This window comes from Panthera leo, chromosome F2 (genome assembly GCF_018350215.1).
Source record: "Panthera leo isolate Ple1 chromosome F2, P.leo_Ple1_pat1.1, whole genome shotgun sequence".
Taxonomy (NCBI): domain Eukaryota; kingdom Metazoa; phylum Chordata; class Mammalia; order Carnivora; family Felidae; genus Panthera; species Panthera leo.
In genome coordinates this window covers 79,127,882-79,260,426 of record NC_056695.1, presented here as the reverse complement: position 1 = coordinate 79,260,426, position 132,545 = coordinate 79,127,882, and the positions used below count along the sequence as shown (strand labels likewise).

The window sequence follows — 132,545 nt, the reverse complement described above, 5'->3', positions numbered from 1 at the left end:
CGCCACGACCAAGAAGCAGTTGCTGGGATGCAGTTGAACACACAAGAACTTAACTGGGCAGGACGCCTAGGAGAGGAAATGGAGAGAAAGCCGGGAGAGCCATCGCCAGTGATACAGAGCTGACCCCGAGGGAAAGAGGAGAGAGAGAGGGAAGGAAGGACAGGAGGTCAGAGGCCAAACGCTCAGTTGGATTCAGCCTCTTGCTCAGAAAAGGCAAATCAGCTGGAGGTAAAGAGAGGCCTGACCTCCAGAGCCTGGACCTGATCCTTTTCCCACATCTCCCCATGACAGCTGAGAGGTGCACACTCTGGACGCACTTGTAGGGTCAGTATGGCCAGGCGTGGGCTACATGAGAACGGAAATGGGTCGGTGCATTTGGGGCTAAACTAGGGGCAGGACTGCTGACAGTGGACCAGAGATGCCAACAGGAACACAACGCCTTGGTCTGTGACACGTGAGCACCCTGACCTCATCTTGGCAGCCTCCAGGGCCCGGGCCAGGAACTGGCTCAGTAGGTGCCTAGCAGACCTTTGTGTCAAGAAAGAATGAACAAATGTAGCTTCTGTTCCTGGTCATCTCGCATTCGAAGATCGAGTCTGAGAGAGATGAGACTCTGGGGTGGAAACACCAAGGAGAGGTCCCCCTGGACCCACCTGGTCACCCCCTCTGCCACCTTCCCTCTGATCTTCCCCAACACTCCCTTCCTCACCGCACCGTCCATCTCTTCTGCCTTCTCTCTGGTGTCCAGTTCTGGTGCTGCCTCTCCTCTGCTGGGTCCAGAATCCCCCGGGACAGTTGCGTGGGGGTCACCAGTGTCCCTACATCTGGAGAAACAATGGTATCTTACAAGAGAACAAGGTTCAAGGCGAGAGACAGAGACAAACACAACAGGTGCAGCTGCATTCGGTGCTCACCTGTGCAGGGCGCTCTGCGAAGGGCACAACGTGCACCACATCCCCATTTCACAGATGGGGAGACTGAGACACAGGTGAAGTGACCAGCCCAGGGTCAGCCAGCCAGTCTTCGGTGGAGCCAGGACCATCAGGCTCCAAGCCTACCTGTTTGCATAACCCCCATCTCCAGTTCAGAAACCAGTACATGGCTCACCTTAGGGATTGTCGCCCTCCTGCCACCTGATCATCCAGGAGCCTTCACGGCACCCATTCTGCGACGGAAGGGCCGGGGGCTCAGATTCCAGGGCCCTCACCCACGAAATGTCGGTGCTCGGCTCTGAGCCAGGCCGGCCCCGAGCACAGACTGAGCCCTCGACTGTGACAGGACACCTCTGAGCACAAGGTGCCCTGTCCAGCCACGACTGCCCCCAAGCTTCACACCCTGATGTGCCCATGCTTGAGTCAGTCTTCGTACAGTGATAATTACTTATGTGGTGTTAGGACTGCCTGGCTGTCATCTACCCTGGATGGATGGAACCTCTGTCTGGCTTCCCCAGGCTGCACTGGGGATCTGAGTGGGACAGAGATGGGCACAGGCCTGTGATGCGAGTCTGGGCCCAGCCCGGTGGCATCGGGGCCTCCTGTCTCCCTCCAACCTCCCCTGCAAACCCTCTCGAACATCCCCTGCCTTTGCCCCCCTCTCCTGCTCCTTTAAACTTACCCCAGCAGCCATCCATCCGCTTCAGGGTGTAAGAGTCAGGGCTGGTGCCTGTTGCTGAAATGCTGCGAACTTCCCTGGGTGGGGGGCAAAATCCTTAGGACCTGGAGGGTACTTTTCTTGTGTCTCATTCTGTTTTCCGCTCCTTTTTAGATTTTATGCAAAAAGTATTATTTGTGATCAAGAATAAATACGTAAAAAGGATAAAATGATTAAAAAAAAAAAAAGAGGCAGCGATTCAAACTGCCACCATTTAAAAGATTAGAGCCACAGAGACGGTGCACCGGGGCAGTGATTCGGGGACTGGGATGCTTCCTGTTGCTGCGTCCGTGGGGCCTGCCCTAGGGTGTTGGGGATCAGACAGCATCAGACCCTGCAGTGACTTCGCCCAGTTCACCCCCAGAAGCCCCCGGCGCCCTGTGAGCAAAGAGATGCTCAGCAGTGGTCTCCGACAGGCTGGTGGCTGGTCACACAAGCTGTGCACACCACCCGCTCTCAGAGTCATCAGAGTTGGAGCCGTTATTATTTTAATTAGCCATCCACTTCCTGGGGGCCCTTCTTCCTCCGGGTCACAGAGATCCCCAGGCCCCAGACCCTGCACTGATGATGCAGGCAGGACGTGGATGCCCCACACCCACCCAGTGGGGAGTGACATGCCTCAAGTCTGTCCCCACAGTGCACGTGAGACTTCTGAGTCCCTCCCGTGGCCTGTGAGAATCGTCATAATCCGGCCCTGCCTCCCATCCTGCTGGGGGCCTTGGAGCCATACCCTCTGATCTCCTCTGTGCCACCTTCTAGCCACCTTCACCTTCTTGCTCTTGCCTGAACAAGTCAAACTCCTTCCACTGACCCCAGGGCCTTTGCATTGGCCGTTCCCTCTGCCTGGATGCCTCCCCTGAATTGGAACATGGCATTTCCTGTCCCAGCTCAAATGCCGTCTCCTCGCGGAGGCCATCCCTGACCAGCATGTCCAAATCTCCCTCTACGCACCCCATCCTTTCACTGCCCCACATTTTCTCATCTTCCTACCATCATCTGGCTCCAGCTTTACCCCGCCACTTCCCTGGTTTACTGTCCACTCTCCCAGCAGGATGTATGTTCCACAATGGCAGGGACCTTGCTGTTGGCTCTCCAATCCCCCCAGTGGGCCCTGGAGGCAAGGGTTGTACTGCTGAGCTGCACAGACTTCCCTGGGCGCAGGGAACCCAGGAGGTACATCGTGTCCCAGCTCTGCTGACGATAACTCCCTGGACTTCTCTAGGTCATGGACTCCTCATCGGTCAAAGGAGGAAGGAGATCTAATTGCCAGCATTCCTTCCAGCCCTAGGTGGGGGGAAGGACTTAAACCCTGGATTCTGCCCTACTGTGTGCACATCAGGGTGCGGCCAAGTCTACCCAGTGTTCACAACAACCGCGAGAGCTGGGGATCAGCCTGTTCCGTGGCCTGGGGACCAGAAGGCAAAGTCCCCTGTGCGGGGAAGCCCTCTGGGGTCCCACAGGCCTCATGTGAGCCCTGGGTCTCCAACTCCAGACCCCGCGGTCTCCCGTCCACGCTGCAGAGCCCAGACCATCCGGCATGGAGCGCCTAGCCTGGCAGGTGATGTTGGGGGGATGGGGGCAGAGAGCAGGTCAGAGGTAGAGAAAGCTTCTCAGAAGAGCCCAGGCACTTGCACGCAGAGCACTGGCCGTTAATTCAGCCCAGTAAAAGTTTACCCAGCCCTACTCTGTGCTGGGGACATGGTGGGTTGCACAGACCCCGTCCTCAGGATGCTCTAGGCCTGGGGGGCGGGGGCAGGGAATGGAGAAACGATGCTGGGTGTTTGCAACGGGAGCACAGGGCCTTGTCCAGACCCAGCCTTGGCGCAAGAACCCTCCTGGGGCAGAGGGGTTGGCGGAAGGGGGGGCTCTCTTCCTTCTCCCCGTGAGTCGACAGGCCTGTAATGATCCATACGTACACCTGCGAGTCCCCAAAATAGCAGCCGTGTGCGCGGGGACCCGCTGTGGCTGCCACCCTGGCTGTGTTTGCAAAAATACCTTCTGCCGCACAAAGGTGAAAATGGCAGAGGCGAGAACCAGGCTTCTGAAAAGGGAAAATATTGCAACACCTTCCACAGGTATCCGTAAACTCCCCGCGCAGGCGCTGCGCCCAGAACCCCCACGGGAGCCCCCAGGTGAGTCGGCTCCCACCGGGAGCACTGACAGCCAGCCCGGGTGGGCGGGGAGGCGCGGGGGGAGTGGCCACGATGATGGAGCCACCACGCCCGGTCACTTCTCCGAGGGCTCTTGTCTGGCTTGACCAACCCAGGAGAGGCACCGAGAGGGCGCCTCCCTCACCCCCGGTCACACCCCAGGTCACGGCCGGAGAAAGTAACCACCTTGGGATCTGGACGTTGGTGGCCTGCCTTTGCAGCACGGACTTCCTCCACAGCCCGAGTGCGGACGATGGACAGCCTGGCCCCACGGGGCGTGCGCTACAGAGGCAGGCTGCTCCCGTGACTGGAGTCCCAGACCTGCCTTCGGTCCTAGCCCTGCCCCTTCGTCTGAGCTGGCGCTTTCCAAGCACTCCTATCTCGCCTGGTCCACAACTGCAGGAGATCATCCCATCGTGCTCAGGTTCAAGATGAGGAAGTTCTGATGGGCTGCTTCCCCACGTCTGCAGGTAGTGCCTTATTCCAAAGGATTCTTTTTATTTTTTATTTAAATTTTTTAAATATGATTTATTTTTGAGAGACAGACAGAGCGTGAACGGGGGAGGAGCAGAGAGAGAGAGGAAGACACAGAGTCTGAAGCAGGCTCCAGGCTCTGAGCTGTGGGCACACAGCCCGACGCAGGGCTCGAAGTCAAGTGCTTGACTGAGTCACCCAGGAGACCCTCTTTTTGTTTAAGAGTGGAAGGTTTTTATTCTTGTTTTATTATTATTTTTATTTATTTTAAGACGGCAGAGAGTTGGGTTCAACAAATGTCCCCTCTATGAATATCTAATTATTCCAGGCACTGGGGGTGGGGAAGGGACTGAGAGAAGGGTCACCAGTGCCATTTCGGGGCCATCGGTTTGTTGTTCCCAAATCCATTTCATTAACCCAGTCGGCCAATGCCGGGAGCCTCTGTCCTGCCAAGTCCCACATACCCAGAAGTGGAGGGCGGGCAGGGCGCCCTTACTGCTGCGCAGGAACCTGGCTGAGCCTGGTTTAGAACTGACTCCTGAGGGGGTCGGCCTGCTGCTGGGGCTTCAATTAATGAGACGCTCCCGGTGGGCGCAGGTTCACGCCCCTCCGGCGGCCCCTCCCGGGAGCTGTCAGGGCAGGAAGCCTCTGCGATCCTTGGATTGATCCTGGCAGCACTTGGGCTCCGTGGGGAATTCGATGGAGCGATTTATGGATCAGGTGTGGAGATGGGCAGTGGTTCAGGCCCCATTAGGAAGCCTGAAGTCCACTGATCACCTGTCCTCTAATAAAGTACGTGTGCATGGGGTTTGGGAGGATGTCCTTGGCTTGAAGGTGGGGGCGCTTAGCCTGGCTTCATTGGCCACGTGACCGTGAGTCCGGGAGGGCTGGCACATTCACCACCCATTACATGAAGTTCCCGCTTTTAAAAGTGCCCTAACTCCGGGAGCGGATCAGAGCTGCCCCGAGCCATGGCTCCCCATACCATCCGTCCCTACAGCAGTTTAGAGTATGAACCCCAGGGTGACTGTACCCACATGGCTGCAGTTGGAGACCTCACTGAAGTCTTGAGACCCAAGAACTTTGGAGCTCGGAAATGTCCAGTAGGACCCACTCGGGCCCGACAACTCGGGGCGGAGCCCCAGCCAGTTTGCAGCTCATGTCCCCAGGTCGCCTGGCAATGGGCATTCGGGGGAGGTGGGGATCTGACAACCCAAAGGCCACAGGCTCTGGCTGTCCAAGCTTGGACCCATGCCCCCTGCTCCCTGCCATAACGTTCTGGAACCCTGTGGGCAGACGGAGGCAGACCCAGCCTTAGTTTCCCTTAGTCTCCCATCAGTGGCTTTGCCTCTTGTATCTCAGAAGCGCTGGGCCGTTTTCCCACCCCCCTCCCCTCTGACCCTCATCACATGTCACCAAACCCTGGGACTTATCTTGGCATCGTCTGGATTCAATCATGGGATTAATGAAGCACCTTTTAGCACCTGCTGTGTACCAGGGGCAGGGCTGACCCTCCCTCTTTCTTCTTGTCCTTCCTGTCACCTTGCTGGTCCAGCCCCTTGTTACCTGTGCCTGGAAAGAAAGGGCACAGCGTCCTAGCTCCCACCCCACCTCCACCCCCACAAGGGCAGGGGAGTCATGGCTACCACCCTAAGCTAAGAGTTACGAGGATGCAATGCCCACCTGAGGCCCAGCATCCAGCAGGTGTTCAAGAAACACTCAGGACCAGCACACCAGGCAGGGTGCCGTTCCCCACTATCTCTGTACCACTCTCCTGCTCAAGAACTTACAGTGGGTCCCTATGTCCTCTCACATTGTCCACGTTCTTCTTGGCCATCTCAGCTGAAGCCAGATTGGTGACGGCCTTGAAAGGAAACATGTCCGTGCTGAGCCCAGGATGAGCCCTGTGTGTACCCCGGTTTCAAGAGTCTCCCGGCCGAAGACAGGGTTGGGATCGATGAACAGTGTCTGCTACGGGCACAGGCCAAGGACAGGTACCCTAAGTGCCAGTCCTGGTGAACTCGCCCTTGGCCCCACTGGCGTCAGGCCCAGTCCCCTTTCCTGTCTGAGCTTCTTTCCTGATGTCCCCTCTCTCTCCCACCTCTTTCTTGTTCTCTCTCCTCCTCCTTTACTGCATTGGACCCCAGGCGACATCAGAGTCAAGGCCTAAAGTGTGGGGACCTACAGGACCCCAGTAGGCAGCCTCCTCTGCCATCTGCACAGCAGTTTTTCCTTTCTGTTCTGTGCATCGACTTTTTCCTGATTCCCTAAGAGACATCTCTTCCTAAGAGTGACCTCAGGCCTGCTAGTGAGTGAACCCCACTCTGCTTTTTAGTTGTCATCAAGCATTTACTGTGCACCTGCTGAGCGACAGGCTCTGCACGACCGAGTTGAGGCAGGCACAGCCCTGCCCTCGAGGAGCTCAGTCTGGTAGGGGAGATGTGACAGGCACCAAAAGGGTCACTGCAAGAAAAGTGTGTGCAGGGACACAGGAGCCTAGTCCAGCCTGAGGACAGGGAAGCTTCTGGAGGAGACACTGCCAGAGCTGAATCTTGAAAGCAGAGAGCCCAAAGAAGACAGGGAAAGGCATACAGAGGGAACAGCATGAGCAAGGGCACGGAGGCTCGATGTGCACTGAATGGCTGGCACTGGAGGAGGGCAGCAGGGAGGCAGGAGCTGAGGGAGGCAATGCCAGGGGTGGGCAGAGGCTTGACTAGGAGCTCCAAGAGGGTTCCATCAGGGAAGTTCAAGAGTCAGCGTGTTCACAAGACCTCTGCAGGCAGAGGAGGGGGCGGTGCTCAGCTGGAGACAGAAAGGACTGGAGCTGGAGGAGGGCTCGTCCATGTGGGACCAGAAGTGGAATCCAGGCTTCCTGCCCCTCTGTGCCCAGCTCCATGGGCTGGCACAGCGGTTCCCAAAAAGCAGCCCGGAACCTGGTGCGGGGGCCAACTCTGTGCCCAAAAGCAGATTCCGTGGTCAAATGAATTTGAGAAATGCCGCTCATCCTACTCCTGTCTGGGGGTCATGACGCCCGTTAGGAGACTGAGGGCTCTGAGAAATCCTTCATTTCCGCATTTAACCAGTGTTCCCAGAGTAACTCTCTCATGTTCCCGAGAACAGTCTGGGAAGCTCCTGATGGGCCTAGCTGCCTGGATACAGAGTATTTACCTCCGGAATCGGCCACTGCTGGGTTCATCAGCTGCGAACGTCATGGGCCAGAGGAACCGATGGGGCTGGCAGAGCTGGGGGCACAGGGAGGAACCGATAGGGCTGGCATTACAGCTTCTCTTTGTGATTCAGGGGCTGCTAGGCTTAGTGCCTCACTTTTCCCATCTGTCAAATGGGGACGATGATTCTGCATGTCCTGCCCACTTTCAATGATGTGGGCATTACCACGACAAAACATTAAACTTGCCCAGGGAGTTGTGATGTTCTGGAAGCAGCGGGCTGTCGTAGCTCCTTGCCAGCAAATGGTCGTGGGCCAGCAAGACGGTTCTGCCTGCGGAGGCACCCGGGCAGCCAGCTGGGGCCCTGGCCTAGAGCACTGGCCCTCCCAGCTAGCAGCAGAATCGGTTTCCGAGACACGGAGCGCTGAGGTGGAAGAAGCCCCGGGCTGGGAGTCGGGGCCACTCGTAGTCACCGTGGGGCCAGAATCAACTGCTCGGCTTCTCTGGGTAAGACGGGGTCATATTCCTTAGCCCCTAGGGTCTAATAACATGCCAGGCGTGTGTAAAGAACCTAGGAAACAAGTAGGCAGTAGCTAGTTATGAAACCATGATGTTCTTTATTATCTAATCAAATACATCTGTTTTTACTGAAAAAGACACCGAGGTCCAGGGAGGCCCAGTGACGGTCCACTGGAGGAGCACAGACAGGCCACCAGCAGCAGTGCTCAGGCTCGGGATTAACTCACCGGTGGCCTAAGCGGCACAGAGAATGCACTTGGTCCCCTAAAGCAAAGCGGGTGGCTCTTGGGTGGGGGGCCTTCCTGCCTCCCTCTCTGTGCCATCAGCTCCTTTTAGGAATGCTTTCCCGGGCTCTCATTGGTTGAGAGATGAGCCACGCCCAGCCACTCTCTGGCTGGGAGGTGGGGGGTGGAAAGCCTGGGCTCTGATTCGCCACACCTGAGCTCCCAAGCGCCTGGGGCTGGGCTGCAACCTTGGAGGTGGACAGGGAGTTGGGCTCCCCAGAGGCACGGTCGCCAGTCTAACCTCTTTCTGGACAGTGGTACCAACCCACGGTGCTGAGCAACTGAAGCAAAGAGGGCTGGAGACAGAGGGAAGATGCCAAGAGCCAAGCTCTGCTCCAAGGACTTCTCTTCTACCTGCAGGCCAAGGCCATGGAAGGAGTGTGGGGTACAGAGAGGGCTGTGTGCGTGTGTGTCCCCTCTTCCAGCCCCCCAAGGTCGCTCCGGGAGGCTTGGCTCCCTGAGCTTGTTTCTTTTGAGCCCAAAGGCTGTATTTTGGAGGAATACAGAAAAGGAAGAACCAGCGTTTGAGGGGCGGTCTGGGGCCATTCAAGGCGCTGGGACTTTGGGGTCAGAAGGCAGCTGGGGTCCTGGAAGGAATGCTGGACAGAACCCCGGCAGAGGTTCAAGAGCTGGTTGTAGATGGTAATTGTCCTGTGTCCCCGGGCACGCGAATCTCTCTCGTTGGAAGTGTTCCCATCTGTCAAACAAGCAGTTTGGACTAGTTTTATCTCTGAGGCCCCTTCCGGTAGGCACGCAAAGTGGTTCCGTTTTCCCGAAAGGCTGTATGTAAACCGAATAAAAGCGGCTCTCTACAAAGCTTGGGATCTGTCGATGGAGCGCATCTCAGCCCCCGCTCCTGCACCTGCCTGCGGGGACAGCCTGGACTCCCCTACAGGGCTGGCTCAGAGCGGGGCCACCTGTGGGTCGGAGTCCAGTGCCCCCTGGTGGCGCCCCGGCGGGCAGGCGGCTTCCGGACTGCCGAGGCCCGACGGCTGTGACTCAGGGGTGGCGCCTCTGCAGGGCGGCGGGAGGCCCGACTGGGGTTCCGTCGTGGGCCGAGCGGCGCGATTAATTACCAGCTGCGGGAATCCTTGTCGCCCGCTCGCGGTGACTCACCGGGAGGCCAGGCTCATTCGCCAAGCGCAGGGGCCTCGGTTCCAAAATGAATCTGGGGAAGCGACTGCTCCGGGTGGGGCTCCCCTTCCCTGTGCCCAGCGGTGCCCGCCGACCCAGACGTCTCCCACAGCTCGGGTCCCCTCACCCACAGCGCCGTGGGCGCGAACACCTGCGAATCCCAGAAGTGGGGTGGAGAGCGCCCTAGCAGGGTTCCCAGACTCGCGGGGCCCCGAGTCTCCGCGGATGGAGAGTCTGAGTACTGCCCGAGGGGGGCGACGCTGAGGGCTCAAGGCGCCCGCGCCCGCGAGCTGCTGCGCAAGGATGGGTGGGCTTCCCTGGCCTACTCCGCGACGCCCTTGGCCGCCTCTGCCCAGTCTCCTAGCCCGCCGCCTGGGGGCGTCCCTTTCCCCAAGTCTCCATCTCTTCCCCGGCTGGGGTCCAAGGGAGGTCGCCAGACCCAGGCAAGGGGGAGCCCAGGGTCTCGGCGCCTTCGGCCTCCCCACTTCGAGCTCCACTGCTGAAGTGGAGAGTAAGGGGGTCGGTGGTCGAGGGAAAACCCTCGACGACCTGAAGGGTATGGGAAAGGGACAAAGCAGGGCGAAGCCTCCTCTCCGACTCAAGGAATAGCTCTCCCCAGCCTGGACTTCCTGTTCGCCTGCCCAGGCTGGCCGGCAGTGGGGCCGTCGCGAGGCGTTGGGGTGCAGGAGGAGGGGCAGGCTTCTGTTCTGGGTGCACCCCGCGCCCAGCTTCGGGGAACCAAGGAGTGTTTCTGGGAAAAGCAACAGGGAGGAGGGGACAGGGAAGGAGGAATGCGGCATCCTCCCCCCGAGGCCCCGACCGCGAGAGTAGCAGCCGCCCGTGACATCCTCCGCGTTCTCGGGGTAAGAGCTCAGGATCAGCAGGTGCGGGGCCACCTGGCCGGAGACGCTCGCAGGGACCGAGGCGGCCCTCGGGACCGCAGCGCGCGAGGAGGAGGTGCGCCCGGCCGGTGGCCGCCCCCGGGGAACGCCCTCCCCTGGAGCTCCCACCCTCCTCCGGGGCTCTCCTCTCCCTTAAGCCGCCGGTCGGCCTTCTCGGGCTGAATCCCATTTCCTCCCCCAGGCCCGGTTCTCTCAAACTCTCAGCCCCGCGAAGCGGCAGGCGCTCCCGGGGAGCTGGGCTACAAGGACCCGAGCAGTCTCATTTATCCTCCCTTCCCCCTTGCGAAACCTGCTGGTGGCTCCGCCTCCCACCCCCACTCTGGCGACACCCAGTCCTCGGCCCGCCTCCGCCCCCTCCCCAGCGGCACCGGCCGCCCCTCCCTGGCTCCCTCCGCGTGCGCCGTGCGCCGCGCTCGGTCTGCAGCGGGAGCCGCCGAGGCCGCCTCGCCAGCTGGCTGGGGACCAGGCGGGAGGTGGCGCGCCCGGGAGGCTGCGGGAGGGAGGGAGAGAGGAAGGGAGGGAGGCCTGGCCTCGGCGTAGCCCGGCCCCCGCCCCCCACGGCCCTCCCGCCGGAGCGAGGTGCCACGCGCGCGCGCGCACACACACACACACACACACACATACACACGGGCACACACACGGGCACACATACGCACAGACACACGCACACACACTCGGCTCCCTCCGGCGCGCACGCACGCAGCGCCCCTGGCAGACCAGCGCCGCGGCCGCCTCCCCGGACGCCCGGACGCCGGAGGGCCCCGACCCCGGCGCGGCTCATGCGCCCGCGCCCATCCCGCAGCTCCGCGAGGCCCGCGGGACCCCTCCCGCCGCCGCCGCCGCCGCCGCCGCGTCCGCCGCCCCCGGAGGAGCGGGCTGGCCGACCGCCGCCGCGCCGTCCCCGGGCCGCCCCCGAGGCCGCTCCGCCGCGGGCCCTGCCGCCCTGGGGCCGCGCCCCGCTCCCGCGCCTCGGGGGCTGAGCCGAGCAAACTTCGCCGACCGGCCGACGCCCGGCGGGGACCCCGCCGCGTCCCTGCGCGCCCGGGTGGGCGCGGGGCGCTCGGACCTTCGGGCATCCGGCCGCCCCGCCCGCTGCACCTGCTCGGCCCCCTCCCCGCCTGCTGGGGACTCCGGAGACGCCGCCACTTCGCAAACTTTTCCACCACCACCCCCCCCCCGGGGGGGGGGGCGAAGAGGGCTGAAGGGGAAGGAGGTCCCGCGAGGCGCGCGCGCAGACCTGCGGGCTCCTAGCCGGGCGCCGCCGCCCGGGAGCCGGACCCGGAGGGGCGCGGGCTCCGGCGGCCGCCCTCCAGCCGCGCTCCGGCTCCCGCCCCTGCTTTTCCGGCGGGAGCGGGGGGCGGGGCGCGGAGGGCAGCGCGGCCCGCGCGGTGCCCAGCGGGGCCGCCGTGCATGGCCCTGCGCAGTGGGGCGGGCTGCTTCGGCCGGGTCTGGCGCAGGGTGTCGGGGCTCCCGGACGCCTGGCCCCGGCGCTCGAGCAGCCTCCTGTGCCTGTCCGCCTTCTCGCCCGAGCCCGGGCCCGCGCCGCCCCTGCCCCGCCAGCCGCCTCGCGGTGGCGGCGGCTGTGGCGGCCCCGGCGGAGGGGGGCCCCCCCAGCCTCCCCGCCCCCCGCCTCCCCGCCGCTGCTGCTGCTGCTGCTGCTGCTGCCGCCGCCGCTTACAACTTGGAGGCGGCGGCGGCGGCGGAGGAGGCGGCGGCGGCCGCCGGGCGCTGCAGTGGGACGCGCGCGGCTGCGAGCCTGCGGGACATGCCCCCCGCGCCGGCTCCTTGCTGGCGGCCATGAAGAGGCAGAACGTGCGGACTCTGTCCCTCATCGTCTGCACCTTCACCTACCTGCTGGTGGGCGCCGCCGTCTTCGACGCCCTCGAGTCGGACCACGAGATGCGCGAGGAGGAGAAACTCAAAGCCGAGGAGATCCGGATCAAGGGGAAGTACAACATCAGCGCCGAGGACTACCGGCAGCTGGAGCTGGTGATCCTGCAGTCGGAGCCGCACCGCGCCGGCGTCCAGTGGAAATTCGCCGGCTCCTTCTACTTTGCCATCACGGTCATCACCACCATAGGTAAGGGCCGGGCGCGCCGCCGCCGGGCTCCCCGCGCCCCGGGAGGAGTCCGGGGAGGCGGCTGAGCGCGCGGCGCAGGGCTGGGTGCGGGGCGCCGAGGGTTAAACGCAGCCTCGTCGCCGGGGCCCCTCCCGCCGCGCCCCCTCCTCTCTCGGGAGCCCCCGCCTCTCCTGCGCCTCCGCGCCTCGCCCCTCGTGGACCCCACCCGGGGCTCCGCTCCGCGCCGCCGTCTGGGCCGGGCGTGCGAGCCCCGAGCGAGCGTGCCGGAGCCGGGAGGGCGGAGGCGCCACTTTTGCGAAGAGAGTGGAGCGCTAAGAATAATCCCGTAGCAGACACCCACCCACCCACCGCCCCGGCGCGGGCTGGGCTGCGCGGGGTTCCAAGCCTTACACTTACTACCTCTCCGGGACTCGGAGACGGCTGGCCTGGCTCCGCCGCGCGGAGAGGGACTCGGGCGGCGGGGGACCCTCGCCAGCCTCCAGCCTTCTCTGAGCCCGGAGTCCAGCTTTCCTCCCTCGGGGCTCCTCCTCGAATTCTGGAGCCCGGTCGTGCCAGGTACCCGGAGGAGAGAGAGAGTTTGCTCTCTGGTGATTGGGGTGGGGGTGGCAACCGGGTGAAGTGCTCTAAGAGGGCAGTGGAGGGTGGGGGGCAGGGCCAGGACCTGTCCTCCGGCCCCCCGCCCCCACCGGCTGTGATAGTGGGTGAGGCAGGTCTGCGGAGTCCCCAGAAACTGGGGAGGTTCAGCCCTGGTCTGGGGAAGAGAGTCCAATGGGTACATCCTGGGGACTCCTGTGGGTCCCTCTCCCAATGGTGCTAGCCAGAGAGCAAAGTCCCTAGTGGGTGCCCAGGGCAGGGCCCTGGCTGAGATCACGTGGCACTTGGAGACCCTTGGGAACCGGAGCGGGTCGCTTCAACCCAGCAGACACGGCAGTAGGTAGGGTGGTGTCTCTGTGGTTTGCAACTTGTCCCCGCGCGGCACCCTGCCTCTGCCCAGCCATCTCCTTGGACCTGTCAGGGCCGCTGTGTTGGCTCGGGTGGCCTCTTTTCTGTGTCTGCCCAGCCCCCTGTGCCCCCTCGCCGTGAGAAGAGGTCCCCTCCTGCCCACCCTTGTCTCCTCCGTCCACCCTGACTCCTCCGGACCTCCTCCTCTAATTTCCCCCTTGGTATTTTTCTTTGTCTGGAAAGCTCTGTATGCTGAAAAAGCAGGATTTCTCAGTGCCATATGCAACAGGATGTACCAGCACAGGACGGCCTGTCTCTGCTTCTTGGTTGAGAAGACTTTGTAGAGAGTCATCTTGTTTGAAATGTTTAATTCATTGGTGCAGGTTTTCATGTCTTTGGGAGGAAAATGCTCTTCTGTTGTCTACGTAACTAGCTTTGCTCCCGCTTGGCCCGGCGGCCAAAACACAGGAAAGTCCTTCCTTCCCCACACCCCACTGTGCCTCCAGTGCCTGGAAGGGCCAGGCGGTCATTACCGTCATCTTTGTCGTTAAACTTCCAGCATGAGCTGTGGCGGTCACAGACACACATGGTGCCGGTCCTGGGGTACGGGGGCCTGTTTGCTGGAGAGCCCGAGAACAAGAAATGGGCCTCTGAGAACTGACTGCTCTGGGCGGGGAGGGGAACCCGTCATCCCCTCAGCATGCCTCCGATGATCTAGCCCCTGGCAGGTGAAATCTGCTAGCACACCGCGCCCAGGAGCGAAACGCGCACCTGAAACCCATCTGGTCGCGAGAGCTGAGCTCCAGCCTCGCGGAGCGGGTTGGAGTTAAAATCAAACCCTGAGATGCTCCCATTTACCTGAAAATAGAAAGAGGCTGGTAAAGTTCTCATCAAGGCGTGTTTGTTGACCCTGGCGGGTAGCTCCGAGCACATTCTAAGGAGAAACACGCCAAGGAACGTGTGGCCAGACCGAGGGTGTTCTTTGGCCCGGCACACGGGTGGGCCTCCAGTCTGTCCAGGACCAGGGGGGCACCTGCTGGCTGTTGGTTTTCCTCACTTCTTTCGTCGAGTTTTCAACCCCAGTTTCTGGAAAGGAAGGTTGGGGCACAGACGCAAGGACAAGGAAGAAAACGTTGCCCTAACTCAGCCGCCCTGACGCTGAACTTGGAGCCCAGCGATCTGCCTTGCATCTCGAGTCTGGCCATCCTGGCAGACCACAGCGGGGTCGTGTCTCTTCTCCCGACCTCAGTTTCCCCACCTGCAGGAGGAGCCTGACACAGGACTGATCTGCCCGGTTGGACCTGAGGGCGGGCAGGCGCCCAGCTGCCTGCGGCTACCTCAGCATAGCGCAAAGCACTCACTCTGTAGGTGTGAATTCACGGTGTTTGACACGGGCTGAGCCCGTGCTGTCTGCCCTGGGAAGCTGTTTAGCCCAAGAGCTCAAATTTACAGGAAACAAAGCACCTTTCTAGTTAATTCTGTTTGTTTTCTTCTTCTTCTTCTTTTTTTAATATAAATGCAAATTAAGGTCCTCCTAGGCCTAGAACAAAAAGCAGCCCCGAGCCGGGCCCTCTGAAAAACCGTCTCCTATTGGACGGTGATATTAATGGGTCAGGTGAATCTTCACGGGTGTTCTTATTTTTAATCTAACCTTGAGCGATTTCTCGAGCGGACTTCAACTTTGAGCTCCAGCCCACGAGGCGGGCGGGAACCTCGTGGCGCTCGTGGTCCGTAGGCGAACGGCGCTTCTCGGGTTCAGTTACTAGCTCCTTCCGTGAGGTGGATTTTAAAAGCAATGCGGTTACCATTTTGCATTGGGTCCGTGGCCCCATGACAGGTTGTGAGGGGCTGGGCCGTGAACCTCGCCCAGCCCTCGGGGCGGGGGACTCGGGCCCGGGCACCGCGGACAGAGGAGGGCAGCACAGGTCCAGCGGGCCCGGAAGGGCACGCCCAATGCCGCCCTCCACCGCTTCCGGGTGCGGTTCCTTCCTCTCTCTTTTTTGATGTTTGCGCCACCTGCCATCTGAAGCTGCCTGCGGGATGGGGCGGTGTTGACTTCCGAGAGGCCCGTGTGGAAGGTGGGAGCCCTGTATCCATGTCCCGTTGTGCTCGGCTGCTTAGCAGGATGGTGGGAAGCCTCTGCCTGGCAGGGCCAGGGCCTCACTTGAATTTCCTGCTTGGGGCAGAGGCCTAAGGAACCCCCACTCTCCCAGCAGGTCTGTAGGCTTCCTGTAGGAGGCACTGCGCCCCACAGTCAGTGCCGGTCTGACAGCAGAGGGGGCATCTCCTGGACCCTTCTGTTTTGAATCTGACGTCTGTGATCTAAGTTGTCACCACCTCTAGGATCATCAGAGAGGAAGAAACAGTGCTTAGAATTCAGATCTCCTCTGCGGGGTCCAGGAGGCCCATTTAAAAACTGGTCTGTGTAGGGGAAGGAGGGAGGGAAGGAGACACAGGTTTTCTGTTTTGGCTGCAGTTTGGAGGGGCGGTGTCTCTCTGGGCCCTTTGGGCTCCTCTGAAGCCGGGGTGGCTGCCCCGGGAGCTGAGGTGACAGGCCTGGGAGCCACGGTCTGCTGGCTGGGGGTGGGGCACACCCTGAGAGTTTTGGGGCCCCTGTGCGTTCCTTGCTCCAGGCCCCCTGCCGGCTTGGAGGCGGAGCGCCGAGGGGCATCTCCCCTTCCTCATTCACGCACAGAGCCTGAGTGGAGTTTTCACAAAGTGGAAAGCGTTTTCTGTGTTTTTCTGGCACTCTTGGGTGTAGTTTTCAATACACAGTTTACACTCTTGCTGTGCGCCTGCCCCTGCCTGGTCTGCGTTGCCTCTGAGACTCTGGGGACAGTCTAGATGACAAGATAAGGCCTGGCCTTGAGGGGGGGCGAGGCGGAGCTGGAAACCCAAACGGTTGGTTGAGCTTCAGTGTGAGGCACAGGGACAGCGAAACTCCCTTAACCCGTTCAGTGCCGCGGGTGCAGACGGCCCCGGGGGTGCGTTCCTCGGTTGGCCCTTTGCATCCTTCTGGCAGGTTCTCACCCTCCAGGGAGGCTTGGCCTTCCCCTCGGCCACTCACGGCCTCCCTGAGCTGTGCCCCTGCCCCCTGTGCCTCCCTTGGTGCCAGCGAGGTTGATATCATCTGTCCCGCCCCAGGCAGACTGTCTGTCCATCCCGCCCCCGCGGGCATCTTGTGAAGGATCACAGGGTGGAAACAGGCCCGGGGGGACCCAGCAGGCTGGTGCCGGAGGGAGCGTGGTGCTTTCACACAACTGCGCTCGCTTCTCCCACAAGACCGGTGGGAGCATCACCCCACCTGATGGATGGGGAAACCGAGGCATGATGAGGCAGCCCACGCGGAGGCCGAGGGCTGCGAGCTCCAACTGTGGCTTTGTCCCAGGAGCCGAGGATGGGCCTGTGGAACATTCCATCCACGTCTTCTGCTTCTCCCTTTCACTCCGCTGTTCAGGAGACCTGCTTAGCGAGGGTCAGGTGAAGGGCCGGCTCACCCAGCGTGCGGGGCCTGGACAGGAGGCGTCTCCCTGCTACTTTCCGGTGTGGCCGCTGGCGGTGTGCAGGAGGCGGGCGGGAGTGCGTGGCTGGCTCCTCCTCCCCGGGCCCCGCCTGGACCCCGCGGCGCTCGAGGTAGCATCGGCCCTCCAGTAAACACTGCCTGTGGGTGTCGTGGAGGAAGCCGAGAAGTGAGGTTCCTTCTGACCCTGGGTGACGTGAGAGAGATAGCTTTCCTGAAGGGCATGGGGACACCTAGCCTGGTGCTCTGAGGCGGGGGCAGGTATCAGACGGCATCCACCGTCCCGACACCCGTCGCCGCTGCCTCCTCTTTCCCGGGTCACCTCACTAGCCAAGTCCAGGAGGGTCAGAGCAGCAGCAGGAGGCGAAGCGGCCCTCTGTGCATCTGGCCTCCACGCGCACCTGTGTCCACGCCTCCAGTCGCCGGTCCATCCCCGGGTCCCCCAGGCGTCTTGCGTTCGCACCGCCCCCCATCCCTTTGCGCTCCCTCCCAGGGTGCTCCAGGCACCTGTTTGTTTGTGTTGTGTATCCGTGCGTGATTGCAACCAGCCTTCTCTACAGCCACTCACTCCCCCTCTCACTCGTTCGCTCGTTGACTCCTCTGAACGGTCACTCAGCCCTCCATGTACCGTGTTCACTCCTCCAGCGCTGGGGTTGTACCCGTCTCCGTCCCTGTGCTGGGCGGGAGTGCCCAGGGCCCCGGGTAGCCTCTCAGTAAGTGCTGATGCCCCGATGTGGGGGGACCCGAGGTGTCCCAGCCACATCACCTTCCTGAAAAGCGGTCGGCCAATCCCAGGCACTTTTGCTTTTTAGAAATGTTGACCGAAGTACGACGTTCACACGGAAAAGCGCGTGTAAGCAGAAGTATATCGTTCAGTGGTTCCTGTGACCAAACCACACCCTTGTAGGCCCCACTCAAATCAAGAAACGTTGTTACCGGCACCCCAGAACCTCCCTCCGCTGGTCAGCTTCTTGAATGCCCCTACTGACAGGGAGCTCATTCCCTCGCATGCAAGGTGGTAGGGTGTGTTTATATGCACGATGTAGGTATTGTGTGAGGTTCTGATCTGGTGGGGCCACCATGTGGAAAAGCGGTGTGTGTGTTGGGGGGGTCATTCTTTCAAAGGGGTGGCCAGTCTCTGTGGTGGTCACCTAAAGAGGGGACAGAAGGTCTGCATTTAGAAGTTGGAGACGGGGGGGGGGGGGTGGGGGGCTCAGGTGCAGAAGAGAAGAGGGAGGGACTCAGCACCTGGATGTGTGGTGCCACCGCCGTAGGGGGGTGTGCTTGGGGAGTCCAGGGTGCGGCTGGCCCTGGAGCCAGGACGGGCAGGCCGCCAGCCCAGGGGGCCTGCCCCTGTGAGTTAGGGCACGGAGCAATGCTACTCTTGGTTTACACCAGCCTTGCCGGAGCACCAGGAAAACACCGTGGGAAACAAGTGTCCTGGACTCAGCAGAGCCCCAGGAATTTGGCGGCAAGGACCCAGGCGGGCTGGCAAAGGAGGGGCAGGCAGTCTGCGCCGTTAAGGGAGTCCCGCGGGCAGAGGAATTCTGGGATATGAGCATTCCAGTGAGGGTCTCCTCCCCCAGTGGAGCGTCCGCCTCCCTGCCAGCCTTGGGGAAGGGGGTTCTGGGGTTCATTTCACCAAGGGATTTCGTTTGAGGGCTCCTTTTCCCGCCCATCCCGACTCTGGGATCTCTGCCTGTACAATAGCTAAGGGAGCCCAAGCTGTAGCTTGCGGTTCTCCAAAGGAAGGAGTGAGCGGAGCTCGGCTTGCCCCTGTCCTGTAACCGACTTTAGGAAATTGGAGATAGTCCTAGGCCCCCGAGTTTCTTCCAGTCGTACCTCCCTAAGCCTGGTTCTTCTCCGAGCAATTTCGGTCTGCGTGTGTGCTCTCTGAGTGCAGAATACCCCCTCCCCTCGTCTAGGTGCTGTGCTTCTGTTCATGCCCCCCCGGCTTGGTAAGCCAGCTTTTCTGGGCAGCCCCTCCCTGCGCTGACGTGTCTCGAGCTTCTAGTTCACGCAGACTTCTTTCGTCTGCTCCTGAGCAGCGGTTTCTCTGTCTTGCGTTGGTGTGAACCCAAGTACAGTCCCTGACGTGGATCTCTGAGGAAAAGAGTGGGATCGTGTGCTGTGGACCCAGAGAAGAGGGGATGGTTGACAGAAGAATTCGCAGTGGCAGGGGAAGGGGAGGAAATTCAGGAGTGGCCAGGAGTGTGTTGGGCCCGCGGGTCAGGGCACTGTGAGCAGCTGTCGGTGCTGGGGGTTCCCTGGCGGGTGCATCCTGGCCGTGGCCGCATCCCCACCCCACCTGCTCCCGCCTGGGCTTTTGGGGTCAGCCAGGCCTTGAGCAATGACAAAACCTGCCTGGGGAACAGCCACTCGCAGGGGTGCTAGCTGAGTGGGGTGGGCGAGCCCTGCCCGGTCCTCACCCTCATCACGTGCCCAGCCTTAGAAGGAGCCAGTGGGTGGCCCCGGGTGAAGCGTGGGGTCAGACTAGAGGAGGCGGCCCTGTGGCCATGGTGCGGTGGTCGCGACGGGGACAGCTTTGGTGCGGCGGGGGATGCTGGGCCAGGTGTCCAGGGAGTGGGGGAGGTAGATCTGAGCCCTGCCCGTGGCCTCGGCCTTCCCGTCCAGGGGAAGCCACGTGCCTCCTCGGACTCGGCACAGAGGGGCTCGGGGAACAGGCGGAGCCCGGGGGCCTGTAGCCCCAGGCAGGACTGCCCCGTGTCTGTCTGTCCCGGACGCCCAATCCCAGCTGTGACCCACCAGCCTCGCTTCCTTGTCTGTGAGATGGGGACCTAGAGCTTTGCGTGTGTGGCCGTGAACATTGAGCGCACGTCTGTGAAAGGCGTCTTCGGAGGCACCTGGGGCTTTTGGTTGTGATGATGATGGTCAGGCGGACGCCGGACTCCTGTGTGCGACGTGGGGGACTGGTCACGTGCCGCTACACCGCCCGCCCTCTTGAGGGTCGTCTGGTCTGCACTGCGACTTGTGGGGCCTGTGGCCCGGACCCTCGTGAGGGGCTCCCGCCAGCTGCAGAAGGAGGCTCTCAGGGCGGGATGCCGGGCCCGGGTCTTTTGGGGCCACCGCGTACAAGCCCAGGTGCTCGATTTCCCCAGACGGTTCCCGCCGAGAAGATGCGGCTTCGGGGATGCCTGCCACCATGACCCCCTTTGTGAAGGTGACACCCTGCCAGGCCCCCCAGCATCCCGTTCCCCGTAGGGCCAGAGGCAGAGCCTCGGGCCAAAGCCCCAGCCGGTCCAGTGCCTGCCCGGGTCACAGTTCGTGCCGGCTTCCCTGGTCCAGCTGTGCCCTGCCCCTCCCCCGCTGTCCTTTCCCCGCCTGGGCCGGGGATGCGTGGCTGTGCCCCCGGCCTGCTGTACCTCGCTGTCCTGGGGCGCCTCTCACCCGGTGCCCTAGTTTTGTGTCTGTGCCACAGCATCCCCTGCACCGGAGGCCCCAGGGCAGGGCTGGGCTCGGGCTCCCCGGACAGTGCTCAGGGCAGGCCCCCTAGACACCAAGTGCCACCTCTGGCCCCCGGAGGCAGGAGGACTTCGGGCTGGCTGCTTCAGGGGGCCATCTTCCCGCGTGGTTGTGCCTTGGGGCCCCGGGCGCGTGCCCGATGGAGGAGGCCCCTTTGGAACTCGAGCTGTTGGTTATAATGGGAGATGGCAGGTTAGGGGCCCGTCGTGCCAAATGGGGACCTTCCCGCTCCTGCGGCTTCAATGTGTGACGTTGGTCCCCAACCCACTACTGGTGACAGACCCATGTGAGTTAGTTGGGTGCCTGGCAGGAAGGGACACCCATCTGCGACACGGCCTTTGGCTTCACCGGCTGTGCCGGGTGTGTGGGGGGCACCCCGTTGGGGAAGGTGACAGGCCTCCCAGCAAGCATCATGAGGCCTTTGCCCGGGCCGAGGGCCACGGGGGTTCATATACGTGGCCACTGCACCCCTGGCGCTGCCCGACCCTCCCCCCCCGGCCTCCTATCCTGGGGCCCCTCCTCTCTCTGCTTCCCTTCCTCCCTCTACCTCCCTCACACACGGCCCGGACTACCGCTTACCTGGCAGTTCCCACCGGAGACCTCGCACGCGCTGTTCCCTCCACCCAGCCTGGGCGCAAGATGCAGAGAAGGCGTTTGTTGACTGACTGTCAGCCAGAGGGTCAGGGGCCGGGAGCGTGAGCGTGTGATGTGTGTCTCCGGGTCCTGTCGACCGTTCCCTGGGGGTGCGGAGCGGGCACGTAGCTGGGACGCTGTGGGTTTCAGGGGTGGCTGCGGTCTTCCGGGGATGAGGGGCAGAGCCTGGGGGGCCGTCCACCCCCGGAGGCGGTCTGGGCTGTGCACTCACGCCCCGGGCCCCCGCCACCGTTCGTGCCCACGCACCTCCACCGCGGCTGCCCCCGCCCGCCGCTTGGAGCCCAGGAGGAGCTCGGTGAGGTGACTCTGCCCGGCGACTCGGGGCCTTGGTTGGGGGCTTGTGTGGTGCCTGCCGGCAGGGTTCCCACCTCTGCGGGCAAGAGACCGTGATTTCTTCCGAGCCACAGCGAGGATGCTGGTGTGAGCGCAGCAGAGAGCACGGGACCGCGTGGAGGGACCGCGCGGAGGGCCCCGGCCCGGGGCCTGGGGTGCGCTGGGTTCTAATCCTCCCCGGTGACCTCGGGCTAGGGCAGCGGTCTCCCCAGGGCCCACCCCTGACTTCGGGGTGGGATGCGTCTGCGCAGTGGGGGTCATCCTGTGCACGGCAGGACGTTGGGCAGCATCCCTGCCCTCCACTGACTTGTTGCCAGCGGCACCCCCTGAGTTGTGACACACAAAAACGTCCCCAGACATCGCCACGTGTCCCCTGAAGTGCAGAATGGCCCCTGGCCTGGTGACTTCTCTTCCCTGAAGCGCTTCCGCGGAACTGGAGAATAAGCCACCTTCTGGGCCACGGCAGGTGGGGGCCACGCCAGGTGGGGGCCACGCCGGGAGAGGCAGCCCAGTGGTGGGGTTTCTCAGGGGAGGTGACATCCGCGTCAGGATGTGGATGGGCAGGGGAGCTCAGGTGGGGCTGAGGTGAGCCTGCTTACAGAGGGTTCAGGTGAGCCACTTGGGGAGGTCTCCGGGGGGCCACTTTAGGGAGTCTCGGGGGGACCATTTTAGGGGGTCTCGGGGGGCCAATTTAGGGGGCCTCGGGGGCCAATTTAGGGGGCCTCGGGAGGGCCACTTTGGGGGGTATCGGGGGGGGCACTTTAGGGGGCCTCGGGGGTAGCCACTTTAGAGGGTCTCGAGGGGAGCCACTTCAGGGGGTCTTGGGGGGGCCACTTTAGGGGGTCTTGGGGGGGCCACTTTAGAGGGTCTCGGGGGGAGCCACTTTGGGGGGCCTCGGGGGGACCACTTTAGGGGGTCTCGGGGGGAGCCACTTTGGGGGGCCTCGGGGGGGCCACTTTAGGGGGTCTCGGGGGGGGGCCACGCAGGTGGGCAGGGTAAGCTCACTGGTGCTGGGAGGACCCCAGGTGGACCCTCGGCTTCCACCCCTTAAGCAGACACCCCGAGCATGCTGTGTTGGGGGAGCGTGGCCTCGGCTCCAGCCCTGCCCTGAGGCCCTGGGAATGGAGACAGCTCTGGGCTCCATGGTCTGCCAGGTGGTGTTGGGGCCTTTGTGTCTCTTGGAGTAAGTGTGAAAACGGGTGCTGGTGGTACAGGGCTGGCCTGGGCTTCGAGCCACGTATCTTGTCTGGGCCCCAGGAAAGGGCCAGGCCCCGGGATGCTGGGAGCGACTGGGGAGATGTCCCTGCCGGGTCTGGTTGTCATGAGGGGCCTCCCAGCGTGAGCGCCATTTCTGGGAGATAAACCCAGAGCGCTGGGGAACACTGGCGGTTGGCAGAATGGGTCTGTCACCTGTTAGGGACAGTGCTCAGGCCAGAGGGACCCAGGCACTGGCAGAGTGAATGCTGGTGTGTGCTCACATCACTGAGCAGAGAATGCAATGGCAGAGAACATTTTATAAAGAGGGGAGAAAAGCCCCCACAACTCCCCTGTGGTTCTGTGGTCGTATCTGAAAATGACTTTAGCTTTTCCTGTTCACATGCTCATCATTTTGCCCACATTTGTGTACTGTTTTTATCACTTCATCAGAATGAGTGTGTTAGAAATTATGTTCAGCTGCCTGTAGCTGAAAACCCTTTCGGTGGTGCCTTGACCAAAAGCAGTTTCCTGTCTCTCTGTTTTGGAGTCTGGGATGAGCAGGTGGGCTTGCAGGCACTCCAGGATGCCTTCAGAGACTCTGGCTCCTGCTGTCATTCTCTTCTGCCATCTTAGTGTGGCTTTTGGCCTAAAGCCGGTGCCTCATGGCTCCAAGATGGCTGCATCAGCACCGGCATCACCTCCGGCATCCTCCTGGCAGCGAGAAGCAGAGGAACAAAAGAGAAAGGCGTGTGCCAGCTGGGCTTGCTCCTATCTGAAGAGCTTTTCCGGATGGCCCACCCACGGCCAGGACTGTGTCTCATGACCAACCCTAGCTGCGAGGGAGCTTGGAAAATGAGGCGTGCTGTTTCGCAGACCTAACTGGGGTTCTGATGGTGAGGAAGGAGCGGAGCTAGGTGTTGGTAGGCACCCATAGTGTCTGTAGGGGACGCCTAGCAGTTCAGAGCCCTTTTGTTTCTAAGTTTGCGTCCAGCACTGCCTTGTGTTTCTGCCGTCTTAAGGGAGATTTGTTTTCACGGCTCTAACTCCAGTAACAGAATGTCTTGTCATCTCTTGACTCCTCTATTCATGGCAATTTAACGTACCTTTTTTTATTTTCATTTTTCGCCAACTCTAGGCAGCGCTTTCGTGAACATCTGTGTGCGTGTGTAGCTTGGGTTGGGTTCTTCCCTAAGGGTTTTGGGTGACGGTGGGATTCCCAGGCCAGAGGGCGCGAGGGCACCGGTGATGGCGGGTAGTGTTCCCACCAACCACACAGGAGGGTGTGGGTCTCCTGGTGCCACCGCGGCTTCGGCAGCTCTCGGCAGTGGGGAAGACGTTTTTGAGGTCCTCGCCATCTCAGAACATTTTCTTAGCAATCTTTGTGTGGCCGGGACCCGGTCGTGCCGCGTCGGAAGGCTGGTGTCCCCAGGTGCAAAAAATCCACCGTCATCTCGGACACAGCTGGTCCAAGGGACTCCGTGGGTGCAGTTGTGGACCTGGGGCCCTTGACCTTTTGAACACCGTGGAGCCAGGCCTGGGAAGGGGAGCCCCTGGGCCCTGGTCTAGCTCCGGGGATGGGAAGTTTCGCCGGGTCCCTCTGGTCCTGCCGGTTGGCTTGGTCACTGGAACACCGAGCTGAGAAGCAGCCCCAGTGGGAAGAGTGCCCTCTGCGATGGATTAGTCGTGTCTGCCTTGGGGATAGAGTGGACAACGGTGGCGTGCGTCCTTGTCCACCCTGCACCAGTGAAAGGGAGAACTGCGGAGATGGAAGGCTTTTCCATCGCTGTGCCTAGAGTACCGGCACTCCATAGGTATTGCTTGTCCCTGGGCGGGGGGTGGGGGGGTTCCTGTTCTCTACCACCTTTGTAACCCTGTGAACTAGGTGGGGTCAAAGATTAGCCCTGTTATGTTGAGGCTCAGAGAGATCCAGTGACTTGCCCGAGGTCACACAGTGACAAAGGCAGATGTGGCATCAGTGTTGAAACAAACAAAAGAGACAGAAGATCTCTCGGCGGCTTGTTTTAGTCATGCCGACCAGAGCTTCCCGGGGCAAGGTTAACCTCCCTTCTCTCGCCCAACAACGGAGTGATCATTCGTGATTTCTCCATGGGGTTCTGGTTCCTGACACTCCATCTCAGCGAGTTGCATCCTGTCAGCAACCCTATCGGATGGATACTTTCGTGTATTCCCATTTTAAGCTGACGTGGTAGACCAGAGAGGTTACGCAGTTTGCCCAAGGTCACGCAGCTAAAGAGCGGCCACGCCAGGAGTTATGCCCGGGCAGTCTGACCTCAGAGTCTGTGCTTGTAGCTATCGCGTTACATACTGCTTCTTTCGACCTTCTGTATCAGCTAGCTAGCGACGTGTAACAAATCACCCCCAAATGTGCAGGCTTAAAACAACAACCATTTATTACTGCTTGCAGCCTGTGGCTCAGCTGGGCTTGGCTGCCCCAGATGGCTCAGCCGGGCGCCTTTTCTCACTGCTGGTCTTCAGGCTGACAGACGGCTCTGTGCTAAGCCATTGTGTGTTTTCCTGTGGTGGTGGCAAGGGGTCAGCAGGCAGGGAAGGCGAGTGAGGTCCCTTATGCCATGACCCTACACTTTTGCTGTCATTCCGTCCACATACCATTGGCTGAAGCCAGTCACATGATCAAAGCCAGCGTCCATGGGCAGGACATCCGCCTCCCCTCGATGAGGCCAGGTTGCCGGTGCTGTCTGCTCCTTCTGCTGGCTGACCCAGAGCCCGTCCACGCCCCTTGCTGCTCCCTGTACTCAGCCGCTGGGCACAGTGGAGCGAGCACGGCTTTGGACTATGATCTGGGTTCAAATGCTCCCCACCCCTCTGTAAGGCAGACAGGGAGCCATCTCTCTGCATTCGGCAGCCCCACTCCACGATGAAGTGCCACAGACCCAGGGCTGGAGCACCAGAAGCTTGATTTCTCCCAGCTCTACAGAACAGAAGTCTGAGGTCAAGGTGTCTGGTCGTCCCCCAGTGTGTCCGTGTCCTAATCTCTTCTTATAAGAATACCTGTCACCTTGGAGCAGGGCCCCGTGCCTGACCTCGGTTTACGTTGATCACGTCTGTGAAGACCCGTCTCCAAATACAGTCCCATTCTGAGGTCTTGTGGGTCAGGACTTCAGCATATGGATTTTGGGGAACGCAGCTCGGCCCGTGACATCCTCCTGGGGCTGAGCATTAAGTGTGAAAGGGGACCCGAAAGCGCCTGGCGCAGGATGCGCGTGGAGAGGCTGTTCCACGCATGCTGGTTCTCCTCTGTGTCACCCGTAGGAAGACGAGCCTGTCTCATTATGGTCAAGGGGAGTTTATATTTTATTGCCCCGATGTGTCCCATGTTTTTTTGTTATTCTCAAAATCTAGTTCTGTGTTGGGTGGAAAGGCCACGGTGGTGGAGTGGACCCAGCGTCCGATGTGTCCTCGGGAGACCGAGCTCCCATCCCTGCCCCCTCCCCATGCTGGCAGGGGGTGGCGGGGGAGCCCCCTCACTGGTCTCAGCCTCAGTGTCCCCACTTGCAGACTGGGAGTGATCCTGCCTCCTTCGGCATGTCTGCGGGTTCGGATACACGAAGTCTAACGTGCTGCTTCTAAACGTGTCTGTAACTGGATTTTTAAACAGGTGACATGTAGTATTTCTGTAAGTTACACACACACACACACACACACACACACTGTCTAATGTTAGGTTTTTGGTGTGGTTATCTTATTATGGTTCTATAGAATACACGAGTCCTTCTCTTTTGGAGATAGATACCAAAACACTTAGAGATAAAATGCAGCCTCTGGCACTTGTTTCAAAATAATCTAAATTGCCGGGAATTACTAGCCTCAAAATAATCTGAATTGGGTGGAGCGACCACGAGCTGTTCATTATTTGTATGCGGGAGACTGTTACACGGTTTTCGTACCTTAGTATATATTTGAAAATTTGCATCGTGAAACTGAAACCATTTGAACAGAACGCGGAGCGGAAGCGGCCGCCTCTGTGCGGTCGGGTCCCTGGGACGGGGCAGCGGCCGGCAGCTGGCCGTGCGCAGGGGGACGGAGCACTTCCTCAGTTGCCCCCCCAGTCTCTGGCCTGCTCGCAAGCTTCCTTTGGCCCTTATGTTGCTTGAAAATATTTGGAATTAGTTGAGGACACGTATTGATCTTTCAAAAGAACCAGTTCTTGGTTTTGTTTATTAGTCATGCCGTCTGTCTTGCTGACTTTTGCAGTGGTATTTATCAAATGCCTCTTTTACGTGCCTTAGGTTTGTTCTTCCTTCTTCACCTTCAAGCACCGAGAGATACCAGGCTTTTGTTTTTTAAATGCAGGCATTAAGGGCTACGCTTGTTCCTCTGTGTACCACCATGGCTGCATCCCGCAGGTCTGTTATCATCACTTATTTGTAAATAATTCACTGCTGAGCACATTTTTTCTATAATCCAAGAATTATTTGAAGTGTTCTGTTTTAAATTTACACGCACACGTGCACGCACACACTGTTGTCAGCATCGTGATTACGAACGTGAGCTTTGCGGCCAGGCTGCCTGGCTGTTGTCCTGTCTTGGCCATTTACTAGCTGTGTGACCTTCAGTGTGTAACGCAACCTCACTGTGCTTTGGCTTTTGCCATCTACAAAATGGGGGTAATAATAGCAATGAAAATAACAAGAGCCCTCAAGGTTGTCAAGAAGACTGAGTTAGCTGTTGCATTCCAAACTTTTGAAGGCGCTAACGGCTGTTGAATGCTCTCTGTCTGGAAGTTCATGTCTGAATTATATATGGCTTCTATATTTCAAGATTTATTGGGCTTTTTCCTTGTAGTTCAAGGATCACTTTTTTTTTCAACTTTTTAAATTTATTTTTGAGAGACAGAGACAGAGCATGAGTGGGGGAGAGACAGAAAGGGAGGGAGACACGGAATCCGAAGGAGGCTCCAGGCTCCAAGCTGTCAGCACAGAGCCCGACATGGGGCTCGAACTCACGGACCGTGAGATCGTGACCTGAGTCGAAGTCGGATGCTTAACCGACTGAGCCACCCAGGCGCCCCCCCAAAAATTTATTTTTAATGTTTATTTTTGAGAGAGCGAGACAGAGAGTGAAAGAGAGAGAGAAGGAGAGCACTAGTGGGTTAGGGGCAGAGAGAGAGGGAGACACAGAATCCAAAGCAGGCTCCAGGCTCCGAGCTGTCAGCACAGAGCCCGATGCGGGGCTCAAACTCACAAACTGTGAGATCGTGACCTGAGCCGAAGTCGGATGCTTAACCGACTGAGCCACCCAGACGCCCCAAGGATCACTTTTTATAAAGTTCCAAGGATGCTGGAAAAGAACATCTATCTCTCCGCTGTGCCTACATTTCTACACACACCTGTAAAATCAGACTGGTTTATTACGTTATTCGACTCCTTTTCAAGGGTGGAAAACCAGCGAATGCTGGCTAACTCAGCCCGCGCGCACGTGGGGTTCGGCACACAGAGTGTCTTAAATGATCACTGTTTGGTTGCCTTTCATGCCCGTAGCGGAACCTGCGCTCATTCCCGCTGCCCACGGCCCCCATGGCGGTCACGTCAGGTGCCCACGCCGCTCGCTTCCGCTGCCGGGCCCCGGAGACATCCCGTCCCACGCCCGGTCTGTGGTCGTGTGAGGATCGTCATTCTTACTGAGGCCCGATGAATTTCCGAGGGACGTCTGTTAGTGCCTCCTTCAGCACTTTGCCACTGGGATTTGCCAGTGTATTTCTGGCAAATTGTATTTCTGTATCTCTGGCGATTTTTAGTTTCATGTATTTTGAAGCCACGCGGTTGGATGTATAAAGTTGTGTTCTCTCTCCCTGGTGGAGAAGCTTTACAAAGCAAGCTTCTTTATGGTTTTTGATACCTTTATTTATTTATTTAAAGTTTATTTGTTTTTGAGAGAGACACAGTGTGAGCGGGGGAGGGGCAGAGAGAGAGGGAGAATTTCAAGCAGGTTCTGTGCTGTCAGCGTAGAGGCGGATGTGGGGCTCGAACTCATGAACGCTGGGATCATGACCTGTGCCAAAATCAAGGGTCAGATGCTTAAACCGCTGAGCCCCCCCAGGTGCCCCTGTTTTTGATACTTTTAGCTGTAAATTCTTTCTTGTCCTGAGATTATGTCTGTGTCTGATTTCTTCTATGAGCACCTGTTATATAGATGTTCGTGTTTTTAGCTTCTATTTTACCCTTTTTCATCAGGAAGGTTGTGACATGGCTTATAACAAAAGGTGTAAAAGTAAGGTATAGAACCAGGTCAAAAATCATGTGTGTGTATGTGTGTGTGTGTGTGTGTGTGTGTGTGTGTGTGTGTGTGAGAGAGAGAGAGAGAGAGAGAGAGAGAGAGAGGGAGAGAGATTCATACATATTAACCTTCACAACAGCTTTGAGACAAGTTGATGTGTATTTGGAGCTTCCTAGGAGGCAGGACAAAAAGAGAACATCACACATTGGGCTCAGAGTTGCAGAGTGTGTTCTCCTGTGGTCGGAGAGGGCTGGCCGAGTAAGGTGCCTGTGTCAGGAACAGCGATGGGGACCAGGCTGAGGTGTGGCTGGCCTGGAGGCACCCAGAGGACGCGGATTCCCCAGGGAAGTGTGAGTGGACCGTCCAGGGGGTGAAGGTGCAGGTCTCCGGGGTGTGCTCCCCAGGGCCATCGGTGCCCAGGCTCCTTGGTTCTCCCACTCTGTCTTCCTGAGTGCTGCCATTTGGACCTGTGCTGGCTGCATTTCTGTTCCAAGAGGGAGAGGACGGGGCAGAGGTCAGCAGGGTTATGCCAGCCAACACCACCCTCTGGACACACTGCCCTGGGAGCCCGGGGCAGCTTCTGCTCCTACCTCGTTGGCCGGGGGCGGGTCTCACGGCCCCACTTAGCGCGGGGGGCGTGGCTGCGTGCCCTGTCTCACACCTGCCTCCAGGCCCCGGGGACACAGAGCCCCGACCCCTGGACACCCTGACCACCCGTTCATTCACCCTGCAGACTCTGCTCACACTCTCCCCGTGGCAGGGACAGCCCTCTGAGCCCTCAGCCGCGGTCAGCCACTACGCGTGCCGACGGGCGACCAGGCGCCTTGCAGGCAGTCCCGTGGACAGATCTGTCTTCCCTGTCTGGGCTTTCTCCCCCCGTCTAGGGAGTGATCCTGATCCTGCAGACGGGGTTGGCTCTGAGGCCTCCTGCTGCTGAAGGCAAGGGCCAGGGTGTCTCTAGAATCCCTCGTGGAGGAATCAGCCCAGAAGATGGCACTGAAATGGGAAACACTTGCACGGAGGGGCACCCCAGAGGGCGGCGAGCATGGCCATAGGGGTGTATAGGAGGGGGCTGCCTGGTTTCCAGACATCTGCTCTGCTCCTCTAGGCAGGGGACTCTGGCCCTGGCAGGACGTCGTTCTCTGCTTCTTAAGCGTTTCCTCCTGGGCCCAGCAGCGGCCTCCCAAGAGGGGGTGCTAAGTGTGTCGGTACCCGGGCGGGGGGGGGGCCTTGGCCATCAGCCAGCACCTTGCTCTCGTGTGCTTTACCAGAGTCCTGTGGGGGCCCCTGTCCCCAGCCCCTGATGCCCCTGGCTGAAGCCCATCCTACCCCCCGCTCCCCACCGCAGACCCGGGAGACCCGGCTAGCAGAGGTGTTCTGGGTTTTTTCCTTCGGGTTTTGTTTTCCAGCCCAGCCTAGGTCCTTTCTGGGCACAGAGAGGAGCCCTCTAATTTTTGGCTTCCTCTGGGAATGACCTAAGCATTTGTTTTCAGAGGGCTGGCGGGGGCCGCCAGGCATTATGCAACACAGCACTAAGACCGCGGTTCCCGCCGGCCCTCTCCAGGCGCGTGCATTTCTGGGGTGGCTCAAGGCCTGTGCTGATGTGCATTACGCTGGCCGCGGGCCATGGGATCGCGTCGAGTCACTCCCTTGCTGAAAAGCCATCGATGGCTCCCGGCGGCCTAGAGCGTGCGGGTGCTGCTTGTCGCGGTCCTTGAAGTCGGAGCTCTCGCCTGTCGCTCAGCCCCGTCCCGGCAGCACCCAGGGCCTGCAGACCGAGTTTCCCAACCACTCAAGACCCACCCTCTTTGGAGTCCTCTCTGGCTGTTTAGGTGCCCCTCCCACGTGTCCCTGCAGCGCCAGGGCCCCTGCGGGCTTACCACCTGTCGCCCTGCGTGCAGCTCAGCGCGTCCCAGGCCTGGCTTCCTCCCCTGCCTCAGCAGGACTGCCTTCACCTCCCTGTGGCTGAGGCGTTTGTCCTCTGGCGTCTGGCACTGAGCAGGCCCTTCCGAGAACGTTTGTTGAATGAACATAGGCGTGTAAATGGAACAGCTTCCACAAAAGCTGTATTTAATTGTTCTAGAATATTCTCCAGGCCTTTCAGAAGAGCAAATTCTTGAAAAACAACAGCTGAAGGGCAGGTGTCGGCACAATGTGGTGGGTCGTTGTTGGGAGGGCCGTCCCGCCTTCCATGGGATTGGGTCCTCCCTGCACCCCTCGGCCTCTCCGCTCACTCTGAGATACCCACTGACTTTTCTGGTCTCCCTCCGGATTCCCTGGGCACCTGCACGGCCTGGCCTGGTTTCCGTGGGGCCACCAGGAGCTTGGGAAGGGAGCCCTCTCCCCACCTGGGGCTGGGCCACTCTTCTAGGTGGCTCGCTCCCCCTAACTCCGGGCCGGCCAGCGGGCCAGCCTAGTAGCTGTGCTCCACAGTGGTGCTCCGGGCACTGGCCCTCACGTTGGCCTCTCCACTCAGATCGTCCCTGTGAGGTGGGCCTGACCCACGGCCAGCCTTGCTGCGGAATGTTCCGGACTCTCACTCTTTCTGGCAGAGGCATCACTCAACCCAGCCTTCCCACCGCTGTGCCGTCTACGGCTCCGCAGCAGGGGTGAGCCTCCTGAGGCCGGAGGCCCTCGTCCCAGCTCCCGAGGGGGCTCCGGGGAATCTGCAGGATCACGTCCAGACTTCTGGGGTGTGCGGGCGCCCACACGAAGCCACCCTCCTCTGCCAGCTGCCTCTCTTCAGGTGGCCTGTGCCCCCGCCTCCCGCCTTTGCTCGGGCTGGTCCCTCTGCCTGGCACCTCTGTAGGCCACTGTGCTGTTCCTTCTGCTCGGTGGGAGCGTGTGGAGCAGCCCGTTCGAGGGGGAGCGTGCCCAGCGGTCAGAGCCGCCGGGGGCGCCACTCTGCTGGGGGCACGGCCTGGCCTGGCCTCTCTCCAGCCGGGCGACCGTGAACAGGCCATGTAGCTCGGTTCCCATCGGTAACGTGGGTAGAAGAGAGACCGTGAGGGTGTGGTGAGATGACGTGGGCACGCGGTGCACGGTGGCCGAAAGGTGCACCGTCGGGCGGGGGAGGCTGTGAGGAGGCAGACTCTGTGCCAGGCGCCCCTGCGCAGGGGGTGGGAGGCGCACGTCTGGGGACCCAGTTGTGGAAAGAGCAAACATGCGTCTGGAGCTGCGGTTACGAGATAGGCCGAGAAGGCGGGAGCCAGGGCGGGGCTGAGTTCTGACTGATGGTCAGGGACGGCGTCCGTGCCCCCGAGGAGAGCTCTTCAGGCTGGCCCCCCACTGAAGGCAGGGGCGAGGCTGGATGGGCGGCGCCTTGGAGGACATGGAGGGGGAGGGCACTCCACTCTGGAGCCGGAGAACGAGACCCACTGGGCTCAAGTCCTGGCTCAGCCATTTACTAGAGGGTGGCCCCAGGTGTCACTCCGCCCTCGTTTTCTCCACGACGGTCTGGGGACCACAAGAATGCCAATGCTAGAGGGCTGGGTGTGGCTCCAGAGAGGGACTACAGGTGACAGGCCTGGTGCACGCTGGGCATGCATCTCACGTAGGACACACCGTCCCCCAATCGACGATAGCAGCTATGACACAGGGCAAGGTGCACCTGAGAAAGAGCCCCCGGCTGCAGGGGAAGTGGGGTGGCGGGGCTGTGGGGAGGCTGGAGAGTGGCAGCGGCTGCAGCCTCCCGCCCCCAGCCCCCAGCCGTTGAGCACAGGTCCCGGCCGCACTGAAGGAGAGAGGCAGACCTGGGGCACTGAAGTCTCAGGGGGACAGACCAGCTTCCTCGGGCTCACCCCCTGCCTCCCCCACGACCCTCCCCTGCCCAGGGCTGTCCGATCACAGCCCCTCTGGACACGCAGGACCTGGCCGGCCTCACGAGCTGCCATCTGCAGGTTCCGGATGGTGGCCCTGGCTCGGACGCGTCATGGGGCGTGAAATGGGAGACCGGGCTAAGAGACCGCACGCTGCCGTGGCCCTGGCGAAGGCTCCGTCCTGAAGCTGGGCCTTCCCTGCCCCTGTGGCATCCCCGGAGGACCCAGCCCTGGAACTTCCGGTCCCTGCACTTCTGCTGCTGGCCAAAAATCAAGCCAGGAGCCCACACTTGGCTTGCTCCGGGCCAAGGCTGTGCCAGCAGGAAGAGAAGCGGCCAGCGCCCGCTGGCTGTGGGTGCAGCTTCCCAAGTCCCTACCGGCGTGGGGTGGGACCAGGTGGCTCAGGGGAAGGGACCCGGGAACTGTGGGCTCCCTGGCCACGCACCCCGGGACGGCACTGAGCCTGGCACACGCAGCAGGGACGCTCCTCGACTCAACACATCATGGCAGCTGTGATGGGGGCTCCAGGGCAGTTGGGAAGGAGCCCCAGCACACAGGTGGGAGGGCCGTGGTGATGCATCCTTCGTCCTGGCTCCTTCCTTGTCCCCGTGTCCTCGGTGACTCAGTGCTTGTGACACGTAAGGCACTTGATAAATGCTTGTTTGTTAATGAGTGAATCCGCGTGGAGTCCTGCTCTGCCCCCAGCTGTGCGGCCGCTTCCCCTCCCCGGCTTTAGTCTCCCGAGCTGTGAATGGGCACCTGGGAGAGACTTGGCCCAAATCCCGGGCTTTGCCCTCGCAGGCTGTGTGGCCTTGAGTGAGCTCATCAACCTCTCTGAGCAGTACGTGACCTGTGATGTGGGACTCCCAGCGCGAGGACTGACTGAGAAGATGCTGGGGAGTGAGCTCTAGGTGCCTGGTGCCGGTCCCTGCGGTGTCCCCAGTGTTACCGGGGATGCTCGCACCCAGACGTCCTGGGCCGAATGGTCCCTCCCTGTGTCTGTCAGTCAGCATGGTGCTGACCTCTTGGAAGGAGAATCTGACCACAGCGGCTCGGTTGGGGATTCTCCCCGGAAGAGGAAGCTTGGGTGTCAACAGGCCAGGTTAGCTCCTCAGGAGGTCGTCAAGGACTCAGCCCCTCTGGCCTCCTGTGTCCCCGTCTTTAGCGAGTGGCTTTTATTTGTCCTTCCTCATCTTCTGGGGTGGGGTGAGGAAGGGGAGGAGCTAAGGGGGGTGTCCCCCGGGGCTGCACCCGAGCATGAGGGACATAGACTCTCCCACAGCCCCGCCTGGAGTGAGCGTCCGCCCTCCCTGGCCTCATCAGGGTCGCGTGGCCACCCCTGGTATTTCTAGGTGGGCCCGTGGCCGTTCAGATAAGACTGAGGTTCTCTTCGTGAGGACGAGGGGCGAGGTGTCTAGGGGACAACCTGTGTGCAGTCCCGGAATCAGGTGCTCGTTACTCTGAAACGCGCTTTAAAACAAAAACAAACTTGTAAATCATCGGGGTGTTTCTCCAGGCCCCTGCAGCGGCGGCTGGGGCTCCACCACCGTGTGGATGGACAAGCTGGGCGTGGCTGGCCTGGGGAGCGAGGGGGCAGCTGTTTGGCCCTCTTGAAGTCTGGAGAGAGAGACCATTCATTGCCGTGTCTCAGAGCGAGGACATTGGTCCCAGGATGGGAGCCTGTATGTCAGCAAGGACCCATTGGTGGCCCCAGCCTGGCCACGTGGGGCCACGGGCCAGCCCAGTGTCCTCAGGCCGTCAAAGGGAATGGTGTCTGTGGAGGTCAGAACCGGCCACGCCGCCGAACCTGGGACCTTCCCGACAGACATCTGGCTTCTTGGAGGCTCATCCTAGCAGAGCCGGGAGTGAGGGCAGAGATGCTGGCCGTGAGCTAAGACCCAGATGCACTTTGAAGTGACCTGGAGACAGTTACCCTGCGAGCCGGGGTGAACACGGGACAGTGGTCCCAGAGGGGCAGTGGCTCCGGCTCTCTCAGCCCGCAGGGGAGGTGGGTTCAACTCCTGAATCTGAGAGGAGGGCTCGGGGAGGCCCCCTCCTGGGGAAAGCCCTCTCTGAGAGCCCTTTTACCCGTGGGTGAAATCTGGATTCCAGAACCTGCAAAGGGTTGCTGTGGCCCTGAGACCTCTGGGGAAGAAGGTGGAGGCCTGGGGGCCGGTGGTCACCAGGCCAAGCAGGTGTGGGCAGCGGGGAGAGCAGGTGACGGACTGCGTGCCTCAGCGGGGCGGCTGCGGGCTGGTCCCGTCGGGACGAGGTGCCACGTTCCCCTCTGCGGTCACAGACACTTGGGAGCATCGGGTTTTTCTCTTCTCCTTTGTAAAGGGGTCCAGCCCACTTGTCACCTCTCACAGAGTACTTGGAGTTCAAAGAAATTACTCTCACTGGGTCCTGAGCTGCCTCTTGGGGTTTGAACAAAGCGGCAGCCAGGGCCGGCTGGATGATGAACGCTTCTCGGCGTTTGGGGTCAGACCAGCCTGCGGTATAAGCAGTGTGGATAGAGCCACAGGCCGTGGGTGAGGCGGGACTGCTGGGAAGCCGGATGCCATCCCTTCCCCTTGGTGTGAGTCAGTGCCTTCGCCTCAGTTTCCCCATGGGCTGCATGAGGGTTTGCACACCCAGAGGTGACCACGGAAACATCTGACATCGGTGCTGCGGGACCCACTTTGCCTGTGATCAGCCGAGCTGGGAGACGTAAGGGATGGGGTGGCAGGGTGGTGACAGGCAAGGGGGTGGCCGCTGACCAGCGGACGCTGGGAGTTATGGCATTTTAGCATCACGGTGGTCATACGTTGGTGAGAACCACTCACGACACATGTGCCCATCTTGCAAGGGGCAGCGGTGTCTGTGGGGCATCTTATGTGCAGAGGGCAGGCCCTGGAGGTCCCATGAAGTCTCTGACCCCCCAGCATGGGGTCCTTATTCCCAGACCATGTGGAGCTCCTGGACGGGGGTGCGGGGGCAGCTGCCAGGGCGCTCTGTTCCCCTGTGACACTCGCATCTGGCCGGCCGGGGAGAAGTGCCTGCTGCCACCCCAGTCTTGCCCAGAGTCTCCAGCTTTTGCGCTCAGCTGCGGTGGGGGTGAGCAGCCCGTGAAGGCGGCTTGGGGGGCAGCGGACCCTGGGGCTGGGCTGTGATGGCCCGAAGGTGCATTCTCAGTGGGGCGTGGGACAGGAGGGGGCCCAAACGTGCGCTGGATGGTTCCCGGGGAAGCCCGTGTGTCTCAGAGCCCCACAGCCTGGGCTTCTGTCCTGCCTTTGCGGCCTGCCCACCATGGGCCGTGGACAAGTGCGCCTCTGTGTTGTGAAGGGCAAAGTGAGTGCGTCCTTGGGAAGCGCTTAGAACGGTGCCTGGCGTGTGGCTAGTAAGACTTACTCTCAGAGGATCAGGGGCACGCTACGGCCGGAGGGCCCTCTGGGGACAGACTTCCCGTTCTCGGGAATCCTAGCCTATCTGCTGGGCACAGTTTAGGAGCGCCCTCTCTGCACCCGCCCCAGCTAGGAACGGAAATGAGTAGTCCTAGGTGTTGGTTCTCCAACAGCTCACCGAACAGGGCGGGAGAGAGACGCCTGGCTGATGATGGTGCAGAGGACCAAGGGCCAGGAGGGACACGAGGAGGGAGTCGGGGCTGTGTATTTGTCAGCGTGGGCTAACTGCCGTAACAAACAACCCCGGGTGCCAGCGGCTCAGCACGGTGCAAGCTCATCTCGCTCTCACGTGGATACGGGTGACAGGCTCTGCCCTGCCGGGTCATTCAGGGCCCCAGGCCCCTTCCAGCCTGTGGCCCCGCTCTCCTCAGGTCCTCGGTGTCCTCTCCATTCAACTAGCTGGTGGGGCAAGAGCTTGGAGGCGTGCGTGGAGCGTTTTCACGGGCCGGACCTGGAATCGCCGTGTCTCGCCCCCCCCCCACCCCACCCCACCCCACCCCATCCACGGGTCGGCACGCAGTCACGTGGTCCTGCCTCACCGCAAAGGAGTCTGGCACACGTGGGCTAGCTGTGAGCCCAGGAGGGAGCCGAGGTTTGCGAGGTTTGGCGAGCCCAGCAGGGTCTGCCGCGGAGGCTTCTGGGAGAAGCCGAGCGTGGCTCAGCCTGTGGAAGGTGGCAGGAGGTGGGGAGGGGTCAACCCGGGCGAGGGACGAGAGTGTCCAGCTCATTTTGGGGGCACAAGAAGCCCAGGGGGTCGGGGTGGGTGGAAGGGAGTGCGGGAAGTCATAGCCTGTCTCCCCGCCGTCCTCTTTGCCCCCATCCCTGCGTCCTTTCCAGTTCAGGCACCGCCTGTGTCCCCAAGCAGGGCCTGGCCAGGGACGTTATTACCTCATTCAGTCCGTCCACCTCTGCTCTTGTGGGGCTGGGGGGCAGCGGGGCTCTGGGAGACGAAGTCGCTTTCCCGTAGCTCCCACAGCCAAGTAGCGCGGAGCCCGGATTTGAATCCCGGTGTGCGTGACTCTACGGCCAGAGCTATTTCTGGAACCCCACACCGCTTTGCTTCAGCGAGACTGAGAGGACGCGGGGTGGGGACCCCGCGTGGGGGAGGCTCTGGGGGGAGGCACTGCCACGTCCCTGCGCTGCCCTGCGGGGAGCACGGCCCGTGGGATGCGGGCACGTGCGGGCCCTTCCTGGTGCTGATCCCCTGCTCTGCCCCTGGCCTCGGGGCCAGTGGGAGTTGGAGATTGGGTGACCCCGACGTCATGGGTGCTGTTAGTCCCCACAAACACGTCAGCAGAGGAGGAGGGCCTCGGAGCTCTAGAACCAGGGGAGGGAGGCTGTCTGGCCAGCCGCTCCGGGCAGCGTGGGGCGCTGCGGTCGCGGGGTCTGGGGTTCTAAACCCCGGCTCCTCCCTCTGGAGCTGTGTGCCCGAGTGTGAGATAGAGCCTCCTCTGTGAAACGGGAGCGTTGGGGTCCCCTGCCTCGCACGCAGATGGCACCAGGGACACTGCAGTCTGTCTGCCTGGCCTGCCGGCCGCCGTAACAGGCTGGTGGCCTAGGCGCCCCGAATTCATTCCTCACGGCTCCGGAGGCTGGGAAGTGTGCCCTCGCTGCCCCGTGGCCCGGTGAGGGCCTCTTCCTGGCTCGGGGGCGGCCTCCGTGTCGCTCTCAGAGAGCTCTCTGCTTTCTCACCTCTCAGAAGGACGCTTACGGTCACGGGGGCTCCACTGTTACGATGGACTCGATACCCAGTTACCTTGGGGGTTGGGATTTCAACGTGTAGTTTGGGGGAGACACAGACATTCAGATCACACCCTGGATGGGCTGTGGGAACAGAGCTGGGGCTGCCGTGTCCTGGGCGTGCCTAGGGCCCGAGGAACTCAGAGGGGCGAGCATGGGGTCTCAGCAGCTGGGGCTGGCTCCGGGGGGGGGGGGAGGGGGGCCCCGAATCTGGCCTTGGAGGGGTTGCTGTGCCCGTGGGTGATAGGTGCTGCTGGGATGAATTCTGTCCTGTTGGACCGTGAGGCCCCTCCCCTCTGCCGGCCGCCGCAGAAGCTCAGGGAGGCCTGGCCATCTCCTGGACGGCATTTCTGCAACCTGCCAAAAGGCGCTTCGCCCATCCTCCCAAATATACGTAGCTGACGTCTTGCTTATAGACACGCATTCTCTTTCCGGCCTGCTGTTTGCCAGCTGTGCAGCCTTGGTAAACTCTGAAGCTTTCCTAACCCGATTGTCTCCATCTGTAAAATGGGCTCACGGTGCTTACCAGGTCAGACCATCAGGGCCTTTAACCGAGATACTGACCTACAGAGGTGAATGCACGGGGTCCCCACTGCTCACCCGGCACCTGCCAGGTACTTCTAGGGTTTCCTGTCCCAACTGCTGGCCCAGGTACAGCCAGGTCGTCTTTGTTATAGCTTCATTGAGATATAGTTCATATACCGTCCGGTTCTCGCTCTCAGAGTGTGCCATCCCGTGGTTTTTAGTACATTCTCAGATTGTGCAAGCACCCCGCTCAGCCTCAGGACCCGTCCGTTGCCTCAGAGAGAAGCCCCAAGCCCTTAGCCCTCTCCTGCCCCCTGTTCCCCCATTTCCCCCAGCTTGAAGCAACCACTGGTCTCCTCTCTGTGTGTCAGGCTTTGCTGGGTGTTCATCCGGCCGCTCAGCAGCAGGGGGGCATCAGGTCCCTGACTCCAAGAACCCAGGGCTTCCTTACTGTCATTCTGTGCGCTCACATCCCATCCTGGAATGGGGCAGGGGCTCTGTCAGTGGTGGGCGGGTTGAACCGTGGCTGTTTACTTCTCTTGTCTCGTCAGTTGTCCCCGCTCCCTGGACTTGGACTCCCCAGATCTCTGAGTCTGTCCGTCTTGGCACGTAGCCTCGAGCCCGGCGACACTGGGAAGACCGGCCCGGTGAAGAGCCTGGGGCGGTGGGGGGGTCCGCAGGTTTGGGTGCTTCTCCCCACGGCCCTCCAGCCCCACAGATTCTAGGATGCTTCTGGACCCCCACGTCCTTCCCCACACGGGCCCTTCAGAAGGCATGGGACTGGAAGGGAGGGGCTGGGCCCTCTGTGTCCCTCTGGCGGGCCATGTCCTGGAGAGCCTGGACCCACCTTGCCCCGTGTCCCCTCCGCTCCCCACTCCCCGGAGGCGGTCCTCAGGCGTGGGGCCGTTGCCATGGGAATTATGTATTGGGATCTATTTTGAGACCGTTTTGTAGTGTGATTCTTAATACTGCCTGGTGTTGGCTGTTGGTTTTCTACGTTTGCCCAAGGGAGTGGGTTTCGGCTAGCCAGTGAGGTTTGGCCGTTTTTGTTCCTGGGTATGGCATTGCCCAGAACGTTGGGCGTTTAGTAAGAGGTGACAGGGGCCTTGCCGTGACCCCCTTCAAAGCCTGGGCTCCCCAGCCTGCTGCTGTGGAGCGGGTGCAGGGGGCTGACACAGTGTCCTGTCCCCAGATTCTGCCTCTGATCAGCTTGGTGACATCCGTGGGCGGGGCACATGCCCTCTGCGACAGAGGGACCCAGGGAGCACTTCCTGGGCTCCGGGAATTGTGTCAGCGCTTGGGAGTAGGCCTGGCCACCGAGCCTTTGCGGGACCACGGTCAGCGGCTGCTGTTGGCTCCTATGGCCCCCAGCCTCCCCTTCCCGGCATTCACCAGAGCGTGAGCTGAGTGTGTTCATACACTTGACCAAGCCTGTGTCCCACTGGACTGCAGATGTGCAGGGAGCCGCGAGTGGACACTTGGGGATAAAGAAAGACCTTACGCAAGTGGCCTTGGGGTTGCCACCGTGCGGGGACGGAGCTACGAAGCCTTCTGCCTGTGGCAGCTTCTGGAGGCACCTCCCCCACAGGCTTGGGGGCCCTGCTGCTGGGGCCACAGAGCAAGGACGTGAGCGTGTAGGCCCAAGGGGGTCCAGAACAGCGTCACCCAGGAGGGATGAGCCAGGAAAGGGAGGCAGGGAGGGGAGCGCCGACCACGGAGTGCCCGTCTTTGGGGCCAGGCCACCCGGAGCCTGGGCACCTCTGCAAATGGGCCAGCCTTGTCGCCTCGGGCTGCAGGAGCAGAGTGGCAGGTGACATGCCTGTGCCCACGTGGGCTGGCTCTTGCTGTGTTCCGTGTGCTTCCTTCTTGTGACCTGTGTTGTTAGAACAGACGTGGATGCAGGAAGGGGGCCCCTGGGATGAGCAAGGTCTAAAGCTGAGCTGAGCAGGAGACACTGTTCCCGCTCCGCGTGGCTCAGTGGCCGCAGGGGTGGGGATGAGGCAGACGCAGGTGGTTGTCGCGGGCTCAGGACCCTGCCCCTGCCCTGTGGTGGGACGTCCCCGAGGAGGCCAGAGGTGGGAAGCTCGGCCTGCCTGTCTCACCGCGATGGTTTTCACCTTGAAAAACAAAACCTCTTAATTGCACCAATACCACACAGTCCTTGTGGGAGCAGACAGAAAACGCGCGTAAGGAACAAAGACCTCCTGCGCTCCTGCCCCCAGATCTACGGCTCAGAGGCCCTAGATGTCACTTGCCCATACTTTCCAAACACACGTACAGCTGGCACCTGGTTCCTGTTCCCGTTTACTTGATAAAAACGGGTTTCTGCTCCCCTTAACTTCCCTGTAACTTTGGTGTTTTTCCATTTGACGTATCCAGAACCTGCTTTCATGGACGTAAAGACAGCACCGCAGCCCTGGAGCGCGGTTTTAACCGTCGGTCCGTGCGGTGGAGTCTTCCTAAGCCGGGACTCACCATTCTCCTGTGTTGGAGGCTTAGAGTAACTCGACTTTTCATCGTTGCTTGGGCTGCTGGGATGAGGCCCGTGCACTCCCCTCCGTGCGCCCGTCCCCTTTCCCCTCCGCATGCGTCCCCGGATGTGCGGCCACAGGGTCACACACGCCCGACCCCGTTCCGTTCCGTCTTCCTCAGCGAGGCCCCCAGGGGTGGTGCTGCCTGGGCTGTGAGGTGGGGCCCGTGTCCACTGGACCCTTGTGTGGTGGGCGTGGGGGGCAGCTGATGTGAACTTCCCTCCCCCTGGCGGTTGCTAAGGCTTCTTTGCTTCCAGGCAATTGTGTGTGACACCAAGAGCCGCCGATCGACGTCCCCGAGCCTCAGTGTCCTCGCCTCCGTAAGGGGGATGACTGTCCGCCTGGCAGGGGAAATGTCATGGCGCCTGGCCCCTCCTGGTGTCGGGCGCTGGCCTTTCTAAGGAAGTGCACGGCTGGTACCCTGGGTGTGTGGCATCCCACGTGTGCCTCAAGGGTGGAAGCTGGGCCTTAGTTCCTTCCGCTGCTGGGCCAGGGCCAGTGTCCCATGGTGGACCCTGGCCCTCCTCGGTCCCCTTGGTGCTGCCTGGGGCTCCTGCAGACCATTCGTGGAGGAGAGAAAATTGGCGCCCCGGAGAGTGACTGGTGGTGTTGCGGAAAAAATGGTGGTGTGGTGGGCCAGAGGCCCCCGGAGTCTAAGGGGCTCAGCGGCTCCCGGGTCTGTGGGCAGCCGTCCCTGAGGAGGGGAGGGTGGGGGGCAGGGGCTGTCCTGGCAAAGGAAGGGGGCGGTTAAGTGCAGAGATTCCCAGAGAGAAGGGGGGCGGGGGCAGTGAGCTGCTGTCCCGCGGGGTGATGCTCTCAGAGCTTCACGGCCGTTGCCCCCCGTGCCGCAGAGGTTGTGAGGGTCCCGCTCGGGGCGCCTTGGGGTCCCGGGACGGCGCCATTCTCCCAGGCCACTTAGGAGGCTTCTGGTGGCCCGACGCCGGCTCTGCGTGGCCCTGGCCGTGAGTGATAGCATGTGAAGGGCAGGAGGCCGCCTGCCCCCGTGGGCCCCTCATGTTCCCGGGAGGAGCGGGGCAGCGTGGAGAGGACACAGGCAGAGGCCAGGGTCTGGGTGCCGGCCGGGCGGCCTCGGTGCCGACCCCGGGAAGGCCGAGCTGGATGGCAGCCTCGGGGGACTCCAGGCTGACCAACGTGAGGCCCACCGTATACTCCGTGGCCCAGCACGTGTCTGCCCACCTCCTTCACTCTTACAAATGAGACAGTTCATGAAGTGGTAACTGTGTTGGGCTCCCCTGATGCTGTTTTCCCCTCCCTCCCTTTCTCTTTCTTTCTCCTTTTCTTTCTTTTCTTTTCTTTTCTTTTTTCTTTTCTTTTCCTTTTCCTTTTTCTTTTTCTTTTTCTTTTTCTTTTTCTTTTTCTTTTTCTTTTTCTTTCTTTCTTTCCTTCCTTCCTTCCTTTCTCTTTCTCCCTTTTCCTTTCTTTCTTTCCTTCTTTCTTTCCCTTCCTTATTTCCTTCCTTCGTCCCTCTGTCCTTCTTTCCTTCCTTCCTTCCTCCCTCTCTCCTCCCTTCCCTCCTTCCTTCCCTCCTTCCTTCCCTCCCTCCCTCCCTCCCTCCCTCCTTCCCTCCTTTACTTCCATCCTCAGAAAAAGGTAAGGATCCCATTTTTGGGAAATTGATTCTCTGCCCACTACTGTGGCCCATGGTGCCTGATCCAGGCATGCTGGGGCTCAGGCAGAGGCTTGGGCAGGCCTAGGTGGGCAGAGTGCATGTGAGGGCAGTGGGGGCCCTGCTGCACCAGGTGTTCTGGCCCCGGCCGCCTCTCCCACTTTCCCTGTGCCCAGGGAAACACCAGCAGAACTGGACAGACACTCCTAAAGGTGGACCTTGGGTCACGTACTTTACAAGCCAATGGACACCCCTAAGGGTGGGCCCATGGGAGCGGGCTCTCACGGAAGTCCTGCCTTGACTTGGGAGTCAGACAGCTTTGAACCCCAGATGAGCTCACACTTACCAGAGGACCTTGGATGATCCCCTTGGCCTCATGAAGCCACAGGTTTTCTCCATCTGTGGGGTGTGGACCGTGGCCCTGTGCTCACAGGGTCCTGGGAAGGGTTCGGAGAGAGCGGATGTCTCACATGGGGTACTGGTATGCCCTAGGAGCTCTGTCATCCTGACCTTGGCTCCTTCCCTACCGTCTGGTCTCAAACGTCACATCTGAGGGACGGAGGGCCAGGGTCCCAGGTTGAGGAGCCAGCCAGGGTGCAAACCGCCCCCCCCCCACCGCAGCTGAGTCTCCTCACCTGTAACGGGGGTGACAGGTGCCGTGAGTTCTCCGTGGAGTGGAGGTGGGAAGTGCCCAGCCCGCTGCAAGCTTTAATCAGCAGTGACATGTTGCTGTGTGCGGATGAGTCGTGCAGGGATGCTTTGGGGTGTGTAGGGTGTGGCAGGTTCCTGAAATGGGTGCTTTTCTCTCTCGCCTGAACGTTCATCCTTGCTACAAGTCCTTGGCCTCATGGCGTTAGCAGTGCTGGAACCGTCCATGTGCTGAGCCCTGTGCTGTGTCCTCACCTCTATCCCAGGGATGCTTGTAGACAGTTGCACGTGGTGCCTCGTTTCGCAAATGTGGGGACGGCAGCCTGACCCCCGTCCCACCGGGACTGCTCCGAGGCCACATCATGTCCCAGGCATGCAGGCGGGAGCTGGGCTGTGCCTCCCTCCGGGCCCCTGCACCACTGAGCCCTCAGGTGCTGGGCGGGTCAGCCGTGCACCTGACTCGGTCTGGCCTCGAGTGTAGCCGCAGTGCTGCTGCAGTGGATGGGGGAGCCCCTTTACTCTAGGGCGGGACCCAGCTCTCCAGGCCAGGGCAAGGCCACGGGCCATGGGTGCCCCGCTTGGTCTTACCTTGAAGGAGGCACACGGCCGCGGTTGAGAACCAGATGGAGCGAAAGTCGCAGGAAAGAAAGAAAATCAGACTAGACGCTGCTGGAGATGCTGCTGGGGAGGCGGTGAGGTGCCAGGTAAAAGGTGCAGTCTGATGTGGATCTGGGTCTTTCTGTGTCGTCAGGTACCTCCTTTTCAGTCAGCAGGTATTTGAGGGCTGCTGTGTGCGGTGCTGTGGTGGTTGAGAGTACAGACTCGGGCTGGCGGCCGGGTTCGAGTCTCAGCAGTGCTGCTCCCTGGCCTCAAGAGCTGGGTGGCTGATGAACGGACCCTCTCTCCCATCAGGTTCCTTATCTATGAAATGGGATGATCATGGTTTCCATAGAGGTCACAGAGAGAGCCAAGAGGTAGGTGCTCGTGGGGACCCATTTACTTAGCACTTAATGGAAGAAGGGTCTGGTAAGCACTGCATACAGTGGGGGTCCGCCCCTGGCAGCAGCATTGCATACTGTTTTGCCCGCCCTGTGCGACAGCGCAGGTGGGGAAACCGAGGCTCAGGAATCTTTGGAACTTGCCTCTGGTCACCCGGCCCATGGTACATAGTAAAAGTGGATCTGTGGGGCGCCTGGGCGGCTTAGTCAGTTCAGCGTCCGACTTCGGCTCAGGTCATGATCTCGCGGTTCGTGAGTTTGAGCCCCGCATTGGGCTGTGTGCCGACAGCTCAGAGCCTGCTTAGGATCCTGTCTCCCCCCCCCCCCCCCCCCGCTGCCTCCCACCCCCTCTCAAAAATAAGCATTAAAAAAATTAAAAAATATATATATATATAAAAGTGGATTTGCACCTCTGTCCCTGTTAGGTGGTTCCTGCTGTCCCCTCATAGTTTCCTCCACCTTATAACAGGGAGGCCTGATTGCCGTTGCTTGAATGCCTGGTAAGCTGGGCCCAGATCCCAGGTGGGTCCTGACTTCTCCCTTGAAAGACTGAGCTTTGGGGGCAGCTGGGTGGCTCAGTCAGTTGAGCATCCAGCTTCGGCTCAAGTCATGACCTCATGGTTTGTGGGTTCAAACCCTGCATCGGGCTCCATGCTACTGGTGCGGAACCTGCTTGGGATTCTGTCTCTCTCCCTGTCTCTGCCCCTTCCCCGCATTCTCTCTCTGTGTCTCTGAAAAATAAATAAATTAAAAGAAACCTTAAAAAGAAAAAAAGACTGAGCTTTGGGAGTACTTGGCTAATGTGTGAGTGCTTTCACCAGGTATGGTGCTGAGGGAGCAGAAGGGGGGCGTTGATGAACTTGGCTCTTGTGAAGTGGTTTAGGGTGGAGATTCTCACAGGTGGCCATGCAAGGGGCAGTCTGGGGCCTCACCTGACAGCTGGCTAGACAGGGGGAGTGCTGGGGTCATCCAGACCTGCGTCCTGTATTCTGACAAGGCCCCGGGGGACTGTTACAAGTTTGGGAGGCGCTGGTCTGGACAGTGGGCTGTAGCTCATGTTGCCCTGGCTGTTTTGAGGCAGCTCTTGGGGGTAATGACACCCCCCCCCACATGCCTCCTTGCTCCATTTCACAGAAGGGGAAGTTGTAAGCCTCATGAGCCCCCCCCCCCCGCCCCCACTTAGTGCTGTGGGCGGGTGGGGGGCGCCCAGCAGCTGCTCACTGTGGTAAGCAGAGTAATGCCCCCGCCCCAAAGCCCGCACAGCCGTGAGTCCGTTACCTTACGTGGCCAGGAGAAATTAAGGTTGCAGACGGAACTAAGGTTGCTCAGCAGCTGACCTGAAGACAGGGAGAGTGTCCTGGATGATCCTGGGGGCCAGATGTAATCTGGGTCCTTTGGAGGCAGAGGGAGGGACCAGGGAAGCAGAGAGCAGGAGCTCCCAGAAAGAATGAGATCCCCCCAAACCCGAACCCCGTTTTTAGCCAAGTGAGACACACTTTGGCTTCTGAGCTCTCGCACCGAAGAAAATAAATTTGTGCTGCGTGAAGCCACCAGGTTTGTGGCAGTTCCGGCAGCTACGAGAAACAACGCCGTCACCAGATGTCAGCTTGATTGCTCTGCATAAAACAATAGTGGGGTCTGTGCATCCTTCTTCTGGGAAGTAAGCATCCCCCCAAATCCATCAGGTAGAACTACCAAACACTTCTGCGTGGGGTGTCCTTCGTGGGAGTGGGGTGCTGCCCTGGTGAGGAGCAGGGGAGCTCCCTTTTTGGATTCCTGCACCTGAAGCATCACTACACCCATGCCGGTGCTACTCCTGGCCTGAGGTTAGTCCCCCAGCCCTCCCCTCCCCCCACACCAGGAGGGCCAGAGGCTGGCTGGAGGCTTGTCCTTTGGGGGAATGTTAGCAGAGGATGATGGTCAGAACTATGATCTCCTTTTTCGCGCTTACCTGTCTCATTAACCAGAGCAGCTGGCGGAGAGCAGAGTCATCTGGCATGTGGCTCGGTACAAAGACCTCATCCTTCCTTCCCCTCCTGCCGTTGCTGACCATGTGCCTGTCCTCCTCTGGCCACCCCTGTGCCTCTGCCAGACTTCCTCCCTCAACAGCCCTCACTTGGCTTCCCTGAGCCCCCGGGCCGGGAGGGTGGGACCACTGGCCTCTCTGCTCACCTCCATGCTGCCCACCTGTCCCTCCCTGCCCGCAGTAAAGTGGGCTTGTGGGCAGGAGGCCGGGCCTGGAGGCTGGCAGGGTGTATGGGACCTCAGGAGCAAAGGGACTCAAAGAGTAAGGCCTGAGGAAGAGGCCAGGAGACTCCCCCAGGGTACGGACAGCTCCCGGGTCCTGAACCCAGGCAGTGGCTCTCCAGGTGGGGCTTTGAGCATGGTCCGGGCCCTGGGCAGTCACCAGAGGAGGAGGGCACAGCTGTCTGCCCAGCACCGCTGGGGTCGGGTCCTGAGCCCCTTCTAGCTTCAGCTGAGGCTCTCCTGACTTCGTGTCCACCTCACCACCTCAGAGTGGGTAGCAGGGCCCTTTAAGGCAGCTGCTGTGGCTGTGGGGAAGCAGGTGGTGTGGGCTCTGGAGGGCAGGAGTGAGCTCGCTCGCTTGGTTTTCTTGGGTGGTGGCTCTTGGCCGCCCCCTGGGGGTCGTGGGGTCCGGGCCTCATTCTCCAGGAAGACCTGGGAAGCTGGACCAGATTTCCACTCTGAGCCTCAGTTTTCCCACAAAGAGGTAGTGCTAAAGCCCTCAGGGCACCTCTGAAGCCATGGGCTACCTGCCTCCCTGCACCCCCAGCCCGGGAAGCAGGAAAAGGTCAGGAGATGCGGTCCTTCTGTTCCCGCCTGCCCGCTGCCTCGACACCTGCCCAGGACCGCATCTTCCTGGCAGAGATGCTCTTTTGGGAGATACCTCTCCACTTCCTGCCTCAGTGAGCTCCAAGCCCTCTGTCATCACCCTTACTCCCCGCCCCCCCCCCCCCCCCCCCCCGTGGTATGTACCTATGCCCGGGCCCTGCCTTATTTTGTCTCACCAGGTGGTCATGCCTCCACTCTCCACAGCAGGGAGTTTACATCCGGTCCCCCAAATCACTGTCCTCCTCAGTGGCTAGAACATGGCCTGCACACAGTAGGCGCTCATTACGTGTGTGTGGCCTGCATGAATTGGCCCCACTGTGCAGCCTGAGGCCTGGGGAAGGTTGGGGAGCTGGTGCTGTGGAGTCCACCACAGCTGGTTTGAGTCCTGGCTCCGCTCTGGGAAAGTATCTGGAGTTGTGCATTTTCATTGCATTTTTTTTTTAACGTTTATTTATTATTGAGAAACAGAGAGTGTGAGCAGGGGAGGGGTAGAGAGAGGGGGAGACACAGAATCCGAAGCAGGCTCCATGCTCCGAGCTGTCAGCACAGAGCCCGACGCGGGGCTCGAACCCATGGACTGTGAGATCATGACCTGAGCCGAAGTCGGACGCTTAACCGACTGAGCCACCCAGGTGCCCCCCCCCTTTTTTAAAATTTTTTAACGTTTATTTATTATTGAGAGACAGGGTCATTGCATTTTTACCAAAGATCATAGAAGGTGTGGGTGCTGGTCAGGAGCTGGGGGAGGGCGGTGAGGGGGGTCCTCGGGAGTGGGGTGGGGGCAGCAAGGAGGGCCCTGAAGCCGGGCTCCTCTACCGACAGGCTCTGAGACCTCCTTAGGCAGATGACTCCTGGGAGCCTCAGTTTCCCATCTGGAGTATGAAGACGGTCACAGACATGTCCAAGTTCTCAGAACAGCCTGTGTCGAAGTGGCTGTTTCGTGTGCTAATTAAGCCCCTTGATGACAAGGCAGCGTGTACTTTTCATAGTCAATAAATGTTTGTTGGCTGAATGAAAAATATATCCAATATGTGGGTTTTACCGACATTTTTGTGCCTTCTACGGTGAAGTTGGGGCACATAGCTCCCGTCTTCCTGAGTGTTTGCTGCCAGTGATTGGGTGGTCTAAGAGCTTTGCAGACATTCTCCCGTTTAACCAACATCCTAACATTCCAGGCAGGTGGAGACTCTGTTTCACCGCTAGCAATGGTACCTTTGGAAAGGTGCTACTCGCCCAGGGTGAGTAAACACAAAAATAAACAAACAGAATAGCCCTGACCGGCTGTTTCAGCAGGTGATGCTTTCACGTAGCCCAGATATTAAGACAGATCACGGAGGTGTTCGTTGAAACCCCTCGCTCCTGTCCCATTCAGTGGGCAGGACATCGGAGAATGCACGTCACATCCTCCCTCCCTGTGGCTCCGGCCCCTGGTGGGTGGTCCTGTGCCTCCGGCTCTGGACTGACTCGGCTTCCCTGTCACCTCTGAGACCAGTGCTCTGGGTGGAATCCTCTTTGTTCCGAAGCCTTGAGGTCGGCTCTCATTCCCTGCCAGACCCCCGAGAGGTTCAGCAACCCACCAAGGTCCCACAGCCAGTTAGGGGCACCGGGGTGCCTGGGTCCCGTCCTGGCTCAAGCCGGCGGCTGACTTCCCACTGCTCTGTGTGGCCTGGAGAGACGAGGCAGTCGTCCTGGGGGTGGCGAGGTGGGAGGTGAGCCCCAGGGGACAGGCAGGACTGAGCCAGGAGGACCGTGCAGGTTGCAGATGGGCCGTTCCTGTTGGAGGACGGAGTGTGCTGTGGTGTGGGGGCGCTGGTGTTGGGCGGGGAAGGGCCCGGGGGCCAGGGTCTGTGGGAGGACGAGTCCGGAAGAGGGGAGCACAGGTTGTGTCGGGGCCTGAGCCGGGGGCAGCGTGATCTGTGTTGAAGCTCGCTCTGGTCACCCTGTGGTCTGGCCCTCGGGACCGGGGAAGGGAGGCCGTGAGGAGGGTGTGGTGTGTTTCAGGTGAGAGGTGATGGTGGCCTGTGCCAGCCTGTGTGTGGAGGTCAAGACAGGAGACAGGTCTAGGACATGCCCACGGTCATTTAGGAAGTATTGGTGGCAGAAGACAGAGCATCGTATCAGTTTGAGCCCCTCCAAAATTTGACCTAAAAGAGGAAGTGGTCAGTTGTGTGCAGGGAGGTGGTGAGGGGTAGTGGATGGCTTCCTGGAGGAGGGGCCATCTGAGGCGGCTCATCCGTTTGGTCCTGGGGCTGGGAGCCCCTCTGGGAGCAGGGCCGAGGGGTCCTGCCTGAGGTGCTGGGGGAGGGCTGAGGGCACCCAGGAGAATGGGAAGGGCCCTTGGAGCCGAGGGAAGAGCACAGGTGGAAGCCCAGAGGGGAGCAAGGGTGACATTGCGGGAGGTGGTGGGAGGCATGGGCAGGGGGAGGCAGAACCGCCGTGTCCTGGGCTGAGCCAGCACAGGCTCCCTGCTCAAGCTGCTTGTTTTTGCTTTCTTCCTGTGCTCCGGAGGGCTGACAGCTGCCTCTCGCCTCAGGTCTGGGCCCATTCACTGGCACCGGGGAGTCTTCCTGCCCCCACCCTGGCCCATCCCGACCTCCGTGGCTGTGTCCAGGAGAAGGGTGGCCGTGTCTCCTGCGTGCCCCCCGGGTTTTGTGGCTCAGTTCCCATTAGAAGAACCTCACCTCTTGCCCTTCCTCCCAGGGCTCTTGTTCCCTTTGTGCAGGCCAGGAAACAGAGACTCAAGGCGCTCCAGGAGCTGCCCTTGCTGTAGGCTTGGAGGCTCTCTGGTACCCTGCCTTCTCCTCCAGGAAGCCTCCCTGACTGCTTGGGATCTGCGTTCTCCCCCTGACTCTGGTTGGCCTTGCCCAGGATACGGAGGCCCGGGGACATGGGGAGAGCAGCTTGTGTGGCCTTCAGCAATCACTCCCTCTCTCTGGGCCTTGGTTTACTCATATGTGAAATGGGGATGACAGCAGCTTCCTTGCAGGGTGGAATTGGGATGGCCGGTGATTGCACAGGGCTTGGCTCCACTCACTTCCGCTCCCGGCTGCTCTGCTGGGTGGCACTGCCCTTGTCATTCTGGCCCCGGACCGGTGGGAGTCTCAGCCTCTCCCACCACCCCCCCCTCCCCCTAGCTCAGGGCTCTAGAAAATCTGCCTAGTCAGGTCTGAATGAGGGAGAGCCAGCCAGCCAGCGTGTCTGGGTGGCGAGAGAGGCTATTTTGGGAACGAGCTGGGGAAGGAGTGTTTTGTTTTGTTTGTTCCTCGTGATCACAGGAGGTGGTGAGTCCTGCCTCCCCTCTCCTCTCCTGGACACCGAGTGAGCTGAGCAAGGTTTGGGGGAGAGAAGGAGGGACGTGGTTCTCTGTGAGACGGACTGTCAGACTTCCTGACAACTGGAGGCCGCATGGGTCTGCAGCCTAGCCCCCATCACTTGTCGCTGTCAGCTTGTTCCTAAGCCGTGTCTGAGAGCAGGGGAGTCGGGGGGAGGGTTGAGAAAGCAGGGAACTCGGATCCTGACACACGAGAATTTTATTTCCAGCCCTGCCATCTGCCCGTGTGTCCACCCATCCACCCACTGACCTGTCCATTTCCAACCAACCATCCGTCCATCCATCCATCCACCCACCGATCCATTTGCCCATTTGGACCATCTATTCATCTCTCTATCCATCAGTCCATCCGGCCATCCATCCATCCATCCATCCACCCACCCACCCACGCATGCATCCATCTTCCCAACCATCCCTCATCCATATCTCTGTCTCCCCACGCACCCACCCGTTTGCCCACCCAGCCATCCTCTCACCTGTTCATAATGTTTACCCATTTTTCTTCCCAACCACCCATCCATCCACTGACCCAACTGTTTATCCATCTATCCAGCCACCCATCCAGATAACCACCATCCATCAACCCAGCCACCCATCCATGTACTCATCCGTCCATCTCCCCATCTCCCAGCCACCCACCCACCCATCCATCCATTGATCCCCCATCCATCTACCCGGCTACCCACTCATCCACCCAGCCACCCACCCACCCATCCACCATCCATCTTCCCAACCATCCCTCATCCATATCTCTGTCTCCCCACGCACCCACCCGTTTGCCCACCCAGCCATCCTCTCACCTGTTCATAATGTTTACCCATTTTTCTACCCAACCACCCATCCATCCACCAACCCATCTGTTTATCCATCTACCCAGCCACCCATCCAGATAACTACCATCCATCTGCCCAACCACCCAGGTAGCCATCTGCCCAGCCACCCATCCATGAACTCATCCATTCATCTCCCTGTCTACCCAGCCACCCACCCACCCATCCATCCATTGATCCACCATCCATCTACCCAGCTACCCACTCATCCACCCAGCCACCCACCCACCCATCCACCATCCATCTTCCCAACCATCCCTCATCCATATCTCTGTCTACTCACATACCCATCCGTTTGCCCACCCAGCCATCCTCTCACCTGTTCATAATGTTTACCCATTTTTCTACCCAACCACCCATCCATCCACCGACCCATCTGTTTATCCATCTACCCAGCCACCCATCCAGATAATTACCATCCATCTGCCCAACCACCCAGGTAGCCATCTGCCCAGCCACCCATCCATGAACTCATCCATCCATCTCCCTGTCTACCCAGCCACCCACCCATCCATCCACCCATCCATCCATCCATTGATCCACCATTCATCTACCTAGCTACCCACTCATCCACCCAGCCACCCACCCCTCCACCATCCATCTCCCCATCCACCCAGCCATCCACCACCCACCAATGTACTCATCCATCCACCCATCCACCTACTCAACCCCCCGTGCATCCAGCCTTTTGCAGCAGGCACCATAGGTGCTCCATAAATCCATGCTTGGTGCCACATGAGGCCCCAGGATAGAATGGAAAACAAGACATGTCACTGCTACCTGCCTTCCCCAGCAGAGGCCATGAATTCAGCATTGAATGCTTATCTTCTGGATCTTACAGTATCCTCAGGTGCCTGGAAAGCTTTTGAACAAAGTGCAGTGTGAAGCGACCACACAGGGACCAAAATGAAAGACTCTTAGAGGATGTGATATCTCATCTGTGACCGAGGAGAGTCCAGGCATCCGCCCAGCATGTGCCTCCGCTGCTGTCGCCTTAGCTGAGGGAAGAGCCTGGGGGAGGCCCTTGAGTAGGGATGGGCTTGTTGTCAGAAAGCCAGAGGGTCTAGGGGTCAGAGAGGGAGGGGGTGGGTGTGGAGTGGAGGGTCAGTGCTTGGCCCTGCGTGCTGGAGAGCGTCCGTCCGTCTGCCTGCCCTCTGGGTACGGTCCGTGGGCAGCCTGGCTGGGTCTGGGTGTGTGGGCACGCACTCTGAGGCCAGCTTCCTGTCCTCAGGCTCACTCTCCTCCACCAGGCAGAGCTGTCCCCAAGGAAGGGAGCTGGGGCAGTGGGACATGGGCACCTGGGGCCTGGTGGCTCGTGTTTTACAAGTAAATGTTAGAAACACTCCCCAGAGCCTTCTCTGGCTGTGTAAGCAGAAAATTGAGATAAACTTCAGCTATTCCTAGGTTATGCTTGGTCTTATTTAGACTTTTCTTTCTCTTAAAAAAAGGCTCCTCCTTTTCCTTCCCAAGGGTGTTAAACTAGAAAGCTCTGTTCTTGAGGGAATTGAGTGGATAAGGCTTTAGGCCCAGAGTCCTGGCCTGGGCACTGACTTGCTGTGTGGCCTCTGTATACTAGCTTGCCCACTCTGGACCTCCACTCCCCCCCCCCCCCCCGCCACCCCCAGGGTGAAATGAGCATGGGGATTAGATCTGACCCCTTCGGCCCTGAGGCTCTGGAGTTGGAGGACGTGAGAATCGAGGTCCCTGGCAGCGTGGAAGCCCAAGTTCTGGGGAGGGTGCCGCCTGAGAGCTGAGTTGTGAGCTGGCCTGGGGGTGGGGGGTGGGGGGAGTGAGCTCATGGGCCTCCAGAGGGCGTGGAAGACAGATTCTTCTTGAGCTGATAATACCGCCTCGTGTTTGTCGAGCGATTTATGGGTTTTGAAAGCACTTCCCCTTACGCCGTCTGATTTGAGTTTTGAGTGTCTGTTAAACAAGTGTTTAAATATAGTGATACCTCGTAAGTGTCTGGAGAGGAGAGAAAGGGTCTCTCGTGGCGGTTGTGAGTGTGGACCACTGGAGTGATGAGCCCTGACACTGGGAGAGGGTCACCTGGTGGGGGGGGAGGTGGCTAGAGTAGGCGGAGGCTCCGGGTGGGGGACCTGGATTCGATTCAAAGCAAATATGGCACAAAGAAATAAAACGTCTCAGGTGCTCTTTTTATTAAGATAGAGCCAAATGCGTGTAAAATATGTTCATACCGTCTTCTGTTCCTGGCCATATATTTGTGATTTCTTGTAATAAAATACTTTCAGAAAGAGTGCTCTCTGTCACTCGAAAGCCCAGTATGGAATCCGAGGCCCACAGGGCTGGTGGCTTTTGTGACTATTGTCTGCCCTTCATGCAGCAAACACTGGGAGGCTGGGATGCGCCGGGCTCTGTGCTCCATCAACATCCTAGAAACATTTGAACAGAGACGGAGTGCGGGTGGGGCAGAAGGAGGGACCTAAGTGGCACAGCAATGCCCCACGTGGGCGGCTTCATGGTCCCTAGCCCCCGGGACGCTGCATTCAGGCCGCAGGAGAGAAGGAGCAGAGCCCACACCAGGAGTTCCCGTGGCACAGAGGGACCCACCGCGGCTGCCAGCGAGGAACTGGGTGTCAGGAGTGCCCTGACTGTGCCACCTGCCAACTGGGCTCCTGGCAGCCAGTGGGGGACAGCCTTTGGCTACGCGGCACTCTGTGTATTTATGGGCCCATAAAATACCAACTTTTCTCCTGAATGCTCTTTAGGGTCCACATGCGCCCCCCCCCCCACCCCGGAAGGCAAAACAAATAACCATCTAATCAACCTCCAGCTCCCAGCAGGAGAATCCCGCCCTTGGTGGATGCCTCAGTGGGCAGCACCCTATCTTCTGAGGATCAGAGGAAGACCCCCACCCCTGCCAAAGTGGCACAGGGAGGGGTGCTGGGGCTGGCACAGGCAGGCAGCAGGACAGTGGATTGAGCACTGAACCCTTGGGACAGCCAACAGGTCAGGGAGGGAGGGCGGGTCCCCCAGCTCCGGGGGTCCCGTGTGCATGTGGTCAGCTCCTCACGCCCCGCTTGCTCAGGTTGTAAGCATCCCCATGTGGCCAATTCTGTTTGGGCTGTTTGGCTCCAGCCTGCTGGGAGGGCTTGGTGCCTTGGGGACCCTCTGTGGTGGGTGTTTTCCACTTGCACCCCACGAGCCTGTGCCTGTCACTTACTGTCTTATCAAATCATTGCCAGCTGGGGGTGATGTTACCCGTTCGTGGGGGTTGAGAGTGAGGACATTTGAGACTCAACTGGTGATGCAGGGGCTTCATAAGATGGGGGAGTGTTGGAATAGACTGGACATCAAGTTCTTGGGGTCTGGGCCTCAACCGATGTGATCCGAGGTCGGGGAGGGCTAGAGCCGGGCGACGTGGTGGACAGGTGGGCTCCTTCCCCGGCTCAGGCCAGAGCATCAGTCCCAGAAAATGAGTCTAGAGCAGAGGTCCAGTGTCCTTGTGCTCAATACCAGGGAAAGACTCGGGCAAGGGGCCGGACGGGGCTGTGCTTGGCAGGCCCCACCGGGACCACGGCCTGGGGGCACGTGGGGGACCATGGTCCCTAGGTCTTGCAGCAAGGAAGAAGCAAAGTGGCAATGAAGCCGTGTTTGCAGTGACCTGTGGCCCAGCGTTCATCCAGATATTTATCCGGATACTCTCCTGGATGAATTTATCCTGCATTTACCCAGATATTCTCAAGCTTTCCATATTAATGGGAACAAGTGTTCTTAGGATTGGGTGGGGCTCTAATGGCCAGCCAGCAGGCTCACCAGAATCACTTGGGAGGGACGCGGGGACAAGGGGCTTGGTGGGGTCTTGGTGAATCTCCGGGTTGAGCTCATTCAGGGACGATGGGCAGCTCTTTTGGTCCTCCCGCCAACCACGGGGTCGAGACCCTCACCCACATTCCCAGGGATTTGTGCTTGTTGAAATTCACTCTGGTCTAGATGCAAACCGGCTCAACCCTGTCTGGCTCAAATCCAGTCCCTTCCTGCTCAGAGTCAGATGACAAGGACCCTAACGTGGGGACAGGACATAGTCCCTCCGCAGGGTCAGCCTCCCTCAGTGGGGAGGACAGGGAGGAAGACAGAGAGGGGACAAGGAAGAAGAGACACAAGCAGCCAGGCAGCCGCAGGGCACCCGGCTCTGCTCAGCCCCTTCCTCTGTACTAAGTGAGCACCTGCCCCTGCTGGCCCCCCCTCGGGCTTCTGAGTACTCTGTCGATAGTCGTTAGTGCTCATTACACCATTGTGTGTGCCAGGCTGTTGCGGTGTTCAAGGTGAGACGTGATGGAGGCCGGGCCGGGCGGGGAGACTACTAGCATCCCACAGGGTTGTGCAGTGATGCGAGTGAGCTCAGCCTCTACTGGTGTTAAGATGCCCCACTTGTGCTCCTGGTGTATTCAGACAGTAACCAGAATGAGGTATCGGAGATCAGACAGATTCACTCCTTTGGATCTTATGCTGGGTGAAGCGAGAAGCCACTCAGGAGTTCTGAACTAGGTTCTTCATATGGCCGCAAGGCCGCATTTGATCTTAACTTACCTGGATAGGCTGCTCCTACCACAGGACATTTGTATATGCTATTCCATTGCCTGGAATGCTCTTCCCCAGGTATCTCCTTGGCTTGCTCTCTCAGTACCTTTTGGGAGATGACAAAAGAGGGTCCTTTCCTGACTGCCACTCCTACCCCTCCCTCTTTCCTTGGTGAGCATAGAATTCCCACTCAGCTCCCACGGAGTCTCCATTCTGGTGGGGAAATGTTTACTGCCCATCTGGTGGTGGTACTTTGTTCTCTGCTCTGTCCTCAGACTTTAGGGCATGTTAGGTGCCCAGTAAGTATCCTCTTAATGACTGATTGAGGCAGAGAGGTTAAGTCATTTTCCCAGAGTTACACAGCTAAGTGGTAGGACTGGGATTAGAAGCCCTAAAGCCACACCCCATTGTCTTACAGGTGCTAGGGAGCCATGGAAGGCACTTGCACAGGGGAACGCCCTGCTGGCCTAGTGCAGGAGGATCAGGAATGGGACCAGCCACAGAAAGGCCAGGCTGGGGCCGCCCAGGGGTGGGATTCAGAGCAGGAGCCCCGTGAAGCGTGGGAGCGACTGTGGCCCGCCCGGTGACTCTCTGTTTTCGCAAAATCCACCCTCACTGTGCAGCCACGATAGCCACGTGCTTGCCACCCCCCGAATCAAAGGGCCCGAGCTCACCGAGCAGCCTCCCGTGCCCCAGGATTCCGCGTCTGCATAATTAAACACACGCTTGTGACACGCTGCTAGGACCGATTTTCCAGATCGCCTCTACTCGAAAATCCTGCCATTTTCCACCAGCCGAGTTGGAGTGAGAAAGGAGAATTTCAGGGGAGCCCGTCCATCTTCAGTGGACGTGAGCACCACGGTCCCATCCGAGGCTGGCGGCGTGGAAGGTGGGGGGGCCCGTGGCGCTGGGGAGGGCAGAGAACACTTCTTGGAGGGTGAACATTAGCTCAGCCTTCTTCGGTTATTTTTGGGAGGACATTCACAGAAGGGGCTTGTGAAAACCAGTGAACATAATTCCTTAGGCTTCCAGTGGCTTCTTTCCCCTTGTAAGGAGTGACCTGCCGCCACAGGGGACGTGGGAGGTGGAGATTGAAATCTGGAAAGACAGCGCCCCCCGGGCCAGATCCCAGCCTGGAGTGGTGGGGACACCCACGTGCCCGAGGGTACCCATCATGGCCCGGCGGTCAGAGCCCCTCCAGGACACTGGAGGCTGGCGGCGAGCTCCTGGCGGGCAGGCTCAGGTCCTTACCAGTCTGCAGGCTGGGAAGATCCTTAACCCTGCTTGTTCCTCTGGGCTGAGGGCTGAGACGCAGCTGCTGGGGACGGGCTGGTGCCAGCTGCCATTTGTGGTCAGCACTCGGCGACAGCCGGCCTCTGAATTTGTGTGCTGAGCTAGTGGCCGCCCCCTGGGTGAGGGGGCGGGGGGCAGGAGCCCCCTGTGAGGGGTGGCGTGGCGGCCACCACTCTCTTGGGCGCGGATGGCTGGGCCGGCCTCTGCCTGCCCCACCTTGACGTAAAATACATACCACAAAATTAGCAAATTTAAAGTATGCAGTCCGGTGGCTTCCAGTGCCTTCGCGGTATTGCACAGCTGCCACTCGGGTCTCGTTCCAGTTCCCCAGAAGGAGAGACCCTGTACCCGTAAACACCGACTCCCCGCGCCCCTCCCTCCAGACCTGGTGGCATGAGTAGCCTGCTTCCTGTCTCTGCGGATTGGCCGGTTGTGGACACTGCACACAGACGGAACCAGACCACATGTGGCTTTTTGTTTCTGGCTGCTTTCGCTCAGTTTCACGTGTTCGAGGCTCATCCACGCTGGCCGCCTGGCTCAGCCCTTCGTGGCTGTCTAGGGCTGGATAACCCCACCGTGGATGCTGTCCCGCCGCACTCGGCCGGTCTGTCCCTCTACAGACGTGCGGACGTGTGGGCTGCTTCCTCCTCGTGGCCGCTGTGAGCGGTGCTGCTGGGAACAGACGTGTGCAAGTATTGGTCGGGGTCCTCTTGGCAGCCCTGTGGGTATATTCCCCGGGAGAATCGCTGGCTCGTGTGGAAACTCTGGGTTGAACTCTCTGTGGAGCTGCCTGACCGCTTCTACAGCGGCTGCACGCTGTGTATTCTGAGGCGGTTTCTTCAGAGGGGGCAGAGGTAGAAATTGGAGACTCTGGCGGGGGGGGGGGGGGGGGCGTTCCTGTAAAGTGAAAGTCAGGGCAGGGCACTTTGGGAAGCTCTAGAAGGCTCCTCTAGAAGCTTCCTGTCTCTCTCAGAGCAAAAGCCAGAGTCCTTACAATGGCCCACCGACCCTGCTAATGGGGTCTGTGTGATGTCATTGCCTCCTTCCCCTCACCAGCGGCCCCCGGCCACCCTGTCCCTCTGCTTCCTCCTATAGGCCAGCATGCTTGTGTCTCAGGGCCTTTGCACGGCTGCCCCTTAGCCATGGGGGTCACTGCAGGAGAGCATGACACGGGCCCTTGGCATTTTCTTTCTTTCTTTCTTTTTTTTTTTTAAGATTTTATTTTTAATCTCTACACTCAACGTGGGGCTCAAACTTAACAGCCACAGAGTTGAAGAGTTGCACGCTCCGGGACTGAGCCGGCCAGGCGGCCCGCCCTTAGCACTTCCTATCCTCCTGCACAGTTCACTTATTTATTGTGTTTGGTGTTCATTGTCTCCCTCCCTCTCCTTCCCCAAAGAGTCTAAATGTCTACAACTGGGCCTGACAGGTTGTGAGTGCTCAGTACATGCTTGTTAAATGGGTGAACGGAGCGAAGGACACAGATCAGCTTCTGCCGTAAGCACCCCCCAACTCCTCAGGGGCTAGTGATGGTGGGAGGCCTGGAGCCACCTCTCAGCCTCTACCGTTTCCTTCCCAGGCATCGTCCCTGGGACAGTCCACTAATGCTAATGCTCAGCAGAGCACGGCCTGAGCACCTCTCTGCTTGTGCCCTTGAACCTCAGGCTTGTGGAGCTCCCCACTGCCGTGGGAGAGGGGGGGCGGGGGCTGCCGTGCCCAGCCCACAGGTGGGTGTGGTAGCAGATGGCCTGTGTCAGACCACGAACCAGGGTCCCCCCCCCCTTCTGGGGTGACCACATCACCTCATTGTATTAAACCAAGAAGAGCCAGTTAGTGTTAAGCCACAAACGTACCCCCGTTTCTAGGAATCTGATCTATCTTCCCTTGTTAAGTTCTAGACTGTGAAAGGTTGGAAAGATGGCCGGAGCTCTCTTCCACAATACGGCTCGTTCATTCAGGCTTTCGGCCCATCAGTTAGCAGATGCCCCTGGAATACCTGACGCTCCCGCGTGTAGGAGCCTCCTTGAGGACGGCGAGCGTTTACTGGTGGGGTGTCCCTCTCTGTTCCGTGTGAGGCTTCTTCTGGGTCATATCTGAGTCATCAGTGAAAAATATTGCTCGGGTCAAGATGGAGCCCTGTGGCCGGCCGCTAGAGACCTCCTTCCGCGTTGACCCGGCAGTTGGGTCTCTGTGGTTCTTACTAACAGAAGTTTGGAAGCCGCTGACCTGTCGTCGGCCCGCGTTCCCTTGTCTCCTCCACGGGATACTGGAAGAGATTCGGAAACTGATGGCTTTGGCAAAACGTCAGTTGTTGTTGGTCTTGGGCTTTGCACGCTGAACCAGCACGGTGTATCTGCAGGGGCTGCCCCCGGGGCTCCCCTGCCCCCTAGACGCAGACAGGGCCTCCTGGGGAGGGTGGCCTCAGACCCAGGCCTTGAACACTGGGTACAGTTCCCACCTGAGGAGGGGAGGGGGGATCTTTCTGGAAAGGTGAGCAGCAGGGCCGTGGGGTGCGGTCATCTGAGAGGATGGCGGTGGGGGAGCACAGGTGTTCGCCAGAGCCCCGGGCATGCTAGGAGCCAGCTGAGGCAGCGGGGTGCAGTCACAGAGCATTCAGGGTCTCCGGCAAGGGCAGGTCTGAGGTTCAGGAAACCCCTTGGGCTGCCTGGGGGGTGCAGGCTGGGGAGCAGGTTGAGGGAGGTGAGGCCCCAGACGGTGACGATGGAGCCCTCCCGTCCGCCTCTGGGGATGGCAGCGGGCAGGTGCGCAGAAGGCTGGCTAATTGGCTCCGGGTGACGTGAGGGACCTTCTGGCTGAAGCTGACGCTGAGACACACGGGTGCTGGGAATGTGGGGGAGGGGCAGGGGGGGCAGGAAACTGGCTCCCACCAGACACCTGCTCCGGGCCTCCCATGGAGCACCATGTTTCCGAACATCCTCTCTGGTGGTGCTTCCCGCAGCCTGAGCAGGAGGGGGTTCAGGCCTTGCTTACTGGCAGGGAAGACCCGGGCTGGGGAGGGTCCCAGCGCCCCCTTGCTTAGCTTTGCCACCTCCCGCCCTCCCAGCCTAGACCTCGAAGGCCCCTGCCCTTTCTGGTGCTGGGGGCAGGCACTCTGCCCTCCGGAGCTGAATCCTTGAGCTGGGTGAGTCCCAGCCTTCGGAAGGTGAAGGAGTCCTGACCTCTTCTTATGGGTGGTACCCCCGGGGCCCAGAGAGGGTAAGCAAGGCACCCAAAAGGCACACAGCATGAGTCTTCTGTCCGACCTCCGTGCCCAGGGCCCCATGTGCACTCTCCAGGGCTCCTCTGGTTGGGGAGAGGGTCTCCACAGAGGGGGCAGCAGTGCGCATGGAGGGAAGCATCCTCGTGTTCGGGTCTGAGGCCAGCCTTCCACCTCCGCAGCTCCCTTTGCCTGGTGTGGCCCCAGCTGGGCCTGGCTCCAAACCCCCCTGTGCCACCTGGGGCTGCTGAGCAGGCCTCCTGAGCCTCAGTTTCCTCAGCTCGGCATTGGGGGGGAGCAGTGGCGCCCACTTTAGGAATGTCGGGTCTGAGCCTCAGGACCCGTGTGGATGTTCCAAGCCCGCTCACTTCCCGGCCTGCCCCGATCCGCCTCTGGCTGAAAAACCCTGCCTGGGAATATTGTCTAAACCGTGGGCTATGATCCATTAGTGGGTCACGAAATCGAGTTAGTGGGTCACAGCTAGAATATTAAAAAATGAAATAGAATAATAGAATGGAATCAAATAACAGAATGGCAAGAGAAAGAGTCCGGAGTCAGGCTGCATGCACCGGCTGCTGGGACGCAGTCCTGGGCTCGGGTCCACCCGCGGGCTGCCTGGGCTCGACGGTCGGCTGTGCCACCTATGAGCTGGGGACAGGGGTCCTTCCTCCCCTGTCCGTCTTCTCGGGGGTCTGTAGATATGCTTTGTGTGGACCCAGCTCTGCAGAATAAGAGTATTAAAGCCTGGATGATCTTTGTTTCACAATAGCTACCAGAGGGGTCCAGGGCAGGTGTGGGGGAGCCCCCGTGAGGGCCCCTGCTCCCCCGCTGGCTTTCCCAGGGTCTGCATTAGAAGCCCTTGGGCTTTGACTCTGGCAGTCGTACGTGGGACCCCTGCTCCCCGGGATTTTGTGCAGCTGCAGCGGAGTCCCGATGGGAGATGAGGTTTGCTGCCCCCTCCAGGGAGCCCCCTCTGGACAGTCCGGGGGTCTGGGCGAGGGACACCTGTGCGGGCTCCCAGCGTCTCCTCCAGGTCCCCTCCCGCAGCCTAGGGACTGATCAGGGTGGCCTTGAACGTGGCCTCCGGTTGGGGGTGCTGGCTCCACACTGACCAGCCCTGACCTGTTTGCTCCAAGCGCTCTGGGCTCCCATGATGCCTGCACAGTATGTGACTGAGCAAGAGAAGGGACGTTCTTCCCCACCTTCTCCAAAATGCTTCCTGTTGGAATGGCAGGGAGGCTTCCTGTAAGGGCAGCCTGGTGGAAAGGGATCGGCTTGGAGACACAGCGGTGGGCATGGCACGGCGGAGGGTGGGAACTGCTGAGTGAGGGTTCCTGGGGGCCCGTCTGGTTTGGCTGGCGTTGTGGATTTTTATACCGTTGAACCCGTGTCACCTGAAGCCCCTCCTCTGTGGACAGGATAGAATGAGCAGGCATCAGAGCCCACGTTACAGAGGCAACCCGTGGCCGTGGCTAGCTGGTTCACCGCACACCCGGGAGGCAGGAGCATGGCGCGGAGAGCATGAGGCCCAGCCGGGTTTAGGGCAGGTGGGGAGAGGCTTGGGGGCTGGGCCTCCTTGGCAGGACTGCGGAGGGGGTGGCCCTTGGGTGTATTGGGGCAGGGCGATGGACCGCAGGTGTCCCCTTTTGACCACAGTCCCCAGGTTGTGTGCTTGGGCTGTCAACCCCCCAGCCTTCTCCCCTGCCCAAGAGGGATGCTTCCTGGTGTCCCGGACGGACGGGCCTGTCGGAGCCAGCCGCACGCAGCCCTCTGCCTGAATAGGGTGGCGTTCAGAGGGGCGTTATTTGTTCTTCTGGGGAAGGGGGCCAGAGAGCTGTCCTGCTTGATGATGTCACAGTGGAGAGAGTGATTGGAGAGCGGGGTTGACCTCAGCATCACACGACAGATTCAGGGACCAAACCGCACTGGGCTTCTGGGTCCAGGTTCTAGAATCTTCTTTGCTCTCCGCCCCACCCCCCCTTCCTTGCGGTGTCCCTCAGTCCAGCATGGGGCTGCCGGACCCCACCCACTTGGTGGCAGGGCACCCCGGCCAGAGGCTCCCTCATTTGGAGGCAGATCACCTCCCTGTCTCCCCGGGAACAGCACAGCAGAGCTCACCACCCCCTCCCCCGGCTCTAACACGTTCTGGAGGGAGGGTTGTGCTGCTGAGAGAGAGGAGTTTCTGTCTCAAGACCCTGATTCCCCCTGAACTTGTTGCTGGCGGTCCCTTCTGGGGGCCAGTCCTGCTAACGATCATCTGTGCTCTGGGCAGGCTGTGGTTTCGCGGGGACGGTTTTGACTTCCAGGCCGGGCCGGCGGGGAGACCCCGGTGAACGCGCGACAGGGTGTGTGGCCCGTCTCGGGGGGGGGCGGGCAAGCACTAAGATGCCAGAGCCAGGCCCGTGTCCCTCCAGTAATGAGGGACAGGCTCTGTGGTCTGCACCTGTGCTGAGCCCTGCATGCTGATGGCTGGTTTTCAGGAGGGCAGCGCTGGAGAGGGGAGTTCGTGGGGTGTCCTGTGCCTTGGCACCTGGGGTCACAGATGGCCCGGCCCTGCACGGCGGCCCAGACGTCCACCCCCAAACCTGCGGGTCACAGGCTGCCCTGTTGCGCCAGGAGGGACGGAGCCTCTAGGGGCACCAGACTCTGGGCAGGTGACTCCCTGATCTCGTTCAACCCTCCCCGAAAAACCAGTAAAACCGAAACGCGGAAAGGAAGATAATTTCTGCGGAGGGAGAAGTGTGCCTCCTGACCGATGCATTCGGTAAGGACGGCCGGGGGTAACTATGCTGGGCTCTAGGTGACCGTATGCACCCGAGATGTGTCAGGTCCCCAGCCGTGAACGTGGCACGGAAATACAGCGTTTCCTTCGCTGCTGCGGTGGCAGCGGTGACGGCCACCGCAGACCCCTCCTCGGTTTGTTCACGTGCGTCGTAGAAGGAGTCGCTGAATGTCAGCCAGAGGGTGGTGGAGATAAGGGCGGTGGTTTGATTTCCCGTCCGAGTTCCTGGGGCCCCTGAATCCTGCCCACAGATTGTGAGCAAAGGGCTCAGACACGGGCCAGTCCAGGAGCTGCAGGAGCCCGGGGCAGGGGACCCCCAGCCCGGTCCAGAGGGACCCGGGAGACAAGCCGACTGCACTCCTGGGGAAGGGGGGGCGAGGCGTCACAGGCCGAGGGACTAGCGCACCTTCGAGCTGGCGTCACAGGCCGAGGGACTAGCCCGTCATCGTCCCGGCCACTTGGCCTGTCCCGTGAACAGATCAGCGCGGTGTGGCAGGAGCTGGGAGCGGTTTTTGCAGTGGAGCGAAGACAGACTTAAAGAGGTGGGTCAGGTGACAGACGAGAGTTCCAGCGACCAGCTTGACCGCTGACACCCCCAAGGCAGCGATGGTCTGCAGGTAAGAGGGCCACACCGCTATTTTATTTCAGCTCCGCGGTGCCTGTGGACGCTCGTGCTAGCCGAGGTTTGCTGATGTCCGCTGCTCTTCTGGGGCTAGAAGGAGCCCCAGGCACGGGAGTCGCTGTGACCTGAGCCCTGCCTGGAGGAGCAGGGGAGAGGTGGGGGGCGGGCAGTTGGAGGTGTGTGTTAGCGGGCTCAGCGGAGGTGAGGGGACACGGACAGCGGCTCGGCCCTGGCACAGGCCTGCCCTCTCCCCCTGGCACCTGTGTGCTGAGGGGGCAGGGCCGGGGTCCTTACCTCACGTCACAGATGCGGATGCCGTCCTCAGGGAGGTTATGTCCAGGGCCCGGCTGGGCAGTCTTGCTGGCCTGGGTGGGGGCAGCCGGCGGGGGCTGGGCGGGGGGCTGGTTGGTTTGGAGCCTCAGCCGGGCCGGCCACTCTCTGCTCCACGCGGGCTGGGGTCTTGTCACACGGAGGCTGAGCCCTGAAGGCAATCGGAGGGCGTAAGCCCGGAATCAGAAGTGTGTTGTCACCCTTTCTTCCTCACCTTTGCTACTGTCCCTTTGGCTAAAACAAGCCCCGTGACCGGGCCCGGATTCCAGACCCCCAGAGCTGTGGAGACAGACCCACTGGCCAGTGCAGGGCAAAGGGCTTTGTGATTTGGTTCTCACCCTTCACCCACTTGCTCAGCTCGGGGCGCTGACTCACCGTGTGCGTCTCGGGGTCCGCTGGCGCCTGTGGGCAGAGAAGGGGAGAGCGCTGGCATTTGCTGGTCACCCGTGATACGCCAGTGTGCAGTCAGGCCGCCTGGGTTCAAACCCTGGCATCACCACTTGCTGGAGGCCTGGCCTTCGATAAGGCTGTTGACCTTCTCTGAGCCTCCAGACCACTCCTGCAGTGACTGGCGTGGTCGGGAGAATTAGTGGGCTTATCCGCGTGGAATCACTTGGCAGAGAGTGAACGTTAGCAGCTAATATTTTTTTTGAACTTTATTTATTTTGAGAGAGAGTAAGCAGGGGAGGGGCAGAGAGAGACAGAGAGAGAGAGGGAGGGAGAGAGAGGGAGGGAGGGAGGGAGAGAATCCCAAGCAGGCTCCACACCGCCAGCACAGAGCCCAACGCGGGGCTCGATCTCACAGACCACAAGATCACGACCTGAGCCGAAACCAAGAGTCAGACGCTCAACCGACTGAGCCCCCCAGGTGCCCCAGCAGCTGATATTTTCTATATGGGAAAAGTGGAGCTCAGAGAGGGGAAGCAACTTTCCTAAGGTGGCACAGCTCCCAGGCTCCAAAGCTCAGGTTGCATCGTCTCCGTGCCCCTCCCGTTTATTTAATTCGGATCACACACCGAATGGCTCTGTGGCCTGCAGAATACGTCTGGTAAAATCCACCTGGCAGCGAATGCCCAGAAGATGTCAGAGGCAGTGGGGCCGTGGCAGGGGGCTCGGGGCAGGAGCCCCTCAGCAGGTTCCGGCAGGGGGTAAGGGCGCTGAGGCCTGGCAGCGGCTATGGGGGGTGGGCTGCGGGACGCGGATGGATGGTGGAAGGCATGAGACTTAGGGACCAGCTGGAAGCTGATGTTGGAGACCCAGGAGGGGAGGGGGGGGGCTCTGATTTTGGCCTACGCGGGTGCAGAGGGGCGGTCACCACTTCCAGCACAGGAATTCCTGCTGGGGGGTCCCTGCCCTGGGGAGAGAGAGAGGCCCTCTTGGGTCCAGCCTAACGCTGGGGAGGGACAGCGGCCACCACCTGAGGTGAGGGGACCCCAGTGGCAAGAGGGGGGTGGGGGGGCTCTTCCTTCTCACGCTGGCACGGGGGCATGAAAGCACCTGGGAACCCAGGCTTGTGCCCACAGCAGTGCCAGTCCTCGGCCACCGCAGGGCAGAGGGAGCAGGAGGCAGACGGGGAGAGGACTCCGCTCTTTCCTGCGGTCTGTCCCTGGGGTCACACAACGCGGGCCTGTGAGGGAAGGGGCAGGAGGCGTCCCGGCCAGACCAGGGTCCCCTTGCGTTCCTTCCTGTCCCCGTCTGCATCCCAGCTACGGTCTGCACTGGGCGTGGAGGAGGAGACGAGATTCAGATGGAGTCTGAGAGGACGCTTAGACTAGCTTGGGGTTTGAATAACTGCAAGGGGCGGGGAAGTTATGGACTCTTCCCCAGGTGTCCTGAAGGGGCGATGGGACGGTTGACAGGGCGTGGTTGAAGGCGGTGACGGAGAAAAATCTAACCAGCGGTTACAGCAGTGACGTTCTGTTTCACGTATTTGGGGCTCTGCCGTTAGGTGTGTGAATAATGGTGGTGCCTTGCTGACAGACTGAGCTTTGACTATCATAAAATCTCCCTCTTTGGCTCGAGTAAAAATTTTTGTCTTAGAGTCTATTCTGTCTGATGGCCGTAGAGACGCTGTGGCTCTTTTGGGTGGTTTGCGTGATTTTTCTGTCCTTTTAAGTCAAATCTGGTTGTGTCTTTGAATCTGAAGTGTGTCTTTTATAGACAGCATGTTGCTGGATCATGTTTTGTCCATACGCCAGTTTTTTCCTGTTGATAGTAGTATGCGGCCAATTTATATTCAGTTACTGATAAGGTAGGATTTAAGTCTGCTGTTTTGCTGTTTGTTTTCTGTATATCTTTGTGTGTGTGTGCCTTGGTTCCTCTGTTACTGCATTTTGTTTTTAAGTAGATATTTTCTAGTATACAATTTGGATTCCTTTGTTGTTTGTTTTACTATGTTTCCTGAATTATTTTCTTAGTACTTGCCCTGGGGGTTATAATTAACATCTTAACTTTTTAAAGTGTAGTTTGGATTAATACCAACTTAATTTCGATAGTATGCAGAATGCCACAAAACTCCGTTCCTCTCTCTTCTCTGCTCTATTATTATCATACAAATTACATCTGTATATGTTCTGAGCCCTTCAACACTGCTTTATTATTATTGCTTTATTCAATTGCTACTGTTTAGTGAGACCCCATTCTCCTACTTTCCTGTAAGTCTTTAGATGTGGTTTCTTTTATTCTTTGAACATATTTGTAACAGCTGATGTATCTCTACTAATCTCTGGATTCCTCAGGGACATTTGCTACCAACTGTGTGTTATTCCTGTGGATGGGCGGTCCTTTCCTAGGTCTTTGTGTGCCTTAGAATTTTCTGTTCAGAAGTAAGTATTTAAAATGATACAATATGGCAACTCTGGGAATCAATGCTCCCTCCTCCGCAGGGTTCAGTGTTGTTGCTGTTTGTGTTTTGCTGGATGAATTCTGTAACATCTGTAATCTGTCACATGTGGCCGCAAAATCTCTCCTTGGTTTGCTTAGTGGTCAGCTAATCATTGGACAGAGATTTCCTTAAAGGCCTTAAGCCAGCAGGTCCCCCAGGCTTCTCCAAGAGAAGCTATGTGTGTGTGTGGGGGGGGGGGGGGGTACGCAGTGCTCTGGCAGGACATTTACAGCTATCTTAGCCTTTGCTTCCTGCTTGTGCGGGGCCTCAAGGTCAGCCGGAAGTGAGGGATGGGGACCACCTCAAGGGTTTCCCAGTAACGTGCACAGCCCTGTGTGCATGTGTGGCCTTTTCGGTTCCCATGGGTGTATTGGAGTGTTTCAAAGTCTCCCATTCTCCAGTTTTTCTTTTCTAGTTTTAAGGTCACCCTCTTGTGAGCTCCAACTAGTAATCCCCATTCAGGCAACTGTAATGTTAAAAAAATGGCCTGTGATTGTTTTCAACAAATGTCCTGGCGATATGGTTTATCACTGAGCAGGCTCTGAGTCAGATCACATAAAGACAAACCATGGGAATGGAACTTTACAGGGAGCCGCCAGACGGGCCAAATAATGGCATTTCTGTCGGGGTGAGGTTTTGGGGACGGGGTGCTCCAGACTTGCTCTGCCCCCTTCCTGTGTTGGTGGATGCTGTTTTTCATAGAGATCGTGATTGCTGGGCTGTTGGTTTTCAAGGCTACCTTGCAGCTGGGAACAGGGAGGTGGGAAGAGGAGGGTAAGTTGGAACACCGTAAAGCTTTCCTTTTTTTCTGAAATGTAGTTATTTTTCTTGGATAAACACTTCTTGGATTATTGCAAGCCTGCAGTTAACTTCCAGGTTTCAAAAGAGTGGATTTAAAAATATTTTTTTTAATGCTTATTTATTTTTGAGAGGGAGGGAGACAGAATGTGAGCAGGGGAGGGGCAGAGAGAGAGGGAGACACAGAATCTGAGGCAGGCTCCAGGCTCTGAGCTGTCTGCAAGGAGCCTGATGCGGGGCTCAAACCCATGAACTGTGAGATCATGACCTGATCTGAAGTCGGACACCTGACTGACTGAGCCCCCCGGGCGCCCCTCAAAAAAGTTGATTTAGATACTTTTGGGAGTGTTCTCATGGTTTTGGAGGAGGAGATCTTTAACAGTCCTTACTCTGCCACTCTGGAAGTTGTCTGGCCGTGAGTGAGGTTCTGTGACCTCAGAAAGCACGTTAAGGATTGGGTTCATCAGCAGAAGCCGGGACTCGACCTCTCTGAACATGTTTCTTCTAGGAAAATGGGAGCAATCATCCCTAGCAGTTGGGGGGGTGCTATGAGAAGAAAGTTCTCTTCAGACCCTTCCTCAGGAAAGGAGACGATGAAGCATCGCTATTTTTTAATTTTGTGCAGTGCTCAGCCCGCGTTCTGGCATTTCCTTGGTGTCTGGTCTTTTTATGTGGTAAGAATAAAATCCCAAGGGCCGGAAATGGTGTGCTTTTGGCCAAAACACAAATGGTTATTAGCAATGGAGACAGATTAGAGCCCCTTGGATTCCCTATTTAGCTTATTTAGGTGAAGAAATTATGGTGCGTCCGCTTGAAGCTTATGAAGAATTAAAAATGATGTTTGTGAAGAATTTTTACCGGTAATATAACGACACAAACATTTTCTTACAAGAAGGCCACATAACTGCTTCTCTAGAGTTTGCTCTCAGCCCTGGAAGGTGTGTTTGGCAGGACGATTTGGAAGATATGAGAAAACGCTCACGAGGCTGCCTCTTGAACTGGTCGGTCTGTGGGTAATGCTCTCCTGCTTCCGTAGCCTTTTAAAAAGACTTTTCACGACCCTTTGCAGCGAGCGACTATTATTCCTACAATTAGCAAATTACAAAATAGAAAAAAAATCTAAAAAGTAGGAAATAAAGTAGCTGGGAGTCTAGGAGATAAATTAAGAAGGATTAGATCTGTGGGGATTTTTCCATTTCTTGTTTTGCGTTTCAGTTTTTGATCTCTGCAAGGTGATGTGACTTGCCCAAGGTCACAGAGCTGAGGCAGGGAGGGGCTGGTGCCAGGACCCGGGTCTCCTCGAACAGTGAGGAAGGGTAATCGGATCACAAAGCAGCCCCCTGGAGCTGCCGGCCTGCTCCCTTGCTGGTGGTGCCCAGCGCTGGGCAGTGATGGAAACTGGCGGTGACAGATTCTGGAGTGAGTCCACCCAAACGACTGTCACCCTTGGCTTTTTTCAGGAAGGGTATCAGGGGCGATGCTGTGGTCAGGCATGATTTTCTCCCTGCGGGGCTGGTGGAAGGAAGCTTTATCGGTGGGTATTTGCCTCTGGGGACCCCATGGGCTTTTGCCCCTGGGGACCCTGTGGACGTCCGCACAAACTGCACAGGCCCGGAGACCCATCCCGTCTCCTGCCTCACGGCAGGCCCTGGAGTGGGCACCAAGCCCAGAGCCCCGCATGTGGGGGCCGTGGCTCCTCGACTCGTTTGGGTGGTTCTGCCATGCTGATGCCGGGGCTGTGCCCAGGGTCCTGGTTCTATGGGTCAGGGTCAGGGTCAGGGCCGGGAACCTGCGTGTTGACCAGCACCCTGTGGCTTCCCAGGGACGTTTTGTGGCCGCACTTTGAGGGTGGTTGGCCCCTCGGCAGGACGTGATGTGGGATTTGGCAGAAAGATGTGGGGGTGGCCCAGGGCTGGCTTGGGAGGAAAGGTGACCACTGTGGGGACGTCCTTGTGCTCGGGCCTGGGCTGCACGGGTCCCACACAACGCCCACCTCACTGGGCTGGGGAGGGGCTGCGGGCCCGGTGACAGATGAGGACACCAGGCTCGGCCAGCGGCCGGCACGAGGACTGGCCGGTGGCCGGCTCCCTGGACGTCGGCCCTGTCCTCACGGCGGGGACGGCTTTCCTGCCGCAAGGCTGACCCGGCCTTTCCAGCAGGTCGTCCTGGTCGAAGACTGTGTTCTGGGGACAGCTTTTGACTGTGGGAACGAGGGGGATGGCAGACGGGATCCAGTTCCCACTGACATCTGTGGAGGGCCCACTGTGTGCTTCACGTCTGTGACATCACAGCCGCGGGGCCCTGAGGAGGAAGCTCGGAACAGAGGCTGCCTTGTGCTCTCTCTAGCGTCGACACGGCACCTGCTGCGTGCCTGGCACCCCGTCAGAGTTCGAGCGCTCCGCAGGGTCGCTCCTTTGAGCCCTCACAGCCACCCCAGGCAGCAGGGCCAAGCTCACCCCCAAGGGACACGGACACGGGAAACGGAGCCCCAGAGAGGGAGACAGTGACCTGAGCCCAGCGCTCTTCCCAGACCCATCCCGTGAAGGCCGCCTTCCCCAGCACGGCCCCCCGCGGCCAGCATCTGGGCTCTTGGAGGGACCCCGTCCGTGGCAGCCACAGAAGCTGAACTTGTCCTCATTTTCCCCCGGGGGGCTGGGGGTGCTGAGCAGGGGCCGGGCCTGGTCCTGGCAGAGAGAGCTCATGGCACCCCGGGCTGGGGTGGCCCCCGCGGTCCGGGCTCCTTGGCTGAGGCCGTGTCCTTCCCCGCCCTGCGCCTGCCAGACACCAGGCTGCTAACAAGACAGGTGCAGGGCTGTTCTCACGGTCCAGGGCCGTCCCTCACCCACAGACAGCTGGGCAGCCGCTTTGATTAAAAGGGCTCCGTGGCTCCGGAGAGATGAATCGAGGCCAGCTTGTGTTTATAGAGGCCTCCTGCAGACAGGGATGGAGGTGTGCGGCTGGTCCTTCTCCGCAGGGCGGGTGGGCGGGCAGCTCCAGAACCCGAGCGTGGGGCCAGGCTCCCATTTACAGGCAGGGCCTGGGCGGGGGGCTGGGCAGGTGAGACCCTGAGTGGGCACAGCTTCCCTGTGCCTCACTTCTTTGCCTGTGAAATGGGCTTATTAGCGGCCCACCCGAGAGTTCTTCCCTCGCACGCTGTGTGGCATCCTTGTGAGCGTTGTGCCGACTGTCCCCGGCGGCTAGAGCTTGGAGAAGAGGGCCCCGCACAGAGCGCCCTCCTGCCCATCACTGTGCTGCGGTCAGCAGCACCATGGCCACCGCTGTCACTGCTCCCCAGTGCCTGGCACGGTGCCCGACGCGTGCTAGGTGCCCAGTAGTCACCTGGCGAGTGAGTGCACTGGATAAGGTGCCCACACGTGCCAGGCACTGGGAATGCTGAAACGAACGACACGGCCATTTCTTCCCCCGAGATAGGAAGGAAGGAGGTGCCCCAGCCCGGACGGTGACCGTCTGTTCATGTGACGGCAGGCGCACCCCCTGACGTCGGGGCCCTCAGCCTGCCTCTTGTCCACGTCGACACTTTCCGCTTGCCTCTCTGTGGCCTTCCCTCGTTCCTGCCCCGGCCTCCTTCCCCACCCTGCACCCACGCCCCTCCCACCCTGCTCTGGGACAGTGAGCATTGCTCTGTGGACAAGCTGAGGCCACCCTGGCAGCAAGGTGGCCCAGGGGACAGGGCTGTGGGGCAGGCAGGGGTCTGGATTTGAATCCCTGCTTTGCCAGGTTGACAGTGACCTTGTGCTTGTTACTAACCCCTGGGCCTCAGAGTCTGCGTTTAAAATATGGGTACAGCAGCTGTACTCACTGCAGGCACTTTGGTGTTTAGGACAGTGCCCGGCACATGGCCGACATCCTTATGCTCTTAATGGTTTTGTTTTCTACATTTTTTTTTTTTTATTTTTGAGAGAGAGAGAGGGAGACAGAGTGCGAGCAGGGGAGGAGCAGAGAGAGGGAGACACAGAATCGGAAGCAGGCTCCAGGCTCCGAGCTGTCAGCACAGAGCCTGACTTGGGGCTCGAACCCACAAACCACACGATCATGACCTAAGTCGGACACTTAACCAACTGAACCACCTGGGCACCTCGAGGTGTCTGTCTAGGTGGCTTCTCCCCTCCTCCCCAGGGCGACACCTCTTCAACAAAGCCCCTGAAAATTTCTGGCAAAACGCAAGTGCCCCACACACCAGGAGGGGGTCCCACTGAGGAGTCCAGGACAGGCCCAGTGAATTGATTTATTTTTTTTTTTTTTTTAATTTATTTATTTATTTTTGGGACAGAGAGAGACAGAGCATGAACGGGGGAGGGGCAGAGAGAGAGGGAGACACAGAATCGGAAACAGGCTCCAGGCTCCGAGCCATCAGCCCAGAGCCTGACGCGGGGCTCGAACTCACGGACCGCGAGATCGTGACCTGGCTGAAGTCGGACGCTTAACCGACTGCGCCACCCAGGCTCCCCGAATTGATTTCTTTATAAACTACTTACCACCGCCTTCATTCAAGGGTGCGGTTTACTCGAAGTTTCCATCCCGTGTCTAAGGAGACCAGGTGGAGAGAGACACTACAGCAGACCTTCCTTACCCAGCTGTTTGGCAAGCACCCGCTCCCTGTGTGCCCGGCACGGCCCCAGGACTTCAGAAAGAGTTGGGGTCAGAGCTCGCCCTTGAGGTGCTCCTGCTGGTCTGGGGAGGACAGATGCCCCCCTGCCCCCCACAGTGTAGATAACCCAAGTGGGCTTCTGTGAAGGACCCTTTTCAGGGGGCAGGAGGGTGTGGGAAATCTCAAGAGATGGCCAGTGATTTGGTGGGCTTGCTGCCCGTGTCCCGCTGGCCCCGCAGGGAGTGAGGGCCACAGGGGGGCAGTGGCGGGTCACTGGCACCAGACACAAATGCATCCTGCTGGGCGGATGAGGAGGACGTAGCAATAAGGGAGGGGCTTTGCGAACGCGTGGTCTGCACTCCGTCCACAGAAGCATCTGGAGGCCTGCCTTTCAGAGAAGGGGAGCATTGGGCCCCCCCTTCCTGGGCCTCCCTCCCTTAAAGCAGTAGCCGCCTGGAGCTCCCTGGTGGTTGTCTCCTTCATCTGGGTCTCCACTTCCCTCTGACCTCTGAGACAAGTCCTGTTCCCCTGCAGATGGCGCTTACATGGTCCCAAAGCCATTTGAACTTGGGACCACCAGCCTGAGGGAGCCAGAAGCAGGAGTGCTTTGACTCAGCACCCTGGCTCCCTGCCGCTGAGCCGTCCCAGCCCAAGGCTGAGGGAAAAGGGAGTGAGCCTGTAGGCGGGGTGTCGAGCAGAGGAGGGGGTGTTCAAGGCTGGCAGCTCGGCATGTGCAAAGGTCCTGAGGCATAAGGCAGAAGAAACAGGAATCGTGTGCACCTGTGACAAACTCCTGGACAACGTTTACCCACTATCTTGGAAAATGAAAGGCAGAAGCCAAGACCAGAGGGTCCAGGGAGAGGCCCCTGACATTAGGGGGGCACAGGCCTGGTACTTGTATCTGTTATCTTGAACTCCCAGCAAGCCTCGGGGGAAGGTGCTGTGTGTACTTGATCTCCAGAACAGACCGGGCGCAAGGTGCCGAAGCCTGTTCCTGAAGTTGTGCAGGTGAACAGGAGTCAGGCCGAGCTCGTCTGCCTCTACGTCTGGGTTTTTCCACTCTGCCTTGAGACTGGGAGACCTGGGGTTACTGTTCTGCTAGGGTGGGTCTGGGCCATGTGTGTCTGTGTGCGTATGTTCTCCCGCAGGTGCCGGAGGCGGCCTTTTCACACGATCTTGACACAGGGTGGTTTTGTGGCAACTGAGGATTGTCTACGTAGGATCGTATGTCCTCGGGCAAGTGACTCGGCTGAATTAATCCTTACAACTTCAAGAGGCTGGCGGTGGTGGTATTCTCGATTTGCCAACAAGGAAACCGAGCACAGAAAGGCTATGAGCCAAGCATCATTCTGTGCTTTTTATCAGTGCTCACGTTTAATGCATGTTTACCACTAAAAGTTAGGGAGTGGGGCTAAGATTCTTCAGTTTTTCTTGCTCCTTTTTCATGACTCTCCAAGAGCATCCAGGGCCACAGGGATCATGCGTGTGTGAGTCTGCGTGGGCCTGTGCGTGTGTGTGTGTGCACCTGTGTGTGCACATGTTCCTGTGCCTGCACACATCCCTGCGTGTGCACGTCTCCATGTCCGTGTGCATATGTGTGCACACATCCCTGTATGTGCACGGGCCTGCGTGTGTCTGTGTGTGCACATGCACAGGACCTGAGATCCAGTTTCCTCCCGTGTGAAATGGACGGGACTGTCCCAGTGCTGACCGCGTGGCAGATGTGAGGACGGGCCGGAGAAGGGCTTTGTGGGGTCTGTGTCCACATGCAAGTGTGGGTTCTCCTCGGGCCTGCTGGGCGATGTCCGTCTGTACGTGTTTGCCGTTGGGGTCTGGCCTCTCAGCTGGTAGACCGTCCTCTCTATGACGCGTCACTGCAGGTGTGGCCCGAGTCTCAGGGGCGTGGCGCAGTACAAGCGACTTGTCCTCTTGGGTCAGCAGGGCTGTGTTCTGTGTGGTTGTTCAGGAACCCCGGCTCCTGACAGCCAGAGGCTCTGTCCTCCCGAGATCCTGAGTCTTCTGCAATCTTCAGGGAGAGGGAGGGGGAGCGGGAGGGGGACAGACACACTCAGAGAAGGAGAGGAGAGAGCGAGAGAACTGTGAGGCCGGTGTTTATGGGCCAAGCCGGAACCCTGCTGCTGTCACTGAGTCATACGCCGTGTCTGCTCACAAGGGACGGCGTGGGCCAGCTGTGTGCGCACGAGCAAGAGGAGGTCACGCACGTGGGTGGGCACCAGCGGGCTAGAAACCGCCCTTTCCTGTTGCTTCTAGACAAAATGAGCATCTCCCGACGCTTGAGGCCCTGGAAGGGAGTGTGCTGCCACCCGGCTCCTGCAGCTGCTGCAGGAAACGAGTTCAATTCCTCCAGCTCAGATGTGCTTAGAACAAGGCCTGTTACCATCTCTAGGGGGCCCTGGCCCCCCCACGGCTCTGATGTGACCTGGCTTCTCTTTAGGTCCTACCGGCACAGCGGGAGCTCCACGGAGCAGTGGGTCCCCAGGGGCCTGGGTAGAAATGCAGAGTCCTGGGCTCCCAGCCCTCCTGACTCAGGACCTGCACTATAATAAGATCCCAGGCTGTCCAGTCCCCGTGAGCACCAAAGTTTAGGAAGCAACGCCTCAGAAGCCACAAACGCAACGCTTTTTACCTTCATTTCGGCGCGTTAGGTATCTGAGAGGCACGGGTGTTTGTAGTTTACCATTTTCAACTCGGAATGTGCACCCTTGTCTTTGCTCCCCAGGCCTTGTTGGCCCCACGGGTCATGCCCATGTCACAGATGAGGGATGAGGACCTTGCCATCAGGCCCCGTAACTCCGTGCCACTTAGATCCACGTGTGCCCGGGCTCTTTTGGGGATTCAGAGGAAGGAGGAGAGAGCCTTCCTGGAGAAGGTGGCATTTGCACAGGGTCCTTTGAGAGGGCAGGGAGCATCTGAACAGAGCGGTGGAATCTGCCGGCCCCTGGGGCCATGGCCACCTGCCTAGTTTGGCTGGCTCTTAGAGCCAAGAGTAATTTGGCATTCAAGGCTCTGCATGTTCTGCCCTATTGGTCTTTCTGGTATGAATTCTCACTTCCTTCCTCCCGTGCACTCCAGGGTGAATTAGCCCCGAAAGACAGTCTCCACATCAAACAGCATGAGTTTTAATATTTTTGACTTGGTTTCTCTTTTTAAAAAATGTACCAGTTATTAAAGGGCGTTAGGCCTTGCTTGACTTTACATTTTCTTATTCTACCATTGACTTTCAAAAGTCAGCCAAATTTTATATACTTATTCCTATGATCTTCGTAAAAAATTTTTTTTATATGTCTATTTGAGAGAGAGAGAGAGAGAGCGCGCACATGGGGGTGGGGTTGGGGAGGAGCAGAGAGAGAGGGAGACACAGAATCCGAAGCAGGCTCCAGGCTCTGAGCGGTCCGCACGGAGCCTGACGTAGGGCTCGAACCCATGAACCGTGAGATCATGACCTGAGCTGAAGTCGGCCCCTTAACTGAATGAGCCACTCAAGCAGCCCCTGAACTTAAGTTTTTAAATATGGGTTTGTTTTTACCACATTTTCTTCTGGTTTCTTTTTGGGGGGATTTTGTACTGTGGGTGAGGAGGAAAGGAGAGAAGAACAGAAGAGTGAGGAGCTTTTTCTTTTTTTTGTTACTAGGAAGGGACGCAGGAGGGCAGGAAGGGAACCACGGGCTTCTGGCACGTTCTGGAAGGGGTGGGCGCCACCACGCCCACAGTGGGGTCGGGGTCGTGCCTGGTGTTAGGGGCCTGCGTGGGAGCCCAGGTGGGGGCAAGGCACGTTTCCACGCTGTGGAGGTGACAGCACGCACCTGCAGAGGGTGTCCCCTCCCCCCAGAGTGAGGGAGTCTTTAAACCATTTAGCTCAGTTCCTGGCCCAGCCCGCGCCCTCAGTATAGGTGGTTGCGGTCATTAGCGCCGCGTTATTACGATCGTTCCTCTGTGTCGTCAGCGCTGCCGCTGACTGATGGGAACTTCTGGGAAGAGACTCCGCGCATGACAAGGATCACTGAGGAGGAGGTGAACGGGCTCTGGATGCCACCCAGGGAAACGTGGGCTGCGGGCCGGGCTGGCGGCTCTGCGGCCGCCGAGTGCCCGCCAGAGGGCGCCCGAGCTTCTTTGGTCGCTGAGCGGAGCGGGCCCCCGGGGAGGGCCCGACCGGGAGGATGGGGACACGGCTTCCGCCAGTCCCCGCCCCACGCGCGCTTCCCTGTCCCCTGGAGGGGGCGCCCCTGCAGGAACAAGCTTGCCTGGTGGGTGGTCGGCACTAGCCTCTCCCAGCCCTAGCCCTGTAGTCCCGGCTTCTGTGCTTCCGGCTTAGGGTATTCGAGTGGGCGGGGCTGACCTTGACCTCGTCCTGCCCCAGGTGTCAGAGCTGCCCCCCACTGCCACCCCTCCCCCCCGTGGGTGCCTCATCAGAGCCTGGCAGCCCGGCAAGGCCGGTGCATCGCCATGTATCTCATGGCAGAAGGGAGCGGGCTGGGCCACTGCCCGCCCCACGGCCAGGTTCACCCTCCCCTCTGGGGCAGGCCTGGGCCTCCGACGCTGGTCCAGGTCCTTTGCTCTGACTCTGCCCGCCAGGCTGTGCTGTCAGAGCGCCTGCCAGGGGGGACTTGTGTTGGAGGAGGTGGCCCGTGGCTGGTTCAGGATGGACGCCTGTCACCTGTGTCCAGAGGCCCGAGTGGGGGTTGGTTAAGGGAGCCCACAGGACTGTGATGAGGCTTGGGGGTGGAGGGCAGGTGTGAAGGCTGCGTCGCCCCTGCACCCCCAGGAGGCTGGCAGGGAGGGCGGTGCTGCCCAGAGTCCGGGCTTCTCCTGGGTGCGCTCAGTCTGCTGGGGGCCCTGTGCCCAGGCCAGCTCAGCCCCTCCTCCCAGAACCCCACCGACCCCCAGGCCTCCGCCACTCCTCCCTCCCTCAGCCTCAGGGAGAAAATGGGGAGAGTTTTGCTTTAAAAATAAATAGCTTCCTTACTCTTCCCGTTGAAGTAAAATTCACGCAACATGAAATTCACATTTTAACATGTACAATTCAGTGGCATCTGGTCCATTCGTAATCCCGTGTGATCACCACCCCTGTCTAGTTCTGGGACATTTTTATCGCCCCAGAAGAAAACCCCGGGCCCAGCAGGCAACCACCCCGTATTCTTCCCTCCCCCAGCCTCGGTCGACCTCTCACCTGCTTCCTGCCTCGTGGATTTGCCTGTTCTGGGCCCCTCGTGGAAGTGGAGTCCTACAGTATGGGCTCGGTGCCTGGCATCTTTCACTCGGCGTGATATTTCAAGGCTCATCCACGTTCTACCATGTGTCAGAATATCCTTCCTCTTCAAGACCGAGTAATATTCCCTCGTGAGGGTAGACCACAGTTTGCTTGTCCGTTCATCCACGGGGGAACATTGGGGTGGTCTCTCCCTTTTGGCTGCTGTGAACATGGGCGTACGAGTGTCTAAAGACTTATTTTCGAGTCTTTGGGCTAGACATCTACAGTAGAAGTGCTGAAAATAACGTTTAAAGAATGCATTTCTTTGTTATCTGGGTCGGCGCCGAGAGCGGAGAAAGCTGTAAGGCCTGCCTCTTGCCTTCCTGCGGACTCTTGGGTGGGCACACCGCCTCCAGCAGGGCCCCCCTGGATGCACCTGCGCCCCCAAGGGCTCCCTGACGCCCACCTTGCATGGTTGTTTTGGGGACTAACGGAGACGTGCGTGTGGCCGCCCGGGCTGCTTTTTGTTCATCACTTGGGATAATAACCTGTTACTTGACCCCCACTGGACCCTCCCAAGGTGAAGGAAACAGGGGTGGAGGTGCAGCTGGGGTCTGGGCCAGGCTTCCCGTGAGTCTGCGCACTGAGAGGTGCTCCCTCCTGAGGGATGCCTGCAGACGAGAAGATAGGATGTCCGTCTGGCAGAGCTGTGCGAGTGGGCGCCAGGCCGACGTGCCAACTGTGGAGGCTCCCTGTGGCCAGCACGGGCTGTGCCCGCACCCAGCATCCAGCCTGCCCCGCCCTCGCACAGGACAGAAGAGCAGAAAGGCCGGTCAGGCACTCTGGCCAGAGATTTCATGCCTTTTATAAGCTTAGACAGTGTTTTGTTTTTACATTTTAAAAGTTTTTTTTTTAATGCTTTTGATTTGTTTTTGAGAGACAGAGCATGAGGGGGGGAGGGGGAGAGGGGCAGAGAAAGAAGGAGACACAGAATCCGAAGCAGGCTCCAGGCTCTGAGCTGTCAGCACAGAGCCCAACGCGGGGCTCAAATTCACGAACCGCAAGATCATGACCTGAGCGGAAGTCGGACGCTTTACCGACTGAGCCACTCAGGCGCCCCTAAGCTTGTATAGTTTCCAAAAGTAAATTTTCAGGTCCCCTTTTCCCCCTAAGACATAAAATGAAGGGAAACCAAAAGGGAACTATTTGGGAAATTAATAATAATCTTAAAAGTATCTGAGGGAGATGTTCTCTCATTAAATAAGACCAAATCTGCCAGATTTTCCTCCAGAGAACACAGAGTGCCAAACCTGTGAATCAGCAAATCACTGGGGCCTCCTCATGGCTCCAAGAAGGGCGAAGGGCTGGGGACTTGGAATCCGAGGGCTCTGGGCAAAGAGCCTCAGTGTTCTCATCTGTGAGATGGGTTCGTGCATTCTGTGGGGGTGGAGCTCCCCATGGGGATTGTGGGAGGGGCTTCAGTCTACCCAGGAGGACTGTGCCCGCCTGGGTGTGGCTTTCCCGTCTGCGTGGCGGGAGGCGGGGCTGGCCTCAGCCCACTTGGGGAGGAGCTTCTATGGGCGATGGCACCTGTTGCTGCCTTGGGTTTGTGCATCTGTGAGACGGACTGGCTGGTGATTGCTGTCCCCTGGGCTCGCGACCGTGGAGGGTTGGTGGCAGGGAGTGACGAGTGGCGGGCTCACTGACCTCTCGTTCCCCCTGTTCCCCCACCTCCGCTTTCCAGCCTTCCGTCCTGCCCTTCTCACCTCCTTTCCCCCCATTTCTGGAGCATCACGACCTCTTGTTTTAGACAAACAGATGGTCTGTTTTGTCTCGTTTTGTTTGGCCTGTGCCATTAAAATGTTTAATTAGACACCAGTTGGATTCTACATTTACAAAATCTGTATTTCCAGCTTCTCTTTAAAAATCAGGAAGTTGGGTCGCCCTGGCCTGTGCCCTGTGGCCGGGCCCTGGAGAAGCTGCTCTTTCCGGGGACTGGGCTGTGCCTCCGGCCACCTGCCGGCTTGCCTCGCCTCCCCCACCCGTCTGCCCTCGGACGGATCTGAGGTGCTTGTGGGAGAAGCCGTGTCAGGTGCGGGGAGAGTGACCTACAGAGGACTGCATTGTCCATGCAAAACTGTTGCTCGCTATTTTTAGTCATGCTAAGCAGTAGAGCATGTGGAGTGTTAACCAATTGCAATCAAAACACCGGCTGAAGCCAAAAGACTTATTGGGGAACAGGCTGGACCGTCTGTGAGCTGGGCTCAGACACAGGGGTGCAATGATCCGCCCGGTCTCTCTGGTCAGGGATTTCTCCTCTGTGGTTGCACCCATCCTCATGGTGCCAAAATTACTTCAGCGGCTCCGGACATCACGCTCTGGCACCCTGCTAGTCTGGCGGGACAGAGCCAAAGGCTCATTGGTTTGGGGGGCTCGGCTAGCCACCCGATCAGAGCCCACAAGAAGCACCGGACCCTCTCAGGGGTTGAACGGAGACCTGCGCATGAGCCCAGCCCAGGCGGTGGTACCCAGCTCTGTTACGTTGCAGGAAGGCAGAGCCGACTTGGGGAAGCTGCAGGAAGGACGTCCCTCTCGGATGGAAGAATGGATGTGGACAAGCTTTGTGGACAGGCAGGGCCCCGGAGTCAGAACTCACTTACCCAGTGATGCATCCTTCTAAACTCCAAGTGCCTGCCCCGTGCCACACTCTGGGATCACAGAGGTGAGTCAGCAGTGGGCAGAACTGTCCTCAGAGCTCACCTTTGTAAACTGTAAGGTGCCGTGTAACCGCAAGGGACTGCTTCCCTCCACATTCCCCCGTTACAGAGAGAAAGCTCAGGCTTCGAGGGTCTAGGTGGCTTTCCCAAGGTCATGGTCAGTAAGTGGCAGACCTTGGGACCCGCTGATCCTACCCAGGAACCTCCTGAGAACCCGTCCTGCCCACTCTCCACCCCCTGGTCGCCCATGAGTCATTTTCCTTTTTGGTGTTAGCAGACACCTGGGTCTTAATAATCATGCGGCCCTCACTGGGGGCTTGAGCAAGGCCAGCTTCGTGGGAGGGTGCAGGGAGTGAGACGCATGTTGCACACAGAGGTAGGGGAGCCAGCCAGGAAGCACAGGGGGCTGAGGGCGGCCCCCCTCCCTGGCACCTCCCTGAGTCATTCTTTAATGCAGTGTGTGCCTATTTTAATTCCTATCGGCACAAAAACCTTGCATGTCCTTTATAAACATTTCATTCTCTTCCGGTAGCAAGTTTCCCACTACCCGAGGCCCGTGTAGCCATCTCCCTCCCTGTGTGGGGCAGTCTGTCCCCAGCCCGGGGCAGCTGTGGGCTGGAGCTGGCAGCCCCCATCACCCTCACCCAGCACCTGCCTGTGATGGCTCAGGGAGCAGCCCAGCCCCCCTGAACTTGACAGAAGAGACTGAGGGTACCCGGGGAGGGAGGGTGACCATCCAGAGTCGGGGCTCCAACCTGAATGGGCCCCATGCCGGGGGCCAGTCTCGTCCATTGCCGTGTCCTGGAGGGGAATTCTGGCCAAGGGATCAGGGCAGGCTTCAGGGAGGGGCAGTCCCCAGCAGGAAGTTTTGCAAACTGTGAGGTGCTGTGCAAGCCTGAGGAAGTCATTTAGGCCAGCTGTTGATGGGCCTAGATTTCCAGGGAGCTAAGGGGAGCCACAAAGAGTTCTTGAGCACCAGAGTGCCAGGAGCAAGGCAGCTCTGTGACCCACACTGTCTGGCTGCCTTTCTTCCTTTTCACAGTGGGGAGAGCCTGCCGGACCCTCACGGCACCTTTAATGAATCACTGCCGGGAACAGGGGCCAGGTCTGGGAACCTTCTTGTATCTAGTGACTGTCAACTTCTGGAAAGTCTAGTAGGAGCCAGCGAGGAGCACAAGGCGTCTTGGAAGGCAGGGCTGCCTTCTAGCCACAGCTGGTTCTTCAGGGAGCCCCAGACCCAACAGAAATGATGAGTGTTATTACCCTCTTCCCTGCATCTTTCCCCTCCGGAAAGCTGGCGCCTATTCATTTTATTTGTTAGCCAGCTGCAGCCGGGAGACGCAGGCGTCTTCTCTGCAAAGCCTCTCCCGGGACAGATCAAGGAGACCCAGGAAGTATATTAAAGAGGCCATGAAATCAGGCTGGATGATGCAGTGTCTTGGGCAAAGCTGCCCCCGGCCGTGCTGGGCTCGGGATTGGCCAGGACTCCAGGCAGGGCCCCGGGGACAGAACTCACTTACCCAGTGATGCATCCTTCTAAACTCCAAGTGCCTCCCCCGTGCCACACTCTGGGATCACAGAGGTGAGTCAGGAGCGGGCAGTACTGTCCTCGGAGCTCACAGTCTGGCCAGAGGGCGGTGGAAGGGAGGGAGGCCAGGACCCCCTGCCCGTGGCCTGGCCCACAGCAGCCCAGCTGTGACTCTCCACCAGGGCAGGTCAGTGTCTGTGGGTGAGAGGGGAGTACAGTCGGGGTGGTGATGGCCTGGTGTGTGGAGTGGGGGGGCGACCTGCCTGCCCCTGGGCCTCGCTTTGCCTCTCTGATCGTGGGGAGGGTGATATGAGCCTTTTCCAGGGTCACTCCGCGCGTGCCTCGTAACGAATAGCCTCGTGGCTCTTACGACCCTCCAGCCCCCTCCAGGCTTAGCAAGTAGGTGCTCTCCTGGGGGTGGGGGGTTCACGTGCTAGAATCTGGGGCAGGACACGGGGCACGGGTCTTCCTTCCCATTCTCCCAAACCTTCTTCACCACACACACCCACGTTGGCCCTGCCCTCCCTCACCCCCTGCCCTGTCCTTAGCGCTCCTGATGGGCTCAGGCCCTGCCACCTGCTGACAGAGAGCTCCCAGGCCCGGGGAGGGGCACTGACTGGTGAGAGCGAGATGGCCTGACGCACTGAGTGAGGTCCGAACGCCACGGAGGTGGGCAGCCTGAGCAGTCTGCAGCCACCTCTCCTCCCGGCAAACTCCTATTTACCCATCAAAACCCTGGAGGCTGCGTCCAGGCAGTGACTGCAGGCTGATGTCCCCGTCTGACTTGGGTCCTTCCTCTGTGCTTCCCCTGCTTCCGGCATGGGCCTCGTGCTAGAACTTTGCACCCGGCAGAGCAGATGATTCTGACACTGCTCACCTCCCTGGAGTTGGCAGTCAGGTCTGTCTTCCTCTCTGATTCTCCAGCAGCCCACACAGGGCCGGGCCTGAACTGGGGAGGGCCGTAGCTGCAGTTCAACCCATGCCCTCCCCGCCCACCACTTCCTGGGCCCTAAGCAACGGCCCTGCCTTAGCCAGTGTGCTAAGCTGGGTCTCAGGTGCCGGGGTCCCTCTGACGAGGACTCTGCTGCCTCATGGCACCGAGGTCCCTTGAATTCGATTCCAATCTGTGTCCTTGTCAGCTCCTGTGCTGGGCCAGGAACCCTTGAGCCTCTACAGCGTGGAGACTGGACTCGACTCGGGGCCACTCAGCTCTTTCCTGGCCAGCCCCAGGCACCCCATGGCACCGCACAAACACCGTAGATGGGGGGGGGGGGGCGGGTAGAGCCTTGGCAGTGGTCGGGAGGCTAAGGCTACAGCAGGTGCTGTCTGCTGGGGGTGAGGACGCGGCAAGGGCTGGGGAGGGGAGGATGGGTTACCTCCTCAGACGGACTCACGGGTGACTCGTCGGAGCTTCAGCGCCCGGGAACTCAGGGAGCGTGGTGTTTGGGGTGCAGCACCGGGGGCAGCTTTTCAGACTGTGCGCTGTCCTTGTGAGCAGGCCCCAGGGCTGGCCCCACACCCAGCAGCCACCCAAGCAGCCTGTCATGGCCAGCGCTGGGGCCACAAGCAAGTCCGTCCCTGACTCTGCACACGTGGAAAAGTCTGTGGGAGGCACGGCCGGGTGCAGACGGACAGCATGAGCGGCTGTGCCCCTGTGCACAGGGAGATTTGCACCCAGTAGTGCGTGCTCCGGCTCGTCAGCTCTGGGTAACGGTCAGCGCTGGTCACCTGCAGGGCTGGGGAATGATGACCCCGTCTCTCCAGGGCGGCTGCAAGCTGGTCTACTGTCCCCTTTTCAGCCTCCTCTTCCACCTTCATCTAGTGAACTGAGTGACCCTGCAGAGGTCATAGGCCCACAGCCCAGAGGCAGGCACCGGATACCTGGTGTTGGTAGCTCTTCTGGGCCCTGTGCATGCCTCCTGAATGCCGTGTCAATCATTTTTGGACACTGCTTTGCCAGAAGGATGGGTTATTCATACAGTGGGGGGGGGGGGGGGGATGGGCAGTGTAGTCCTCGGTGGGATTTCTGATGTTAGGTTGCCTCTGCAGGGCCCAGAGGTGGAGGGGGAACTGGCCCGGGTGCGTGGGGAGCGTGGGGACTTAGTGGGAAAGCCTGGACGGGGATGTGGCTCCTGAGCTGCCAGGACTGGTCCTAAACAGGGGTCGGGGGACAGGAGATGATCAAGGAGGACAGGGGCGGCTCAGCCTGGAGGTCCTTGGTGGCCTGGACACCCATCTGCCCTCAACTTCCCAGGACCCATCGTGCCAGGCATTGGGCAGGGCCCTGGGCCCAGGCTGGCTGACTAGAGCCCCTTGGGAGATTTTGGGAGAAGTCCCTGTGGATCCCCGTGACAAGCACAGGTCCTGGTGCGCAGTCACCAGTCTGGACAGAAAACACAAGAATCGTTGAATGAATATGGCGCCCAACCCAGGGAGGCCGGGGTGCACTCGTTCACACATGGACGGAAAACCCCGTCTTTCAGGGCCTGAACTGTCACACAGGTTCAGTGAGACCCCAGAGATTTATGCCTCGTTCTCTGGGGAAGGAGCAATGGCCTTCCCAACGTCTGGCGCACGTGCTCTCCTTTCCTCTCATACGTGTAGCTCATAGATCGCGTGGATGCTGTTGAATTTCAAATCCTTGCATGTAATCCCTGCAGCATATACAGGAACAGAGTGTACCCGTCCTGTGCATTGAGCGGCTCTACACACACATATTGCACAGACAGAACGTGTCCTTGAACGCGGGTGTGCTAGGAATATAGCGTATGTGCCTTTTGGGTATCAGTGTAATGTAGGTGGTTATGGGTCCCGTTCCGCGTACACATGGTCATTCTACCCACACGTTCACGCTGGTCACAAAGTTCCCCTCTGTGCTGTGGACGTCCTGTGTGATGTACCCGTAGACGCTGCCCTTGTGTGTTCCACAGATAGCTTGTGCGTACTTTACATGCACACGTGGTTATTTGTACACCTGGTTGTAGTGTTGTGTCACAGCAGAGACAGGAAGCGGGTCCGGTGGAGAATACATGCGGTGTGTCGGTTGGGGCCTGTGCAGGAAGCAGCACTCTCAGTTCGAGCAATCAATTAATGGGCTGTTTATAGACTCTTCTGGAAAGGGTGAGTCTGGCAGAGGGAAAGCCACCAGGGAGGGCGTGGCTCCCTGGCAGGGTGCGGTCCGCATTGCTGGGACTGTGGAGAGTGGCTCGAGGCTGTGAGGCTGCTGGCAGATGAGGCTCATGACCAAGGTCCTGGTCTTCTTCTGGCCTCCTGGCGACCTAACTGGAAGCCAGACAGCAGGCTGTTGAAGAGGTCCTGCCTGGCTGTCTCCTCCTCGGAAGGTCCTGCCCTCCGGGGGCATCCATCTCCCACACTCGACGACACCTGCACCTGACTGCTGTGTGTCACCACTGTAATGGAGCAGTGGGATAGGCCGTGGGGGCGCCAGAATGAGGAAGTGCTTTCCTTATGCAGCAGGACAGATGGCCGGAGAACTGAACCACCCTGCCACGGGCTTGGGGCTGCTGTTCCCCGGGGCCACGTGAAGGAAACGGCTTCTGACCATCACTGCTGACAGGTGTGGGTGGGGCCCGGGAACCCCATGAGCAGCTTTTGACCCAGCAGATGCATCATTGGTCTCCTGTAGTAAATAGATTGCATCCAGAGCCATCAGCTAACATCACCAACTTTCTACGTGTCCAACAATCTACTGTTTCCCCACCATCCATCTGGCTTTGGTATCTGCCACGCAGGTGAGCTATATGGAGACATAGTGGGACTCCCACCCTTACATTTTGTATAAATATAAACCCACTTGTTTACCGAGATGTGCCTCATTCTTTCCTGAAGACCTAAGCCTCCATCTGGTACCCTTTCCCTCTAGGAAGAAGAGCTTCCTTTAGTAATTGTGCCGTGCAGATCTACTGGGAACAAGTTTTCTTTCATGTTAAAATGTGCTTTGACTTCATTCTTTAGAATTATTTTTGTTATTTTTGAGAGAGAGTAAGCAGGGGAGGGGCAAAGGGAGAGGGGGACAGAGGATGTGAAACGGGCTCTGTGCTGACTGTGGAAAGCCCGGTGTGGGGCTCGGACTCATGAACCGTGAGATCATGAACTGAGCCGAAGTCGGACGCTTAACTGATTGGTGTCCCTTGACGTCACTCTTAAATGCTGTTTTCTGTGGATGCACAATTCCAAGTTACCAGTCTTTTTTTGTTTGTTTCAAGCTCCATAAAGATGTTCGTTCACGGTTTCCTAGCTCCTATTGCTTATGATTAGAAGGAGGAGTATTGAGATGGTTTTCCGTGTGATGTCTTGTTTCTTTCTGGCTGCCTTCAAGACTTCTCTCTCTGGTTTCTAGCAGTTTGGCTCTGATGGCTGGTTTTCTTTGTAGTTCTCGCACTTGGAGTTCACTGGGCTTCTTGAATCTGTAAATCTGTGTCTTTCACCAAATTTGGTCCATTTTGGCTATTCACTTTTTTTTTTTTTTTTTGGTCTTGCTGGGATGCCTTTTGATATTTTCCTAAAGGTCTCTGAGGCTTTGAGAATTTATTTTTAATCTGCTTTTGCTCTGTTCTTCAGGTTGGATTTCTGTTACTATCTTGGTTGCTCTCCCCCTCGGCTTTCTCTTTCCCATTTTAGCCTTTCTGGCCTGACTCCAACTTTGTCCTGTCATTTTCCCTCTTGTGCAAGGACGATGGGGTTTCTGAGGGGTTGGAGCTCCGTGCTGGCCCAGTGGGATTGACGGCCAGAGAGGATGAAGAGAAGGCGCCCTGGAGGCAAGCATAGGAGGCCACTGCTCTAGCAAGATTAGGGCCCTTGGGGCAGGTAGGGCATGCACAGATTCACGCCAGGGGAGAGACAGACAAGCTGACCCTAAGTGATGTGGCCCTGGTAGAGAGCTGGGGGCTTGAGTAGTCAGACTGTTTCCTATGGGGGAGAAGGGGCAGGTGGAGGTCTGGGGGCCTGGTTGGTCCCTACGGAGGTACCAGGCCCTGACTAGGTGCTGACTCAGCAGATCTGCACAACCCAGTCCCAGTGGGGACTGGGACTTGCATGGGATGATAGTAACACGAAGAAACCAGGGTTGGGAAGGGTTGGTGCCCAAGATAGTGTACATGATTAAAGAGCTATGGGCCCATAATGGCTCGGGGTAACATCAGGGAAGCCTTTCTTGATGGGGCAGGATTTGACGTGTTGGAAGGTCTCAGTCTAAATACCGCCCCATGATTCAGGGTTTGTTTGTTTTTTTCCTGGACAGTATTAGTTCCAGAATTTGAACTAGAGCCTCCCGAGTCTCATGTTCTTTCTGCCATATTGTGCGGACCCTATCCTGGCTCTCACATGATCACTAACTAGCTGAATGACCCTGGCAGGTACCTTCACCCTTCAAGCACTGCCATCTTCATTCAGAATGTGAGGAAGATACAGCTCAACTCTGTAAAGTTGACACGGGATGGATGAAGTTGCATGAAGAGTTTGAGAAGCACTTACACATGGGAGGTCTGGAAGGATTATTTGGTCCCCTCGTTCCTGAGAAGCCCCCATTCACACAGTGGCACAATGTTATTCCTTCATTTGTTCAATATTCTACCTGCTACCTATCACCTTGGGTGGGTGGGTGGGTGGGTTGGTGGGGGGGTGCGGGGATCCAACCGTGAACAAAGTGGATACGAGTCTTTGCTATCATGGTGTGTATATTCCACTCTGCAATGACTCCTCTTGTCAACATCTCTGCCTTATTCTTGGTGCCTGAAAACTCTGGGCTCAAATTCCAGCTCTGAAGAGATCAAGTTATCCTGCTATTAAGTAACTGACTCAGTTTTCCCGCCCTTGGTGTTGGACTCGTCGTGCCGGGTTTGGAAGGCTCTTAGGAGGTCAGAACAAGGCACCGTAGGACCAGGACTCAGCAGAGAGGCAGCAGCACTGGTGTTGCATGGTGGGCATATGTGTTATTCTCCCTTGGGCTCACTCCTTCTGCAGTCTTCTCGTTAGTGAGTGTGCGGCTTTTCCTTTTCAAGCTTTGCTTTGCTCTAAGAGGAGCAGGGAAAGGCCCTCCGCACCCCTCTGAACGGCCCCAGATGAACCGCCCCAAGTCCCTCCCCCCCCCCCCCCCCCGAATTGCAAAGGACCCTTGACCGATTCTTCCTTGTTCGTCTCCCCACCTCTCCCGGCCTCCACCGTCTTCCCAGCCCCAGCCTCCAGCGACCTCTCTTCCCCGGCTCGCCCTTGTCCTCTCTCCCTCCCTGTCTGTCCCAGCCCCACCCCCACCCCAACGGAGATGCCCAAGTGCGACCCCACCCCAGAGCTCACAGGGCCTCTCCTCACGCCTTCTCCCTGTTTTCTCACCCCTCCCCTCAGGTTATGGGCACGCGGCCCCGGGCACCGACGCGGGCAAGGCCTTCTGCATGTTCTACGCGGTGCTGGGCATCCCGCTGACACTGGTCATGTTCCAGAGCCTGGGCGAGCGGATGAACACCTTTGTGCGCTACCTGCTGAAGCGTATCAAGAGGTGCTGCGGCATGCGCAACACGGAGGTGTCCATGGAGAACATGGTGACCGTGGGCTTCTTCTCCTGCATGGGGACGCTGTGCATCGGCGCGGCCGCGTTCTCCCAGTGCGAGGAGTGGAGTTTTTTCCACGCCTATTACTACTGTTTCATCACGTTGACTACCATCGGGTTCGGGGACTACGTGGCCCTGCAGACCAAGGGCGCCCTGCAGAAGAAGCCGCTCTACGTGGCCTTCAGCTTCATGTACATCCTGGTGGGGCTGACGGTCATCGGCGCCTTCCTCAACCTGGTGGTCCTCAGGTTCTTGACCATGAACAGCGAGGACGAGCGACGGGACGCCGAGGAGAGGGCGTCCCTGGCTGGGAACCGCAACAGCATGGTCATCCACATCCCCGAGGAGGCGCGGCAGGGCCGGCCCCGCTACAAGGCGGACGCGCCGGACCTGCAGTACGTGTGCTCCTGCACCTGCTACCGCCCGCAGGAGTACGGGGGCCGCCCGGCCGCCCAGCAGAACTCCTTCAGCGCCAAGCTCGCCCCCCACTACTTCCACTCCATCTCGTACAAGATCGAGGAGATCTCACCAAGCACGTTGAAAAACAGCCTCTTCCCCTCCCCCATCAGCTCCACCTCCCCCGGGTTACACAGCTTTACCGACAACCACAGGCTGATGCGACGGCGGAAGTCCGTTTAGGGTGCGGGGCGTGCCGGGCAGGCGGGAAAAGTCGCTTGTCCTCCTTGACGTCAAGTGCCACCGGCCCACCTCGTCTTTTCGTTCTCATTTATTCGTTCCGAGCATCCTTGGTTGTGATGGTCATCGTCACGATTACCTTCCCTCCTTCCTTTCCCCTCCCCCCCCAGGTTTCACATCCTCCCCCACCGCCCCCGGCGAGACAGAGCAGGCCCAAGGGGAGAGAAAGGCCCGACTCCCTCTGAGACTCGCGTCTGAGCATGAAGCATGGATTCCTTCTTCCCTTCCTTCCTTCCTTCCTTCCCAGCGAAGAATGCCTTACACCCCTCCCCAGCCTGCCCCACCTCTGGGGTGGCTCTCCCAGGACAGGTGTCAGACCAAGACCACCAGGCAGAGCTGAGAGAATATACCCGACCCAAAGTTGCCCCCCAGGCTGCCAGCCGGCCAGGGACCACCGACGTGCTGTCTGCCCTAACTTCCTCCCTCTCGTCCTCCCGAGCACTGGGTGGGTGTGCGTGCGCGGATGGTGTGTGAGTGAGTGCACACGCCCGTGTACCCGTGTGTGTGTGTGTGTATCGTGCGACAAAGCGGAAAGTGGCAGGTATTAATTTTTCTTTTCCACGACACAGTTCTGTTAAGAACCTGCTTTCAGCTGCTTCCAAACAAAAACAGGAAAACAAAACCCACGAGGCTTTTGATTTACCATTCTGCCAAATCAAGCATGCTCCATAAGCAGGCTCGATCCCAGATGTGTCATGACCATATTCTTTAGACGCTACGTTCTAAATTATATTAACTTCTTTTTCGGGGTGGGTGGGAAAGAAGATACGGATCATCTTAGCTTGCCAGTTCAAAAATTTTTAAAAGCATGCACTTTGTTAAAACTGGTATGCATTATCAACGCAAGAAAACAAAACTAGCAGCGGAATTAATCAAAAGCCAAGAATAATACGAATTAAAGACATTTTTAATTTTATCATCTCCAGTTCCAACAATTTACCGCACAACTGGAAGCGTCAGGGGAAACTGGAAAATTGTTGGAACCTCAGAGTATCTATTTTGTTATTTCCCTCTCGCTTACATGGTGGTGATGGTGGTTTATGCAGCATCGATCTGCATAAGTAAGAATCACAGTGTGGGATGCTTGGATGAGAATGGGTATTCGTGGATGTGGTTTCTTTTCCTAATAAAAAATGACAGGGCATTCCTTGTTTAAAATATATATATATATATGTATGTATGTAGTTCAAGAAAGACGGTCTCTAATTGCATTTGATTTGTAAATAAGGGCAAGTCTGTGTTGGTCTCAGGAAGCGTTTGGAGGTAAGGGTGGTGTCTTGGCCTGTTGGGAACTTGTCGATCTCCGGGGATGGTTTTCCTGAGTAGTGGAGAAATTCCTCCCCACCCTCCCTTTAGATGGCTCAATGGGAAGGCCTGTTAGTCTCCTGGGGGCAGCTAGGTTATTGAATATGGCATGTTGCAGGCCTTTTCAATGACAGGAGTAAAGGAAAGTCTGGTGCCTTTCATTTGCCTGGTCACCACCCCTGTCATTTGTAAAACTCACCTATCCTTTCATGGCTTCTACATAAACTCAAAGGTCACGGCTCTTGGATAGAAAAGGGCTTTAACTGCTTTGCCCAGAAGCAGCACTGGGAGCCCCCGTGGGATCTCCCAGAAGGGAGGATCTCCCTAGAAGGAGTGGACCTTCAAGCTTCCTGAAAGGAGAGGGCACTAAATGCCACCAGTCCCAAGCACCTGGGCCATTGGACTGAAATGCAGCAGTCCAGGCTCCTCCAAAGAGGCAGATACTGTAGTGCTTACGTCACATGTTGAAAATGGCGCCTGCATCAGGACACAGAGCCTGAGGAAGGGGTCTGGGAACCACAGCTTCTCGAGGCCAGAATAGACCATTGTCAACCTTCAAGGTTGTCTCGATTCACTCATTTTGAATAGATGCATATTTTAGGGATAAAAATCTGTCCAGAAAATAGAAGCAGTTCATTTTTTTTTCCATCGGAAGAAATTTTTGGTGATAGGGTGTCACGGGTATGAAAACACTAGCCCTTCCTTGCAGAGTGCTTCATGTGTTGGAGGAGGCCGCTTAGAAGAAGCGTGAGGTTTCTCATCAAAACCCTTGTAAGGTGTGTCCTCAGACGGGGGTAGGATCGTCTTTGATCTAGAGAGGAAACTGACGTGCTGAGACGGTGAGTGGTTTGCTCAATGTCCCAGAGCTGGTCTTGGTCCAGGAAGCAGACCCTGCCACACCACGGTGTCCTCGTTAGGCCCTCTACTGAGGGCACCTGCCTTTCTGTCCACAGGTAGGTGCACCAGGACCCTGGAGTCAGAGGAGCATGGGCTCAACTCTTCATTCAGAGCTGGTTTCCTGACTCAAATATCCATTTAAAGTGGCCTTCTACTTAAATGCCTCCAGTGACAGAGAGCTCCTCCTTTCCTGGGGAGATTGGGAAAACATTCCGTATTCTATATTTCCACAGAGTTGACTGTTCTGTATAGGATTAAGGATCATAGGATGGAGTTTTTGCTGTTCAGTGAAGACCACCAACTTAATATTGGAAGCAGCATGGAACCTGTCCTGCCATATCCCTCTTATTTCTCTGTCCTTGGCGACTGTTCAGCCCTCTGAAGGACAATCAGTGAGTCTTCTCTTCCAAAGTTAAACATCCTTGTTCATGCTTGGTATATTGAGGGGACAGAGGGGAACCTAGCTTTGCTTCTTTTGTGACAGCCATCTCTTTCTTAGGTGATGGCCCAGCGGTTCGCTACCGTGGTCTCTGGCCAAGGAGTTCTCCATACGCACCAATGAGGTGCTCTCTTGGGGACAGTGAGTCAAGGGCCTCCAGGGTCCTTCTCTTCCAATAAAATGGGTCTGAGGAATCTCCATCTAGGGCTTGGACACCTGAGACCCGCTCAGTCAGCACAAGAATCCTCAAAAAGCCAAGAGGAAGCTTAGTCTGAGTCACCTCACCAAGATCCCTCATTTTTCGGGGGGGTGGGGGAGGAGTTGAGGTGCAGAAAGAGTGAGCTGGCATCACAGGTCAGCCAGCCAGGCCCTTGGTCTTCTTGTGGATTTCTCCTGCTTTCTTCCTGGCTCTTCGGTCACTGCTGTTGCTTATACGTCCAAGGTCCCTCAGCACCTCAAGGAGTCTCTGTTCCTCCCTCTCATGCCTGGCGACTTCTTTCTGGAGTCAGGCTTCTCACACCCTTCCAGGTAGCAGTGCCCACTCGGCGAAGGGGAGAAGTCACAGGAGTTTGGAGGCAGGCTTCAGCTTCAGTTAGGACGAGCTGAGAAGAGCTGCATTCCACCTGAATCACAGGGGGACTGGCTGGCCACCCAGTTCTAGATGCAGGGTCTGAAAGTCAACATGCCTTGTAGATCCTTCAAGAGCTTTTGGACTCTTGCTCGAACGTTTTCCCCCTAGGAGATCTCAACCCATCCACTCCACCAAAGACAGGAGGGTGGGCAGTGGCCCTGATCGTCCCAAACAGGTCTGGGTGCTTTCTAGAGACCTTCCCTGTTTCCCTCTTCACCACACCCTTGCTGGGTGGAAGGTGCTATCACACCATGGGACTGTTAGACTCTCATTTACCTCAGAGTGAACCCACTGTCTGGGTTTTTGAGATGCCTGGTTAGCCCCGGAGCTGGGATCTGGTCTCTTCCCACCCACACCCCTTTGTCTTGAAACCCAGGCAGCAAACCCTTCAGTGCAGTCAGCTGCCCGGTGCTCCCTGCAGCATCTGTTGTGCTCCTGCCGTGCATCACTGATGGGGAAGAGCTGCCCGCACTGGGCATGATCACAGCAGGTCATTTGCAGCCCAAAGATCCCCACAGGGAGAGGAAATGGATGGACCCAGGCTGTTGGCCAGGAGGCCCGCCTTTGCAGGTGCTAAAACCCCATTTGTAAAAAGGGGAGGGTGACTGCAGAACCTTGGCTGTTTCTTCTCTGCACAAGGGGCCTTGAGTGGGGAACCGTCTGGACGGTAACTCAGAAATCCACCAATAAGTCTAGGAGGTCGTTTTTCTCTGCCTCACCTAGATCTGAAAGCCTTGTGGATCCTGATTCCTAGCAACGATCACTAGCAGCTGGAAGGAACGGGTTAGAGGCGTTCACTGTGTGTGCACATTGACTTGGAGAGGGAGGTAAGAGCACAGATGATCAGAGGAGGAAAGCCACCCACCACTGAGGTCTATGGCCCTATTTCTTTACACAGTCTTTTTAAATAATTGGCCCTAATTAAGATACCAGTTACGGGCATCCACAGAGGCGTGAGGTCTGAGGCCTGTGTTGGAATGCATCCATTCTACTAGTGTGCCGGGTACCACCTTCTGAAGTGTTCCAAGAGGGGTGTCAGACTGGGCGTGTGTCACGTGCAGGCCTGCTGCTGGGGCTCTGATGTGGGTTTCCTCCGGTAATGGCTTGTGTGGGACGCTGGACGCCTCCCAGTAGAGGAAGGGTTGGCAGGGCAGGGACCTGGTGCATACCTGCTGCTTCGCTGGGCCCCCAGAAGTCATAGGACCTTCCCAGACCTCTTACTGTCCCATAACACGACGGGACAGCTTGGGTGGGATTGATGAGCACTTAGCACAAAATGAATTTGACCCATGAAGACGTGTGCCCTGGGTGCCCCCATCAATGGGCATATTTGAAGGTCGGGACACCAGAAAGAATACCAACAGCGATTTGGTTTGGCAGGGTGCTGGGGAGACAGAGAGGGACACGTGGTGACACCGAGAACAGAGGTCATCACGTGAACCAGGACCCGTGCGTTCTGGGTTCCCCAGAGCCCTGGGCAGAAATCCATCTTGACTGCACACCTTGGTAGGCGCTGCTTTTGGGGGGCAGGGCGGGGCGGGGTGAGGGGAGATCTTGTTTGCATGATTCTCCCCACCGACTCTGTTTTGAAAGTTTCAGATTAAAGTTGAGAGAACAGTATGATGAATTTCCGTATACCTATCACCCAGACTCCCCAGTGTTTGGTACTTTGTGACATTTGCTTACCTCTCCCACCCTTCCCATGCCCTCATGCCCATGCTGAGGTATGTGGAGAATGAAGTGGGGTCTGGACCATTTAGGTGGATCAGCCAAAGAAAAAATTGCTGATCTCCCGGGAACGAGAGCATTGTCCTAGAGAACAGTGCTCTTAACACCTTAGGAAAGTTAGCATTCGTACAATAATAATATCTCAAATACAGCATCCACATTTCCCCGATTGTCCCAGAAATGTCCTCCGGAGCTTTCTTGTGAGTAGGACAGACAGCCCAAGGTCACGTTCCATGTTGCCTGTCTGGTTGGCCCAGATTTGCCCAATCTAGGACATTCTTCCTCACCATTTTTGTCTTTCGGGAGATTGCCATTTTGAAGAGTCCAGGCCAGTTGTCTTGGGGAACGGACCCATGGTCTGCTTCCATCTGCTGGTTTGCTCAGGTTAGGGAATTTTAGGCAAGAAAACACTGGAGATGTGTAGCCATGATTAATGCATTTGAGGTGTTTGGCTCTCTTGAGACCTCTGTGATTACCCCTCTCATTGTAGAAAGATAAGTCACATTAAACGTGGTTCTCTTGTGTTGGTGAGACTAGTGGAAGCTTCTGGAGGTGTCCATGAGTCCCTGGATACCAAAGCCCAACACCGCCCTGCTATTTCTGACTTCTGACACGGAGCTCTTTGCTGTGCTGTGGGAACACCAGCCATCTTTTCCCTAAACATCTGTAGGGGTGATCCAGCTATAAATACACATGAAGCACAGAGATCTGCTTTTATCGATTTCAAAGCTGGCTGGCAGGTAGAACCCAGTAGGATTGTTATAAGGATCCTGTAAGCTAGTTAGGGTACTCTGGCACCTGATAGCTGCTCAATGAGTATTAATGATCGCTGAGCCTTTCCTATCATTAATAATCATAGAACTGTAATTGGTTTTATGGTCGTGCTCTTGGCTATTAAATACTGTGATTCTGACCTCTGTCTTTGAGATCTTTACACCGGCAGGTTCTATAGCACGGATTTTTCGGTTCTGAGGCCATCAAGCAGCCTACCTGCCGTGGCTAAGTAACCTTTCATTTTGATCAAGAAAATCAAGAAAACCTGCCCATGCAGACTCCCACCTCTGAGCCTTTGCCCCTGCTGTTCCTGCTACCTGGAAGGTCTCCCTGCTGCTTTCCAGCATGCAGGTGGAGAAGGGGGCTTCTCCCTCATCCTTCAAAAGCTGCTCTTGACCCTTTGTCCCTTGATGGACTCAGGGATGCCTTCCTCCGGGCTCCCTAGTTCTTTCTGTCCCAGGAGAACATTGTGGGGGGCGAACGGCGATGGCCCTGGCCTTAAGCGCTGTAAGTGCTGGGAGGACCCAGAGAGGTGAACCGTGACAGGCCCATTTCTAGCCTCTTGCCTACTCATCCCCGCTATCAAGACATGTCTGACCTTCAATGCAGGTAGTCAGGTAGTTGCTCCCTCCCTGAAAATCAGTGCACACCCGTGTGCTAGAAATCCATCACCTGCCATTGGTTACTCCGTGTCATTTGCCTGCCAATGTTGAGTGTGCCCCAAGCTGCCCACCGCTGGGCACTTCCCATAAAGTGGGTGATTGGTACGTCCTCAGTCTCCAGAAGCATGCTTGTGACGTTTCACCCTGCAGTGGGGGGAGGGGGCCCTGTGGTGGCCCTGTGGTGGCCCCGTCTGTCACCAGGAGCCAGGTCAGCGCTGTGTTCTCACAGAAGTCCCGCCAGTAGAGGCTGGGTAGTGTGGGACCATGCGCAGTAAGTGACCGGAACCTCCTGGGCCTCAGCTCTGCACCTGCCCAGCATGGCTCTGGGGCCCTGGGACACAGGCACACCCTTCCTGCCTCTGTGGGGCAGCGTGTGGGGAGGAAGCCGCTTAGTCTGGCGGCACCTTGCACACCCGAGACTGGCCTCTGACATTCACAGGTGGGGGGGTGGTTTTGCCTCTCTGGGCCTCCGTTTCCCTAGCTTTAAGTTGGAGGTTAGAAATAAGCCCTGCTGTGCAGAGTGGCTACGGGAACCACAGGGGATAACACTGGGTACCCGGTCCATGCCAGGTGCCACACTGGTGCCCTCACCATCTGCTGCTCTCAGAGCAGCCAGCCTCAAGGCTCCCGTGGGTTAACTCCCAGGCATTGGACTTGAAATCATACCGTGGAGAGAAAGTGATGGAGTCTGGTCGAGGAACTCAGGTAGGGCTTTGTGGAGGAAGTAGCTTTTGGAACTCTCTAGGCAAGCCTTGAAGGAGCAGGTGGGTGCTGTTTTCAGCAGAGGCATGGCACGGGAGCGCAGATTTCAGCCAGCGAGCAGTGGAATCCTGCCCCAGAGCCACACCCGACAGACAGGAGGCGGCGTGACTGTCCAGGCCCTTCACAAGCTGCTCACATCCTCAGTCGTTCGGGCCAGTCTTGTGCTCAAGAACATTCCCTGGCTCCCCAGTGCCCACACAGTAAGTTTATTTCAAGGCCCTTCCCCCCCTCACACCCTAGCCCGAGTCTCAGGCTTCTGTGGAGGACCTGTCCATCCGAATGTCCCTACTGGGGTCTCCTCTCGTGACAGAACTCCACAGGCAGATCCTGGAGTCTCACCAAACTTGAATCCTTTGGAGTCTTATCATTGAGGTGGAGTTAATGGTTGTGTGTGTGTGTGTGGCGGGGGGTGGGGGAGTGTTTAAGTCTTCTGGACATTGGCTCTAATTTGCATAGGGGAACATTTTTGGATAAGGGCTGCTTGGTCTGTCACTCGGGCATCCGTGGGACTTGTCCTGGCAAAGTCTGACAGCTACCAAAGATTAGCATGGAGCTGATGAAAGGAAAAGGGAAAGGTCACGCTCACTTGGCGTGAAGAATTTGCCACTCTCTGATCAACAGATTCTGTGATTGCCTGTTACTAGGGCCTCGGCCCTGGGCTAAGGCCTCATGGGAGTTGCAGATGCTGGTCTGGGCCCCTGCCCTTATTCCAGGTTTCTCCCCTTGAATTGGGGTCTCTTATGGCTGTGGTGCTGAGGGCAGGGTCCTTTGAAAAGCCAGGGCCGTCTGCCGTCGTGGTGAGCGCTGGCGGGCATGTGCCATGATGTACAGTCAAGGTCAAGGGGTGGCATCCTGGTATGGAGCTCCCCACCCACCCCCATAGGCAATGCATTGTGGACTTTGATTTTGAGGCGAGGCCTCTGAGTGGTGGAGGCTGAGGGGAGGCATTGGCTGAGTGGAAAGTAGTCTAGCCTAGGAAACATGACCCAGGGTTCAAACCTTGCCTTTGTGATTTGCTGTGTGACCCAGAGCAAGTCATTTCACTTCTCTGGGCCCGAGTTTCTTCCTTTCTAGACTGAGGGGTTTGGCCAAGGTCCCAAATTCCCACCCTGCCCCACCCCTCCCCCAAACCTTGTCTGCCTCGTTCTCTCTGCCCCCAGCTCCAGCCTGGGGAGGACCAGCTGGGCTGACGTCAACCGACATCTAGAAGTATCTACCCAGACACCTTCTGCTGAAGGTAACTCTCCCAGTTAGACATGTTTTTTGTTTTTTTTTTTTTTTTTTTTAATTTTTTTTTCAACGTTTTTTATTTATTTTTGGGACAGAGAGAGACAGAGCATGAACGGGGGAGGGGCAGAGAGAGAGGGAGACACAGAATCGGAAACAGGCTCCAGGCTCCGAGCCATCAGCCCAGAGCCTGACGCGGGGCTCAAACTCACGGACCGCGAGATCGTGACCTGGCTGAAGTCGGACGCTTAACCGACTGCGCCACCCAGGCGCCCCACAGTTAGACATGTTTAATGGCATATGGATCCTTAATTAACCGATAGCTTCTTGTGGTGCATCTTTGCTTAGTTTCCTGGGTCTACGTAAGGCACCCTGACTGTGCAAGGTGCCTGTTCTAAAGAGAGAGCACCTGTGCCTGGGGGAACCCTGGGACGCCGTGTCTGCAGCCCTCCCCCTCTCTGGTAGGAGGATGGGTCTGCCTCCCCAGGATCTGCCTTCCCATTAGTCCTGAAACCCTAGTTCTCCCTTCCATCTACCTCTGTTCTTCCCTGCTGTGTTCTCAGCTCGTCCTGACTTCAGGGCTCTTTGCTTCCTGGAAGGATATGTCGCCCCCCTACAGAAGCCACTGGCTCAGCACGGGGCCTCCTGCAGGGCCCCATCTGACTCAGGTCAGCTGTCTTTGCTCTACTGGGGCTGAGCCATGACAGCTCTACATCAGGGGCACGATGTAGACAGCCCCTTTACTGCTCCTCCAGTCTTGTGCTGGGTGGGGTGGCTGGGTTCAGAAGTAGCATCACTGGGAGGGAGCCCTGAATGCACACTTTCTGGCCCTTCCTCCCCAGGCTCTGTGCTCAGGCTCACAGGGAGAGGTGGATCTTCTTGCTTACCAGAAGGGACATGGGGACTGCCTGAGGGGGGAGGCAGAAGGGGGTCACTTCTAGGTGAACGGGGAGGCTTCCAGATGGGCGGGCATTGGACAGGACAAAGTTCTGGGCCTTCAGGAAGAGCATTTGCTGAATGTGCTGGTTCCTTCACATGGTTCAAATGCCCAGCTCTGTGCAAATCACCAGGGCCCAAAGCCCGAGAGGAGAGCCATGCTCAGAACAAGCCTTTGTCATTAATCTTGCCAAGCTTCATCCTCAGGTGTCTTGGCTGAGTAGCAGTGGCCCCAGAGGGCAGACCCCAGCCCAGAGGGCAGTTCCCTGCTACAGGGAGGGTGGGCTGGTAGACCCAGGCAGGAGGCAGGGGAGTCAGAATGTGACTATGAAATGCGGGTCTCCCAAAAAGGCCATAGGGTCCCCTGCATGAGGCAAAGGGCCTGGCCAAGGGGGACAGAAGAACTTCAGCTGAACCCTCTCCATAGTCTACTCTGTGCCTGGGGAGGTCACCGTCCCTGGGAGGGAGACATGAGAATGGCTTGGAGGAGGACTGACGTTCAGATAGGTCATCCGGGTGGACATGCCCCATCTCCCTGGGCCCCTGTGAAGGGTCTAGAAGGGTGGGATTGTTCCAGAAGGATTGAGAGTGGAAAACCCGGTCCTTTAGATGCTGCCTGGGTTCTGCCTGAGGCACAGGGGCATGGCCTTCCTGGCACCTGTGCCTCCTTGCCTGGTCACCATGGGAGGAGTCAGGGCAGGAGGGCACTTGCAAGGTGAGGCATCTCTACTTGGGGAAGCTTGTGTTCTTCATGGCTTCCTGTCACTCCTGGGTCCCAGTTCAGGTTCCTGGAGACCTCCAGCATCCAGAGAGCAGCTCTTGGTTTCGTGAGGTGTGGCCCTCAGCCTCGGCCAGTGAAAACAAAGCCCCAGCATTGCTTCTTCCAGCTCCTCAGCACTGGGAGCTGGCGGCCTCAAGGACCTCTGTCAGCACCTGGCCCTGGCTTCCTGCCTCCCCCTTTGTGATCAGGCCACATGGCCTTGGGCAAGCCGTGTCTTAGTCTCTTCCACAAAGGATGATGTAATAGCCAGGGAGAAGCAGGTGTCCCCCAGATAGGTATAGGTGGAGATGAAGGAAATACGTGTCATTATGTGTGGGGCTCTTGCTTGACCTTTCAGTGGAGTGGGGGGGGGGGGGCAGGACCAGGTGCTCCCAGCGAAGGGTTCCTGAGCTGGACCAGCTCTTCTATCCCAGGAACAGCACATTTTTCAGGTACAGGTTTTCTGTAGGCCTTCTCACACCAATGAATCAAGTCTCCATCTACTTCCTCCGACCCCTCTCTGTTGATGGGTTCTCCTCTCTGGCCCCACCTTTCAGTTCCCAGTGGACCAGATGCTTGGTGATGGGGTGGGTGGGAGGTCCTCCAAGGACCCGAAGCCCACAGTCTGTCCCAAGCCCCTGACAAACCTTGGGGGAAAGTCTTGCCTTTCCTTAATCTAAGGGGACCCTACAGCCACCAGGTGTGAGCTGCAGCCATGGCGGCCCTGGTGGCTCCACGGGCCCCTCTGTGTGGGTATGGCCTGCTGATTATTCACTGAGCATGCTGGACATCGGCCATGGGCCAGCCTCAGCAAGAGGCATGGTGGTGAATGGGACCATCAAGGTCCCTGACCTCAGAACACCAAACTCTAGCACATGCTTCCAAGATGCCCGAGGTCTAGAAAGAGAGTCGCCTGAACAGATATTGGGATGAGAACGTGTTTCAGCAATTACTGTAGTTTGAGCTGAATTTTAGGAGTTGGGTAGAAATGTAAAAATCCAACGAACGGAAAAAACATGATATCGAGAACCCGGTGGAGCAGAACCCACAATTAATAATATTTCTCTGTAATTTGATGGCTCCTCAGAGAACACACTCCTGAAAAAAGGCCAATTATATATTGGTTTATTCAGCCTACAAATAGCATTTTGACAGCCATCTGGGGACGGCAGGGACTTGCAGAGGTTCTCTTAGGTCACCCTCTGCATTATCCAGCTTGCCCCCACTGGAAGGTTTGAAGCAGTCTTGTATGCCCTTAAATGTTAACTATGGGGCTTGCAACTAAACCGACATCAGACCCAGGCAGAGACTTCAGAGAAGACAAGTAGGTTTTAAACCACTGATCTGGTTAACAAGGAGGAAGAACTTCTATTCTATTCCCAGCAGGCCAAGAAATTACAGATGCTCCCTCGAAGACGCACAATTTTTAATGTCAGCCAACCGTGTGTCCTTGTACCTCAAAACTTTAACAAGAAAAAAGCATCATTTGTGACCCCACGCATAGAGTCGTTAAGCTTGGATTAGTTACAAACTCACACGCAGTGAAATGATGGGTATATATGCACGGGAATGGGGCGGGCACAGAGATGTGGATTCTCACATTCATTTAGAGCATGTGTGTGTGTGTGTGTGTGTGTGTGTGTGTGTGCGCGCGCACTGACTGGGTATCTGAGTTTTGTTTTGTTTTTTTTTTTCTTCATTGCTGGACGTTTTCATGTCTGCGTGTGAAGAGGACAGGGGTCTGGTTCTGATGGGCGTGTGGATGTGGCTGGAGGCCCTCAAGGATGTTCCCAGGGGACGGTTTTGGAAGTCAGGATGTTTCTACCAGAAGCTGGGCCGGCTCGGCCACACTGCGGGTGGATGGGATGGTTTGTCCCGAGCCCCTAGCTGGTACCTCCCTTCCCACCCTGGTGGGTGGTTTGGGCACCGGACCACGAGTCTAACTGTGGTCTGGGCATCAGACCAGGCGGTGGGAAGCCATTCTGGGTTCGGCAAAACCAGTGATTCCAACTGGACCACAGTGAACCAAATTCCAAGAAGCCTACTCTTGTCCTTTTCCTGTGTTTCCCCTTTGTTGATCTTCTCTGGCCTTCTCCGCCTGTGGAGAGGGCGCCTTCACAAATGGCCTTAGCATGCCGTTCTGAAGTTGAACAGAATGAGATAACCATCAACTGAAATCAGAGGTATTTATTGTCACAGCTTACCTGAAGAACGAAAACAAACAAAACTGTATCACCAATGTTTACAAGTCCGAGTAGACATCCAGCCCGTGTAAAATATGTAATTTATGCAAGGGATTGCATCTTTCTTTTGTAACGAATGCACTAAGCAACCTGTATATATTTTACAATGTCTTTACAGAAAAAGAAAGAATCATTTACTGTAGTGTTGTAAAATAATGCACTTTTCTAATTTTTTCATTAAAATCTCTATGGCACGTTTGCAAATGTGTCTTTGTCTTCCTTCACTAAGACAGGGAAAGAGTCCCCCTGATGTGGGGCCCCCCACCCCTCAGCCACCTTCTGACGGCTTCCTGTAGCAAGGTAGACAGGGTCAAAACTGGGCAGCCCATGGCAGGCCCACTAAGGAGCCTTGGTCCTAAAAAGCCCAGCAAAGACCTCAGCTGAACCGAGAGCTGATTTGCCAGTGTTTGTTTTTCTTAAAAAATTTTTTTAAATATTTATTTTTGACAGAGAGAGAGACAGAGCCAGAGCATGAGCAGGGGGAGGGCAGAGAGAGAAGGAGACACAGAATCGGAAGCAGGCTCCAAGCTCTCAGCACAGAGCCTGACGCAGGGCTCAGACTCACAGACTGTGAGATCATGACCTGAGCCGAAGTTGGACGCTCAACCGACTGAGCCACCCAGGCACCCCACAGCATTTGTTTTTCTTTTCCAAGTGAGGAGCCTTAGTTCAAAACAGGAGACGTCCCCTTTGCCCCTTTTCAACTACTGAGTGTTGAAGAAAGATGGGGAAAACAGCAGGTGCCCGGTATTCTCTAAATCAAGGGCAAAATCTGTGGTAGCCCCCCGACGTTGGGGGCTTCCTGACTTCACTCGTGCTCTGGAGTCACAGGCCTCATGGAGCCCCACCTGGGGATGCCAGGGTCAGAGCTTCCCGGGGGCCGTGGCTCCCCAATCTGGGCATCACCTTTGCCCGAGGGCTCCCACAGACTGCCAGACCCCACCCTGAATGTAGGTCCAGGATGGGGACGAGAGTATGTGCCTCTAACAAGGTCTCAGGTGACGTTGACGCTGCTGGGGTGGGGGCCCCACCTTGAAGACAGCGGTCTTCGTACTGTCCCAACTGAGATTAGGGGGAGACCCTGGCCAAAAGCACATCATGGCCACAGGGGGAGCCCCACAAGGCCAGGTTCCTTGCTGCCTGTCTTGTAGGAAACGTCTGTACTCATGGAACACCTAGCTGCCCTCCCAGCTTGGTGTGGCTTCCTCGGGCGCTTGCCAGAGGCTCATACAGGAAACGGGACGGACCCTGGTGAGTACCTGAGCTCTTGGTGACTGCACCTGTTCCCCGAACACATGCCTGGCTTCAGGAGCTGGGTCTTCTGAGCCAGGCATCGGCAAACTTTCTACAGAATGCCGGCTAGGTAGCTTAGACTCCGTGCGACAACCTAACTGGGCTGATGTGGCAGGAAAGCAGCCAGAGAGGATTCCTAAAGGAACGTATGGGATGGTGCCCAATAAAAAATGTATTTATGGAGACTGAAGTTTGAGTTTCCTCTCATTTTCATGGCAACTAAATATTATTCTCCTCTTGCCCCTCCCCCCCCCCCCCCATTTAATAATGTAAAAGTCATTCTGAGCTGGGAGGTCATACAGAGACCCTTGTTGTGAACCCCTCCGTGAGGTCATCTATAAAAGGTTGGGGGGGTGGGCAGGGAGCCAGAGTTTGAAGGTTGTCAGCTTCCTGCTTCTTACGACAGTAGAAGGGCTAAAATCAGGTCACAAGTTGGAGGAGCCTTTATTTTACCCATTGTTCTTGGGATGCCACTTCTTGGGAGGGTTCAGAGAGATTATTACCCTGGGCAGACCCAGACTAGCCTTCCCTGACCCTCACCCCATACATCGTCTTCCTATCTCTCTGTGCCATGCCTCCTTCCACCCCAGCACGGGGCCAAGACATGGCCATGACCCCGCAGTCACAGGTAAGGGCCAGACGCAGCAATCCTCACTCCCGAGGTGGGGGCAGGGGACAGGGGCCGCTGTCCCACATCCTGCACCGCGCAGAGAACCTGCTCATGTCCAGTCTCCACGTCCTGCCTTTGCAGGGTGGTGGCTTTGGAGCCTACTCAGGGAATCTGTTCATCAACATTCACCCTTAAAGTTATCGCTGTGCACCTATTAATAAAAATGACCATCTAAATAAATTAAGCTCTGTGTAATTTTTCTGTTACTGTATCACATTGTTGGATTTTCACCACATTGTAGGGTATGTTGATGTTAGCCCGATATTAAGTATAGTATAAAAAACATTCACTTTGGGGGTCCCTAAACAGGACACCAGGGTGGCTGAAACCAAGGTGACAAACGGTCCTGTGACTCCTATTGGGGGGCGGGGGACAGGTCACAGTGCAAAGAACGTGAGATTTTGAAGATTTTATTCTCCCTTGCCACAAATGGAAAATCCCATCATCAAAAGCCACAGGGTGGACATCCCCGATCGCAGGGGCTGGTTTTCAAACCAGCTGCTTCTGTGGGCACCTCTGTGTCCTCCAAAAGGAGTAGTAAAAGGAACTTTATTTTATGACGATTAGTAATTCTTTGAAGCAGCCTAAGTCACTTCTACCATTTAATGGCGCCATGTCCTTGGACATTCCTCATCTACACGTGGGCAGAGAGACACTATTAACTAAGGGTCAGGTAGTCACTGCTTAGTAACGGTGAGATACTATCACTGTGTGCCAAGTGCTTTTTAATGGAGAAGAGGTTCAGATAACGTTTTCACCTCTTATTTAGTATTCATCCCCTTCTAAAATATTTATTTATTTTGAGTGGGGGAGGGGCAGAGAGAGAGGGGGCAGGGGAGAGAGAATCCCAAGCAGGCTCCTCATAGGACAGTACGTCACCTGACACGGGGCTTGATCTCACAAACTGAGATCACGACCTGAGTTGAAATCAAGAGTTGGACGCTCAACTGACTGAGCCACTCAGGTGCCCTAAACAAATTTTTTTTTTTTTTTTTAGAGAAGCTTAAGGTTCACAGCAAGATGGAGAGGACAGTTCAGAGAGGTTCCCTGAGCTCTTCCTTCCCCCTTCCCAAGCCTCCCCCGTTGTCAGCACCCCCCGCCATAAGACGAACCCACATGGACATATCACCCAGAGCCTCGAGTTTATGGTAGGGCCCACTCTTGGTGCTGTACCCCCCACGGGCTTGCACAAACGTGTGGTGACACGTATCCACCATTAGAGTATCATGCAGAGTAGTTTCACCGCCCTGAAATCCTGTCTTCCTACTCATCCCCCAAGTGCTTTTCACAGAATGATGCAGCATTTCTCACAGTGTGCTCCCAGAACGCTGGTTCTCCAAGTTGCTCCTCCCCTCATCCCCCGAAAGGTGATGTGCCTTGCTGTGTTCTATGTCCTTCTCCTGGTGATTCATAGCCCACCACACCACAACTTCTCACAGCCTTTAATATCCTGAAGAAACTTTTGAGCTTTGTTACCCTGGTGACTCCTGAGCAAATGGGTCTGAGGAGCACTGCGCCCACCCCCCCCCCCCCCCCCCCGCCAGCACACGTGCTCACGTGCATGGAGCCCCAGGCACGTGTCCCCTGGTGGTCAGCCATGCTGTGCACCCACTCCTTCCAGTCCGCCACCCTCCAGGCACACGATAGCGTGGCTCTTCCCGGCCCCCTGGGTGAGTGGATTCCTAGGACTAGTTCTGGCCAATGCATCATGAGGGAAGCGACATAGGTCACTTCCTGGCTGGAGCATTAACTGTCACAGTGTGAGGCCTTCTGGAACTCTCTTTCCTTCTGTCATGCTGACAGGTTTCAAGATAGTGGCCGCCAAGTCTGGTTCTTGAAGTGAAGACATGAAGCATAGAGTCCCCAGCTGGCCAACCGTGGACATATAGAGTGAAAGAGAAAAATACCTTTGAGTCCTACCGGAGTTCTCACTTTCCCAACTGGTCTGGACACTGGGTCCTCAGCCCTTTTGTGTCTGGCACGTGGTTGGCTCATAAGAATTCATTGAATTAGCCACTGGCCAGCAGCATCTTGCTGGGGGCAGTTGCCTACAATGAAACCCCACTTTGGCTCCTCCTTATCTGGGTCAAGCATTGCCCCATTCCAGTCCCATCTCCGTGCAGGGGATTGTTTTTACACCATCTCTTTGGTACGTCCAGCACAACCCCCCCCCCCCACAATTGGGGGAGGCCCCTGCAGGGGCTGGTGACACCTTCTACAAAGGAAAAAGCCAAGGAGCCACTTCTCCAGAATCCTTAGCATCCGTCAACCAGCAGTGGCCGAAGGGGACGGGGACGCACTGGCCGCGGATGGCAATCCGGGCTTTGGTTTTCATAATGCGTCTAGAGCTGGTGGTGGTGGTGATGATTGGGGTGGGGAGCAGAAACAAGCAGAACCATGGCTGGGATTCCTGTCCTGCCAAACTCTCATCAGAACCCTGAGTCATTCATCTGAACAGAGAACACAACGTGTCTGGATGGAACTCCAGGGGCCAGGTGTCGGGTGAAGCCTGGGCAGCCTTTTCAAGTCCTCATTACAGAGTTAAAGGTCTATCAGCTTGGTAGTTGTGCTGTCCAAGAAACTCTCCACCTCCCGGCAGCTCCTGTCCACTCAAGCCCCAGCCAGACCAAGAACACCGTGGATAAACAAACCCAAGAGCCTGGCATGCAGGACTCCCTTCACCTGGCCGCCCCCTGCAGGGCCAGGAGGGGCCACAGGGAGTCCCCCGTGGGATGGGGTCAGCTGTCCGGCTCAGAGCCCACAGTCTCAGGCGGAAATGCTACTTAATCTCATTACACTGCAGGTTTCGCCTGTGTAAAACCAGGTTCTTTTGAGGAATTATTACTATTAACATCTCCCCATGAGCCAAGGAACCCACTGAGATAATATATGTAATGCTCATAATAAATGCTAGCTGTGTGCCAGGCACCGAGAATGCGGTTTCTGTGCTGTTCCTTTCAGCTCAGCTGTGTGCATTCCAAGCACGTTCCCGTGGCCGTAGGTCTCCCGTGAAAAGTGGCTTCTAGAGTGTTTATTTGCCCCATGCCCCCTTTGGCCCCTTATCCTGGGAACACTCCAGGCTTGAGCCAGTTTAGTGACGCAGAACTGCTGGATGAAAGGGAGGCCAGGTCCCCTTGAGGAAAGATCTAGCCACACTGCCAAAAATTGATACTATTAATCTTCCTTCCAGCCTTCCCTGAAGGGACCTATGGCCATTTACCAGGGTGACCGTGCATTGTGGGAGTGAGAATAACCAGAATTTTGGGGGGATTATTGGACATTGGCTCTGAACGGACACAAATTCCAGAAGACCCACACTGGCATGTGGTCCACCATCGGAGCAGAGGCTTGTGGAGGTCAGGTGATCAGTGCAGTTTAGCTCCAACCAGGCTCACAGGGGGCCTCCCAAGTCACCCTGTGTTGCTTCTCAAGTTCTGGAGTGCACAGTGGAGTAGCCATGCTCAACAACTGGCAGGATCCCCTCACTGGAAACAGACCCTGCCCCTGGCCACATGCACGGCTGGTCACCCAGCCTCTGATTAGAGCACCGTGTCCCCTGTGCCACCAGGTGATTGTTCCAGGAATGAACCTGTGGCCCAGAGCAGCCGATCAGAGCCCTCCTTTCCCTCCCCCTCAGGAGCTGGTGGAGAAGGGTCCACGTGCCACCAGCCGTGGCATGGGGTCCCTTGAAGCAGGCAGGTGGAGAGGAAGAGGCCAGAATTCAGACTCATCCTACAAAGCCTAGAGTATTTAAGTCCTGAATCAAGGCATCCTGAATCAAGGCATCCTTGATCAAGGCCAGCTCCACCCCTGCCCTTTCGACTGGCTGATGAGGTCATCAGTTTTTAAGACGCCAGTGTGAGGTGGGATTTGGTGATCTACCGTCCCAAGCTAGAGGCTGAGCTGGGAGTTTCCTCTCCAGATCTCTCTCCACCTTTTTTCACGCTGCTGTGTCCATGGAAACAAACCTGTGGCTTCCATTTAGATTTGGCCAATAAGCAGCATCCAGAGTGAAGTCTGGAGTTTGGGGTTGGGAGGGGGAAGGAAGGTGGGAACATTTATTCCTGGTTTGCCCTGGGGAGACTCTGGGTTCTGGATGGTTTCTAAAGCAAGGGTCCCAGCTTCTGCCAGGTGGCCTTCTTTTCATAGTCTCTGGTTTTCAAGGTTCTGAACTAACCCCTTCCCCTGCCCCCAAGAGGGCCACAGTGCCCTGCCATTCACCCCAGGTACTGTACCACCCTTTGTGGTTTCCTTGTACTCTGCTGAGTTTTTGAAAATGGCTCTTGCAATCAATTATTCTCAACCCATCCACTGTGAGTATGCGGTCTCTCTCCTGGTGGATCCTGCCTGCTGCACACACGTGATTGCTACATTCACACAACTAAACCGACGTTGACAAAATATCACGAGATCATTCTGAGAGCTGGACATACATCTCTGCCCAAACAATGGTCTTGGGAAAGCTAACGAGTCATCTAGCAAAGGAGAGCAATTGCTTAGGAAACAAGCCGGCATTCGTTCTGTTGCCATGCATGGTCTTGGGTACTTCTGATGCCGGGTTTCCCACTGGAACAGTTCACCCCAAGAACTGGCACCCTTCACAAGTGAGGATGGCCCTGCTTTTAGAGCAGAACTCTTGTGTTCACTACATTTCTTAATGGTCTGTTCTGGACCAAATGTTTAGGTCTTCCCCAGATTTGTATGTTCAAACCTAGCCCCAGTGCTATGGCATCGGGAGGCAGGGCATTTGGGAGGTGAGAAGGACAGAAGGGTGGAGCCCTCATGAATGAAATTGGTGACCTTATAAAGGAGACCCCACAGAGCTCCCTCCCCCTCTTCTGCCATGCGAGGACATAGTGAGAAGACGGTTGTCCGTGAACCAGGAATTGGGCTCTTGATCTTGAGTTTCCAGCCTCCAGAACCAGGAGGAATAAACTTCTGTAGTTGAGAAGCCCCCAGTCTGTGGTATTCTGGAATAACCACCCGAATGGACATACGGCCATCCAATAGCAACTCAACTTCTGCTGAAAGCAAATCTGGAGCTGAGATTCTCTTCCTTTTTTTCAATTTAAGTGTTATTGAGGCATGGCAGGTGTTACAGAAAAGTATACCCATCTTAAGTGTGCAGCTTGATGAACCTCCACAGACTGACCCATCCACATCACCCAAGTCCCAAGTCCAGAAGCAGATGACAGGCACCCCAGAAGCTGCCCTCACCCTCTCCAGGCACAGACACCCCAGCAAGGCCACTACCCTCCTGACCTCTGATTATATTAAGATCTTAAATGGACCCATGTGTGTGTACTTGCTAGTATCTGCTTCTTTTGTGTATGTGTGAACTTCACCCACATTGCCTGTTATGGCATTTGTTCTCACTGCTGAGTTCCACTCTAGAAGCGTGCCAGTCCATGGTAGATGGACATTCTTTCTAGCTGTTGGTGATTATTTGTTATACAGATATGAACATTCTGGAACGTTACAAAGGCAGGGGGAGGATGAGCCACTGGAAAAATCTACTGAGGAACAATATACATATCGCTATAAAATTTTCCAGAGCCCCATGGCCCACCCGCACCTGTGCGGGGTCCAGTTCCTGCTGTGAACCTCTGGCTTCCACATCATCCCAACTCCGATGCCTGAGGGATGCAGCTGTGGGGACTGCAAGTAGTTCCAGGTGAACAGAACCAGGGATGGGAATTGGGTAGTTTCTTATTTTATTGACTTATTTGGGGAGAGGGAGAGGGAGAGGGGGAGGGGGAGGGGGAGGGGGAGGGGGAGGGGGAGGGGGAGGGGGAGGGGGAGGGAGAGGGAGAGGGAGAGGGAGAGGGGAGGGGGGGAGGAGAGGGAGAGGGAGAGGGAGAGGGAGAGGGAGAGGGAGAGGGAGAGGGAGAGGGAGAGGGAGAGGGAGAGGGAGAGGGAGAGGGAGAGGGAGAGGGAGAGGGAGAGGGAGAGGGAGAGGGAGAGGGAGAGGGAGAGGGAGAGGGAGAGGGGGAGAGAGAGGGAGAGGGGGAGGGGGAGGGGGAGGGAGAGGGAGAGGGGGAGGGGGAGGGAGAGGGAGAGGGAGAGGGAGAGGGAGAGGGGGAGAGAGAGAGAGAGAGAAGGGGGGTGGGGAGAGGGAGGGAGAAAATCCCAAGCAACAGATCCAATGCACAGGCAGAGCAGAGCCCAATGTAGGGCTCAAGCTGATGAACCATGATCAGGTACTGATCATTTGATCAGCCTAGATATAGGGTCATCAATAATCCTGTTGCTCAGCGCGTGACCCAAGTCAAATTCACAGCTCTCGGGTCTCTCACGTCAAGTTAGGGCTACACCCACGCTCCCACTTGACCTGATCTCTCGCCTTGTCTTCCTACTCTTAATTCACAGTATTTCGATTCCACTTCCCAGAGAGAATCTGATGGGCCAAACTTGGTTTGGGTCATACATCTGTGGTTGGCATGATGATGCCCATCTATGGGTAGCCAGGGTGGCTTAGGGCAGACAACATTTCTGCTCAAGCAAAAACACATTACAGGTTCTCAGAGGTTTTGATGCTCACCCGGCTTCGTTTGTAAACTGTTTACATTGCCAGCCCCCCACCCCATTATGAGGGTCTCCCTTATCCCCATTAATAATTGTGTTCACGGTGTCTTCTTTTCTTCTTGGCACGTCCTTCCAGTCCCCTCCCTCCCTCCACCAAGACTTGTTCCTAATGTGGTCGGCCATCTGTCCAGGGTCCTGTGGCCATGTGTCCTGCAAAGGCAGCATCTATTACCTACTAAGAGAGAGGTAAAGAAGTGGAGATCAGGGGCAGATGGCAGAGCAGGTGAGGTTAAGACTGTGGGGAGGACTTGGGGGTTCCCCACAGTCCCATCAATGTTTAGCTGTAAAATGGGACTAATGTGTCCCTGGACAGTGTGGTGTGTCAAACTGAGATACGACCCAGTGGCCACAGGATCTGATGAGCAGATGGCACCTTCACAAAGACAAAAATCACTCTTTCCTTTGCATGGATATAGCCTCTGGCCCCAGAAGCACAGCTCGGTGAGGGTCAGCCCTATTTCCATTCACATGCCACCTTGGTCCAGCTTGCCTGTGCAGTGCACAACAGGTACACCTGTATGCAGCAGCCTTCATGTTTTTTTTTTTATACCAGAGAAGTTAAAATACATCATGCCAAGGTCATGCAGGGAAGAGCTAAATCAGACACCCTGGTGCTGACCAAATGCTGAATCCCAAATAGGCCAAAGAATTAATTAAAGGTAGACTGTGCTCTGTGGGCATGTTTAGCACAAACCTAGTCCCTCATACACAAAACCACACATTTATTATTTAAGTAAGGTGAGCTCTGTTTTGAGCCATCTTTTCTCATTTAGTTCATTCAAGAAATAATTGTAAGCCTAGGATATGCCAGGCAGGCACAAAGATACCTTTGAAGAGCTTGTATATAGTACGGGATGAGAGATAATAAATGTGGTGAATAGAGAAGTGATGCTGTCCCACATTTGAGTGGGGTCACAGAACAGAGGAGGAGGAGGAGGAGGAGGAGGAGGAGGAGGAGGAGGAGGCGGCGGCGGCGGCGGCGGCCAGAGTGGGGACTTGGAGGCCAGCAGGAGGTGGTAGCCTGTGCAAGTGGCACTCAGGGCTGAAAGGTGAACTTGAGCAAAGGCTTGAGGAAGGAGAGGAGCCAGCCACGCCAGCCAATGCCGCCTCTCCCCCCTCCTCCACAGACCTGGAGCTGTGACAGGACACACAGGTTAAGGAGAAGTGATTGGACCTCCCCCTTGTGGGGTCATGGCTGAGAATTCTAGAACAGCTTCAAGTTGGAGTCCATGAGGCAGTGAGGAGTGATGGGCAGAGGCAGTGAGGAGTGATGGGCAGAGGCAGTGAGGAGTGATGGGCAGAGGCAGTGAGGAGTGATGGGCAGAGGCAGTGAGGAGTGATGGGCAGAGGCAGTGAGGAGTGATGGGCATAGCCAATGTGCAGCCCACAGTCCCCTCCACCCCCCCTGCAGACAGGGAGGACCTGCCCTCACTCACCTGGTGTGGAGGGCCGTCCTGAGGAGGGGTGGGGAGGGAATGACCAGGAACACGTTACCCTGGGAGGCATGTGGGCCCAGCCCCCTCAAGTCCAGCTATCTGTCTGTTGACCGCCCAGCTTAGAGAAGGCTGGCCCCTCCAGCTCCAGGCTGAAGTGACACAGCTGTGACACTGGTCTCTGACCACTCGCCTCAGGAGCACCATGCGCCCAGCAGGTCCCTTTGGGGGGGTTCTAGGGCCAGTTTTTCCCTAGGGTATTGGTGGGGCCCATTTGCTCCTGGCTTCAGCTGGGATCAGAACTCAGCCAGGGTTCCTTTTATGGCCCTCACCATGGGCTGTCTGGAAGTAGAGCCTGGGGAGGGCAGGGGAGGGGAGGGGAGGGGAGGGGAGGGGAGGGGAGGGGAGGGGAGGGGATCCTAGCTCGGAGCAGATGTTGCTGGCTCACACAGCCGCTCTGCATACCATGAGGTCCCCACAGAGCCATCAGGGAAGCCAGCCGGCTGACCGGCCTCCCGCGTCGTCCCCTTGTCATGGTAATGCCCCAGTGCAGCACCAGGAATAGATGGCTTTTGAAGGGTGAGTGGGTGGAGTCTCGTAAAAGGTATGAGGAGGCTGGGGGAGGGGATTTTCCCTGAGGGATTCTGAGTGGGCACAGGATTCTCCTTTCCAGCTGTCTTGCCAGCGGTGGCCCTTCTGTTCATTCTGGAGACAAACATCTACCACCTGCATGCTGTAGTTTGCAGTGCTGGGCATGATGGGGGAGCAGGGCACCAAATCCCCAGGCACATGGGGGGCATAACCAGTGCCCATTCATCCCTGGGCCCCTGACCTTTCCCAGTTAGAGGGGGGAGTGCAGGGCTCAGGGTCCGCACCTCTCACCAAGTAAACCCAGGCAAGTCCCTCAACCTTTCCAAGGCTCAGATGCCCAACCAGAGGAGAACCAGGGGGACATAGGCAGTAAGAGATTCCAGGAGTTGGTTTACATGGTTGTGGAGTCCCAGCTGTGGCTCAGTGAGTCTGGAATCCACAGGGCAAACCACCAGGAAGGGCAGACTGGAACTCTCAAATACAGGCCGAAGCCATGTCCACAGGTGTGGTCTCTCCTTCCTCAGGGAAGTCACCTGATTCTGGCCTTTAAGCACATCTACAAAATGCTGTAGGGGTGCCTGGTGACTCGGTTAAGCACCCGGCTTCGGCTCAGGTCATGATCTCACAGTTCAGGAGTTCGAGCCCCACGTCGGGCTCTGCGCTGACAGCTCAGAGCCTGGAGCCTGCTTTGGATTCTGTGTCTCCCTCTCTCTCTGCCCTTCCCCCACTCACTCGCTCTCAATCTCTCTCAATAAACAAACAAAACAAACATTAAAAAAATAAAAACAAAACAAACCCTTCCCAGCAGTGCCCGGATTAGAGTTTGGCCAAGGAACTAGGGACCAGGTTGACACAAAGGCCACGGTCACCGGTGGCTTCTCGATAGAACGGGGCTGGCAGGCTCTTTGGGAGCTTGCTGCAGGATTTACCCAAGGGGTTTCGTTTCGGCCTAATTCCAACAAGAACCGACAGCAATGGTAGCCACAGAGGACTTTGGGGAATCCTCACCAGGTGCCAGGCACCTTCTCAGCACCTCTAATCCTCACAAAGACCCTGTCTGGCACCTGAGGATCAAAAGGTACCTGCCAAAGAAGAGAGTAGGTTGCCTAACTTAGTCTAAGCCCATCCAGGAGCTAGCAGGGGCCAGAAGGCAAAGAAAACGGTATTTTCTGCCAGGAGCGCTGCCGGATGCTGTGCATAGAGGCGAGGTGGGCCAGGAGGGCCAGGACGGAGTTCAAGCTGAGGAGAGCTGACAAGCACTTTTGTGCATTCGCTCGCGCCCCCATCCTGCACACAGGTTGCAGGCCCCCGTCCCCTCACCCCCACCCTCCGTGCCCTCCATACTGAGGGGTCTTTGGCCTCGTGTGATGGTGGAGGACACCGAGCCCGGACTGTGGGTAAGGCCAGGGTCTGTGTGGCTGGAAGGCTCATGACCTCCCGGATACTTCACATTTTTGGAAGAGGTACCTGCTTGGGTTTGGAGTTCTTGCACTCAAGGGATCTGAGGCTCGGTTCTGGGATAACCCTCCTGTGGATGCGTGTGCCGACCGCTCTCCAGATCTGCTCCCTGCCCACCCTGCCCAGCTCTGCACCGGGAGGCCGACCCTGCAGACTGCATCCCCCAGGCGCTTCTGGCTTCTGTGTGGGGTGGTCAGTGGCAGACGCTGGGGGGAGACAGAGGGTGGGAAGGGAGAACAGCATACATGCTACCCCTTGACCACTCCGTGCCTGGCCGTGGAATGGTAGTGGTCTATCTGTGTCTGGTCTCTGGCAGCTCCCCTTTCCGCCTGTCCCAGAGCCTCCTGGCCCCAGAGCCTCCTGGCCCCAGAGCGGAGAAGACTCCCCACAGTTAGGCTCAGGGTGCCTCACCCTCCCTTCCTGGTCTCCCACATCTATTTACGGTCTTTTAAAGTTTAAGGAAAAAATTTTTTTACATTTATTTGTTTCTGAAAGAGAGAGAGCGAGCACATGAGCAGGGGAGGGGCAGAGAGGGAGAGGGAGACACAGAATTAGAAGCAGGCTCCAGGCTCCGAGCTGTCAGCACAGAGCCTGACACAGGGCTTGAACTCACAAACTGAGATCATCACCTGAGCCAAGGTCGGACGCTTAACGGACTGAGCCACCCAGGCGCCCCATACTTACGGTCTTTTTATTGGACTCCAAGGCAACCATTTGGCTGGAGCCCCCACGGACATGTGGGTCTGGGGTCTGGTGGGTGGGAGCCCACCTAGAGAGATGGAAGGTGTGTGACAGGAACTGAGGCAGCAGGGGAGCAGAGCCGCTCCAGCTTCTGCAGGGAAATAACCCACTTTGTGAGCCATTCAGAGGACAGACTGGTCTGCCCCCCACTTGGTGTTGCCAGCGACCGCGGAGTGCCCAAGTCGTCCTGGTTTGCCTGAGACTTTCCTGGTCTTTACACTCCATGTCCCTTGTGCTGGGACTCCCCAGTCCCAGGCAGATGGGCACAGGTGGTAGCCCAGAGCGGAGTCACCTAGGGTTGCCACACAGGGCGCTCAGCGGCTTTGCCACTCTGGGAGATGGCCAAACGTGTCCCCAGGCCCGGGCTTTGTGGGGGAGGGGAGAGCAACTTTGCCCCTGTCTCTTGGAGCCTCTTGACCCCGCAGGTAGCTCGGCAGGCCCCCTCCCCTTGACCCTGCCTCGCTTCGGGGAGCTCACCGCCTGGAAATACCGCTTCCCCCAATAATTCCCTCCAAAGGCCTGGCTGGGTCTAATTGCTTGGCAGATTGCGTCCCCGGGGCCCAGCACAATTACCGAGTATTTAATAATAATTAAAACAGGAGATAAACGCTCCTCCTCCGTACCTCTCTGCGGTGGGGTCTAGATTTCCCCAGGCACTCTTAATTGTTCTAATGTCACTGTCAGCTCACAAGCCACCTCCTCTTAAAGTCCTGGCAGGAAAGAGTAGAGTCTATATTTAATCAGCAATGCCAGGCAGGGGACTGGGGCCGCAGAGTCCTGCCTTTGTACACATCGTTCCCCTTCCCTGATTGTCCCTCGCCTCACTGACAATAAATCTGGTGCCTGTTCTCACGGGCTCAACAAACGACCTGTCGAGTATCCCTGTGTACCAGGCATCTTCCAGGAGCTGGGCAGACGGCACTCAATCAAACCAGCAGCACAGAGTAGTGGGGCCAGGGGCCACCCCGTGCCTGTCACCCTCCTTTGTCCCTAGGTGAGCCAGAGCAACCAGAACAAGGTCATGTGGATAAACCTCTCCCAGGGGCTTGGGCCCTGAGGCCTGTAGGGGACTTTGAGGTGATGGTCCAACTCTGGGCCTACCCAGCCCTGGCTCTCCCGAGGTTTGAGATGTCAGGGATCACGGTCTGCTCTGAGTTAAATCAAAGCCTCTCCAATCAGACCGAGTGACACGCTAGAGCATGCCTTCTCTGGCCAGTGACAGCGCCCCACCACCAGGATTCTGTTGTCCTCAGCCGATGAGAAGCCATGAATAGGTTCTGGGCAGAGGAAGTCCATGGCTCGAATTCCTGCCATGAACCCTGCCCGGCTGGCCCGGCGTCCAACGTGCTCCTCCTGGCCGTCCCCTAGCCACACTCTTCTCTTGGCACCTTCAGGGCATCCGGTGTTCTCCTGATCTGGGGCCCGGGCCCTGCTCCTTTGGTCCATGTGGAGCGCACGCTCCCGGGGCCTGGTCAACCCTTACCCATTCTTCAGGTCTCAGATGGTTTCCCTGACCCCACCTCCCCACTCCCTCAATGTAAATTCTGTTTTCCCGCTTATATTCTCCTTCCGCACTGAACTCTTCACAGTTGTGGTGAACATCTGTAAGAAGATATTAACCAAGTAAGACAACACGCTCCACCCCCAGGAGAGCAGCATCTAGGACTTACTGCCATGGACCGTCTCGTTGCTTAGCGTCAGAGTCCCCATCACTGTTCGTGAGACCGAGCCCTATGTCAGGCTCCATGCTGAGCGTGGAACCTGCTTAAGATGCTGTCTCCCTGGGGCGCCTGGGTGGCGCAGTCGGTTAAGCGTCCGACTTCAGCCAGGTCACGATCTCACGGTCCGTGAGTTCGAGCCCCGCGTCAGGCTCTGGGCTGATGGCTCGGAGCCTGGAGCCTGCTTCCGATTCTGTGTCTCCCTCTCTCTCTGCCCCTCCCCCGTTCATGCTCTGTCTCTCTCTGTCCCAAAAATAAATAAAAAACGTTGAAAAAAAAAAATTTAAAAAAAAAAAAAAAAAAAAAAAAGATGCTGTCTCCCTCTGCCCCTCTCCCCAGCTCACGTTCTCTTGAAGAAAAAGAAAACACTTTCAGACAAAACGAGCCCAGGATCTAGCAATGGTCGTAGTAGGTCTCTTGGTAATCACAGTGCTCAAGATTTGGCCTGATTCATCCTTGTGCAATCCAGACTAACTGCTTGGTACACAGCAGTCATTCTGGGTCTTCAACACGAGTGTGTGTGTGTGTGTGTGTGTGTGTGAGAGAGAGAGAGAGAGAGAGAGAGAGAGAGAGAGAGAGAGAGCGCGCGCGAGATCTCCAGTGTCCTCAATCCCACTTTCACTACGTGCTCCATTATTTTGCTGGAGCATATCCTATGGGAGCTTTCTGCAAAATTGTCCCATGGGAGGTACGTTTTTGGAGACCTTTCTACAAAAAGGTCTTGATTTTACCGTTATTGTGGCTACTGTTCTGAATGGGAATAGAGTTCTGGTTTGGAAACGTTTTCCCTCATATTCTTCAAGGTATTGCTGCAGAATTCTCTTTTAATGTGGTGTTAAGAAGTCTAAAGACATTCTGACATTTGGTCCTGTGTACCTGTGTATGGGGTTTGTTTTCCTCTCGAGACGTACAATCTGTCGTTCTGGATCCTCATGATGAGGTGTAGGGAGGAGTGCGTGCAAGGGGACTTGGTAAACCCTTTAAGTCTGGAAAGCAGGTCCTTAATTTCTAGGAAGACATTTTTAAACACTTTTCTTCTCTGGCTTTGCTTTCTGGAACCCCTATTCACAGCTTCTATTGCCTGAGAGGGTCTTTTATCTATTTCCGTCTTTGTTCTTTGCTTATTTCCTGGACATTTCCTCAAACACCAGGGCCCTGGGTGGCTCAGTTGGTGAAGCTTCTGACTTCAGCTGAGGTCATGATCTCATGCTTCATGGGTTTGAGCCCTGCGTCTGGCTCTGTGCTGACAGCTCAGAGACTGGAGCCTGCTTCAGATTCCGTGTGTCCCTCTCTCTCTCTCTGCCCACCGCCCTTCCACTCGTACTCTCAAAAATAAACAGACATTTAAAAAAATTAAGAAAACTCATCTTACATTGTCCTCCCATGGAGTTTTTCGGGTCTGCATTACTTTTTCCAATTTCAAGAGCTCCTTTATTTTCTCACCTTTTCCCCTAAAAAAATAGCATCCTGTTCCACATCATGAATACAGTATCTGAGGACATTAATAATTTTTCCTAAGTTTTTCCTGCTTTGTCCCAGTGATTTCATCTTGTTCCCCCCACTTGTTTTGGCCTCTGCTTTTTGTTGGAGGTTTCCCTCGGATTTTTGGTAACCTCTGGTTGTCTGCTCATGTGTAAGAGTGGGGGATAAGGAGCTGATGGGGTGTCTGAGCACAGGATAGTTTTCTGACTCAGCTTCAGTGTGGGCTGCCCTCGCAGGGCCCTTTTTTGAGGGATCCCTGAAGCTGGTCAGAGCTCGTAGAGTTTACTCTTTCTAACTCACGTCTGAGGACGAAGGTTGGGCTGCCAACGTTTGGGAGCAGAGAAGGGAAAAGAGCCAAAGCAGCTCACGTTCGTATGCACCACGGCCACTTAGCACCTGAATTTCCTTTTTCCTCTCTCAAAAATATTAAAAAACAAAGAGGCAGGCAGGCAGACAGAGTGTGAGCAGGGGAGGGTCAGGGAGACAGAGGGAGACACAGAATCGGAAGCAGGCTCCAGGCTCTGAGCTGTCAGCACAGGGTCCGACGTGGGGCTTGAACCCACGAACCATGAGATCATAACCTGAGTGAAAGTTGGATGCTTAACCGACTGACCCACCTAGGCGCCCCCTCTGGTTTTCTAACAGCATCTCTGTCCCTAAGTGTTCAGGGGTCTTCTGGGCTAGAGATTCGGTGACTCACTGCAGTGAACAAAGCTCCAGTCTTCTGCCAGGGAGAGGGGAGGGGGCCCAGGGGTGCGAGAGAGGGTTTCCACGGAGGCTTCTGGATGACAATCATGGAATCCTCCTCCTTTCAGCCTGTTTCCACCCCACCTCTAGAAGTGCCCGGGGCCATCAACCCTGGAGTTTTCTGCAGATCCTGTGGCATACGTCCGGTTGGTTCCTGGCTTTGCCCACTTCTGGTTAGTATCCCATGCCTCGCAGAAGGAAGTCCTACCATCCCCAACACTTCCTGGTTACAGCGATTTGTGTCTGTCCCCTCCTCTTCCTGTTCGTCTGGATTCAGAGCCTAAAAAAATTCCTTTCCTGCGGTTTTAGTAGAGATTCACAGGACAAAGATGAGAGATCTGTGCAACACCCCCTATCTTTAGGAGACAGAACATCTCAGGTGAAATATCCTCAGAACACGCTTTTACTGCCAGTCGTGTGACTTGTCCTGGTCCCTTCTCTGCTCTGGGCCTTGGAGGATCTTTTTACTCGCTCTTTGTGCATGTGGGGAGAGGAACACTGGGGCGCTCTGTGAGCCTCTCGCAGATCCCTGTTGATAAACGCCGTGGCTCCTTCTAGGAGCCAAGACCACAGAGGTGTGTGGGGGAAGGGAAGGGAAGGGCTGTGTGAGGAACTTTAAAAACGTGGCAGAAAGAGAACAGCAGGGATGGCCTGTGCTGAGGGCCGAAGTCATTTTGGAGTGCGTGAGCCAGGGGTGGGAGGTCAGCAGGTGTCGAGTAAGCTTTCTGGATAAGGCCTCCCAGTGGGGCCAGGCCCAAGGATGGCAAAGCTGAAAAGCCCAGAGCTCAGCAAGACCAACCCCTCTGTGCCCAGGTGGGCCCACCAGGCCCACAGGGGCGGCATCTTGCTCAGATGCACTGGTGGGGCCATTGGCAGAAGGACGGTATGGGTGCAGAGCCACAGGAAACCGACCGGGAGACAGAACTAGGATTGCCGGAGGCGTATTGTGACAACATCGGCGACTGTTAGAGCAAGGAAGCAGGGGTGGACAGAGAAAACCCTAAGAGCAAGAGAGGTCTGACCAAACTTCAGTCAACTCAGCCAGGAGCTCCAGAGCAAAGGTGGCCGGTTGGAGAAGGCCGCGTCAGACAGATGTGGCAAAGCCATAGTATCTCCCAGTGCTTAGTCAGTGGTGGTGGACGGCCTGGGAAGAACGCAGCCTCAGAACAAGCGAGATGGAGGACATTACTATTTGCAGCTGCCGGTCAATGTTCTTGCTTAAAGGGAGAGCTAGGGATACAGCTCCAAGGCTCCTGGGGTCAGTGGGGGTGTGGGGGTGGGGTGGGAGGAAGGCAGCCACAACCCTCATTCCCTGATTACCCACCTGAGGTGGGAAGGAGGGCAAGGCTTCCCAGAGCCACACATGTTCCCATCTTCAGGACCAGGGCAGCACAAAGCAAAGGCATAAGGACCTTTCAACGAGGACACTGCCTGATTGATGATCCTACTTTACACTGCCGGTCTTTCCCCTCAGACCAATGCTCAAGTTCAAGAGCATTGAACCCCACAGGCGTCCTGGAAATAATAGCCAAGGAAAGGTATTTTTACAGGCCTGCTGAGGAAATGAAGCAGGACCTGGGACGGGCAAGGTCTCAAGCGATCAGTGGTCTTCGTACTAATCTCCGATGGCCAAAGTACCGAGTTGCCAGGCCCTTAATCTGTGTTCGGCCACCTGTGCATCACATACACACCATCCCACCTTTCTCACACTACCACCTGCTCGCCCGCATGGCTTGGGGGAATCCAGGAATAACCGAGCATCAGGAAGGCAGAGTCCAGATGAATTTTCAGCCCACACGGGCACTGAGCATACCCTCCGGGCTCCCTTTGCACCAGGCCCTTCGCCTGAGTAAGCCCCAGTGCTGTCTGAGGATTCCACAACCAGAAGGCAGCCCCTGGAATGATCTGGAGCCTTCTGCCCTGACAGCTTGTGCACAAATACACATTCTACACGGGGGTTGGGGGGGCCGGGGGGTCACCTACATCCCCTTGAGTTTGGACACGGCAGCATGGTCCTATTCCCACTGATCACAGACAGCGCTCGGCTAGTCACAGACCCCAGTCGTCTCTTCAGTCGTGGTGGGAGGCCTTCAGAGGTACTTGGATGCCCAGTAGTGGGGGGGCGGGGAGGTTCTAATGCGTAGAGGTCAGGGATGCTAAACATCCTGTAATACACAGGACAGGTTATTCTACCCCCTCCCCCCCAAATAGTCATCTAAAAAGCCGATAATGCCAAACTGTGATACCCTACTCAGGAGGATACCTGATCGACAGATCTCATTACAGCTACTATTTATTGAGCCTCTACTATATAGGAGGCACTTTACATACAGCATCTCAACCTCAACAAGCCTCTCGGTCTGCAATTAACTCCCTGTACACTGGAGAAGAGCAGATCAGGCAGAGGGAAAGCAAGCTGCTTGTGGTGTCCCCTTCACTAAGAGCCTGGGGCACGGATTTGGAGGGAGGTAGTGTGGACGCCAAAGCCCATACCTTTGATGCCTTTTACGTGTCCTTCTAGAGAGAAGGCATTTAAAATTCTTAGATTGCTTTTGTAGTTTTTCTACAACGAACATATATTGCTTAAGGAGATAAGCAAACAATCCGAGAGAGGAGAATAAAGTCACCCATAATCCCAGCTCCAGAAAAAGTCTCCATGCGTGCCGTAGTGCGTAACTGTCCAGATCTGTTTTCTATTCATAGAGCTATGAAGAGCTACGTATGGATAGAAAAATAGTTTGGTATGATGGAGACCTTCCTTAGCAAGACAGGAAACCCTATGGTAAGAAAAATTGGACTGAAGCGTGTAAAATTTTGAGTAACAAGATTATACAGTCAAAACACAAATAGCCTGAGAGAATGTTCATCCTTTTAATACCAATTTTACGAGCAAGAATCTTATGTAACCCATAGGAAAGATAAAAGTTAGCATCCTTAATATTCAAATGGCATACTTTCCTGTCCTGGCTCAGGAAGGTCTCCAGCACACCAGTTTGATTAGCATTTCTCTTAAGTGTTCTTCTAGTAGATTCATCATTCACATTTTTATATTTAAAATCTTTATGTTCTTACATTTGTACATTTATACCTTTAATCCACTCGGAGCTCACTTTCTTATGTGGTATGTTCTAGGAGGTCTAGAATGTTCTCTCCCAGAGAGGGGGCCAGGTACACCAGTGGCGGTCACACCCCAGTCCTTTTCCCACTGAACTGAAATGTGGCCTTCACCAGAGAGGGAGCTTCCCAGGGTATGCAAATCAGAACAAAACCGTGTTAAGAGAATTTCGGGAAAAGGGAAGTCATGACCTTCATACAGGTATAAAGATGATGCACTAAGTATTTTAAGTAAATAATGAGGAAACTGAGGAGATGCCATAACCAGTTTGAGAAGAATTCAAAGAACACGTTTATAGATCAAAAATGTTGAAATGAGTTATACACACACACACACCCCACCACTACCACCACCAAAAATGTGGGGCACCTGGGTGGGGCTCAGTAGGTTAAGTGTCTGACTTGATTTCAGCTCAGGTCATGACCCCAGAGTTGTGGTATCGAATTCTGCATCAGGCTCCGCGCTGAGCATGGAGCCTGCTCAAGATTCTTTCCCCACCTCTTTCTGCCCCTCCCCTGCTTATGCTTTCTAAATAAATAAATCATTTAAAAAAATGTTGGATGTGCCCATGGAGCAGAAATGTTGGGGTTTTTTTCTTTTTTGGGGTGGAGGGGGTGTGGAGGTTTCATTCATATTTCATAGTGAGAATTATTTTGTACTGTTATCAATCAGTGACAACTTAGAGTTATCAAATAGCTCCCAGAGTGTCAGAATCCCACTCAGAAGGGAGGGCTATAAACACACTCTTCCATCATTTTCCACTGAGACACAATAATCGAAGTTAATCTTGAAGTTTTCCTGATTACAGAGGAAAGCCGGTCTCCTTAGTTCTGGCCTGATTAAGCACATAGGTGCATTGAGGGTGTTAATTTACCTTACAGGCCGGAAGTTTGCTTTGCTACCAAGTTCACATAAAAATTCTCAGACTGGACATTAATACCCAAGTTCTTGAGAGCTTAAGAACTTTGAGGAGTATACAGGGGTTTGGAGAGAGAAGAAGAAATACCCTGAACGCTGTGCTCTAAGACCAAACTACTCTTATTTGCAAACCAGAAGCACATACATGGTTGTATTTGTTGGAGACCATTGCTCCCAAGGGCAGGCTCAACAGACTGGTAACTCTAGAACCAAGTAACTAGTGCTTTCACAGAGACAAATAGGCAGAAGGAATGGAGAAATGTCGGCCATACACCAGCATTTTATCTATCAAAGCTCATGAATACACCTAACACAGCTTTTGCCACATTCCTTATAAACTTCTCAGTGGCAAAAATGAAAATATTAACAGACCCAAAGATATAGCCTCTTTGTAGTGTATAAAATAATAAGCTTAGTAATCCATGTGTCATGCTTCTGTTTTACTTAGAAAGCATCTAGGAATCCAGGGAGTATTATTAACCTAGTAGTTAAAAGACTTCTAAGATTTTTAACATAAAACCTTGAAGTTGACAAATCACAAAATATAAGGCCGAAATAAACCCAAGCTCATCATCATAATGAGCCTGGTTAAAAGCACGTATTTTTATTCTACTTGGGGATGTTCATCCTAAACGGATACAGGTTTACTGCTCAAAAGAGCCAACATCATTCCTACATATTTAAGATTATGAAAAATGTGAATATTCTAAACACTGATAAAAATCAAAGACCTAGCTTTTCATTAAAAATATTAGTCTCCACTTGCTAAAAATTTAAATTAGGTGAACTTGAATTATCAAAATATTTGCATGGACTTTTTAAAAGTAGCTTTGAGGTCTAATATACATATAATAAAATTCAGTATTAAGTGTATTAATGCAACGTTTTTGGTAGATTTATAGTTATACAAAAGTCACCACAGATTTTGGGACATTTCTGTCACCCCTGAAAGCCATCACTTCCATCAGCCCTAGGCAACCACTAACGTATTTTTCCTCCATTGCTTTGCCTATGATGACAGTTCGTATTAATGGAATCATACAATACGGTGTCTTGTATGGGTTTTCATTTAGCATAACGACTTCTTAAGCCCATAAAGCTGTAGCATGGATCAGTACCTCATTCCTCTTTACTGCTTCTGGCGTTCCATTGTGTGGATAACCACACATTGTATTATGTGCTCGTCAGTTGATGGACAGCTGGGTTGTTTCAGCTTTGGGGTGATCATGAATCTACTATGAACATTCACGTAAAAGTTTTTGCATGAACAGATGATTTTCTGTCTTCTAGGTAGACACCTAGGAGAATTACTGAGTCACAGGTAACTCTGGAAAAGAGTTTGGTGTTTAAAATGGAGAATCTGCCACAGCGGCTGCACCCTTTTACTTTCCCACCAGTAACATAGGAGAGTTCCAGTATCTCCACATTATCGTCTTTTTGAATTATAGCAATTCTGGGGAGCATGAAGTGGCATCTGTGGCTTTGTTTGGCATTTCCCTAACGATTAATGATTTTGAGCATATTTTCGTGTGTTTATTGGCCATGTGTACACATGCTTTGGAGGAATGCTAAGTCGATTGTCCAGTTTTAACTGGGTTATCTTTTTGCTATTGAGTTCTAAGAGTTCTTTATATGTTCTGGATAGAAGTCCCTCATCAGACATATGGTTTGCAAAGATCTTTTTCTTAGTCTATGGATTACCTTTTCACCAACTTGGTTTTGTAAGGAGTGTTTTTTTTTTTTTAAGTTTATTTTGCAGGAGTGGTGAGGAGAGAGAGAGAGCACGCATGCATGTGAGTGGGGGTGGGGGGGAGGGGCAGAGAAAGAGGAGAGACAGAATCCTGATCAGGCCCTGTGTTGTTAGTGCAGAGGCCGAAGCAGGGACTCAGTCACAAAGCCTGAGATTAGGACTTGAGCCGAAATCAAGAGTTGGACACTTAACTGACTGAGCCATGAAGGAGCCCCAGGAATGACATTTTAAGGATTTGCTTCTTCATTTAGCCTATTAGAAGTCTTACATTATAATGTCCTTATTTTCCCAGAATTAGGGATATTCTAATCATGAGTGCTTATCTTCAGAAGATAATCAGAAGAGAGCTCATTTACTTTAAGAGATGTTATAATCTAATTTATTAATGCCATTTGGATGTAGGGAAACATTACTACTTAGAGGTAGAAGGCTTTCTGAATTATAGACGCAGACATACAGAGAGCTTACAGCTTCAATTCTGCAAGCTTAGCCATGGGTCAAGGGTAAACACAGACCCACAAACTTCTCCACTCTAGAGATTAAAGAGATGTTCTCCTTCCTGGTGAGGACAGGATTAGTAATTGAGGTCAAGATAGACAAAGACTAACAAGTCAGATTCTCAGTCTTCTCTCACCCAATAGAAAAATAGATCTCTAGAAAGTGTTGGTCAATTTACAGAGATCACTTAGTGGGGAGATCATAAAACCAAATTTCCAATCACTGTGGCCCCTAGAAGAAATTACTTAAGGGGCCACAAACCAAAAAAACAAGACACAAGATTAATAGAGAAGAAAATTAAGATTAGAAAAAGTCAGCAATGTTTTATGGCTGCTGTGACCCAAGACAGATATAGATAGGCTAACACAGCCCACAAGCAGCATTTCCTTGGTGAAGTTTAGCTGACTCTGATAGGTGCATCCATTGGGCATCCCAAGGGAAGACCTCCAAAATGTGTTTATTTTTCTATTTAATTTTTAAAAGAGAACGCTCAAGCGGTAGAGGGAAAGAGGATCTTAAGCAGGCTCTGTGCCCAGCGTGGAGGCGGACTTGGAGGGGAGATCATGACTGGAGCCTAAATCAAGAGTTGGACACTTAACTGAGCCATCCAGGCGACCCATGTTTAACTTTTTCATCGAAGTGAGGATTCTCATAAAGATGAACATGGTGTTAAAATTTTCACCTAATTAATGAGGAAACCCGTGAGGTGTTACAACCTGTTCAAAAGGAATAATAAAAAAAACCCAGACATATTTGCAAAGGTTTTTCCCAAGCCTGGGGGCCAGGGGCAAAGGGGAGTGGAATCATTTTGCAGAGCCATTAACGATCCAGGACCCACAGTGGGGTAAAATAACGCCCTCAGAATCTTCATCAGATGAAGTGTGTGCCAGACTGTATGTGTGTTCCTCGGACAATAACATGCTGTTTTCTGTTTGGTTTTGTTTTTTAATTTTTGAGAGAGAGACAGACAGACAGACAGTGTGCAGGAGAGGGCAGAGAGAGAGGGAGACACAGAATCCAAAGCAGGCTCCAAGCTCTGAGCTGTCAGCACAGAGCCCAACACAGGGCTCAAAGCCACAAACCGTGAGATCATGACCTGAGCCAAAGTTGAATGCTTAACGGACTGAGCCCCCAGGCGCCCCACATGCTGTTTTCTTAGAGTGGCTTTGTGAGAAGTCCTATATCTGACAGGGAAAATGCCCCAGGAGTCAGTTTTATGAACACACACTTTGAATTTGTTCATTTGAACATTTCTTCGTAAAATTTAAATCACTTGATTACATTTAAAAGTGATCTTTAGGATTCTGGTTGAAAACATTACGTTCCTATCTTTAGACTCTGTTGCCTTTATGTGTTTAGATCAAGAGGTCAGGTTTCAGATGTTATAAATTATAACTTGTTAGTCATAATTAAACATATTCCCATCCAGGGACATAATAGGTCTTGTCATTTGTTCAGGTCTGGTTTTATATCCTTAAGATTTTGTAACATTTTCCATATTGATTCTGGACCATTTTTGGCAAGTTTCTAGATATCTTATAGGTTTATTGCTACTGTGAATGGGATTTTATGTCATTTTAATTTCTAGCTTTTTGTTAATATAGGGAAATGCTATTTATTTTTGGGTACAAATGTGATGGATTTTTCACCATAACAAGTTAAAAAAACAAACCAAGATTTTCAGAGCAAAGTGTCTAGGGCTTTCTGGGTTTATAGTTATGTAATTATAGCATCTATAAATAAAGAATGGTCGCTTTTTCAAATATTTGTTGAGTATTTACTTTTGTGTATTATGCTTGTTAATGTTTCCCAGTCTTTATAATATATAACAGCAAGTGCTACAAGAACTTTTCATATTTTCAGATATTAAGGCCAGTTTTATTAAAACCCAGAAGTAGTTTTGATTAATCCTCTTTTACACATAATTTTTACTAGGAATTACTGCTGGTTTATGGGAAATGACATTTGGATAGCCATTAATGTAATTTTTTTTTTTTACCTCCTTTGTCACATAATTTGTACCATTAACAGGGTAGAATTCTTGATGTCCAATTTTTACATTCTTGGGCTAAAACAGATTTGGTCATTGTCTATAATGCTGCAGGTTCGTTCCATGGAAACAAGCTCAAAGGTGGAGATTTATGTGAAACAACAATTCTGATGATCACCCACGTCCAGAGAGCCCTGGGGGACTGGCAGCCCAAACTCTCCTTTCCAGTCCTCTGCCTTTGCCCCATCCGAGTGGTCTTGGATCGAGGCAAGGAGGCTTGCACACCTACATCCACAGGGAGGGTGTAACCTTGGACCTTGGGGATGCAGGTCTTTTCAGCCAATGTCAGTGCCCAGAGAAGGACACAGCTGAGCCTGATCATACACCAACCACCCATTAGCTCAGATGTCCATCAATGAAGGGGGCCAGAGGAGATCTGCAGGGGACATTCAGCCACCCCCTAGGAGTAACATTTTGATATGCTACCAGGTTCCTGGATTGACATTTATAGTCCTAATACAATCTAGATTTTGGTTGTATTTTAGTTAGAAATTTCAGTTTTCTGTATCTAGTGTAATCTTACTATCCAAATCTGTTTTTGGTATTTAAGGTCCTAAATGAGCTCACCCTGGAAGCAGAGTGCTAACAGAGAAAGCAGACCAAGGAGCAGACCTTGGGAGAACACGTGAAGGCCGGGCAAAGGGAAAGGATGTAATGAAGAGGCAGGGGAGAGAGGAGAGAGCTAGGACAGGGGTGTGGGGTTCCAGATGTGCCACTGGGGCTGTCATTTGATTCTCCTGTGTGAGTATTATAGGGGGATTTCCTTCTCTATTTTGGATGTTTCCTTTTAGGCGGCCAGGGTTCAATGAATGTTAGCTTCTGTCTTTGTCCCAGATCTTCATTTTGCATCCAGGAGAGAGGAAGTTGGACTGAATGGGACACTGGGGAAGAGTAAACCAGGCATGTGGATGCGGCCCCCTCCTGTGCTCTCCTGGGCACCACGCCTCCAGCGACAACACTATTCTCCTCTGCACTTTCAGGCTGCAGTGAGTGTTTGCTTAACTTGGAGTCATTGGGTAGTAGGGTTAGCACTGGTGAAGGCAAAGTCAAGAGGTTGTAGCCCAAAGGGTTTGCGGAAGCAGCCACCACTGCCTCCCAGTGTTCTGGAACCCGTGGGGAACCAGAGCGGGGCATGGTTATTAGGGGCTGGGTCAGAAAGCCCTCTGTAGATTTAGTTTGGTTTCCCCCCTCTTTACAACGAAACACACACTTCAAGCTTTTGCAGTAATAGACTCCAGACTTCTTAGTTTAGTAATGGTAATCTGGGATCTCGTAGATCTGACATTGTTCTCTGAATGGCGGATATCGTTTAAAAACTTAATTCAAGGGGCATCTGCATGGCTCAGTCGGGTGAAGCACCCGACTCCTGATTTCAAGCTCAGGTCACCATCTCACACTTCGTGGGTTCGAGCCCCGCATTGGGCTCTGTGCTGACAGCTTGAAGCCAGCTTGGGAGTCTCTCTCCCCCCTCTCCCCTGCTCATGTGCTCGCTCTCTCAAAATAAAACTTAAAGTTTAAAGAAACTTAATTTTAATATTTATCTACTTTTAGCTTGGATATATGTGGAGTTCAGGTTTACATACACACATGACCAGATTTACTCCTTGCAACGATATTAGCATTTACCTGCTATCATTAACCCATTTATAGCAACATAACTGGCTTAAATATGGCTGGTTTTGTTTTTGTTTTGGGTTTTTTGTTTTTGTCGCCCACACCACTGCTTCCCATTTGGGAAAAAGCTTCTCTGGGAAATCACCTGACTATACTGGTCTCGCCTCCACCTATGAGCAGCCAAGATCAAAAGCACCACACACTATTGTAACAAACAGTAATAGCAAAGATGAAACAAAGGATTTAAACCCATTTATTAAAAAAACAAATACGGGGTGCCTGGGTGGATCAGTCAGTTAAGCGTCCGACCTTGGCTCAAGTCATGATCTCACAGTCTGAGTTCAAGCCCCGCATCGGGCTCTGTGCTGACAGCTCGGAGCCTGGAGGCTGCTTCTGATTCTGTGTCTCCTCTCTCTCCCCCTCCCCCGCTCACTCTCTCTCTCAAAAATAATGAATAAACATTAAGAAAAAAATGTAAAACAAAAACAAATGCCCAACTCTCAGAATGGGCTAAAAAACACTTCAGCCACATGTTCCTTGTAAGAAACTCAAGCTTGTTTACCCTCCTGTCTTGAAACTTCTGTTTTTATTGCAGGGCAATGCCAACAAACAGAAAGGTGGCATGGATCCATTGATTCCAGACATGGTATGAAATCAAGCAAAGGGCTATTTTATATCGATAAGTGATCCAACTCAGTGGGGAGAAAATAGCTCCTGCTACTTAACGTGTTCAGTAGACATAGCTCCACAAACATGTGCAGAGGCAGTCAGGCATTCTCAGAGCTCTGAATGAGTGAATGCCTTTCCCAAATCCTGCTGAAGATAACCAGTCTGGTAAGGTAGTGAGAACTCTCTAGCAGCTGGTGGGCTCTTGGGAAGAGTCCAATGGTTGTAGCAGGAATCCCGGCACAGTCCGTGTTGAAAGGGACTCTCCCTCTCACCTTTGTGGATTGAGGTCCTCCACATGAGAAGGACTGAGACTTATGAAGGACTTCGAGAATCAAAATAGAGAATTAGTCTGAATAAACAAAGCAGGTGTTCTAAGACCTCACAGGAAAAACTTAATTAAAAGACACTCTGTGAAGGTTCTTTCGGTTGGGAGCAGGAGAGAGAACAAAAACAACCATGTTAGCTTACTGTTCATCTATTTCTGTGTAAACAACCACCCCAATTCTCAGTGGCTTAAAACAGTAAGGCCTTACACTCTCTCCGGTTCTGTGGGTTGATTGAGCTCAGCTGGGTGGGTACCCTTGCTTGGGGTTCTTGGGGGTTACAGCTGTATCTGGGCAGTTTTGATCATAAACCCCAGAGGTCAGCATAACTGAAGACTCAATAGGTTCCTGGGGTTCTTCTGATCCCCATGGAGTGGACTTGGGCCAAGTAATCTTTGTACTGGGGCTGTGCTAGCAGGACAGGTTGTTCAGCAGCATCCCTGGCCTCTACATACTGGATGGCAGGAGTAGTCTCCCCCCACCAACCCTGTATGTGACAAACAAGACCATCTCCAGACACTGTCACATGTCCCTTGTCAGAGATCCCTCTTCCATCTACTTCGCATCCTTATCAACTACAGGGAAGGTCCTAGTAATGGGATCTCCAGCGTGCCAGGGATTTTAACTGCCCACCTACAACCAGTCACAAATAGCCAAGTAGGCTTTAAGCCACAGCCAGGGGAGCAACTCCTTCTTTGCTTCCATGCCTGCCACATAGAAGTGTTTCCCCTGGCTCCTGTCTGTGGAATGCTCTTAACACCCTCTGGGATGGTGCTGCCCAATTTGAAAGGATTTTTGCTTATATAAAGTATTCCTTTTAATGTGCCTCAATTGATCTTTTGACAGGTTTCCATTTCGATCATCTACTTCCTAAGGCCACTTGCAGTCAACCTTAAACCTTTCAGTTTAAGGGTCTTAAAGTCCCCCTAGAAGCAACCCTGGAGAGAGGGACTCCTTACTGCCTTTTCCTCCCTCACTTTCCCATTAGCTTGCCAGCACTTCTAGGGATCATCTTCCACACCATGGCACATTATCAGCTATGTTCACCCTATGGGTAACCAGAGCTCAATACTGTCAGGTGGCTTCAGGGCACAAATTCTCAGGCACTTCAAACAGGTGTGCAAGCAGAGTAGCCACCAGTGGCCAGGGAAACCGTCAGATAAAGACGGGAGGCTGGTGGCAGCCACCACATGCACTTCAATAGGAAAGCCCCCTTGGGCCACTGCTAGCATCTGCGGTGGTGAAATCTGGGGTCCTTATCACTTCTGGAAACTGGGACTAAGAAAACACTTCTGGAACCCTCTGAGGAACCATATAGAAGGTGCCATACAAGGCACAAAATAGGGTGGAAGAATTCTATAAATATTCCATTCTGCTTCAGCCAGATGGCAACTACCTTGCAATTCTAGATGGGTGCCTGAACCAAGATGGAGACATGGGCTCCCACAGGTCTTCACATGACAGCAGCAGAGCCTTCCTGGGGCCAAAAGCAAGGCAGAGGTGGTGCAGTAGAGGGGAGTGGTTGTCAAATGGCTGCAGGAACCCTGGAGCAAGGCAGCCAGAGACTACTCAACCCACATGCTGACAGGTACATCTTCCAGAGTCTTTAGGTTCCTTCCTCTACATGAGAGGGGTTCCGGCACCTTGATTTCACTTAATACAGACCGACACCGAGCTGTTTGTTGCTAGGGACCACGCATTACACCTGAACCTTTATAGGAAGGGCTCTTTTCCTGAGGATTTTGGACCAAGGTGATTCCAGGTCATCTTCCTTGGTCCAGCACCCTTGTAATTGGTTCCCACACACACATACCTATGTTTTGGCTGATGTGACAACCAAAGGTGCAATTCTGACAGCATGTAAGCTATTGCTTCCTATGTTCAACTTCTGTCCGCTGGGATGATTCGATTGTAATGGGCCTGGGGGAAGAGGATTGGTACAGATGCAGAATCCCCTCCAAGGTAACTTCCTCAGGTCAGGTCTATACCACAGCTCCAGGCAAGGGTGCATGGGGGATCTGGGGCCTCAGCCAGGGGAGGAGGGGCTACTTTGGCAGAAATGGAACTCCGCAGGATTTGGAGTTTCATGATGGAGAATTCTGGAGATTGGAAAGGGGATTATATGAATGAAACAGACTTTCACCTAAGAGCCCTGATACAGATATGAAGCTAAGTTTTAGTAGTTAATTTGCCACTTGAAGGACTAATACTTGAGTTTTTCTTATATACTGACCCCATAGCTAAAAGACAGGCTACATTCTTTTAGGGAAGGCTTAAAAAGCTCTGCTCCTCTGACCATGCCTTGCACTGAAAAGGGAAAAGTACGAATGTGGCCTTTTTGTTCTATAATCTCTTCAGGACACTTGGAAGTAGCCAATCTCGTGTTTTGGCATCAAGTGCCATATAATTCAAGGTACAGGGAGACATCATTCTGATGATTTTGTAAGTGTGTGAGTCTCTGAATTAGAGATTTTTTGCTTGAAATACCTACAGTGACTTTTTAAGGAATAAGTTAGAGGGACCAAATCTAACTTTCAGGGTCTCTACTACAGAGACTCAATAGCCACTTCTCCCCAGCATTCAGGTCCCCAGAGTCCACAGGGTAACGGGGGATCACGCAGGACACCACTCAAGTTCCTATTTGGCAAGCACATGCATTTAGAGGTAAGGAAATGGATTCTGTTTCCATTTTACTTCATCAAGCCTGCAGCATAGGTTTGCCAGAGTCCCTTGCCTCCAGGGTCCTAGATTTATATTCTACTAATGAGAACTAGCTATTAGATATCCAGCCCCCAAGGCACAAGGGAGAGCAAAATAAACAACCACCAGCACAAAAATAGTTCAAGTTTCTTTGTTTTGGGGAAAGACAAACCAATGAATATGTTCCTGAGTTTGTTGGCTTTAAAATGTGGAAGTTCTGAAGTAGGGATTGTGGTGGCGGGGAAGGAGGGGGATGTCCCAATTTTAGCAAGGGAATTGGATAGGAAAAGAACAGTTTTTACTGAAGAACTCTGATCTTGGACTTTGATTTGTTCAGAAGATATGTAGAGATAATTGGGTTAAAATTAGTGCTCAGCACTTGCAAAGTTTTGAAAGTAATTGTTTGGAAAGATGCCTTCTCAACAATCAATTACGATACTTAATTGGAGACTTGAAATTTCCATCGCTAAATTTGTCAGACGCTTGTTTTAGAATCCCTTTATTTATCATAGGTTTGTGTCTTGGCCAAGTTGGATGTGGGAGAAATCTTAGAATTTCTTCACTATTTACTTAGCTCAGTGATTCATGGCTTCCAAGTATCCTAGAGTGAATAAACTCTGATAGTCCAGTATTAAATATAAAGGTATAAGATTTCACTTCATTAAATTTCGAGGTCTCTTTTAGGAAAAGGAATTCTTTTCTAGGACAGCCAGACTTGGACTTAGACCATGGGCTTAGAAAAGCTTCTGGGCTCAGTAGAAGGAAAAACAAACATTTTTACTTGTTTGTAAGCCTTAAACTCTTATTTGCAACCATTATCTTGTAGTGGGAAGGAGTCCACTTGTAGTGGGGGTGGGGGGGAATTGGACAACCAAGTTCTCTCTACCTCGCACAAGTCCTGTAATAGACTGGTGGTATTTAGTATTTTAATGAGAAAGTGACAAAATG

General features: G+C 56.1%; 1 protein-coding gene across 1 annotated transcript; it reads left to right on the top strand.

Annotated features, from left to right (window-relative positions):
• Positions 1-12,077: 12,077 nt before the first annotated feature.
• Positions 12,078-90,014, top strand: KCNK9 (potassium two pore domain channel subfamily K member 9). Its single transcript, XM_042923594.1, has 2 exons — positions 12,078-12,360; positions 87,980-90,014. The coding sequence occupies exons 1-2, from the start codon at positions 12,078-12,080 to the stop codon at positions 88,819-88,821; spliced, it is 1,125 nt and encodes a 374-aa protein (XP_042779528.1). The 3' UTR covers positions 88,822-90,014.
• The last annotated feature ends 42,531 nt before the right edge of the window (positions 90,015-132,545 follow it).

Bases quoted from the DNA above. Each gene is read 5' to 3' on its own strand.
- KCNK9 (XM_042923594.1), top strand. From the start codon at position 12,078: ATGAAGAGGCAGAACGTGCGGACTCTGTCCCTCATCGTCTGCACCTTC. The intron at 12,361-87,979 runs GTAAGGGCCGGG...CCCTCCCCTCAG, and splicing joins CACGGTCATCACCACCATAG to GTTATGGGCACGCGGCCCCG.